Below are 144,179 nucleotides of genomic sequence, written 5' to 3'. Positions count from 1 at the left end.
TAAATGGGGGGGTATCTACAAGTTTCATGAATTCTACTAGACTAACACTTTTCTGCTCAAGAGCCCCATGGCAGTTTATAAATCTCTAGCTTTCCATACATACAGCTTTGTATCATAAAGTCCACTGCAGTCTTTGATAAATGTCATCTATATTTTAGCCAGCAGGTGTCGTTGTTCCACAAATCATGGATGGATACTTGGATACACTACATATAGTAGATTTACAGGCTTATATTATAGAATCTTGGAGGTTCTCAACACATAAACGCATACCCCAAGGGGTACTTAATTTAGTACAATCAGTATATTATAACAATTTTTCAGATTAACAAAAATATAAATACAGTATATAAATAAATCTGAATCCATATTAATAGTTGATTAAAAGTATTAACGAATGATTAAAACGCATTTATTCACAATTTGGTTTTGTAACGATTGCGGAATTATTTCCGAGGTCAGCGCACAAGATGTGCGCTGACACTGCGGAAATCCTCCACAAGCGTACGAAACAGAACCCAGCTTTGGTGCAATGCACTTGTAGAGGGAAATTCCCACCGGCAGATGGAGCTGTGGAGTGCAGAGGAACAACCCCTCTGCACTGCCACAGATGCCAGATGAGAATTGCACGAATTGCAACAATGCAGGGCAAGATAGCCCTGAGAAAGCGAGAGTGAGCACAGCGACAGAATGTATGTGTGTCCACCAATCTAGTCGCCACTCAGCGACGGCGAACACACAACAAGACAGAGTAAAGGAACAGACAGGACTAACTACACGCGGTGCCCACACGTTAAGTGCTATAGCGACAAAGCGTGTGCCCGGCACGGTCGCCACACGAGAAGCGCAATAGCGACAAAGCGTACCAACCCTGACTAACCAAAGAAACACGAAAACAAAAGAGAACGCAAACGCTTGCTAAACGGTTCCCTCACCGAGACTACAGCAAGTGTTCGATCCAGACAAGACAGACAGAAGGAGCGACCAGTAGCAACCGCAGCTATGGCCTAAACTCCCAGACAGAGTACAGAAGGAACCACCGCCGCTACCACCAGGCCGAATGCGATACAGACAGACAGATAGATGGAGCAACCAGTAGCAACCGCTGCTCTGGCTTGCACCCCTAAGACAGAATACAGAAGGAACCACCGCCACTACCGCTAGGGCGAATGCGATCCCAACAGACAGAACGATTTCTTGTTGACCGCCGCTGGCGACAAGACAATCGCAACAGACAAGACAGAACTAGGCAATACAGATAATCAACAACCTAACTATGCTAGAAGGAATGCTAGTGCACTCCCAAGGATTACGCTAAGATAATCTTAACAAACAATATGCAGAGGTCTGAGACTCAAGGTAAGTCTAGCAGGAACAAACCATCATAACCAGCAAGGGATTCTGGGAGGAAATAGTATTTATACTGCAAGCCATCAAAGGAAGCAGCTAAGCAATTTGCAGTCCAAGTGGATGCAAATTCCTCACTAGAGCAGCAGTTCAGCAAGTTGCAGAGTGAAGACAGGTCTCCTTTCCAGGGACCTGCAGCACTCAGACTTACAAAATGGTCAAAAAGCTGTCTGCCTGTGCAGACAGCAGAGCAGATCATTACAGGTTTACTCTTAAATAGATATGCATTGAAGAGTACTTAAGATATTGCTTAAAAATAGGTGGTACTTGGCCAATGCAGTGATTAATAAAAGGGTACATGCAATAAAAAAAGTTTATAAACACTGTTGTAGGTAATTACTGTATTGGATAACTGCAATATCTTTTATTGCCAGCAGGTGTCATCATAGTACCACATAATACAGAAAATGCATGTAACACACTGGGCATATCTTCAGACAGCAGCATAAATAAGTGCAGTATGTGCTTTTGCCACTGTGTATTCTCATAGCACCACATTTACCAAAGTCGTGAGTGTCATACAATGGGGTTTCTCTGCATACACTTTTCATCACGTATAACTTTCATTGAGGTTTATTGTACAGGTTTCTATACATACAGGCTTAGGTCCTAAAACAAATTGCAGGAACCCACACCAACCAGATCTCTGACCTGACAGTCACAGAAGCAGCGACTCTTGATTGCTATTTGACACCATAATGTGCTATTCCGATTGTTGAGGCTGGAAGGGCACATACAATTTTTATTATTTCTGAAGGTTGAATATACTAGACTGCAAGCTCTTGTACTTACCGGTAGTGTCAGTTACTATTCTGGCACAGGGAAAGTGTAATTAATCAAAGTTAGCTGGAAATCTAGTTTGGTTATTCTGGAGAGAATGGCAACATTTTAGAACCTCTGGCATGTTTTAAATATTGTCCGTGTCCCTCTTGTGGAGTTTATCTGTCAATTCCTGTTTGGCAGCTGGGAGTAGATTAGAAGTGAGAAGACTTCTTAATGTTTTACAGTTGTCAACAGAGCAGGATTTTCAAAGACATTTGTCTAAGGTGGACTTTCCCAGCCAACTGGGCAGATTTCAGCTAGTTCCTGTTGTCTCTGTGATGATCTGCCTGTGGTCTGCTCATACGCATGCACGGGAGGCAGGCTGATGCAGGTGCATATTGGTTTATGCGCATGTGTGAAAACAAGCATTTGGGCACACGCATTGATACGAAGATTTGCGCTAAAATGAACGATCAGCACAAATAAAAAGCATAAAAACAAGGAACACCAAGAGCCCCAATAGTGTAAGTGTAACATGTACTGGTAAATGGTTACTAGATAGAGTAAATATTAATACTCACAAACCAGGGTTACCATTAGGCAACCACTGTAAAAGCAGGTGGGGAGATTTTCTTGACCCCACTCAGGAATAAGTCGCTCTCTGTAGATGAGAAAAAAGGGGGTTCAACCCTCCACCCAGGGTAGACTCAATACCATGCAGGAGAACAGAGGCGCTAAAAGGATAAAAGGAAGCTAAATGAGCTTAAAAAACCAAATTCTTGGTAAATAGAGGAGGTAGTGGTGGACTTACCTCCTCCAAGTAGACACACAACGACTGTAGTAGAGACCGTCAATATATTTTATTTATGAACTCCAAATATGCAACGCGTTTCGCAGGTTTGATCCCGCTTCATCAGGCAATAACAACGGAGCAATAGCATATGTGGCCAGTAGGAGAGCCAGGCACCTCTGACCACATATGCTATTGCTCCGTTGTTATTGCCAGATGAAGCGGGATCAAACCTGCGAAACGCGTTGCATATTTGGTTTTTTAAGCTCATTTAGCTTCCTTTTATCCTTTTGACGCCTCTGTTTTCCTGCATAACATATAAAAAGCAGTGTAAGGTTGCACACTGTGCCGATTTGTTCTCTCAGCTTTGGCCAACATTTAGGGGTGTAACTAGATGGGAGCAGCACCTGCAGGGGGCCCACAGCTGCCAACCTTTCCTTCCTCCGACACAGGGGACTATACTTCATATCAGGGGGTTTTGTGGCTACACTTGTTATATGAAGACCATGGTGGCCACACTTGTTTTATGACCCTTGTGAGATGGGCCCACAGGCCATGAAGGGCACCAAGGGGAGGCAAAGGAAGGGGTGTGACCATCAGAGGTCCCCATGAATTATAGTTATGCCACTGCCAACGCTCCTGTTATCTGCTACTGGTTCCTGTGTTGATTTCCTGTTGCTGACTTGGCTTGTTACATCACTTCTGATTGAACTCTGCTTGTCCTGATCCTTGGCTTGTGACTCCTTTATCCTTGAACTGCTCCTGCCCTGACTTTTGGCTCGTCTACCAGGGCTGTGGAGTTGGAGTCCGAGCAATTTTGGGTACCCGGAGTCGGAGTCAATGTTTTCATAAACTTCGGAGTTGGAGTCGGCTGATTTTTTTGTACAAAATCCACAGCCCTGGTAAGTATTAGACCAAGGAGTCGAGGAGTCGGAGCCATTTTGAGTACCTGGAGTTGGTGGTTTCGTAAACTGAGGCGTCGGAGTCGGAAGACTTTTGTACCGACTCCACAGCAGTGTTGTCTACTATATATGCTTGTTTGCCACCGGCCTACAGTCCTCAGCTATTCCAAACTACAACTCAGGGTTACCTGTTCTCTAAGTCACCGCTGAGGCAATCTCAGGGGTCATGCATGACCTGGTGGCTATTAGCCAGCAAAGAGTCCGTTGCCCACTAGGGAAGTGGCCCATCATCCCTTGCAGTGTGCTATGGTGAAGGCCCGTAGCCGGTTAGACTCCAAGCCTTGGAGGAGGTCTACGCCTACCACTGGTAGTGAGGTCAATGGTACCTGTTGAATGATAACACTCTGGGACCTCAAGAGAGCAGAAATCTCCACAGAGGCAGTTATAAAAGTCTGAGATTACTGCACAAAACTGAAGGTAAAGGGTTTATTTTGGGAGGGGCGCTTGAGTTCTACATTATATGAAAACATGACCTATTTGGCTATTGTGTATATATCAAGTTTATAAACAAATCTGGGACTTCCTTTTTCAGAATAAATACAAAAAACTGTTTCCATTAGAAGAGACAAAAAAACACCCTGTTGATAGCACAGAATGTTTATTTCTCGTAGAAAAGCAATTCTGAGCCTGGTGAGGGGCATCTGCAGCAATATCCAGAGAAGGAAACCACAAATCTTTGAAGCTGCTTCCAGCAATTTAACTAGCAATTAATGAAAAATTCAGCTGTTGAAAGCTACTTGAACGTTTTTTTGCTGAATTCCCAGCATTGGTAAAAAAAAGTAATTACTGCTCAGATTCTGCAGCACAAGGGGTCATCCTGGAGGGATCTGTGGAGAACACTGAGAAGACTCCAGGTTCTGCAGGAGAGAGAGAGAGAGACAATACAATGAGAAGACTCCAGGTTCTGCAGGAGAGAGAGAGAGAGACAATAGAATGAGAAGACTCAGAGTTCTGCAGGATAGAGAAAGAGACAGTAGAGTGAGGAGACTCCGGGTTCTGCAGGCGAGAGAAAGAGACAGTAGAGTGAGGAGACTCCGGGTTCTGCAGGAGAGAGAAAGAGACGGGGTGAGGAGACTCCGGGTTCTGCAGCGGAGAGAGACAGTAGAGTGCGGAGACTCCGGGTTCTGCAGGACAGAGAAAGAGACAGTAGAGTGAGGAGACTCCGGGTTCTGCAGGATAGAGAAAGAGACAGTAGAGTGAAGAGACTCTGGGTTCTGCAGGATAGAGAAAGAGACAGTAGAGTGAAGAGACTCCGGGTTCTGCAGGATAGAGAAAGAGACAGTAGAGTGAAGAGACTCCGGGTTCTGCAGGATAGAGAAAGAGACAGTAGAGTGAAGAGACTCCGGGTTCTGCAGGAGAGAGAAAGAGACTATAGAGTGAGGAGACTCTGGGTTCTACAGGCGAGAGAAAGAGACAGTAGAGTGAGGAGACTCTGGGTTCTGCAGGATAGAGAAAGAGACGGGGTGAGGAGACTCCGGGTTCTGCAGGATAGAGAAAGAGACGGGGTGAGGAGACTCCGGGTTCTGCAGGAGAGAGAAAGAGACGGGGTGAGGAGACTCCGGGTTCTGCAGGAGAGAGAGAGAGAGACAATACAACAATGAGAAGACTCTGCAGGAGAGAGAGAGACAATAGAATGAAAAGACTCCGAGTTCTGCGGGATAGAGAAAGAGACAGTAGAGTGAGGAGACTCCGGGTTCTGCAGGATAGAGAAAGAGACAGTAGAGTGAGGAGACTCTGGGTTCTGCAGGATAGAGAAAGAGACAGTAGAGTGAGGAGACTCAGGGTTCTGCAGGAGAGGAAGACAATGGAGTAAGAAGACTCCGGGTTCTGCAAGGGAGAGGGGCAATAGAGAAGGAGACTTTTGGTTTGGCAGGTGAGAGGCAATAGAAAATAGTCTGCTTTCTGCAGGGAGGAGAGAAAGAAAGAGACAGTAGAGTAAGGAGTAGGGTTGCAACGGTATGAAATATGACGGTATGATAACTGTCTAAAAATAAATCCTGGTATATGGTATTACAAAATGATTGCTTTGTTGCTAATCTTTCAAGAGGGATGGGGATGGACAACGGAGTAGCGAGGGAAGCCTCAATAGGATCCTGAGGCTTCCCTCTCTAAAGGTAAGTATGTAAATTGTGACAGAGCTTTGGCTTGGGTACACTTTAAAGTTAAAGTATGTTACGGCCAGAACCTGAAAACTTTGGGATCTGGCCGGCCAATATCCAAACTGGCTAGCTATTGGTGCCCCTATATAGGTTAGTCACGTAGTTGCCTCCAGTAGTGGTGGACAGTATAGTTGCTCCCAGGATAGGTTAGCCAGGTAGGTGCCTCCAGTATATGTAGCCAGTATAGTTACCTTCAGTAAAGCTGCCCCCAGTATAGGCTAGGTGCCTCAAGTATACAGGTAACCAGTATAGTTGCCTCCAATACAGGTAGCCAGTGTTGTTGCCCCCAGGATAGGTATAGGTGTCTCCCAGTATAGATAGCTAGTATAGTTAACCCCAGTATAGGTATAGGTTCCTCCAAGTATAGATAGCTAGTATAGTTACCCCCATTTTAGGTGCCTCCCAGTATAGATAGATAGTATACTTGTTGCTAGTATAGTTGCCCCCAGTATAGGTAGCTAGTATAGTTACCCCCAGTATAGATAGATAGTATACTTGCTGCTAGTATAGTTGCCCCCAGTATAGGTGCCTCCAGTATAGGTAGCTAGTATAGTTACCCCCAGTATAGGTATAGGTTTCACCCAGCATAGATAGCTAGTATAGTTGCCCCCATTATAGGTGCCTCCCAGTATAGATAGCTAGTATAGTTTCCCTCAATATAGATAGCTAGCATAGTTGCCCTCAGTAGAGATAGTTAGCATAGTTGCCCCCAGTATTGGTATAGGTGCCTCCCAGTATAGATGGCTAGTATAGTTGCCCCTAGTATTAGTATAGGGGCCTCCCAGTATAGATAGCTAGTATAGTTACTCCCAGTATATGTATAGGTGCCTCCCAGTTAGATGACTAGTATAGTTGCCCCAGTATAGGTATAGGTGCCTCCCAGTTAGATAGCTAATATAGTTACCCCCGGTATAGGTGCCTCCCAGTATAGATGGCTAGTATAGTTGCCCCCAGTATAGGTATAGGTGCCTCCCAGTATAGATGGCTAGTATAGTTGCCCCTAGTATTGGTATAGGGGCCTCCCAATATAGATAGCTAGTATAGTTACCCCCAGTATAGGTGCCTCCTAGTATAGATGGCTAGTATAGTTGCCCCCAGTATTGGTATAGGTGCCTCCCAGTATAGATGGCTAGTATAGTTGCCCCCAGTATATGTAAAGGTGCCTCCCAGTATAGATGGCTAGTATAGTTGCCCCCAGTATAGGTATTGGTGCCTCCCAGTATAGATGGCTAGTATAGTTGCCCCCAGTATAGGTATAGGTGCCTCCCAGTATAGATGGCTAATATAGTTGCCCCCAGTATATGTAAAGGTGCCTCCCGGTATAGATGGCTAGTATAGTTGCCCCCAGTATAGGTATTGGTGCCTCCCAGTATAGATGGCTAGTATAGTTGCCCCCAGTATATGTATAGGTGCCTCCCAGTATAGATGGCTAGTATAGTTGCCCCCAGTATAGGTATAGGTGCCTCCCAGTTAGATAGCTAGTATAGTGGCCCCCAGAATAGGTATAGGTGTGCGGCGGGGGGGAGAGTGGGCAGAAACAACTCACCTTCCTTCAGCCAGCCACACGTACCGTCTATCTCATTCTTCCCAGGCATCTTCACGTTAATAACAGCCCCTTTCTAAGTGCTAGTAGCTTGAAAAGCTAATGCAGTGCCATGAGGGATTTTTATAAAATCACATCACTCAAGTGGGATCACACCCATAGCATTGCATTAGCAAGAGCTTTTCAAATCAGAAGCGCTTAATAATGTACTGCCAGTGGGTTCCAGGCCTAACTGCACTGTGGCGCGTTTTTTTGAGATACCTGCTTTCTCAGGTCAAATTGGTGCAGCATCTACTCATCCAAGCAATAATAGCCTGGCACCTCCAGAGTGTTTGTTGTTCAACTACCTGAGCGTAAGTCCACCACTACCTCCCTTTTAAACAGTTTTTAACACATTTTACTCTGATTTGGTGCCTCTGTTTCTTAAACTTTAAGAACATACATGTCAAACTCCGGCCCACGGGCCAAATCTGGCCCTCGAAGCCATTAAATTTGGCCCCTAAGTGGTTTCCCCACTTTGCATCATGTTTGGCCCACTCTAGACCACCAGGGAAGCTATATTGGAGGTGAAGCCCTAGAACACCAGGGATGCCATATGAACTAGGGAGGGGGAAAGCACTTAACACCAGGAAACTGTATAGGGGAGGGAGGGGGGGCCACCAGGGAACTTTATAGGGGAGGGGGAGGGCCACCTGGGAACTTTATAGGGGAGTGGGGGCCACCTGGGAACTTTATAGGGGAGGGGGGGGAGGCACCTGGGAACTTTATAGGGGAGGGGGGGGGGCCACCTGGGAACTTTATAAGGCAGTAAGGTGGCCAGTAGACATTGAGGTTGGCCTGCGATTAGGTCCCAGTGTACAATTTTGGCCACATTTGCATTTGAGTTCGACACCCCTGATTTAGAACTACTGTTGTCCACCCCAGGTGGAGGGGTGTATCCCTGAGTACAGGGTAGATATTGGGTTCTGGACTAGAGAGTGAATGGGAATGCAGTGAGAAGACTCCAGGCTGTGCACAGAGTAAGAAATCTTCGGGTTCTGGAGAAGACAGGGCCCATATGCAATTAACTTTTTCACCTGATTTATCTCCTAGGAGATAACTTTCATCTTCTCTATAAACTACATTTTGAGCTTTTTAGAATTAAAAAAAAAGTTCCCTTGGTTAAAAAGTGCTATCATATATATTTTGAGTGTTTTCTTGCTTGCTGGTGGCTTAAAAGGCATTTTATAGACACATTTGAAAATATCACCTGGAGAAAACTCAGGTGAAAAAATGAATTGCATATGGGCCAGGGTGAGAAAGCATGGTGAAAATTCACAGACAGTGGAGACGCCGGAGTTCATTTCCATTGTAGAGAGAAAGCGGCTTGTTGGTGCATTAGCTGTAATGGGCCATTAGTGCTGCTTGACAGAAACATATGTCATATCTGCAGCACGCTTAATTGTGTGCTGCATTTATTATTTACCAGACCACATTCCTCAGCTCCGGCCTTTCACAGACATCGTCACTAATGTAAATATGTCAGCGGCTATCAACAGATCACTTGTGGTCAGAATTAGCAGCCTAGCGAGTGCTGGAGAGGCTTCCGTAGTGCTGCTTACACTCCAGCTCCTGCTCTCAGGCCTGGTCACTGTCATAAATCCATGCTTCTAACCTGTCTTCATTCCTTCCTTTCTCTCATCCTTCATTTATTATTTAATCCTTCCTCCTGCCCTCTCTTCTTTCCCTCCTTTGAATACTTCCCCTATCTTCTACTTTACTTCCCTCTTCCTTTTGCTCTGCTTTCCTTCCAGTTTCTTTCTCATCCTCCCTACTCTACCTAGCCCTTCCCCATCTTCCCTACTCTACCTAGCCCTTCCCCATCTTCCCTACTCTACCTAGCCCTTCCCCATCTTCTCTACCTAGCCCTTCCCCATCTTCCCTTCTCTACCTAGCCCTTCCCCATCTTCCCTTCTCTACCTAGCCCTTCCCCATCTTCCCCTCTCTACCTAGCCCTTCCCCATCTTCCCCTCTCTACCTAGCCCTTCCCCATCTTCCCTTCTCTGCCTAGACCTTCCCCATCTTCCCTACTCTACCTAGCCCTACCCCATCTTCCCTTCTCTACCTAGCCCTTCCCCATCTTCCCTACTCTACCTAGCTCTACCCCATCTTCCCTTCTCTACCTAGCCTTTCCCCATCTTTCCGTCTCTACCTAGCCCTTCCCCATCTTCCCTACTCTACCTAGCCCTTCCCCATCTACCCTACTCTACCTAGCCCTACCCCATCTTCCCTTCTCTACCTAGCCCTTCCCCATCTTCCCTACTCTACCTAGCCCTTCCCCATCTTCCCTACTCTACCTAGCCCTTCCCCATCTTCCCTTCTCTACCTAGCCCTTCCCCATCTTCCCTACTCTACCTAGCCCTTCCCCATCTTCCCTACTCTACCTAGCCCTTCCCCATCTTCCCTTCTCTACCTAGCCCTTCCCCATCTACCCTACTCTACCTAGCCCTTCCCCATCTACCCTACTCTACCTAGCCCTACCCCATCTTCCCTTCTCTATCTCCCTCTTGTTTCTCTCTAAGAGCCAGTTCACACGGACGTTTTACTGGTGCTTGGCGGCGATTACCGCTAGCATCCAGGACTCGTCGGCTAAAGGTTCTCATTCAAGTGAATGGGAGCGCTTAGAATTGTGCGGTTACAGTTGATTGCGCAAATGTTCCGATTTACCGTGTTGTTTAAGGCGATGGCTTCTAGGGTCGATTCACCCACGCATCATGTCCCCTTGTAAGGACGAAAACCGCCGATCGCAACGGGAAGCTGACAGTCGCCGTAACGCTGACCCCTGGGGGGTACTCACCTCGGGTGGGGGAAGCCTCTGGATCATATCGAGGCTCCCCCCATCATCCTGTGTAGCACAGCGGTCTCGCTTTGCCCCTCCAAACAGCGGCTCCAGCGCAGGCGCAGTATCGGCTCTACGCTCGGAGGTAGGCGGAAATTATCCGATCGCTGTAGGTCCGCTCTACTGCGCCGGCGCAAGTCTCCTGCGCCTGCGTAGTAGAGCGGACCCAACAGAGATCGGCTATTTTTGCCTATCAGCGTGCTGAGCGCCGCAACAGTGCCCCTGCTAGAGCCAGCCAAGGCATCAGATTAGATGTTTTTGTTTTGCAGAGGGCTGATTGGCTGGCCATCCCTTCCAATAGGATGACCTCACTGTGGTAGAAGGGTCTAGCACGGAATATTTTTGCATGCAAATTGTTTTGGAAGCTAACATCCTCCATTAGAGTAATGTTGCAGCATCTGTTTTGATTGCAAGGGGTGCAGTCTGCCTATAAGAGGCTCTGCACACCTAATCTGGTAGTCATTCAGATGCACCCTGGTCTAGGATGCGCTGCCATTTCTCTGTGCTGTGATTGGTTGTATGGACTGTATGATCACATCGTAGTGTGTGTGGTAGCAGGTTTGGTGTAATAAGGCAGAAAATACTCACTCTTGTAGCAAGCCGGTATGGTGAAATTGCCATCGTTGCATCGGCTCTGCACAGTATAAGCACACTTTTCCTCTTTATTCTTGCAGAAATATGTCAGGATATCACCATGTTGAATCTGCTGACCTGAAATCTCGTCCACGCGTGTTCTCCTGCCGTTATGTAGAACAGTAGCCTTGGGTGTGGTCACCTGACATGGAGCTGTACATAATGAGATAGCAGAACTGCATTACTGGCTAAAAAAAATGGTCTCCAATCAACCACTGCTTACCTGTATTGATTCCTTATTAATCTGGTCACATGATTACTGCGCTTCATTCAAGTGATGCCATCTAGGAGGAGGCACTGTGTGTGCAGCGAACAGGCAGGCCCTGCATCTGTTGCAGCCTGGGAATAGGGTGGGGTTTTCAGACTGTGACATACAGTTGGTCTCAACAATGCCTCTGTATAGAGCTGCTGAGTTTTGGCTCATAAAAACCAACCTGCTGCCCTGCAGATTCTCAGGTTCCATCATGCTTTGTAGTGTAAGAGCAGCAAAGGTGACACCACTGTAGACATATAAGCTGACACACTGTAGACGTAATGGATACCATATTCTGTAAACCAGCCCTAATTAATTCTTCCCCTAGTGCAACTCATGAGCGGAAACCGCTCCCATTGCATCATAGTCTGGGTTGTATATTGTGGGTCAGCACTTCCAGATACAGGCTGCACCCGAATTGACTACCTGCATAGAAGTGCAGCAAAAGATTGGCAGCGCTCCCAGGCTGCAAATGAAATTTAAATCAACAGAGGTTAGCCTAGGAGTGCTGCCAATCTTTTACTGTTTTGTTTTTTTTAATGTGTAGACCATTTATGGCTAGCAGCCCCAGGTAACAATTATGTTTTAACTGTTAGACTAGTGGTTAGGTCTCTTCCATGAGGGTACGTCATCGTCGTGGAAGAGTCTAGTAATAAATAATCTGTGCACATGTTGAGTGTTGAAGCTATCATCCTCCTTTGCTGTATCTGTTTTGAATGCAAGTTGTGTAATTTGCCCATATTGCGAGCTCTGCTCATCTATGCAGGTAGTGAATTCAGGTGCAGCCTGTATCTGGAAGTGCTGCCAATATTACCTGCTGCACAACAAAATGTAAGTATATTTATGGCTAGCTGCATCCATGTGTATCAGTTTGCATGCAAATATTTAGATTTAGATTAGGGATTAGTGCATAATTTGCATCTGATTTTATTTTAAGGTGTGTATTTAAGCCCCTAGGGGGCTCTGCACACCTCTGTTTGTTTTATTTCATTTGCAGCCTAGGAGCTGTTGTGCTTATGAGCCATCCACATGACTATTACTTAGATATATCCCCACGTACATGTGACTAGTGACTTTTATCTAATACAGTATAATTTCATTATAATTCACTCCAAGGGACCTGGAAATCTGGTTTACTATATCAGAAATTGTCCTAGAAATGGCCTGGCATGCCCTGGTACAATCTCTGCTTCAAAAGACCAAATTTGTCCTCGCATTGGAGGTACAGTACAAGCACTTGCACATTTGGTGGATTACAAGGTTAAGTATACTTTAGGGCTGCATAGCCAGGCTGGACAGATCACTAGTACAGTAAACAGGGCTCCTGAAAATTGCAGCCATCACTGAGTAGAGGCAGCCTCATTTCAAGTGAGTGGCTCTGATACCTCCGTGGGTGGGACTTTCAGGACGTGTCCTGCAAAACTTTCTGCTCACACTTGAGCCAATTATGAAGCCTCTCTTTAAAATGCAGCCAATCATGATAAACCACTCGCATCTGTAAGGTGAGTGGCTCCGATACCTCAGCTGGCTGCACTTGGCACTCTACTCTCCTTAGTTTTGCAGCTAGTAGTCCTGCTCTGATCTGCACTACAAGTGAAAGTAGCCTGCACTGCGCTCCACACACTACCAGGAGCAGCATCGCTAACAAGGGAAGAGATACCCGGTAGTGAGTACAATCCCATGGGAAGACTGTGACAATACTTTTATCACTATTACAAAGTGGAATTTGGTAACACTGAATTTTATATTGTTTATTCCTCGTTTTCCCCAGGCTTCTTATTTGTACAGTGTTGTATATCCAGCACCGGTGCCATTCTTCTTGTCTTACAAATGCTATTAGGCATCAAGTTACCTTCAACCAGCCTGAAGAGAGCAGCTGACCATGCGTTTCACACTGACACATGATGCATGCACCGCCCACTTTTTATTATAGCGAGATTATACTGTATTACAAAAAGGAATCTAGAGTGTGCAATAAAGAATAACAGCTGATCAGATTTAAATACAAAACTTTCTGAACGCATTGGTGAATACTGATTAATGGCTAACTAGAGGGGACATCTTGTATGCACAAATGAGGACCCACAGGGATGGGACTCGATGACCTAGACGACAGGACCAACTTCTGTTTAGATGCGTTGCCAGCCTGCAGGCGTTCTGTTGCTATGGAGAAGGAATGACGGCAAAGCGATGGATGGAGCGGCTTCCAGTGGGTGGGGTGAGGTTGTTGCTAAAGGTGATGTCACATGTCAGGGGGACACCAGAGCACACAACATTCTTGGCCAAGATGAGCTTTAGACCTGCAGCTTTCATGGTAGGTAACCTGAGGTTCTGAAGTTTATATTAATTCTCTGTCTCTGTTTACTAGACTGGAAACAGTAAATTCGGGCGCCTGAGGCTAGTGGACAAATCGGGCGCCGCCATTCACTCCTATAATAAATATCGTTTAATGGGCGCCCGATAGGAAAAAAGGGCGCCGGAGAAAACTAACGTTTTAAAAGCGGCGCCCGGAGACTTAATGTTTTATTACTGTTTCTCATGATTACACATTATTTAATGATTTATACATTTTTAAATATTATTTTTAAACGAAAAACAGTACAATATTTTTTTTCCAAACATTATTTTTAAACGAAAAACAGTACTTTTTTTTTTTTTTTTACATTTTTAAACGAAAAAAACAACAGAGGGGTCTTAGGTTTAGGCACCAACAGGGGGGTCTTAGGTTTAGGCACCAACAGGGGGGTCTTAGGTTTAGGCACCAACAGGGGGGTCTTAGGTTTAGGCACCAACAGGGGGGTCTTAGGTTTAGGCACCAACAGGGGGGTCTAGGGGTTAGGGGTAGGTACAGGGAGGGTTACTTAGTAATTTTTTTTTTAAACGTTATTATACGTTTTACTATTTAAACGAAAGATTAACGTTTTTACAATTGCAGATTTAATGCACATTATTTAATGATTTATAACTTTAAAAAACATTAATTTTAAACGAAAAACAGTACAATACATTTTTAAACGTTATCCATGCTTATCGTTAAAAACCCGGCGCCCTTTTTTCCCAGCGCCCCTTTTTAACGTACGCTACTAGACTTGCTTGAAGGTTCTGTTGCTATAGAGGGATGACGGCATACAATGGAGCAGGTGGGGTGAGTAGGAGAAGAATGGCTTTGGCCTGCGCTTGGAGGAGAAGATTGGGCAGCCAGATTTCTTGCTCTGATGCATTGGGCCTGCTATACACATGCCATGTCCTCAGTAAAGGCAGCCCTGAACATTCACCTTTGCCGAGAACCGTCTAGCATGTGTATGCACCCTAACACATGCTAATGATGCATGAGGAGTGCTATCAAAACATGCTGCAATGGCTCCTCTTGTATTGTATACTGTGCTAGCATTGGTCAGAATACCATGTGTTATATTTACAGTGCTGCTAATGAATGTATAATATACTATAGGCTACCTGTATAAAAGCTCAGCTAGTGCTTCTGTGACACTATGCTAGGGTAAAACAGCATGCATCACCACAAATACTAAAATCAGCTAATGAAGCCACCAGACTCCTTTGTTTGCAGCTCCCAATGCTTTCATATGCCTGCAGTGTACAGTTTACTCTTATGATCAGGACTAGGGTCACACCTTTACAGAGGGGCTTCTGGCTCCAGTTTCCGTCTTTGTCACAGAATGAAGTCCGGGGACCATCCAGGGCGTAGGGAGGGTTACAGCCATATACCACAGATTCCTTATAGTTGTACTTGCGGTAGGGAGAGAAACTCATGTAGCCATTGGAAATCTCGGTGAGACGCGGACACTTCACATCTACAAACCAAGGAGGCAAAATGAAACCTCAACAAAGGCTCAAATGCTTCCTAGAAAGCCTGACCCACACATTAGTAATCTGACGTCTGATTGGTTGAATGAGGTTTGTGTACCATACAGATCATGACTGTACTCTGTCATGTCTAATAGACACGGTGATGATATCAGTACAATGTGCTTATGGGATTATCTCTTAAAGAGAACCCGAGGTGTGTTTAAAGGATCTGCCTATACAGCCCAGCCTCTGTTGCTATCCCAAACCCCACTAAGGTCCCCCTGCTCTTTGCAATCCCTCATAAATCACAGCCGTGCTGTGAGGCTGTGTTTACATCTGTAGTGTCAGTCTCAGCTGCTCCCCCGCCTCCTGCATAGCTCCGGTCCCTGCCCCCGTCCCTTCCCTACAATCAGCAGGGAGGGAAGGGATGCAGGTGGGGACTGGAGTTCTGCAGGAGGCGGGGAGAGCAGCAGACTGACACTATAGAGATAAACACAGCCAGCTCTGACAAGCTGCTTGTCAGCAGCGTGGCTGTGATTTATGAGGAATTGCAGAGTGCAGGGGGACCTTAGGGGGGTTTGGGATAGCAACAGAGGCTGGGCTGTATAGGCAGATCCAGCCTCTGTATGCAGATAACATTCTTCAAACCCACCTCGGGTTCTCTTTAAGGTTCATACACACCTACCAACTATCTGCCAAACTTTTCTGTTAGGCCCCATACAACTTTTGTTGAAACAACTAAAAACAAGTATTTTGCTATTGTTCAAACAGCTGGTAAGAAGTCAATGCAACAGTTGGATTGACTTCTTATCAGTCTTATCAGCTCTTTGAACAATAGCAAAATACTTTTTTTAAGTGGTTTCACCACAAAAGCTGTTGGACAATTGTGCTGCATAAAATACCGCTGTTGAGCGTGTGAATGGGGCTTAACAGACAAGTTTGGCTGATAGTTGGACAGATAGTTGGTAGGTGTGTATAAACCCTTAGGAAGGGAACGTGACTGCAATATGGAAAGTTATTAGCCTTGTATAAGGATCTCCCGTTAGTCTCACCCCGACACTCAGGGATGGCAGTCCAGGTACCATTCTCAGTACAGGTGGCATTCTCACTCCCGAACATGGCATAGTTAGGCTGACACTGATACGTCACCACATCCAGGTAATTAGACACGTTTCCTACTCTTGGACTGTAGAGGGCGAGCTGGGCGAATTTCGGCACCACAGGAGGAGGACAGGTCACCACTGGAGGACAGGAAATATGATCATCATTACTATAAAGGATGCATCGTGTATATTTAATTCTTACTAGCTTTACAACTGCATATTTTTAAAATGTTATTTGCATTCATCAGAAAACTGTGACATGTTTAATTTATTTTGGCTTTTATAATCAGGTTTCATACTAGATAAGTTCCTGGTTTACTGCAGTGTTGTAAAAAGTCCAGGGTGGAATGAAGAACTATGACATATGTGGAAAGCTACAGTACTGTGCAAATGGTTTAGGCTGGTGTGAAATAAATGCTGTAAACCAAGAATGTTTAAAAAAAAATAGATCGATAGTTTATTCTTATCAATGACCGTATATACTCGTGTATAAGCCGAATTTTTTTGACCAAAAAGTGGTCCAAAAGTGTGGGGGAGGGGGGGGGGGGGGTCAGCTCATACACGGGGCACCATGCCAATGTCCCCTCCGCAGTATTGCCCTCTACACAATGATTTATCAATAGGGCACATATGTAGCCATGAGGGATTCCCCTGCCCTCCTCCAGAGTGGAGTAGTATGTAAATTACACCGGTGTCCCCCGAGTGTCTCCCCAGCATACGCACTGTGGTTTAGCCGCACTGACAGTGTTGGCTGTGTCTCCCCCTTCCCCCGTCAGAGCGGAGTGGCATGTAAATATCAGCAGTGTGCTGATCCGAATGCCGCTCTTGCTATATGCAAAGTTAAAAGCAGCGGAGGGGGATACTTGTGTAGAGGGGGATACTCTGGCTAAAATACATGTTTTATTTACATACTGCTCTGCTTTGGAGAGGGGACAGGACAGTCATGGCTACATATGTGCCCTAATCACACAGCACTATGTAGTAGAGTGGGATACTTTGGCCGAGACGCACACAACTTTAATTTCCGTTTTGCTTTGGAAGGGGAGCAGGGGTACAGTCATGGCCGCATATCCTCCTAAACCACGCCACATATGCTGGATTGAGTGCTTGTTGTGTAGTGTATGGCAAATGGAACAATGACCTTAGACCTTTGCATTCCCTCCCCCAGCTTATACACGAGTCAATCATTTTTACCAAGTTTTTTAGGCAAAAGTTGGGGGGTCGACTTATACACGGGTTGGCTTATACACAAGTATATACGGTAACAATTCAGAGGGAATGAATAGAATTTATTAACTCAGGAGAAAAAGTTAATTGCATGGGCCATAGGGGTTAATTCATGTAACCGCGGTAATATTACCGCGCACACACAGTGCAAGCCAAATATTACCCTTACGCCAGCAAGTCTGCGATATACGCCATACACAAATAGCGTGACCATTGTTGTGGTAAGGTGTGTAACTAAGGAGCATTAGTTAGTTACGAGCTATACCGTAGTAACGGTCACTATAATCGAGAACCGGAGCTTGCGACAAAAGCATAACTTGCGGTACTTACTGGTGTTAGTAAGGGTAATGCTGCTGCACACTGTGTATGTAAGGTAATATTACCATGGTTACATGAATCAACCCCTAGACTCTCTTTTTATATCTATCTATCTATCTATCTATCTATCTATCTATCGTGTTATACAGAACATGGTGACAATGTTGAAGAACAGGTGCAGAAAACTCAGCGACTTCAGTATGGAAGGCGGCCCTATTGCCCCGCTCACCCCAGAATTATTCCATCATGCTGGAGTTCCTCTTTAGCTTACCTTCACACACAGGCGGACTGGTGCTCCACTTCCTGCCCTCCACGCATGCGCTCTCTTTGGCTCCCTGCAGCCTGTACCTGGAGGAGGGGAGACCCAGCATTAGAGGTCAGGCTTCTCATCGGGAGAAGGCTAGAAGATATGGTTTTAGAAGATGCATAAAGAGAATATGTCTATATACAAATGGTAGACCGATAATAACCGAAATCATCATTTGTCTAGGCATCCTCCTCGAGTTTTCCACCTAACAAAGCATGATCAACAACCAATCATCAGAAATGCACTGCTTTTCCGTCTTCTCACTAGTGCGCTACATACAAGAGGAGCCCATGTTGCTCCAACAGCTGATGGCAAAATTCTAGATGAAATAATTTTTTGGGCTGCCAGTAGTGTAATGACTGCACATTAATGGTAGCTTTCTGCTCCCCAGTATGATTCCACAATGGGCTCTATTCTCAAAGACTTCCCGCATGCGGTAAAGTGCATGCGGGAAGTTACCGACCAAAACACCGCCACATTGAAATTCTCAAAAGGTTCTGCATGTTTTTTCCGCCTGCGGAAAAAGTGTGGTAAAAGTGCGGGATTTATGCGGAAAAATTTCCGCAAAAGTCGGTATTTTCCGCAATAAAAGATCAATTCTCAAAAATGTTCAGGTGCATCATTTCGTCGTTAATTACCGATTTTTTATCACCTACAAGTAGTAGGTGATATATTCCGCATCCCATTAACTTTAATGAAGTGTGGAGGCTTAAGGGCTGTGCTTGGTGGACTTTAATTTTTTTTTTAAACACTTTTTCATGCGACCTTTTTACCACATCATTCCTGCATGAATAATGGCTGTTTCCGCATCTTTTTTCCTGCATGCGGAAAATATTAGTGAATGTGGATAAAATGCGGAGTTTACCGCTGGCGGGAATATAGCGGTAAACTTTTGCGGACAATTTGGCTCTTTGTGAATAGAGCCCAATGTCTCTTTCCCAGCATAGCTCCACCATGAGGAGGCCGGAGGGGTGCCCTCTGCAGCAGCTGGGACGATCTGGGGATCCCTTTGGGAAAACTTATTGCTGAAGCCCCCCACAAATATAAGACATCAGCTTGGTACCAGTTCTGCTGGCAGGCAAAGGAAGCTTGGATTTTGCTAGAACTGGTCTTTAAATTCAGGCTCTTTCTTCATCTGCACCCAGGGAGGTATTTCTGATATTTGGTTCCTAATAATAAAGCATTGGAATTGTTATCCTTTCAGTATTTAGCTGGCAGTGAATAAGCCTTGGGGGTGGCTACAAGTCTCTGACAGGGAACATCTGTCACTACTGAAACCAAGCCAAGATTTACAATATCCAGCACCAACGTCATCATTTCACTAACGCGTTTCACAGTGAGTCACCCCCAGCACGTCCCGTCTGAGCAGTCACTGAATACCCCAATCACAGGCGGAGGGGACTTCCAGACCTGCAGACTTCAGGGAATGTGGGGAGGACCAAACTTGGTGCTTCAACAGCCTGATGAGCAGAACTGTCTGGAAAGTTGTGTGTAATCTGTTCAGTGACCCCCCCCCCCCCCCCCAGAATAATTAACTGTATACTTCTTGGCTTGAGAATCCAGAGAACGTGTCTGTAGGTGACAGTGGGCTCGATTCAGTAAACCGTGCTAAGTGTAAGCACGCCTGTGAAAAGCCCTATATCACGCCTAAAGTTAGTTTGGGCGTGATAACTAGGGTGCTAACTGGATTAGCACCGCTTACTAAATTTACATCCCGCACAAAGTCCCGCGCGCAAAACTTTACGCACGCACCGCAAAAACAGCGCTCCCAATCCGCCTATAAGGTCGCATTGGGTGCGACCTTAAGGTCGCAACATGTGACATTAAAGTCACACCCAATGCGACCTTATAGGCGCATCGGGTGCACCGTTTTCGTCACACCGCGATGCGATGTTTCGTGCACACCGCGCTGTGCGCACCCAAAGTTTTCAGTGTGGGACTTTGCGCGCAATGTGAATTTAGTAAACGGTTCTAACCCAGTTAGCACCCTAGTTATCACGCCCAAAGTCTTTAGGCGTGCTAACTGGGTTAGCACCGTTTACTGAATCAAGCCCAGTGACTCAAAAGCACCTCCCAATTATAACTCACATATGGGTTCATTCACTATAACAAATAGCATGCCTTATCAGAGTTGGCGTGCCTTATCAGAGTTACCATGCCTTATCAGAGTAGCATAGCGAGCGCTACAAACTTATGCCTGCTAATTGGCAATGACGAGAGCTCCACTCCTCCTGCCCTGAGCCCCTGCGGGTCCAATCACTTTAAAGGACATTATCCCCGCACTTTGGCTCAATAGGCTGCCTGTCACTTCACAGGAAACTTGACAGGAAGCCTATTGGGCCAATCAAAGTGCGGGGATAATGTCCTTTAAAGTGATTGGTCCCACAGGGGCTCAGAGCAGGATGAGTGGAGCTCTCGTCATTGCCAATTAGCAGGCATAAGTTTGTAGCGCTCGCTATGCTATTCTAGTAAGGCATGCTAACTCTGATAAGGCACTCTATTTGTTATGGTTAATCTACCCCATAGTACTATAGTACTGGCATGGAGTGTTATCATGTTTGGGACACTGGTAGAAGAGAGATTATATCACCCAGAATTCCAGAAGTATGTTTTTTGGGGGACATGCCTTTCTAACTATGTTACCTGGGGGACATGCCACCTGCATGTGATATATAGGGAGATAGTACATATTTATGTTGCTTTAACCCTTTGGGCAATACAATTACATCGCCCAGGAGGGGGCGCAGCACTTTTAAAAAAAAAAAAATTTTTCAATCATGTAGCTAGCCTAGCGCTAGCTACATGATAGCCGCTGTGCAGCGGCATCCCCCCGCCCCCTCCGATCGCCTCCGGTGCTCAGCGCAAGCAGGAGATCCCGTTGAGAACGGGATCTCCTGCTTGGCTTCCCCCGTCGCCATGGCGACGCTCGCGATGACATCACCGACGTCGTGACGTCAGCGGGAGTCCCGATCCACCCCTCAGCGCCGCCTGGCACTGATTGGCCAGGCTGCGCAAGGGGTCTGAGGGGGGGGGGGTTGCGCGGCACGGCGGGTAGCAGCGGATCGGAAGTTACACACAGCTAGCAAAGTGCTAGCTGCGTGTAACGAAAAAAAATTATGCAAATCGGCCCACCAGGGCCTGAGAAATCCTCCTGCGCGACAAACCCGAGCTCAGCTCGGGTTTATCGCCCAGGAGGTTAAGCAGCTGGTGTTGCCAATAGTAGAATATCGGTAATGGTACACTGCCGATATTCAGACTATGGCCTGCCATAACCTATACCTCACATTTCTGCCTCTGCAATCTATGGCTAACACTAACATCCTATACCTGCACCTAACATTAACCGACCTTACTTCTGGCCAAAATTAAGCCCCCATTTACAAATAATATGTTTGGAAATTCGGAGGTCCGCTAACCATAGCCAAACTCCACAGCTTGGCTAAAAATAGCTGATCTCTGAGGACCGATCTCCAGACCTTGCCTAATCATTGCCTAACTCCAGAGCGGCTATGCAATCACACCTCCAAGAGGCATAACTACAGGGCGGTCCAGAGCTCACATATCCAGGAGGCCTCAACTACTAACCTTCCCTGCCTCCACAGGCCCAGATCGGACTACACAATCTTAATTTAACACCCTCAGGAGTAGAATCCCTTCTTTTACAAAAGGATAGAACTAAACAGATATCTAGGTACTACAACTTTGTATTGACATCCCGCTATGCCCCTAAAATTCTGTCTGTGCGGAGGCGATGGTTGGGCACAAAGATCAATTTTAGTAAGGAGGACTAGGTGGACTTTAAGGAGTATTATTATAAATCGGTTATTGCTTCACACGACAGATTAATTAATCTGAAATGGTTCCATCAGGCCTATTTATCTCCCGCACGCTTGAAGAGAATGAGCTCCGTACATAATGGCTGTTGCTTTAAGTGTGGTCAAGAGCAGGCGGATTTTCTTCACTGTGTATGGTTCTGCCCTCAGGTGAACAGTTATTGGAAGTCGGTAGCCCATTTTCTTAGAGACACCTTAGATTTGCCTGAAGTTTTTGACTTCAAATACTGCATGCTGGGTATACTCTTGGATATTCCATGTTGCCGGAGAGATACTACACTCCTTCAGATCCTACTTAATTATGTAAGGAAATCTCTGGTCCTGCAATGGAAACAAAACAGGGTACCAATCCTCCATGATTGGAAGAGATTGGTAAATCAAGCATTACCCCTTTATAAATTAACCTACCAGTCACGCCACCAACCCCATAAATTTGATAAAATGTAGTCTAAATGGGTCGACTCTTTAGATACAACCATACCCAATCTAGACATTATGGTTTCAGTTCAGGATACTGCCCAATAAGTGCCAATATCTCTTGAATCATAATATACTAGGATTTTCTAGTTTGATCTATATATATGATTAAAAACTGCACATTATGCTACCTATATATATTTCCATGGCTTATACACTGTCATTATGCTCTGTCTGTACGTATCTGATGATGTATGAAACTGTCAATTTCATTTAATTAGTGAAGCTTGGACTGTAACCCACTCAGGTAAAAAAATGTTATGTTTTGTTATGTTTTCTGTTTGTGTTTCTGCTCCTTTTTGGGAGCTGTTTGTATGTTAAAACCTTTTCAATAAGGCCTGGTTCACATTAGCGTTCGCTGTCCGGATTCGTCTGATCGGATCCGGACCGTATACTGTACAAACGGAACGTACGTTCCGCATAGCAATGCAAAGTCTATGCGGATGTTCACATGCATCCGTTCCGTACGGAACTGAGCCGGATCGGATCCGGACTCCGGACACTTTTCCAACATGCGCTATTTTTTGGGTCCGGATCATCCGGCCCACGCACTCGGACCGGAGCCTGACTGCACCATCCGGAAATAGAAACCAATGGGAAACGGAAAGCACAGAACACACTGGCTACAAACACCTGACGTTCTACCCCACTTCCTATGCGTATTCTAGCGGCCATTTTGGATGGGGACACATGGGCCAAGCATTCCTGGAGTGGAGCAGCAGTGACTAACGTGCTGGAGCTGTTTGGCAGTCTGTCGGAGGTGGAGGTGAGGCCTAAACAGCGGAGGACCTCCCAGACCCCAACAATTATATAGTTTTATTTATAACTTTTACCAAACGGATCCGGATCGCAGCCGTGTACATACCTGATGCAATCGGATCGGAACCGTACGGTTCCGATCCGGATCCGGTCCGGTCATCCGGTCTGTTTGGCACAGAAACGCAAGTGTGAACGGGGCCTAAAAATTCTCTTATAAAAAAAACCTTCCCTGCCTCCAATAAAGGGCTCCATCCTTCAGATCAGGTGGTTTTGTGGCTACACTTGTTATGAGTGTGAAGATTATGCTGGTCACACTTGTTTTATCACCCCTGCAGGTTGGGCCTCTATAGGCTGTGAGGGTCAACAGGGGTAGGCAAGGGAAAGGTGCTGAACATGGGGGGGGCAGTCAATGTTTTGTTAGTGTGCCTCATGATTTGAAGTTATTCACCTGATCATATCTACAAATATCAGTGGTGAGGAGAACAGTGTTTGCATCCTCTATTTAAACATTGTTTGCATATCACACTTCCACATGATTGAAAAGCAACTCCCATAATGCATCTGTTCCGAAAAAAGAATGGTATATCTAGAAAAGATTCCTTTATGTCAGCATTGGTGTTTGTGACAGGACCATTGTATTGTACAGTCTAGTGCTTACACTTTTGCTGGGTGTAATTTCTTCATGCTGTCTGTGGTAACACTGTGAGAAAATATAACCGGACTAGCGAGAATTCGATTACATCCTCTTTACCGCTGTGGGAATCTTGGCCCCTCACTATTGCCTGTATGGATAGATTATTAGGAACTTAGATGATTACAATTGTTTTTCTTAGCACTCACCCAGTGTTACACGAGAAGGAGATCATGCTGCCATAGGTCAGATCCATGCCGTGTACGGCGCCATTGTCCAGGGGGAGGGGCTTTGGGCACTGTTTCCCTGCAAATGACAAAATATAATGTCAAATGTATTATGTTTTACACGTGTTCTGGGTCACCAAATAGCGCTGTCTGTGCTTTTTGTAGTACTGGTCCAAGTCCTATCCCATAGAGCCACATAGATCCATGCCATGCATTCATAAGAACCAGAAAGTCTGAAACGGCTGTATGCATGTTGGATTGATGCGGCAAAAAGAGGTGCTTTGCAGTGGTGCATCATGGGAAACCATACTTGCTCACTTAAAGCTGAATTATTGCAAATACCTTCTGTTTTAAGAAAGCAAAATCATATTTAGCATTGTTTTTTTCAGTAAGAGGGCATTTTGGTCTCTCTTAGCCACTTATACTTTCCTAGTGGTTCTGCCTGTTCTGATTGAAATTCAACAGGAACGTGGAAGAGGCCACAGCAGGTTGTCTGGCCGTCTTTAAGATGCCCATACATAGTTCCTTTTTTTTTTAATTTCTTTTAGATCGATCTAATGAAATTCTTCACTGTGCCTAATCAGGCATTCAACAAAATCAATGGAGATTTGTCAATCACAGTAGAAGCCTAGTTCAGTTTTTTTCTATACAATCGATCATTTTATCAAAAAGAAATCTGATTGTGTCTTGGGTTGTAAAATCAGTGCTTATGACTTATTACCTATGCATCTACCACTTACAGTGGATATTATTATACTGACATCTTCGACCCTCTTACAGACCACTTTCTAGACTAGTTCATGTCCTCATGGGTGGTTTTCTAGGTTTTCTTTATTATTTTCCAAAGTACCTCCTTACTTAAGGGTTCCCTCCTCCTCCTCCAAAAAAAAAAAAGAAAATACTTAAAGAGGAACTTTAACCAAAGATTCAACTTCATCCCAATCCGTAGCTGATACCCCCTTTCCCATGAGAAGTACTTACCTTTTCTCACATAGATCATCAGGGGGTCTGGGTGGCTGATATTGTGGTGAAACCCCTCCTAGAGTGTGATGTCATAACCATGGTCCTGACAGTTTGCTTTCTGTGAACCTCATTGCATTGTGGGAGATAACGTCTTTTTCCAATTGCCAAGCAAGCAGTATCTCCCTCTGTGCATAGAACTCTCAGTAACGAACATATTGGCCTATAACAAGCTCCACTTTCTGACTTCCTGAGCTTTGAATGACTGGTTTCCCAGATACTGGGAGGTAGCACTGGAAGTGTGTACTGTACACAGATCCTCCACTCTCAAGCCTACAATGGAACTTCTCAGGCTTTACTTGAAAACTTGATGCAAAGACAGCTTCACAGTCAATCCTTGAGGCTCCCTCTCTGGACGGCGACAAAAACGATGAAGCGCCAGTTTATTTTCTGGAGCCTACCAGACTTAGTGCATTTTGCATACGGAGCTTTGAGTCTTTTGAGACAAAGCTAGAAAATCTATATTTTGATATTACTATTATTAAGGCAGACGGTTACTCACGTTTGCATGTCAGAGTTGCGTGCTCCCAGCTTCCGAGGGTTGAGCAGACACCTCGGTCAGTTCCCGGTGATTCCCTCTCATAACCCGGGTTACAGGTATAGGTCACCACGTCCCTCGGCTCATACAACACCTTTCCTGGTCTGAATGTGGCAAACTGGATCTCTCTGGGTCTGCCACAAACTGCAAAGAGAGATCATAAGGTCATTGAGGTGTTCATACATCCGGCCTGTAGATGGCACTGTGATATTACTGTGGTACTTTAATGAGAATTGATGTCCCACTGTGTGGTGGAGGCTGCAGAGGTAAACCACCCAATGGTTTTATCTTGGCATTACTGAGGACCCAATTCTGCTCACATGCTCCTCCTCCCTGTGCTAGATTCTTGTATCCCCAGAGGTAAAATCTCTACACTTGGTGTTCCCAGCTTTGCACATTTTTCACAACCATTTTTGGGAGCTCCCTCTCCCTGGATTCTTCTTTCTCTGGTGGTGAGATCACTGTAGCCCTAAGTTCCCAGCTTTGTACACCCACTGCCTTTATCAGGGCTGTTCCTTTCTCTGAGGATTCCTAGTTTATTTTATATTATGTAAAATGCAGCAGGAAGGGAAGGAGATCTCTTATGTAGGCAGGAACAAACGCAAAAACCATAATAGGGAGACTCCACCCTCCAGACTCTACCCACAACCCACATACAGATGTCATGTTGTATATCAGTGGGGGTGAGCTTCAACACAAAAACTGCAGGGATGCTTGGTTATATATCAGCTGCACGGGTGGCCCTGGATCATATCAAAATCTAGAGTGTGGTGCCAGGGACTAGCCCAATGTAAATGGTAGAGTGCATATCCCTGCGTTGCCGGGTCCTCCCCTTTTCTGCACTGCAGCCTATCATTGTGCAGCAGTGTCTCTCCATAGGCTCCCGATGTCACATGACATGCATCAGGAGCCTGAGGAGGGGTGCTTCTGCATGGTGATAGGCTGCAATGAATAAAAAGGGGAGGACCTGATGCTGGAGTAGGGATTTGTGCTCCAGTGCATGTTCTGCTTAGCCCCTGGGCACTTCTTATACTGTACCACTTGCTAAGGGAGGGAGATCAGACAGCAAACAAGTGTAAAACCTGCCCTTATTTGCATACGTTCTGGTACACATCATGCAATGCTCCCATATTTCCCATAGTTCGGAAGCAGATCAGACATGCTGGAAATTATCGATCCAAAAAGGGATCGATTTTGAGATCCGTACTGCACAGAATCGATCCCTTTCTCAATCGGAAGAAGATCGGACATTCTGTATTATCGAGCTGCAGGAAATCTCCTGTAGATCTGACAGGAAAATTGCATAGTGTGTATTAGGCATTAGTCTCCAGATCAAAAGGAGCAGCTTCTCTTCTTTATATAATAATCTGATTGCTCTGGGCAAGAGAAGAATTCCCTACCGGTCACACAGATAATATTTACTATATACTGTAGGTGTGATGGTCATTGCAGTCACAGGTCCACTATACAACATCAAAGCAGAATTCACATGAGGTAAGTAAAATGTTAAGTAAAGTATTTATCCTTTAGCACCACGTGTTTTACCCATAATGGAAAAAGCTATGTCAAAATGGTCTTTTCTTGGAGTGCAACTTGATGAGGAGGAATGGGATGATATCTTCCCCCAAACGTGTTTCCCCTTGCCTGAAAGACAGGCTTACTCAACTCTATACTCTTCATCAGAGCTATCTTACCCAAGCCCGTATTGTCAGATATTCCCCCTCCGCCTCTAAATTTTGTCCCAAATGTCTTGCTCTCAACCCATCCTTTTTACATCTTATTTGGCAACGCCCTCCAGTTGCGGACTTCTGGAAACAGGTTATTGACTTTCTACACGACTTGATGGGCTCCCCTGTTTCCCTAGATATAAAATCCTGCTTATTGAAGAGTTTACTTTAGATGAAGATACTCCTAAATTTGACAAAGTCCTTTTATCCGAAACTCTATTTGTAGCCAAACAGTGTGTTACCTACAGATGGCTCTCTCCCATACCTCCTTCATTAGAAACCTGGACAACTAAAATTAAGCAATCTCTTCCTTATAAAAAAATTAATATATGCTCACTGACACTGTCTGGGCAAATTCAATAAAGTCTGGGATCGCTGGATAGACAAATGTATGTCCTAATTCATTCAACTATGTCATCTTTTTTCTCTCTTTTCACCCTTTACCCGCTCCATTATGATATGACTGGCTATATCCAATATTCTGCTATTGTAAACCAATTCTAGAACACTTTGTATATTGCTGTAACCTTTTTAAGTATTCTGTACTGTGGTATAAATTCCAATAAACACTTTTGATTGACAAAAAAAAATGACCCTTTAATAATTGCAGTGTATGATATGACAGAAGACAGGGCTATATTGTGGTTTCCATCTCTCTGGCTATTCTGTGATGTTTAAACTACTACAGACCTGCGCTACAATATAGGAATACTTGCGTACTATGTTTTACTGTACTATAGCATACTGTACTATGAAAACAATGATACTGCATTATGCTGTATTACTCTATACTGTACTGTACTACAATATAGAATGATGCTGCACAAGCCTATAGTATACTCTATACTAGATTGTACTACAATATATCATTGGATACTGCATAGGCTGTATAACACTCTATACTATACTATTCTATGTGATGATATATCATGATGTACAATATGATACTGCTCTGTGTTATATTACATTAGAATATATTGTGATAGTGTACTACTGTTCTATGTGATATTGTATACTATATGCACTACAGCTGTTATAGTAAATGCCCCTGCTGTAAGGAAGAGTGGGATATAGCCTGACTGCAACTGGCATATTTATGCCTCCTAATCGACGTCAAGCTGACCATACACTTTACAGTCTTGACCAGATTTGTTCAAATTTACCACATTTTTATAGCTTTGGGAATTAGGTTGGGGAGGAGTGCACTAAGCAGGTTAGGATGGGGAAGAGTGTACAAGCAGGGCAGTTTCTAGGCTAAAATGCACTCAGGGTGAGGGTGTAAAAATTGTGCCCCCCATGGAGCCAGGTATAGGTGCCCGCAGTGTAGGTAGTCAGGCATTGATGCCCCAGTATAGGTAGCCAGCTATAGGTCCAACCAGTATGGGTAGCCAGGCGTAGGTGCCCCAGTAGGTAGCCAGCTATAGGTCCCCCGAGTATAGGTAGATAGGCATAGGTGCCCCAGTATAATTGCCCCCGTATAGGTTAGCCAGGTAGGTGCCTCCAGTATAGGTAGCCAGTATAGTTGCCCCCAGTATAGGTTAGATAGGCAGGCGCTCCTGGTATAGGTTAGATAGGTAGGTGCTCCCAGTACGGTTAGCTAGGTGGGTGCCTCCAATATAGGTAGCCAGTATAGTTGCCTCTAGCATAGGTTAGATAGGTAGGTGCCCCCAGTATAGGTTAGCTAGGTAGGTGCTCGCAGTATAGGTTAGATAGGTAGGTGCCCCCAGTATAGGCTAGATAGGTAGGAGCCCCCAGTATAGGTTAGATAGGTTGGTGCCCACAGTATAGGTTAGATAGGTAGGTGCCCGCAATATAGGTTGGTTATATAAGTAGATAGGTGCCCCCTCCCGGAGGGAGCCAGCCGTGGTAGGCGCCCCCAGTATAGGTTAGCTAGGTAGGTGCCCGCAGTATAGATTAGATAGGTTCAAAAGTATAGGTTAGATAGGTAGGTGCCCCCAGTATAGGCTAGATGGGTAGCAGTCCCCAGTATAGGTTAGGTAGGTTCCCCAAGTATACGTTAGATAGGTAGGTGCCCCCAGTATAGGTAAACAGGCAGTAGAGTGTGTATAAGTGGCTATGCAGAGGAGACCAGCAGCAAGTGATCAGCGATTGGAACGTAGGGAGGTGAGTTGCTCAATAGGAGGCTTCCCTGCGCTAACTCTGCAGGGGAGGGGAGAGCACGGAGGCCACTCTCCCCACAGCCGCAGCTTCCCCTCCATCACGGCGCCCCCCAGCACTCTGGGCAGCCGCACGGACCGCACGCCCCTAGAAACAGGGCTGTGTACTAGACAAGTTAGGTTGGTGAGAAGTGTACTAGTAAGCAGGTTAGGTTGGGGAGGAGTGCACTAGGCAGGTTAGGGTGGGGAGGAGTGCACTAGACAAGTTAGGTTGGTGAGAAGTGCACTAAGCAGGTTAGGTTGGGAAGGAGTGCACTAAGCAGGTTAGGTTGGGTAGGAGTGCACTAGACAAGTTAGGATGGTGAGAAGTGCACTAAGCAGATTAGGTTGGATAGGAGTGCACTAGACAAGTTAGGTTGAGAAGAAGTGCCCTAAACAGCCAGATTTATTTACCTGTCCATAATTATATTGCATGAATATAGTAGGATTGTGCAATTCGCATTGTATTGCATGTGGCCATCTTAATTGTCTAAAATTGCCTATTATGCAATTCCTCAATAGTAAAGGCGCAAAAATTCCACATAAAATGTAGTAATTTTGCTTAGCCTCTGCAGCCTGCTGTGGTGACATTTTTAGTTGCTGTTTCTGAGAAAAAAAAGTTATTGTGAAATACAGAAGTAATTCTCCCCGCTCCCTGGCCGACCCATAAGCAGAGCATCAATTATCTGATACTTATCACCGCAGTCTGCGAGCTGTTGTTATAGCGGCGGCCATTGTGCGTGGCTGGCGACCTCAATTACTCTCCGCCGCATGCCTCTGACAGATCCATTCAATGGGAGATGGGGTTATGCATTTGTATGAGTCACCGAGGGCCGGATTGTAAGCTTTTAATCTTAGTCATTAGATTTGGCGGCATTTCAGGATCACCAAACCTGTGCTTTTGTTCTGAAGAGTCCTCTCAGCGGGTACTGTTCTGTTTCCCCAGCAGTCAAATGCAGTAATGTCATAGCGACTCGAGTTGCACAACACGCAGTGCCTGTACCCGGGGTGCTTGTGCTGGATTCACTGACTGCTTGGACGATTCTCAGTCAATTTAATTATACAAGGTTTTGAGACAAATAATTCTGAATAAGCATTTGTAATTAATGAAAGCATAAGGAAATAATGTATCCATTACTGTGGAGTTACCAGAGGTGTAACTATAGCGGGCAGTCCCTTCAGCTGCAGTGGGGCCCCAGAACATGGAGAACCCCACTCCTACCTTCCCACCTTCCAATATAAGGGCCCTGTCCAAACAGAGGTTACGTTGGCCACATCTCTTAAAGGACATCTGAGGTGAAAATAAACTAATGAGGAAAACAATAGTATCTATCCTCCTTCTCCTAAAAATGACTTTTTTAGATATCCCACAGTTTTATTTTAATATTTAAATCTAATTTTAAAGTTTTTACTGGTTTAATGTGTCTGCTCAATGACACATGCATTGAAGTATACCAGTGCTCAAATCTATGAATTATTGAGCCTTTTTATCTCTTTCATGCTCTCAGACGCCATTTATTATTATTATTATTATTATTGCTTTATATAGCACCAGCATATTCTGTGGCGTTGTACAGTAGCATACAAGGTATAACAATACAAGTATACAATATAACAGTTGCTACATGACAAGAGAGTATAACAGTGAAAGCAGTGAACAAATTACATATTTTACACAGGAGTGGGGGTGTACACCCATTACACAGCATTGTGAGACAAAAGGGAAGAGAGCCCTGGCCAAAAGGCCTTACAGTCTAAGCGTTTAAGGCAGGGGTCTCAAACTCGCGGCCCGCGGGCCATTTGCGGCCCGCGATACAATATTTTGTGGCCCCAAGGCCCCAGAGCTTGTAGGGGCCCCCAGTGGCTACAAGAGGAAAAAAAAAATTTTCAAATCGGCCTTATAGTTTTTGAGAAAATCGATTTTAAAGTTGCAAAGGAAAAAAATACACATTTAAAAACCCGCCGACTTTAATGGTTAATAGCAAATCCACCTTAAATGCTAGAAACCCTAAATGTGCAGGATATGTTAAGGAGATCATTAGGAATAAGAGGAAAAAACAATTTTTCAAAAAGACCTTATAGTTTTTGAGAAAATCGATTTTAAAGTTTCGAAGGAAAATAGTATACTTTTAAATGCGGTAAATGTCACTTTTAGTAGCAAGCCTAACGGTAGTGTAATTTTACATGTATCAAAAGAAAGAGCAATACATTTCCTGACAGAGTTTCCAGGGGGTCCATACGCAGCCGCAGCGCTTTGGCCAGGTATCGCTATACAGCCGTAATATGGCTGTATGAAGATTCCTGGCATTTTTTCCTATTTTCCCAATTTTTTTTTTTATGTTTAGAGTGGGCGGGCAGAGGCGGCGATCCGCCGCGATTGACGTCAGGAGGGGCAGAGCTGAAGCTGAAAGCTCTGCCCCTTCCAGGAAATGCCGGCGGATTGCCCCCGGGGCAATTTGGGGGCTCTGCAGCCCTCGTTTTGCGGCGGGGACACGTGAACTCCCTTATGCGGCCCAGCCTCATCCTGACTTTGCCTCCTGCGGCCCCCGGGTAAATTGAGTTTGAGACCCCTGGTTTAAGGTATAGGTCAGTAGGTAAAGGGAAGCTTTGTATGTGGTGGTAGAAATGGTGGTTAGTGGGCAATGTCCTAGGTAAAAGAGTATGCTTGCCTGAAGAGGAGAGTTTTCAGATTGTGCCTAAAAATACTAAGTGTGGAGGAGTGGCGGATGTGTTGAGGGAGAGTGTTCCAGAGGAGGGGAGAGAATCGAGAGAAGTCTTGTAAGCGGGAGTGGGAAGAGGTGATCAGGGAAGAAGACAGAAAGATATCGTTAAGCTGGCCATACACTGGCCCGATTTGCCGCCGTTTCGACAGAAGATTCGATCACTTGGATCGAATCTGCTGCCAAACGTTTGCGCTACACGCCGAATTTCGATCCATTTCGTCCAATCCCGTCGATCACTCCGTGCAGAAAATTACCGTTGATCGCCCGTGGGTAGGGAGCACGTCGCTAGCGGCGTTCGAGTGCCGGACAACCGACGCAATAGAGCAGCAATAGAGCAGCAATACGAGACTACCCCCGGTAACCGCTGCTCCGTGTCCGCGCTGGTCTCCGGCATGCTTCAGTTCCTCCTGCCCGGCAGGAAGTTTAAACAGTAGAGGGCGCTCTACTGTTTAAACTTCCTGCCGGGCAGGAAGAAGTAAAGCATGCTGGACCTGGAGACCAGAGCGGAGACTGAGCAGCGGTGACCTGGGGACTGGAGTCGCGCCGGCGGAGCAGGTAATGTATGCGGGCGGGGGGAGCGGCAGCAGCACCACCACCACAACAGATTGTGAACGGTTTCATGCTGAAATCGGTTCACAATCTGTTTGCAGTAAAGGTAGCCATACAATCCCTCTCTGATCAGATTCGATCAGAGAGGGATCTATCTGTTGGTCGAATCTGATGGCAAATCGACCAGTGTATGGCTACCTTTAGCAGAGCAGAGATTGCGTGTAGGATGGTATCTGGAAATAAGTTGATTAAGATAGGAAAGAGCTATGTTGTGGAGAGCTTTGTAGGCGAGAGTAAGGATTTTATAGTATCCTTTGTGTAACTGGCAGCCAGTGAAGGGACTGACAGAGGGGGCTTGGGCTGGAGAAGCGTGAGGAGAGGTGGATGAGTCGTGCAGCAGAGTTCATGATAGACTGCAGTGGGGCTAAGTGGTTGGCAGGGAGGCCGCAGAGCAGAGAGTTGCAATAGTCTAGTCGGGAAATAATCAGGGCATGCACAGGAAGGTTGGTAGTGTCCTGTGTTAGAAAAGGGAGACTGACAGGAAAGTGTGTTATGGCTGTAATTACTTATCAGCGAGCAATATGCTATAGTCATCCATAGTTTGTAGTATAAGTAGAAGCTCATCTGTACTGTGTAGTAACTATAGTTTATGTAGAGGCTGATCTGTACTGTGTAGTAACCAGGGGCGTAACTAGACATCATTGGGCCCCCCTGCAAAACTTTGGATGGTGCCCCCCCACCCCCACCTCCTCCGCTTTCTGCACAGGAAAAATGAGGGTCAATGTGTTTTCCCCATGCAGATAAAAACACCTAGACTTAAAGGAAATGTCAGGCATTCTATGCTACCCCCAGATCTACTTACCTGGGGCTTCCTCCAGCCCCTTGCAGCCGACAAGTCCCTCGTTGCAGCTCTGCTCCCAGTATATATACACACACAGCCGTGTTATTTTACTACATGAGAGCACATGCTATATGGAGGAACAACAATCACATGCTGAATATAAGATACTAGTAGACCCAAGCCGTTTAAAAATGGGCTCTAGGTCTTTTTTTACCACTGCCGCCGCCAGTCACTGCGCATGCACCCGGTACCCGCCCGCCATACGCATGCAACTGCCTACCCACCCACCTCGCTCCCTGGTCCCTCCAGCTGTCCGTTACTGCGCACATGCGCAGTAACAAAATAACAGGGACACAGGGACGCTGCATAACTGATGGACGCAGCGACACAGGCTCATTATTATATAGGATAGTATTCACTGTAACTTTGGCAAAACATTCAGAATGTCACTGATAGATACTGTTATTATAGGATCTTGGACTCAGTATGAGACAACAACCTCTCAATGAGGCAGCGACAGTCAGACATCAATCTTACCCACTCCAATGTGTTGTAAAAGTAATCAGACACCATAAGGTCATTAGCCTGTGTGTGATAAGAATCTAGGAATCTCGGAGTGATTGCTGAATAAGGGACAGTCTACCACTTTTTTTTAAACTTGTGACTCCTTTGTTTGTAAGGTTGTACATTAAAGCGGATCCGAGATGAAAAACCAACTATAACATGTAACTTGTCTATATATCTTATCTACAGTTTAGATAGTTTACACAGCAAATCTAGCTGCAAACAGCTTTAATAGAATATGATTATTTCTTCCTCTGATACAATGACAGCAGCCATGTTGTTTGTAAACATTACACAGAGGCAGGCTTATCTGCATCTTGAGCACTCAGCCTGTGAAAAAAAAACCTAATCCCCCTCCTCCTCCCTCCTCCCCTCTGCCTCTGAAATCTCTGGCTAGTAATACCTCACCCTCCTCCTGCCCAGACTGAGCTCCCATGAGCCCTTACTACTGTCTGAAAATGCCTTGGCTCTCTGAAAACCTGTGGGCGTGGCTTGTTTAGTTTATAGGGAATTAGAGTATGAAAACAAAAACAAAAAAGTATTTGGCTTGAGGAATGCCCTATAAATAATAGGAAAGGAACACAATTATGCAATGAGTAAAAGTTCATCTCGGATCCACTTTAAGTCATCAGAACTTTGCTGCAGTGGGAGACAGATGTTTTTTACAGCCCCTAGGGAGCAGAGACAGTGTACAAATTCCAAATTCCTTATCTGTGTGGTGGACACATACTGTCAATATAACAATGGTGGAGAGAAGAATACGTTTTTTTTCTCTCCATGCCCTTAGTTTTCAGTCTCTCAAACTTTTCCCCCTACTAGTTTATGTAGAGGCTCATCTGTATGGTGTAGTAACCAGGGCCGGCCCTAGACTTTTTGCCGCCTGAGGCAAATTTTTAAAAAATTGTCACCGCCGCCCCTCCCCCCCCCTCGGGGGGGGGGGGGCCGCTCTGGGGGGCTGCCGAGCTGGAGGGGTAGCTGGCAGGACGGGGGTATTGGGCCAGCGGCGGGGAGGGGGGTCGGACCCCCCCCCCCTCCCTCGCCTGGGTCCCCCGTCCTCCGCTCCCCTCCAGCCTAAATAGAAGCAGCCGTATGTGTAAGAGGCATGGGCGGGGAGGACACTCACCTCTTCCCAGCGTGCGCTCCACTGATGTCACTTCCTGCAGCGTCCTGCAGGAAGTGATGTCAGTGGAGCGCACGCTGGAGCAAGGAGGAGGTGAGTGTCTCCCCGCCCGTGCCTCTTACACATATGGCTGCTTCTATTTAGGCTGGAGGGGAGCGGAGGACGGGGGACCCAGGCGAGGGAGGGGGGGGTCCGACCCCCCTCCCCGCCGCTGGCCCAATACCCCCGTCCTGCCAGCTACCCCTCCAGCTCAGCGGGCCGGCTCCCCGCACCCACGGACGGGCGGGTGCCGCCCCTGGAAATTTGCCGCCTGAGGCAAAAGTTTCACCCCGCCTCATGAGCGGGCCGGCCCTGGTAGTAACTATAGTTTATGTAGAGGCATATTTATTGTGTGTAGTAAGCATAGGCTATGTAGAGACATATCTATAGTGTGTAGTAAGGATAGACTATGTAGAGGCATATCTATAGTGTGTAGTAAGCATAGTCTATGTAGGGACACATCTATAGTGTGTAGTAAATATAGTCTATGTAGAGGCACAGCTGTAGTATATTGTAAGCATAGTCTATGCAGAGGCATATCTATAGTGGCTGGATCGTGTAATGGTTAAGGGCTCTGCCTCTGACACAGGAGACGAGGGTTTGAATCTCGGCTCTGCCTGTTCAGTAAACCTGCACCTATTCAGTAGGAGACCTTAGGCAAGTTTCCCTAACACTGCTACTGCCTATAGAGCGCACCCTAGTGGCTGCAGCTCTGGCGCTTTGAGTCTGCCAGGAGAAAAGTGTGATATAAATGTTATTTATCTTGTCTAGTGTGTAGTAAGCATAGTCTATGCAGAGGCATATCTATAGTGTGTAAGAAACATAGTCTATGTAGAGGCACAGCTGTAGTATATAGTAAGCATAGTCTATGTAGAGGCATATCTATAGTGTGTAGTAAGCATAGTCTATATAGAGGCACAGCTGTAGTATATAGTAAGCATAGTCTATGTAGAAGCTCATTCATAGAGTGTAGCATGTATAGTGTACGGAGAAGCACATTAATAATGTGCAGTAGTTAGATTCTATATTGAAGCATGTCTGTGTAGCACGTACAGTATACTGTGGCTAATGCAAAACTTTCTATACTCTGAAAGTGAGAGGCCTGTTTCGATGTACTCTACTGTCACGGGACTTACGTGATTTGTGCAAGTGACCGTTTCCTTGCAGGACATCAGGGCACACACAGTATATTCTCATTTTAGTTATATTTTTTTTTATAGGAAGATGAATGTTTAACCTCCGCACTTTGGTAGAAAATGGGAAACTTTGCACCAAGGCATTTCACAATGTGACCCCGAGTGCACTGCTGAGACTTTGTACCTGTGCAAATACTATCAATAGAGCAGCGTACTCCCTGTCCACTGGACAACAAGGGGGAAATTATGAGCTGTGATATCCTCTTCGCCATTTAGAGGAATATTAAATCATGTCCTGCCCACATGTGCCGTTATTATTACAGTAAATCTGAACCAAGTAAAATTATTTCAAATAAACACATGATGTACCTGCAAATGAATATTACCTGCTTACCTCACCGTCGGTTCCTCTCAGAAGCTCACCATTTTCTTCTAACAATTCCTTCCAGTTTTGACAAGATTTTGTCAGAACTGAAATATATTAGTTGCTGTCAGTTATAAATCAGTTGCTGTCAGTTATAACTGAAAGGACAACTGATGAGCAAGGTAAAGTCCATGTTTCCCTATGGCTCAAGTGGGCAATATTAAAATTTGTGTGCTGTTGGGGTAGTGGCCACTTTCAAAATGGAGGATGAAGAATTCCATTGATCAGAGTGGACAAATTGGACGCAGGAGAGGAGAAAGAGCTTAATAAGCAGACTACACCCGAGGTAAGCATGACATGTGTATGTTTATTTGGATTTTCTGTTCAGGCTTGCTTTAAAGGATACCCGAAGTGACATGTGACATGATGAGATAGACATGTGTATGTACAGTGCCTAGCACACAAATAACTATGCTGTATTCCTCTTTTTCTTACTCTGTCTGAAAGAGTTAAATATCATTGTATGTAAGTGGCTGACTCAGTCCTGACTCAGACAGGAAGTGACTACAGTGTGACCCTCACTGATAAGAAATTCCAAATATAAAACACTTTCCTAGCAGAAAATGAGATAAAAAGGGGAATTTCTTATCAGTGAGGGTCACACTGTAGTCACTTCCTGTCTAAGTCAGGACTGAGTCAGCTACTTACATACCTGATATTTAACTCTTTCAGGCAGAGAAAGAAAAAAAGGAACACAGCATAGTTATTTGTGTGCTAGACACTGTACATACACATGTCTATCTCATCATGTCACATGTCACTTCGGGTATCCTTTTATAAAGACTTCTGGACGACACCACCGTCCTCAAATACGTCTAAGAACACAAGCTGCAACAGTTCCCCGCCTATGTTTTGTCATCTAATCCTGGCAGCTGCCAGGATTATTTTTCTGCACCGGAAATGCAAAACTTGAATCCGTTCCAGTACACCAAATTGTACGCCACATTGGACCTTCTTGATAAAATGGGACCCTTACTTATCCATTAGGTGATCTAATACTTCAATTTCATGTGTGGAATACGTACAAGTCAGCAGGTTGTTGTTTTCTTGCTGTAAAGTGTTTGTTCATTTCTATGTTCCTGGTTACGCTTGCTTAGAGTGGGTGGGGTGGGGGGGAAGGGAGGTGGTGGGATGGGGGAGGGGGGCGGTCTGAATGCTATAAGATCTAATAGAAATTGTGAGACAGTGATATACTGTTATGTGTACTAGTATACTGAACATCTTTGTGTATACAGTACACCTATGATTCATAACGTTTTTTGACATTTAGCCATGCATTTAGGACGAATTGTCTTACTGTACCAAACGTCATAATTGTTCACTATGTTGGTTTTCCTACCGTTAAAACTTCAATAAAATATTATTTTTTTTAAAAATAGACTTCTGGGCATTTTTCCTTTTTATTTGATATCAAGCTGCAGTCCTGGAAGAACATAGAAGAAGCAGTAGTAAAAACCAGTAAAATATAGACAAAATGAAGCCATAATGACTGCTGTCCACCTGCAAAATAATGTCTTTGTTTGTCACTACATTTGTATTGATTTCCTCTTGATTGTCTCTGCAAAGGGAGCTGTCTCAGTACATGCAGAAGTCATAACTTTGAAGAAATGTAATATCCTCTGTAATATCCTGTTCTTAACCATAATTGGCACCATGGTATAGATTTTCCACAGTGCTGCATTTGTATTCCAGTACTTGGATGCTATAACTGTAACTCAAGATTATTTTGCATCTGGATTTTTGCTTATAAAATGGTATACAGTACGGTTCTGATCCAGTTCCGTATAATGCCTGAAGAAGAAAGTTAACTATCGAAATCTTGCAATAAACCATGTACGGTTGGTCACTAAAGGTATTGCTCGAATCAACGCTCATTGGTTTGATGTCTACATGTCTGATTCAAAGAGTGATGATTTCAGAACACAAGAAAAGCTAGGTAAAAATGGAAAATAAGGTACAGACGTGGAGCATCCACAAGGCATATTAGACTTAGAGAGAACCTGTAACAAAAAAAAGTTCCCCTGGGGTGTAATCACCTCGGGAGGAGGAAGCCTCAGGGTCCCAATGAGGCTTCCCCTGTAACTGCAGGCAATCCAGCCCTGGCTCCCCCGATGTGTCCCGGAATCCTCCCTCGACAAGCCTGGCAAGCGCTGATAAGCACTGATTCATTTACGTTTCCTGGCTCCAGCTGGGGCGCTGTTGCGGGTATCTCTCCGCGCCGATCTCCGTCGGGTCCGCTCTACTGCGCAGGCGCAGGAGACTTGTGCCTGCGCAGTAGAGCGGCCCGACAGCTATCGGCTATTTCCGCCTGTCTCAGAGCGGAGACCGGAGAGCCAATACTGCGCCTGCGCTGGAGCCGGGGAAGGTAAATATTTACATCCCCGCTGTTCGGGGAGCTTTATCGCCGCCACCGTGGGACCGAGGAGGACGGGGGAAGCCTCAATAGGATCCGGAGGCTTCCCCCACCCGAGGTGAGAACCCTCAGGGGAGGTTTTTTTTGTTACAGGTTTTCTTTAAGACCTGGTGCTTGTCCAGGATCCTGGCTGCAACCTTCCTATCGCGCCGTCTTACCTAAAAGGCCAGGTGAGAAGCAGGTTGAGCAACTTTGCTCCCTGCCTAGGATCATTAGTGTAAATAGTCTCTGAGAAGAATGGGGTCCGGAGCGATGTGAATCCCCGGAGCCCCGCCTGTATTGTGCACCTCTGTGTATTTTTGAAATTCCACAGCTAAGTTGGCTTCCAAGTCACATATTAGTGGTAAGGCCCCTTTTGACTAGAGTGGACCTCAACGTGGTGAAAGGGTCTAATATGGAATGTGTTTGCATGCAAACCATTTTGCAAGTGAGCATCTGCCATTAGTGCAATTGAATGCAAATTATGCAAATAGTGTAACTGAAGGTAAATTTCCTTCAAGTTGTTTCATCAGTACCAGAGCTAAACCTATTATATGTAGTTGAGGGTGTCTATTAATTTTGAGGCGCTATTGGGGTCAATTCAGCCCTTGCATAATTTGGTGCTGCATTTTGAATGCAGTGCCTTTAATTCGATGCTGGCCTTTTGCAGACCATTTATAAGGCAGGTGCTGCTTGTAAGTGCTCTTACCTACTATGGCCTCAATTCACTAAGCTTTATCAAACACTTATTGAACGTTTGATAATTTACCTCATGGGTAAAGTCTAATTTTGAATTCATTAAGGTGTTATAGATTTATTGAACGTTTTATTGATAAAACATTCGATAACTCTATAACACCTTAGTGAATTAAAAATTAGATTTTACTCATGAGGTAAATTATCGAACTTCGATAAAGTGTTCGATAAAGTTTAGTGAATTGAGGCCATATGAGTTTTTAACAAGTCTTCCAAGTAAGATATATCCATGTTTATTTTCATCAGGTACTATGGGGGGTATGGAGTCAACAATTCCATAGTGAGAAGTAATAAATACTTTTTGCACTCGGCATTTTTTACAGATGGGTACAAAGACAGATTTTGCTGTCGTTTTTTAGAGTGTAGTTATTTTGAATGATAGTTTGCAAAATGCAGCAAATAGTTAATGCTATCCGCAGATGTAAAGCTGAATGTATTCTGCGTCGTTAGAAATTTGAACAGTTTGTTTAGTTCTTGGATGCAGGAGGTTCTTGAAAAATAGTTATTTTTATAGGACCAAAAGGCTACTGTCCTACTTTTAGACTGGCACCAGCCTACATTTTTGTACTACTACTGGCATTTGAATAGGCATTGGCCTTATTAAACTGAGCTTCCTATATAATACTGACATCACGCTGTACATCATTTATTATATTAAACCAGGGCTGTGGAGTCGGTACAAAAATCATCCGACTCCAACTCCTCAGTTTATGAAACCTCCAACTCCAGGTACCCAAAATGACTCTGACTCCTCAACTCCAACTCTTAGTCTAATACTTGCCAGGGCTGTGGATTTAGTACAAAAAACATCCGACTCCGACTCCTCAGTTTATGAAACCACCAACTCCGACTCCAGGTACCCAAAATTACTCAGACTCCACAGCCCTGTATTAAACAAAATAAAGTCAGAGGGTATCTTGAAGCAAGACCACATTAAAGAGCTTAGACTTACTGGCCTGAATGAGCTATAAGGTGTCTATTTAGACACCTGCCTGGTACGCCAGGCTGTCCTCTGTTGTATCTGACACCATAAGTATAGGTAAATGGTTATGAATGTGGGGGGACAATTCAGCTTACTGGAGTTCTGTGTGTCATTAACCCTTTCCAATCCTTTTCCAGCACAGGTCCAATGTTGAGCATAGTCTGACATAGGAAAATTGGCTTCAGATAGGTGGCGCTGTTGGTGGATAAAATCCGACACAACATCAGTCTCTTTAGATCCAAGCGTCGGACTAAGTCTGACACTTTTGTTGCCGTTGGCCCCGGCCTCCCCCCACCAGGCCACGTAATTTAAGTATTACATGGGCGCATTTAGGCATGGATTCCATTATTTGGAGAATAAAGGTTCAAGTTGTAGTAGACCTTCTAAGCAGACTGAGGACATTTTGGGTTGAATCTTCAACTTATGTCTATTCTTTTTTTCTTTTGCATTCCTTTCCAGAACAAAGGCTACTTAGTACCAATATATACTAGTTGGGAAAATTATTCCATTCATTTAGTAGGAAAACGTTTAGGTCACAGTTCACTAATGATGTAGTCCTGTAAGGCTTGTAATCAAAGGAGTCCTTTTCCTATTTTGGCATAATTAATTTCTTAAATTGTAACATTTCCTGAGAAATATTCTTTAAGTTTAAAAAAAGCAGGATAAATACGAGAGTATGAGAAGCCTGGGGACTTTTGTCAAAGTAAGTTTTTAATTATCTGTGTTAGTCTTTTTTAGTGTTTAATAATGATATTTGCTCTTGGGATAGTTTTAAAAGCCCACTATGGGTCTTAGAATTAGTTGAGAGTAATTGTTGCTTGTATCTAGGTTGTAAAACTTTTGGTGGTTCTGTGAGAGAATTTTGCAGTTGCTCTAGGCCCTTGTGAGACTTTCCCCCGGATTCCTCGAAAGGATAGTTTGTCGCTTTCTGTTGTCTCTTAGTTGGTTTTGTTTTTGGCTAGTATTGTATATGTCTTTATTGTTCATAAAATAGGTATTTGGTATGTAATTAAGACTTTTCCAACTTTGACATCTGGATATTGCTAAGGACTTATCCAATTTTTCATCTATTTACTGCTAGTGGAAAAAATGGGTATTAAAGTGAGAAAAGCAGCTCTGAATAAGGCATCACATAAGCCCTTTGGCCATACTGACACCAAAATCATCCCCACTGAAAAATATGCATACCCTTGAAGTACTCCACCAATATTCTTTTTATTTCCCTATTAAAGCAGTAGGATTAGACATACTATGCCAGGGAAAACACATATATAAGTAGATAAATACTTGATCTACTTGCATAACACATGTATGGTACTGTCCACGTTTGGATTTCAGTGAATTTTATGTAGTAAATGAAGAGAATTCTGTTCCTGGTGGGAACCATGTCTTTTGCCCACAGTTGAGGCTAAATCCTGATGTCATTTCTGCACTTAGCTTTTTTTTTCTTTTCTCCTCCAATCACTGAGTCACCTCAGCCTTGCTTGTAAACACAAGTGAGCAGGGGATCGTGTTTCAGATAAGCAGCTAGGCAGGGAAATAAATGGAAGAGGAGGAATATATTATAGATAAAAAGAACCCCCAGCATGCAACTGTTTGGCACTGACTATTAAAGGGCCAGTGCTCCTAAAGTATGTGATAACTACAAACCATAACAGCAGAAAAAGTTTTGAATGCAGGATTAGCATCTTTATAACTTAATACACTCAGACCAGTTGCTGCTGAAATTTGATTTTTTTATAGTGACAATCCAGGTTTACATCCCTAAATCCTTTTTTGTCTTCAGTTGGAGAAAATATGAGATTAAGCTATAACATGATAGCAATTTAGTGATTCCTATTTAATGACCGTTCTATCAATAAATAGCCCTCCCCCCCGTGCTCCCACAGCCACGGTCTTGCACATGCGCACTACAGAGCGGTACAAAGATGCAGGTGAACGCAGACACCTGACTTTGGTTGGATGATTCGTTCCACAATCTAAAAACATTTACAGCAAAGTATTTAATACAAAGTACTGTATAAAGTAAAAATGTGTACAGTACAACAAATTATCCTGCAATTTGCTTTTGAAAAAAGAATTGTGGTCGGTGGAGATGATGAGGGTTATTGTGTAGGAAGATATATAACAGAATCATTGCTATATGTTGGCTCTTCCAAATCTTTTTTTTTTTTAGTGCGTCTTTAACAAGGAACTTATCCAGTGACCGTTGCCTTTGCCTCCTTTTGAGAATTTTATGGAGATGTAGCATTGAACAATCACTACACTCAGATAAAGTACAATCATTCAGAGCCATAGGGCCTGATTCACAAAGTGGTGCTAACAGTTAGCACGCTGGTGAAAAGATCTTTATCATGCCTAAACTCAGTTTAGGCATGATAAGTTTAGGCGTGATAAGTTTAGGTGTGATAAGTTTAGGTGTGATAAGTTTAGGCGTGATAAGTTTAGGCGTGATAAGTTTAAGGCCTCTTGCACACTGCAAGCAATTCAGATTCAGATTCCGCTTTTTAATCTGTTTTTACTTCCGATTCAGATTCAGATTTGCAGTTTGCTCCTTGCACACTGCAAATCTGAATCTGAATCGGAGGTAAAAACTGATTAAAAAGCGGAATCTGAATCGGAATCGCTTGCAGTGTGCAAGAAGCCTAAGCATGATAAGTTTAGGTGTGATAAGTTTAGGTGTGATAAGTTTAGGTGTGTTAAGTTTAGGTGTGATAAGTTTAAGCATGATAAGTTTAGGTGTGATAAGTTTAAGCATGATAAGTTTAGGTGTGATAAGTTTAAGCATGATAAGTTTAGGTGTGATAAGTTTAAGCATGATAAGTTTAGGTGTGATAAGTTTAAGCATGATAAGTTTAGGTGTGATAAGTTTAGGTGTGATAAGTTTAGGCGTGATAAGTTTAAGCACCAAATGGGTTAGCACCGCAGTGCACAGCTGATCAAAAGTTTTGCGCTAGCAAAGTCTGGTGCACTTCGCATAAAATTTAATGGCGCTGCTTTGCATGCAGGACTTTGCGCGCGATTTAAACTTATCTAAACTTATCATGTCTAAACTTATTGGGCCTGATTCACAAAGCGGTGCTAACAGTTAGCACGCTAGTGAAAAGCCCTTTATCACGCCTAAACTCTGTTTAGGCATGATAAGTTTAGGTGTGATAAGTTTAGGTGTGATAAGTTTAGGCATGATAAGTTTAGGTGTGATAAGTTTTTAGGCGTGATAAGTTTAAGCACCAACTGGGTTAGCACCGCAGTGCACAGCTGATCAAAAGTTTTGCGCTAGCAAAGTCTGGTGCACTTTGCATAGAGTTTAATGGCGCTGCTTTGCGTGCGGGACTTTGCGCGCAATCTAAACTTATCTAAACTTATCATGCCTAAACTTATCATGCCTAAACTTCTCATGCCTAAACTTCTCATGCCTAAACTGAGATTAGGCATGATAAAAATGGTTATCACGCCTAAAGGGCCTGATTCACAAAGCGGTGCTAACAGTTAGCACGCTGGTGAAAAGCCCTTTATCATGCCTAAACTCAGTTTAGGCATGATAAGTTTAGGTGTGATAAGTTTAGGTGTGATAAGTTTAGGCATGATAAGTTTAGGTGTGATAAGTTTAGGCATGATAAGTTTAAGCGCCAACTGCGTTAGCACCGCAGTGCACAGCTGATCAAAAGTTTTACGTTAGCAAAGTCTGGTGCACTTCGTATAAAGTTTAATGGCGCTGCTGTGCGTGCGGGACTTTGCAAGCGATCTAAACTTATCTAAACTTATCATGCCTAAACTTATCACACCTAAACTTATCATGCCTAAACTTATCACACCTAAACTGGCTTTTCACCAGCATGGTGCAATGGTTATCATGCCTAAAGTCTCTAACTGGGTTAGCACCGCTTTGTGAATCGAGCCCAAAGTCTTTAACTGGGTTATCACCGCTTTGTGAATCGAGCCCATTATGCCTAAACTTATCACGCCTAAACTGGCTTTTCACCAGTGTGGTGCAATGGTTATCACGCCTAAAGTCTCTAACTGGGTTAGCATCGCTTTGTGAATCGAGCCCTTAGAGAGATTAATGGTCTCAGTTGTGATGATCAAGTCAAAAGTTCATTAATTTCATTATTTTCTTCTTATCTTTGTCTATGTCAGAATAGACCTTTTTCTAAGGTTTGTTCATATGTGGCAGCCATATATGGGAGAGTCTGAGATCCCTCACTAGCTGATATTAAACTAGCTATGGTATACATCGGGCCTGATTCACAAAGCGGTGATAACTCAGTTATCACGCCTAAAAGACTTTAGGCGTGATAACCTTTGCACTAGCAAAAGTATCAGCGCTTTGTGCTCTAACTCGCGCGAAGCTCCCGCGCGCAAAGTCCCATAGGGCTTAATGGGCACTTCGCGCGAAGCACGGTGCGCGTAGGAGATCGCGCGAATTCCTTCAGATCACGCCTAAACTAAGTTTAGGTGTGATAAAGGGCTTTTCACAGGCGTGCAAAGTGTTTGCACCGCTTTGTGAATCAGGTCCATAGAAAGTCTCAGTTTTTCAGGTTTTTACACTCTCTGGCCTAGTGCACACCGGAACGTTTCCGCTGCGGTTTGCGATCTGCTTGCGGGTGCGGATCTGCTTGGGTAATGTATTTCAATGGGCTGGAGCACACCAGAGCGGGAGGCGTTTTGCAGAAACGCATACTCCCGGGCTGCTGCAGATTTTGGATTGCGGATGCGTTTCTGCCTCAATGTTAAGTATAGGAAAACCGCAAACCGCTCTGAAAAACGGCACTTCAGAGCGGTTTGCAAGGCGTTTTTTGTTACAGTAGCTGTTCAGTAACAGCTTTACTGTAACAATACATGAAATCTACTATACCAAAACCGCTACACAAAACCGCAAAACGCTAGCTGAAACGCTGCAGAAAAAGAAGAAAAAGCGTTTCAAAATCTGCTAGCATTTTGCGGATCTGCTAGCGGTTTTTGGTGTGCACCAGCCCTCTATGTGGATTACCTACTCAGGGTCAGCTACTGGTGGATGTTCCCTTTGGGCCCAGAGCTGGCCTTATAGAAAGTTTTTATATATAGTGGAGAGTCTTAACCTCATCAAAAGGACCTTTTAGACTTAAATAGTCATTTGCACTATAATTGATGTTCTATCTCCTTTATAGGAACCACGCTGGTTTGTGGTTCGCCTTATCACTGTTCAATGGATGTTATAGAATGTGTTTTGGTCTCAATACCATGTACTGTATCACTGTTCTCTATGGCTCGCACTATGTATGGTGGGCTTTATGTTGTTAGTCTTGATGTCTTTTTGTATTACTTATAAAAAAAATTTCAAAATAAAAGAATCTATAAAAAAAAAATGTTTGCTTGTCTTGCAAAGTGTTTGCAAACCAAGATATCTGCAATCAGGCCTGGATTTACCTCACAGGAGCCTATAGGCGCAGATGTCCTGTCACCCTCCACAAACCTACCACCCCCCACCAAACTACACCGCAAGCGTGCTGGCTGGTCCACCTGTCCCTTCTCCCTTACTCCTCTTGCCCATCATAGGTAGCCACAGGTGCCCCTTAGTATTAGGTAGCTAGAAGTACCCTCAATATGAAGCAGCTAGAGGTGCCCAGAGTATTAGGTAGCTAGAGGAACCTCTGTATTATGTCAGTGGATTGCCATTGGCAGGATGAGTAACCTCTCATTTACACTCTCATCAGGACTCTGCATACGGAAGAAGGGAGATGCTCTGGGAGGGAAGTGAGCCGTCTTTCAATCATCAGGCGCCTGTAGGCACGTGCCTACAGTGACTTATTGTAAATCCGGCCCTGCCTGCAATCCAAAGTTTTACTGTCTATGTCTCTGTTTTTCTCACTGTAGTACATTGTGTATACATATTTTTTGGGGAAGGGACCAAAATAGATTTTGCTATTTAGCACCCCCTGCCTCTATGGTGCATCAGCATTTATTATTGAAGATGCCCCTCTCAGTACACAGTGCTGCATTGTGGGTACCTCTAGCGGCGGCAGTGACGCTCAGCAGAGCCAGGCCAGCAACGATCAGCCCCAAGCGAAGCATCTTGTCCCCTCTGATGCCGTCTGAACCACATCACACTCTCCCCCGCTCTATTATGGAATTGTTTTAAATATTAACCAGAGATCCAGCCTGTGAGATGAAAGGCGGCCACTGTGACCCCCGGAGGTTACTGTTTAATGAAGCTTTTAATTATTAAATCCATCTGGCCGCGGCCAAAGAGCTCATCAGTGTCCCAAAACACACACGGAGGGGACATTAGCGCTGAGCAGTGAACAGAACGCTGCCTCTCCAGAGGGAACAGCTACTTCATCTGCTGCTGAATTTACTGCAGAGGTGGGAATTTAACACAACACTTGACTTTGCTTAAAAAAACATGCAACAGATGTAGAAAACACTTGTCAATCAAGGCTATGAGGAATGGCTGGTCCATTTCATTCTACAGCCAGCTGTGATTTTCAGAAACCATGGATGTGTCCAATTTCGCTTTTCTAGTTACCAAGCAAAATAGTGATATCCCTGTACCTGGCTGTGGCTCTCTGCTTTACCCAGACATCTGCACAGATTGTATATGTTAGATACCTCCTGTCCTATTCTTTTATTCACCAGATTACATCTCTCCTGCTGCGTTTGTGTCTATGATAATGGGACTAGGTCATGTGACGCTCAGTTCTAGCAATTCATGTCAAGTATTCAGGGCAAAGGCCTCTCTCAGACCCTACAAAATAAAAGGAGAAATGAGCGTGCAGGAATATTTTCCATGCAATGTAAAGAGTTGACCTGCAGAGGGAGTTCTTCTATTCTGGAATAAATTCGAAATTTCTTCTCTGCTCTAAAAGATTATCTGGAACATGACAACCTTTATGGACAAAACATTTTATGGAAATCTGAGAAGGGGTATGGATTACTAAATGTGGAGAGAGGCTCAGCAGTACTTCTGCAGTCTATTCAGAGCTGCTAATAAGAACTATTGATAAGAACTAATTACACACAGGGCCGGGCCGAGGCAGAGGCTGGAGAGGCTCCAGCCTCAGGGCGCAGTGTAGGAGGGGGCACACAGCTCACTCAGCTATCATTCCCCTATTGTGTCTGAAGCTAAGAGAAATAAGAAAAGGGAATACATGGCAGTGACTGCAAGCCAGATAACTAGAGATTAAGGTTTTGGGGAGGTTGGGGCCCTGGGGTGCCTCTTACTCTAATAGCAATCAGTGTGTGACGGCTGGGGTGGGAGGGATGGTGAAGCGCACTTTGCTGTCCCAGCCTTGGGTGCTGAAGGACCTTGTCCCGGCTCTGGTTACACACTTTGATCTGGCTAAACAACCACAGAATGCAGAGCAGTAGATTTCTTCAGGAACTACATGTGAATAGACTTTTCATACTGTGCCAATGGGCGTGACCACGGCGGCAGCCCCAGGACAGCCTAATGCCAATTGGCGTCAAGTCCTGGGGCCGGCTATTGCAGGAGATCACACATCTCCTGCTTGGTAAGCTCCGCTCCGCTTCAGTCTCACAGCGCCGCTCGGAGACTGATAGACGGCGAAACCACCGTCTTTTTACTTAGTACAGTGCTGCAATCCACGGCAGCGCTGTACAGGGGACAGCCGTGTGACACGGCTGTCCCCCTGGGGCACAAGAGAGCGATCGGCTCTCATAGGCTGAAGCCTATGACAGACGATCGCCGTGATTGGCTGGCGGGGGGTGGGAGGGGAAAAAACATGTTTATTTATTTAAAAAAAAATTACAATAAATATTTGTACAAAAAATAAACAGCTGGGAGCGATCAGACCCCACCAACAGAAAGCTCTGTTGGTGGGGAGAAAAGGAGGGTGGAAGAATCACTAGTGTGCTGTGTTGTGCGGCCCTTCAGCTAGGCCTTAAAGCTGCAGTGGCCTATTTTGAAAAAAAATAGCCTGGTCTTTAGTGGGGTTTAGCACTGTGGTCCTCAAGTGGTTAAAACTGAGTTGAAGTCATCTAACATTTGGTAAAATCACAGTAGTAGTAGTAATACTTAATGATTTGCGTCACCATTACTCCCTGCAATAGGTATGCTTTCTAACGCATTTACGGCTGATATCTAGAGACACGGGGTCTGGCTTACACAGGCCCGAAATGGGCTGCTGTCTTTGGTGCTCCATTGAGATGCAGGAATATGTAGTTTATTCTATTTACAGAAATGAATATTCACAAACGTTCCTGCATACACCTGCGATATGATCCAGGCCATGGCTGCAGTAATCATAAGCAGATATGGTAAATGAGACGCTAATGACTTCGAGGTGATGCAGATTTGTATAATAAGAAATGTTACAGCTGCGTAGCAATCCCAGAAATCTCAGATCCACAGGTTTTAATAATCTAGTCATACCCAGAGTCCACCTGGAAACTTTTGGTCCCAGAGCCTTCTGTCATGCTGCTCCTACATTATGGAACTCCTTACCTCAGCAGATCAGGGCAGCTCCATCCCTGGACGTGTTTAAATCCAGACTGAAACCCCACCTGTTCAGTTTGGCATTTGCAGAAATATAACTTTTGTTGTGTGAATACTTCATCCTACTACCAATTACTGAATCTGAGAGAGCCTAAGCGCTTTGAGTCCTATGGGAGAAAAGCGCTATAGAAATGTTATTGTATTGTGACTGTATGCAGCTTGGAATTGGACCAGTGAAGTGCAGCCATAGGTGATTGTGTTTGGTCCAGTGCTAAGCTGCATGGTGGATACAGTGTTCCAGATGTCTAGAGAGAATGGAGATGTGCGAGGATGAACTTTCATGCACGCTCATCTCTGCACCGGCTTGTGCCCCGGAAATGCCCGCATGAGTAATGTGCAGTTTCAAGCAGCATAAAATGAACATAAAATGTGTATCAGCTCAAGTAAAAACAATTTGAAGCTTATTAACAATTTCTAACCCTTTGCCTGCCAACACATACCTAGTACCTTCTGGCAGGCAAGGGTTCCTACTACCAACACATACCTAGTACCTTCTGACAGGCAAGGGTTCCTACTGCCAACACATACCTAGTACCTTCTGGCAGGCAAGGGTTCCTACTGCCAAGCACATACCTAGTACCTTCTGGCAGGCAAGGGTTCCTACTGCCAACACATACCTAGTACCTTCTGGCAGGCAGGGGTTCCTACTACCAAGCACATACCTAGTACCTTCTGACAGGCAAGGGTTCCTACTGCCAACACATACCTAGTACCTTCTGGCAGGCAAGGGTTCCTACTGCCAACACATACCTAGTACCTTCTGACAGGCAAGGGTTTCTACTACCAAGCACATACCTAGTACCTTCTGACAGGCAAGGGTTCCTACTGCCAACACATACCTAGTACCTTCTGGCAGGCAAGGGTTCCTACTACCAAGCACATACCTAGTACCTTCTGACAGGCAAGGGTTCCTACTGCCAACACATACCTAGTACCTTCTGGCAGGCAAGGGTTCCTACTGCCAACACATACCTAGTACCTTCTGACAGGCAAGGGTTTCTACTGCCAACACATACCTAGTACCTTCTGGCAGGCAAGGGTTCCTACTGCCAACACATACCTAGTACCTTCTGGCAGGCAAGAGTTCCTACTACCAAGCACATACCTAGTACCTTCTGACAGGCAAGGGTTCCTACTACCAAGCACATACCTAGTACCTTCTGACAGGCAAGGGTTCCTACTGCCAACACATACCTAGTACCTTCTGGCAGGCAAGGGTTCCTACTGCCAACACATACCTAGTACCTTCTGGCAGGCAAGGGTTCCTACTACCAAGCACATACCTAGTACCTTCTGACAGGCAAGGGTTCCTACTACCAAGCACATACCTAGTACCTTCTGGCAGGCAAGGGTTCCTACTGCCAAGAATGTACCTAGTACGTTTTTTTGTTATTTCCTGGATTGTTATCTTCTTGCTGCTTGCAGCAACCTTCTACTGCTGCAGACAGCATGCAAAGCTCCTAAGCAATGACCTTTGGGTCTCGGATTTCAAGCAGAGGCTCTTGATCACCCTGCCAGGCTGCAACATGACCCCAAGCTCAGTGAGAGACAAAGCTGTAATTAGTGTTGGGCGAACACCTAGATGTTCGGGTTCGAGAACGTTCGCCGAACATCGCCGCGATGTTCGGGTGTTCGCGCCGAACTCCGAACATAATGGAAGTCAATGGGGACCCGAACTTTCGTGCTTTGTAAAGCTTCCTTACATGCTACATACCCCAAATTAGCAGGGTATGTGCACCTTGGGAGTGGGTACAAGAGGGAAAAAAATATTTGAAAAAGAGCTTATAGTTTTTGAGAAAATTGATTGTAAAGTTTCAAAGGAAAAACTGTCTTTTAAATGCGGAAAATGTCATGTTTCTTTGCACAGGTAACATGCTTTTTACCGCCATGCAGTCATAAATGTAATAAAGAGAAGAGGTTCCATAACAGGGACCGGTAACGCTAACCCAGCAGCAGCAGCAGCAGCACACGTGATGGAACAGGAGGAGGCGCAGGAGGAGAAGGCCACGCTTTTTGAGACACAACAACCCAGGCCTTGCATGAGGACAAGAAGCGTGCGGATAGCATGCTTTTTACCGCCATGCAGTCATAAATGTAATAAAGAGAAGAGGTTCCATAAACAGGGACCGGTAACGCTAACCCAGCAGCAGCAGCAGCAGCACACGTGATGGAACAGGAGGAGGCGCAGGAGGAGAAGGCCACGCTTTGAGACACAACAACCCAGGCCTTGCATGAGGACAAGAAGCGTGCGGATAGCATGCTTTTTACCGCCATGCAGTCATAAATGTAATAAAGAGAAGAGGTTCCATAAACAGGGACCGGTAACGCTAACCCAGCAGCAGCAGCAGCAGCACACGTGATGGAACAGGAGGAGGCGCAGGAGGAGAAGGCCACGCTTTTTGAGACACAACAACCCAGGCCTTGCATGAGGACAAGAAGCGTGCGGATAGCATGCTTTGTACCGCCATGCAGTCATAAATGTAATACAGATGAGAGGTTCAATAAACAGGGACCGGTAACGCTAACCCAGCAGCAGCAGCAGCACACGTGATGGAACAAGAGGAGGCGCAGGAGGAGAAGGCCACGCTTTTTGAGACACAACAACCCAGGCCTTGCATGAGGACAAGCAGGGACGGATCTAGACCAAGTTGCGCCTGGGGCAAGGTCAGGTTTTGGCGCCTATGCTCTTATCCCTACTGTTCGAGGCTGGCGATTTACTGAACTCCCCCTTGTGGCGACCCCCGCCCCCCTGCAACCATCCCCTACTGGTGTAACTATACAATCCGAGCCTTTGATCCTGCGGATGTCACACAAGCTCTGCAGCTCCTTCTTCTCTGTCGGGACACAGACACCCGGCTTAGTGATGTCACCAAGCAGAGTGTCTGTGTCCTCGGCAGGGAAGACGAAGCTGCAGCGCAGAGCTTGTGTGACAGCCATCCGCAGGACCGATATGTATTATTACACCGAACAGGGGATGGCTGCAGGAGGGGGGGGGGTTGCCACAAGGGGGGGGTTTAGTAAATCGCCACCCTCGGAGGTGGATGAAAGGGGGGATTGCAACAAACGAGGGGGCCAGTAAATTGCCACCCTTGGAGGGGAAGAAGGGGGGAATTGCAACAGAGGGGGGGGGGGATCTAGACCAAGTTGCAACTTACATATGCGACCCCTTGACACTTTTCTGTCCCTCACACATTTCTGTGCCCTCTTGTCCACATATGTGCTCCTTCACTTGCTTCTGTGCACCCCTTCACCCACATATGCGGCCCCTTGCCACCTTTCTGTATTCCTCACACATTTCTGTGCCCCCTCACCAGACTGTGCCCCCTCGTCCACATATGTGCCCCTTCACTTGCTTCTGTGCACCCCTGCTTTACCCACATATGCGACCCCTTGCCACCTTTCTGTAAAAGTGGCAAGGGGTCGCATATGTGGGTAAAGCAGGGGTGCACAGAAGTTTGGAGTGCACAGAAGCTGGTGAAGAAGTGGACCATATCTGACTGGGTCACAGGTGAGGGGTGCACAAAAGTGGTAAAGGGGTACATATGTGGGCAAGGGGGTGCACGAATGTATGAGGGAGAAGAGGCAAGTAAGTCACATGGGCACATGATTGAATAAGGGGGTGCACAAGTGGGCGAGAGATTCTCACATGAGATCATGTCATGATGAGAGAGGCAGAGAAGTGTTTGAGAGAGATGGTGGACACATATCATGAGCCTGAGGGGTGCACTGACTGTGGCTGTGCAGTGTGCACAGAACGAATTGTGCGAGAGAATTTCTCTCTATGCTGACTGACCTGACCTGCAGGCTGCAGCAATTAGGCACCAGCACCACCCGCACTTCAGGCAGCGGCAGTAGTCATAACACTTCAGCCGCTCTCCGGACCAGAATGCAGACCTGGTCTCCTCTCCTCTCTGTGAGTCGCACTCGCGCACCTCTCTATTTGGCTTCACTGATGACGTGCATTACAGAAGCCAACACTAGAGGTGCGACAGAGAGGAGACCAGGTCTGCGTTCCGCGGAGAGCGGCTGAAGTTAGTATGTATGACTGCCGCTATGATCCGCCGTCCCTCCGCTATGCTGACACAGCGCCTGAGCTGAGCCTGGCTGACACACACTCGGGGGGCAGCGCAGCGCCGGCAGCGCAAACAACAGGGGGAAAGTGGAGCCCACACAAGCGGGGATAAAGAGCTTGCCGCCTGCCGTATGCCGCCGCCTGGGGAAAGAGACCCGCCTGCCCCCCCCTAGATCCGTCCCTGAGGACAAGAAGCGTGTGGATAGCATGCTTTGTACCGCCATGCAGTCATAAATGTAATACAGATGAGAGGTTCAATAAACAGGGACCGGTAACGCTAACCCAGCAGCAGCAGCAGCAGCACATGTGATGGAACAGGAGGAGGCGCAGGAGGAGAAGGCCACGCTTTTTGAGACACAACAACCCAGGCCTTGCATGAGGACAAGAAGCGTGCGGATAGCATGCTTTTTACCGCCATGCAGTCATAAATGTAATAAAGAGAAGAGGTTCCATAAACAGGGACCGGTAACGCTAACCCAGCAGCAGCAGCAGCAGCACACGTGATGGAACAGGAGGAGGCGTAGGAGGAGAAGGCCACGCTTTTTGAGACACAACAACCCAGGCCTTGCATGAGGACAAGAAGCGTGCGGATAGCATGCTTTGTACCGCCATGCAGTCATAAATGTAATACAGATGAGAGGTTCAATAAACAGGGACCGGTAACGCTAACCCAGCAGCAGCAGCAGCAGCACACGTGATGGAACAGGAGGAGGCGCAGGAGGAGAAGGCCACGCTTTGAGACACAACAACCCAGGCCTTGCATGAGGACAAAAAGCGTGCGGATATAGCAATGCTTTTTGCCGCCATGCAGTCATAAATGTAATACAGATGAGAGGTTCAATAAACAGGGACCGGAAACGCTAAACAATCCCAGATGTTCATTGGTCATGTTACTTGGTTGGGGTCCTGGAGTGTTGCGTAGTCGTTTCCAATCCAGGATTGATTCATTTTAATTTGAGTCAGACGGTCTGCATTTTCTGTGGAGAGGCGGATACGCTGATCTGTGACGATGCCTCCGGCAGCACTGAAACAGCGTTCCGACATAACGCTGGCTGCCGGGCAAGCCAGCACCTCTATTGCGTACATTGCCAGTTCGTGCCAGGTGTCTAGCTTCGATACCCAATAGTTGAAGGGTGCAGATGGATTGTTAGACACAGCTACGGCATCTGACATGTAGTCCTTGACCATCTTCTCCAGGCGATCGGTGTTGGAGGTGGATCTGCACTCTTGCTGTTCTGTGGGCTGCTGCTGCATGGGTGTCAGAAAATTTTCCCACTCCAAGGACACTGCCGATACCATTCCCTTTTGGGCACTAGCTGCGGCTTGTGTTGTTTGCTGCCCTCCTGGTCGTCCTGGGTTTGCGGAAGTCAGTCTGTCGGCGTACAACTGGCTAGAGGAGTGGGAGGATGTCAATATCCTCTCTAAAGTCTCCACAAGGGCCTGCTGGTATTCTTCCATTTTGACCTGTCTGACTCTTTCTTCAAGCAGTTTTGGAACATTGTGTTTGTACCGTGGATCCAGAAGGGTATAAACCCAGTAATTGGTGTTGTCCAGAATGCGCACAATGCGTGGGTCGCGTTCAATGCAGTCTAGCATGAATTGAGCCATGTGTGCCAGAGTCCTACCAGAATCCTCATCATCCTCTTGTGAGCGTTGTGATAGTTGTTGTGATGCATCATAGTCGTCACCTTCTTCCTGGTCTGCTTCTGCTGACCATTCGCGCTGAATTGTGGAAGTCCAACGTGCACCGCTCTGGCCCTCGTCAGTGGTGGCAGGAAATTCCTGCTCCAACTCCAGCTGTTCCTCCTCCTCTTCTTCATCATAGCTGCTGGGGCCAGCGTTTCCTGAGGCGGATGGCCTGATGTTGGTACCATCACGCTGATCGTTTTCTCCTTCAGATTCCCCCAGTTGCATCATGACAGCTGTTTCCTTGATTTTCAACATTGACCTCTTCAGTAAACACAGCAGTGGTATGGTAATGCTGACTGAAGAGTTGTCACTGCTCACAAGCAACGTGGATTGCTCAAAATTTTGGAGGACTTGGCAGAGGTCCAACATGTTGGCCCAATCGGATCCACAGAAGCTTGGCAGCTGGCCGGATGCGCCTTGGTACTGCGCCGTCATGTACTGGACCACTGCACTCTTCTGCTCGCAAAAGCGGGCTAGCATGTGCAGCGTAGAATTCCAGCGCGTAGGGACATCACACAGCAAGCGATGGTGGGGGAGATTGAAGCGCTCCTGCATCTTGGCGAGTGCCCCCGAAGCAGTACTGGAATTTCTGCAATGTTTGGCCACTCGTCGCACCTTCAACAGAAGATCGGCCACGCCTGGGTATGTCCTCAGGAACCGCTGAACTACTAGGTTCATCACGTGCGCCAGGCAAGGAATGTGTGTCAGCTTAGCCAACCTTAAAGCGCGAATGAGATTACTCCCATTATCACACACAACCATGCCCGGTTTCAGGTCCAGCGGTGCCAGCCACAAATCCGTCTGTTCCTTTATTCCCCTCCAAATTTCCTCCCCTGTGTGCTGCTTATCCCCAAGGCAGATCAGCTTCAGCAACGCTTGCTGACGCATGCCAACAGCTGTGCTGCACTGCTTCCACGATCCTACTGCTGCTGGGTTAGCGTTTCCGGATGAGGTACAGCTTTGAGATGCGTTGGAGGAGAAGGAGTCAGAGAGGTAGGTGCTGCTGTTGTTATCCAGTGGGAGGGATGGCGGTGCAGCTGTTTGCGGCGTGGGCAACACCCGCGCCGTAGCAGGTGAGGAATCGCTGCCAGGCTCCACAAGGTTCACCCAGTGCGCGGTAAGGGAGATGTATCGACCCTGGCCGAACGCACTCGTCCAGGTGTCAGTGGTGAGGTGAACCTTGCAGGCAACGGCATTCTTCAAGCTTCGGGTTATTTTGCTGACCACGTGCTCATGCAACTCAGGCACTGAAGAGCGCGCAAAGTGGTAGCGACTGGGAACCACGTAACGTGGGATGGCCACTGACATCATGCCCTTGAAGCTGTTTGTCTCCACCACTTGATATGGCAGCATTTCGCAGGCCAGAAGCTTGGCTATGCTGGCTGTTACTGCCACGGCCCGGGGGTCATTTGCTGGCAATTTCCTCTTGCGCTCAAACATCTCCGAGACAGACAACTGAACCGTAGCGCTGCACACGGAACGGCTGTTGGTTGTTGTGTTTGATGAAGACTGGGAGACCTCAAGAGCACTACTCCGGAAAGTGACAGTGTCAGCGTCGTCTGATGTTTGTGAATGTTGTGAACCACGCAATGGCTGGGCTACTGCTGCTGCTGAGGCGGGTCTGGTGGTGAGTCTGGTGAACCCAAGGGAGGCAGTGTTGCTGGTACCCTGTCCTGTCGAGTTTGCCCACAGAGTGGGATGTTTGGATAGCATGTGGCGGCTCATGCTGGTGGTGGAGAGGTTGTTAATACTTTTCCCCCTGCTCAGGCGGGTCTTGCACACCTTGCAAATCGCCATGGTAACATCCTCAGTGCAGTCTTCAAAGAAAGCCCAGACTTTGGAGCACCTGCCTTGCTGGCGATTTCTGTTTGCGCCTCTTTTGCCTCTCACTTGAACTTCCACGCTTGTGGTGCCTGAAATTGCGCGCCGCCTACCTTGTGGCACAAGGCGAACTCGTGCAGCAGTGGGTTCTTCAACAGACTCATCTGTGCTGCTGCTACGACGGCGATGTTCTCGTTCACAAACAAAATCTGGGTCTCTGTCCACATTGTCCATACCCTCCTCTTCCATCTCCTCAAACTCGTCATATGTCATTGTGGGGGGCCGCCGCCGTGGAGTAAAGCTCCCCAGAACAACCTCTGCGCAGCTCACTCCAACGTCGTCTTCCAGATCTTCTCGGCCGACCTCCTGCAATTGCAACCCCTCCTGCCCAACTTGCTCTGGGATTTGGGTTTCAAAGTCCTCGGACTCGCCTTGTTGTATTTCAGTGCCCGGTGCATTTCCCACAGTTAATGGTTGTGAATCCGGGCACAACATTTCTGGCTGTTCCTCCATTGACCTTTCAAAGGTGGAAGTTTGTTGGCCTGGGAATAGCTCCTGCGAATACCCCATTGTGTCCTGAGGTAATTCATCGGACTGGTTATCTGGCAGTTGTGTGCGTGGTGTCGCTGCCGGTTGTGTCAGCTTTGTGCCCACTGGCTCCTTGTAACTGGCTGAGGACTCGGACCTCGTGCGTGATGTGCTGGTGCTGCTTAACCACTTCCCGACCGCCGTATTGACAATTGGCGGCCGGGAAGTGCACCCCGCAAGGACCGCCGTATTGACAATTGGCGGCGGTCCTTGTAGGGGCATGGGCGGAGCGATCGCGTCATCAGTGACGCGATCCTCCGCCTCCGCCTGGCGCCGCTCACCCGCCGCAACATCCCGCCGGCCATACGGAAGCGCCGGCGGGATGTTAACCCCGCGATCGCCGCATACAAAGTGTATAATACACTTTGTAATGTTTACAAAGTGTATTATACAGGCTGCCTCCTGCCCTGGTGGTCCCAGTGTCCGAGGGACCACCAGGGCAGGCTGCAGCCACCCTAGTCTGCACCAAGCACACTGATTTTACCCCCCCCCCCTGCCCCAGATCGCCCACAGCACCCATCAGACCCCCCCTGCCCACCCCCCAGACCCCTGTTTGCACCCAATCACCCCCCTAATCACCCATCAATCACTCCCTGTCACTATCTGTCAACGCTATTTTTTTTTTTATCCCCCACCCTGCTCCCTGCCCCCTCCTGATCACCCCCCACCCCTCAGATTCTCCCCAGACCCCCCCCCCCCAGACCACCCCCCCTGTTTACTGTATGCATCTATCCCCCTGATCACCTGTCAATCACCTGTCAATCACCTGTCAATCACCTGTCAATCACCCGTCAATCACCCGTCAATCACCCCCTGTCACTGCCACCCATCAGCCAGCCCCTAACCTGCCCCTTGCGGGCAATCTGATCACCCCCCCACACCAATAGATCGCCCGCAGATCCGACATCAGATCACCTCCCAAATCCATTGTTTACATCTATTCTCTCCTCTAAACACCCACTAATTACCCATCAATCACCCATCAATCACCCCCTATCACCACCTGTCACTTTTACCTATCAGATCAGACCCTAGTCTGCCCCTTGCGGGCACCCAATCACCCGCCCACACGCTCAGATTGCCCTCTGACCCCCCCTTATCAATTCACCAGTGCATTAATTACATCTGTTCTTCCCTGTAATAACCCACTGATCACCTGTCAATCACCTGCCAATCACCTATCACCCATCAATCACCCCCTGTCACCCCCTGTCACTGCCACCCATCAATCAGCCCCTAACCTGCCCCTTGCGGGCAATCTGATCACCCACCCACACCATTAGATCGCCCGCAAACCCGCCGTCAGATTACCTCCCAAATGTATTGTTTACATCTGTTATCTTCTCTAAACACCCACTAATTACCCATCAATCACCCATCAATCACCCCCTATCACCACCTGTCACTGTTACCTATCAGATCAGACCCTAATCTGCCCCTTGCGGGCACCCAATCACCCGCCCACACGCTCAGATTGCCCTCAGACCCCCCCTTATCAATTCGCCAGTGCATTAATTACATCTGTCCTTCCCTGTAATAACCCACTGATCACCTGTCAATCACCTGCCAATCACCTATCACCCATCAATCACCCCCTGTCACTGCCACCCAACAATCAGCCCCTAACCTGCCCCTTGCGGGCAATCTGATCACCCACCCACACCAATAGATCGCCCGCAGATCCGACATCAGATCACCTCCCAAATCCATTGTTTACATCTATTCTCTCCTCTAAACACCCACTAATTACCCATCAATCACCCCCTATCACCACCTATCACCACCTGTCACTGTTGCCCATCAGATCAGACCCTAATCTGCCCCTTGCGGGCACCCAATCGCCCGCCTACACGCTCAGATTGCCCTCAGACCCCCCCCTTATCAATTCGCCAGTGCAATATTTACATCTGTTCTCCCCTGTAATAACCCACTGATTACCTGTCAATCACCTATCAATCACCCCCTGTCACTGCCACCCATCAATCACCCCCTGTCACTGCCACCCATCAATCACCCGCTGTCACTGCCACCCATCAATCAGCCCCTAACCTGCCCCTTGCGGGCAAACTGATCACCCACCCACACCAATAGATCGCCCGCAGATCCGACATCAGATCACCACCCAAGCGCAGTGTTTACATCTATTCTCTACCCTAAACACCCACTAATTACCCATCAATCACCCCCTGTCACTGCTACCTATCAGATTAGACCCCTATCTGCCCCTAGGGCACTCAATCACCCGCCCACACCCTCAGAATGCCCTCAGACCCCAGCCCTGATCACCTCGCCAGTGCATTGCTTGCATCTATTCCCCCCTCTAATCACACCTTGAGACACCCATCAATCACCTCCTGTCACCCCCTAGCACACCTACCCATCAGATCAGGCCCCAATTTGCCCCGTGTGGGCTCCTGATCACTCGGCCAATCCCTCAGATCCCCCTCAGACCCCCTTCCGATCACCTCCCCAGTGCATTGATTGCATCTATTTTCCCCTCTAACCACCCCCTGAGACACCCATCAATCACCTCCTGTCACCCCCCTAGCACTCCTATCCATCAGATCAGGCCCAATACAACCTGTCATCTAAAAGGCCACCCTGCTTATGACCGGTTCCACAAAATTCGCCCCCTCATAGACCACCTGTCATCAAAATTTGCAGATGCTTATACCCCTGAACAGTCATTTTGAGACATTTGGTTTCCAGACTACTCATGGTTTTGGGCCTGTAAAATGCCAGGGCGGTATAGGAACCCCACAAGTGACCCCATTTTAGAAAAAAAGACACCCCAAGGTATTCTGTTAGGTGTATGACGAGTTCATAGAAGATTTTATTTTTTGTCAAAAGTTAGCGGAAATTAATTTTTATTGTTTTTTTTTCACAAAGTGTCATTTTTCACTAACTTGTGACAAAAAATAAAATCTTCTATGAACTCGCCATACACCTAATGGAATACCTTGGGGTGTCTTCTTTCTAAAATGGGGTCACTTGTGGGGTTCCTATACTGCCCTGGCATTTTAGGGGCCCTAAACCGCGAGGAGTAGTCTAGAAAACAAATGCTTCAAAATGACCTGTGAATAGGACGTTGGGCCCCTTAGCGCACCTAGGCTGCAAAAAAGTGTCACACATGTGGTACCGCCGTACTCAGGAAAAGTAGTATAATGTGTTTTGGGGTGTATTTTTACACATACCCATGCTGGGTGGGGGAAATTTCTATGTAAATGGACAATTGTGTGTAAAAAAATCAAACAATTGTCATTTACAGAGATTCTTCTCCCACTTAGCATGGGTATGTGTAAAAATACACCCCAAAACGCATTATACTACTTCTCCTGAGTACGGCGGTACCACATGTGTGGCACTTTTTTACACCCTAAGTACGCTAAGGGGCCCAAAGTCCAATGAGTACCTTTAGGATTTCACAGGTCATTTTGCGACATTTGGTTTCAAGACTACTCCTCACGGTTTAGGGCCCCTAAAATGCCAGGGCAGTATAGGAACCCCACAAATGACCCCATTCTAGAAAGAAGACACCCAAAGGTATTCCGTACGGAGTATGGTGAGTTCATAGAAGATTTTATTTTTTGTCACAAGTTAGCGGAAAATGACACTTTGTGAAAAAAAACTATTAAAATCAATTTCCGCTAACTTGTGACAAAAAAATAAAAACTTCTATGAACTCACCATACTCCTAACGGAATACCTTGGGGTGTCTTCTTTCTAAAATGGGGTCATTAGTGGGGTTCCTATACTGCCCTGGCATTTTAGGGGCCCTAAACCGTGAGGAGTAGTCTTGAAACAAAAATGACCTGTGAAATCCTAAAGGTACTCATTGGACTTTGGGCCCCTTAGTGCAGTTAGGGTGCAAAAAAGTGCCACACACGTGGTATCGCCGTACTCGGGAGAAGTAGTATAATGTGTTTTGGGGTGTATTTTTACACATACCCATGCTGGGTGGGAGAAATACCTCTGTAAATGACAATCTTTTGATTTTTTTACACACAATTGTCCATTTACAGAGGTATTTCTCCCACCCAGCCTGGGTATGTGTAAAAATACACCCCAAAACACATTGTACTACTTCTCCCGAGTATGGCGATACCACATGTGTGGCACTTTTTTGCACCCTAACTGCGCTAAAGGGCCCAAAGTCCAATGAGTACCTTTAGAATTTCACAGGTCATTTTGAGAAATTTTGTTTCAAGACTACTCCTCACGGTTTAGGGCCCCTAAAATGCCAGGGCAGTATAGGAACCCCACAAATGACCCCATTTTAGAAAGAAGACACCCCAAGGTATTCCGTTAGGAGTATGGTGAGTTCATAGAAGATTTTATTTTTTTGTCAAAAGTTAGCGGAAATTGATTTTAATTGTGTTTTTTCACAAAGTGTCATTTTCCGCTAACTTTTGACAAAAAATAAAATCTTCTATGAACTCACCATACTCCTAACGGAATACCTTGGGGTGTCTTCTTTCTAAAATGGGGTCATTTGTGGGGTTCCTATACTGCCCTGGCATTTTAGGGGCCCTAAACCGTGAGGAGTAGTCTTGAAACGAAATTTCTCAAAATGACCTGTGAAATTCTAAAGGTACTCATTGGACTTTGGGCCCTTTAGCGCAGTTAGGGTGCAAAAAAGTGCCACACATGTGGTATCGCCGTACTCAGGAGAAGTAGTATAATGTGTTTTGTGGTGTATTTTTACACATACCCATGCTGAGTGGGAGAAAGATCTCTGTAAATGGACAATTGTGTGTAAAAAAAATTAACAAATTGTCATTTACAGAGATATTTCTCCCACCCAGCATGGGTATGTGTAAAAATACACCCCAAAACACATTATACTACTTCTCCTGAGTACGGCAATACCACATGTGTGGCACTTTTTTGCAGCCTAACTGCACTAAGGGGTCCAAAGTCCAATGAGCACCTTTAGGCTTTACAGGGGTGCTTACAATTTAGCACCCCCCAAAATGTCAGGACAGTAAACACACCCCACAAATGACCCCATTTTGGAAAGTAGACACTTCAAGGTATTCAGAGAGGGGCATGGTGAGTCCGTGGCAGATTTCATTTTTTTTTGTCGCAAGTTAGAAGAAATGGAAACTTTTTTTTTTTTTTTTTTTTTCACAAAGTGTCATTTTCCGCTTACTTGTGACAAAAAATAATATCTTCTATGAACTCACTATGCCTCTCAGTGAATACTTTGGGATGTCTTCTTTCCAAAATGGGGTCATTTGGGGGGTATTTATACTATCCTGGAATTCTAGCCCCTCATGAAACATGACAGGTGGTCAGAAAAGTCAGAGATGCTTGAAAATGGGAAAATTCACTTTTTGCACCATAGTTTGTAAACGCTATAACTTTTACCCAAACCAATAAATATACACTGAATGGGGTTTTTTTTTATCAAAAACATGTTTGTCCACATTTTTCGCGCTGCATGTATACAGAAATTTTACTTTATTTGAAAACTGTCAGCACAGAAAGTTAAAAAAATCATTTTTTTGCCAAAATTCATGTCTTTTTTGCTGAATATAATAAAAAGTAAAAATCGCAGGAGCAATCAAATAGCACTAAAAGAAAGCTTTATTAGTGACAAGAAAAGGAGCCAAAATTCATTTAGGTGGTAGGTTGTATGAGCGAGCAATAAACCGTGAAAGCTGCAGTGGTCTGAATGGAAAAAAAGTGGCCGGTCCTTAAGGGGTAGAAAGCCCTAGGTCCTCAAGTGGTTAACCCACTGCTGGACGCTTGAGAGGTCATCCAAGTAATTATCTGGTCCTGTTCTTTTGGATCTGTGAGGGTTGTTGTCCTGGACAACATGGGCGGTATTGAGTGGGTTTTCTTGGGTGCTCCCCTGTGGCCTGTACGTGAACCGTCAGGGGAAACACCTCTTCCCTTGCCCCTCCCTCTTTCACCGGATTTCTTCCTCATTTTACTTATCCTTAAAGTACACGCTGACTGGCAGCAGTACAGTGGCAGTACAGAAATGCTATACAGTGGTGGGTGAGCGGTGTACCACTATTGCCAGCAGCGACACAGAGCACAATGCTATACAGTGGCGGGTGAGCGGTGTACTACTGTTCCCAGCAGACACAGAGTGGCAGTAAACACAATGCTATATAGTGTGGCTGAGCCGTGTACACACAGTGGCAGTAAACAATGCTATATAGTCTGGCTGAGCCGTGTACACAGAGTGGCAGTACACACAATGCTATATAGTCTGGCTGAGCGGTGTACACACAGTGGCAGTACACACAATGCTATATAGTCTGGCTGAGCGGTGTACACACAGTGGCAGTACACACAATGCTATATAGTCTGGCTGAGCGGTGTACACAGAGTGGCAGTACACACAATGCTATATAGTCTGGCTGAGCGGTGTACACAGAGTGGCAGTAAACAATGCTATATAGTCTGGCTGAGCGGTGTACACAATGCTATATAGTCTGGCTGAGCAGTGTATACAGAGTGGCAGTAAACAATGCTATATAGTCTGGCTGAGCAGTGTACACAGAGTGGCAGTACACACAATGCTATATAGTCTGGCTGAGCGGTGTACACAGAGTGGCAGTACACACAATGCTATATAGTCTGGCTGAGCCGTGTACACACAGTGGCAGTAAACAATGCTATATAGTCTGGCTGAGCCGTGTACACACAGTGGCAGTAAACAATGCTATATAGTCTGGCTGAGCGGTGTACACAGAGTGGCAGTACACACAATGCTATATAGTCTGGCTGAGCCGTGTACACAGAGTGGCAGTACACACAATGCTATATAGTCTGGCTGAGCGGTGTACACAGAGTGGCAGTAAACAATGCTATATAGTCTGGCTGAGCGGTGTACACAGAGTGGCAGTACACACAATGCTATTTAGTCTGGCTGAGCGGTGTACACAGAGTGGCAGTACACACAATGTTATATAGTCTGGCTGAGCGGTGTACACAGAGTGGCAGTAAACAATGCTATATAGTCTGGCTGAGCGGTGTACACAATGCTCTATAGTCTGGCTGAGCGGTGTATACAGAGTGGCAGTAAACAATGCTATATAGTCTGGCTGAGCGGTGTACACAGAGTGGCAGTACACACAATGCTATATAGTCTGGCTGAGCGGTGTACACAGAGTGGCAGTACACACAATGCTATATAGTCTGGCTGAGCGGTGTACACAGAGTGGCAGTACACACAATGCTATATAGTCTGGCTGAGCGGTGTACACACAGTGGCAGTACACACAATGCTATATAGTCTGGCTGAGCGGTGTACACACAGTGGCAGTACACACAATGCTATATAATCTGGCTGAGCGGTGTACACAATGCTATATAGTCTGGCTGAGCGGTGTACACAGAGTGGCAGAACACACAATGCTATATAGTCTGGCTGAGCGGTGTACACAGAGTGGCAGTAAACAATGCTATATAGTCTGGCTGAGCGGTGTACACAATGCTATATAGTCTGGCTGAGCGGTGTACACAGAGTGGAAGTACACACAATGCTATATAGTCTGGCTGAGCGGTGTACACACAGTGGCAGTACACACAATGCTATATAGTCTGGCTGAGCGGTGTACACAGAGTGGCAGTACACACAATGCTATATAGTCTGGCTGAGCGGTGTACACAATGCTATATAGTCTGGCTGAGCGGTGTATACAGAGTGGCAGTAAACAATGCTATATAGTCTGGCTGAGCGGTGTACACAGAGTGGCAGTACACACAATGCTATATAGTCTGGCTGAGCGGTGTACACAGAGTGGCAGTACACACAATGCTATATAGTCTGGCTGAGCGGTGTACACACAGTGGCAGTACACACAATGCTATATAGTCTGGCTGAGCGGTGTACACACAGTGGCAGTACACACAATGCTATATAGTCTGGCTGAGCGGTGTATACAGAGTGGCAGTACACACAATGCTATATAGTCTGGCTGAGCCGTGTACACACAGTGGCAGTAAACAATGCTATATATAGCGTGGCTGAGCGAGGTACACAGTGGCAGTACACACAATGCTATATAGTGTGGCTGAGCGAGCGGTGTACTACTGTTCCCAGCAGCGACACACAATGACTGGGGGGACCCTGGCTAGCGTGGCTGGAGCGCGAACTACCCTGCCTGCCTACCCAAAGCTAAACCCACAGACAAATGGCGGAGATATGACGTGGTTCGGGTATTTATTTACCCGAACCACGTGACCGTTCGGCCAATCAGAGCGCGTTCGGGGTCCGAACCACGTGACCCGTTCGGCCAATCACAGCGCTAGCCGAACGTTCGGGGAACGTTCGGCCATGCGCTCTTAGTTCGGCCATGTGGCCGAACGGTTTGGCCGAGCACCATCAGGTGTTCGGCCGAACTCGAACATCACCCGAACAGGGTGATGTTCTGCAGAACCCGAACAGTGGCGAACACTGTTCGCCCAACACTAGCTGTAATCCTCACATTCAGCCTCTGTAACAGTGTATTAAAAAAAAAAACCAACATAGATGGCCTGCCTTCAACAGTCCTCTGATTCTGTGTGTATAGGAGTCCTTTCCCTGCACCTCTAAAGGGATACAGGGAAGCATATCTTCCTGTAGTCTTCTCCAGCAAATGTATCATTTCATACATGTGAAGTCCCACATGAAAGCTATGGGGACCTATTAAATGATTAGCAGGACAGAGAGGCTCTTCCTATTGGCTGTCTGTGTCTGCTACGGTCTGTCATTCAGCACACTGGTAGGACTAGTCCTGGGTTACTGAGAGCTTGCAGGGGAATCTGTTCCACTGCATGTGTCAAGTAAGTTTCCAGCAGCTCAAAGCTGGTCTTAAAAATGCTGTTTTATTATTGGGGTGTATTGTGGACAGGAAAAGTGGGAACCCAATACATATCTGGTATCGCTGGATTCAGCAGAATCAGGGCTTTTACAAGCAGTAACATTTTTGTCAGTAAATGTACTTCTTATGTCACAAAAAAAAAACACAAAAGAAAAATATTTTTTTATTTCACTTTTATTAACCACTTTCACTCACAAATTTTGTTATATCTCCAGAAAAAGTCTGAAATGTTGTGTAAGTGTTCAAGCGCATTTGATTACATAAAAAACAATATATAATATGTCCTATTTCATGTAGGCCAGGGTTTCTTGTCAAAAATCCTAAGAAATCCTAATAAGTGCAAAATGTCTAAACTGCTTGGCAGTAGATGTTCGTGTTTAGGACAAATCGGCTGGCAGGGAAAAGGGTTAATTACTGCACCATTATATTGTGGATTTGTGCCATACAATACTTGGGAAATTAGGGCCTGATGCACAACAGTGCGGTACAGTTGCTGTGCGTAGGAAGCACATGGTAAGTGTACCATTGCTAACACCAGGAGAGCACCACAAGTAATCGTTTAGTGTTCCGGGCGTTACCGGGTTAATGCGTGCATTGCTATAATAATGCGGGGTGAAAACGCCACAGTGCTGAAGGGTTAACATGCGGTGCTCCCCCTAGGTTAGCAATAATAAAATTGCCATGTGCTCCTCGCGCATGGAACAGTACCGCACTGTTGTGCATGAGGCCTAATGTATTTATTAACTTATTTACCTGAATAGTTTTCACCTTTTTTCTCTGCTCGGTTTCCTCCCTTCTCTAACCTTCTGAATGACTTCTCAATGGCTGTTTACCTTACGGACAGCTCCAGACTGGAGCTAAAATACTAAACATCTCATTTGTTTTATTTGTTTTACAGTGTGTGTTATTCTTTGTGAATTAACACTTATGAGGTATTTACCTCACATGTTCGTAATTTTAGTATTCCATGCTGTAGCAGGCTTTGTATATCAACCGTTCACAAAATATTTGATAAAAATCACACAACTACACAGAAATACACACAGTGGTCATGCAGGGAGAAAGAGAGACATCAGATTTTTCTTCTCCCTCTCCCCCCCCCCCCTTTTCCCCCTCTTCCTGATCATTTGTTTTCCCCTCTCTCTTCCTGATCATTTGTTTTCCCCTCTCTCTTCCTGATTATTTGTTTTCCCCCTCTCTCTTCCTGATCGTTTGTTTTCTCCCTCTCTCTTCCTGATCATTTGTTTCCCCCCTCTCTCTTCCTGATCATTTGTTTTCTCCCTCTCTCTTCCTGATCATTTGTTTTCTCCCTCTCTCTTCCTGATCATTTGTTCCCCCCTCTCTCTTCCTGATCGTTTGTTTTTCCCTCTCTCTTCCTGATCATTTGTTTTCCCCCTCTCTCTTCCTGATCATTTGTTTTCCCCCTCTCTCTTCCTTATCATTTGTTTCCCCCCTCTCTCTTCCTGATCATTTGTTTTCCCCTCTCTCTTCCTGATCATTTGTTTTCCCCTCTCTCTTCCTGATCATTTGTTTTCTCCCTCTCTCTTCCTGATCATTTGTTTTCCCCCTCTCTCTTCCTGATCATTTGTTTTCCCCTCTCTCTTCCTGATCATTTGTTTTCCCCCTCTCTCTTCCTGCTCATTTGTTTCCCCCTCTCTCTTCCTGATCATTTGTTTTCCCCCTCTCTCTTCCTGATCATTTGTTTTCCCCTCTCTCTTCCTGATCATTTGTTTTCTCCCTCTCTCTTCCTGATCATTTGTTTTCCCCCTCTCTCTTCCTGATCGTTTGTTTTTCCCTCTCTCTTCCTGATCGTTTGTTTTCCCCTCTCTCTTCCTGATCGTTTGTTTTCCCCCTATCTCTTCCTGATCATTTGTTTTCCCCCTCTCTCTTCCTGATCATTTGTTTTCCCCTCTCTCTTCCTGATCGTTTGTTTTCCCCTCTCTCTTCCTGATCATTTGTTTTCCCCCTATCTCTTCCTGATCATTTGTTTTCCCCCTCTCTCTTCCTGATCATTTGTTTTCCCCTCTCTCTTCCTGATCATTTGTTTTCCCCCTCTCTCTTCCTGATCATTTGTTTTCTCCCTCTCTCTTCCTGATCATTTGTTTTCCCCCTATCTCTTCCTGATCATTTGTTTTCCCCCTCTCTCTTCCTGATCGTTTGTTTTCCCCTCTCTCTTCCTGATCATTTGTTTTCCCCCTATCTCTTCCTGATCATTTGTTTTCCCCCTCTCTCTTCCTGATCATTTGTTTTCCCCTCTCTCTTCCTGATCATTTGTTTTCCCCCTCTCTCTTCCTGATCATTTGTTTTCCCCCTCTCTTCCTGATCGTTTGTTTTCCCCCTCTCTCTTCCTGATCATTTGTTTTCTCCCTCTCTCTTCCTGATCATTTGTTTTCTCCCTCTCTCTTCCTGATCATTTGTTTTCTCCCTCTCTCTTCCTGATCATTTGATTTCTCCCTCTCTCTTCCTGATCATTTGTTTTCCCCCTCTCTCTTCCTGATCATTTGTTTTCCCCCCTCTCTCTCTTCCTGATCATTTGTTTCCCCCTCTGTCTTCCTGATCGTTTGTTTTCCCCCTCTCTTTTCCTGATCATTTGTTTTCCCCCTCTCTCTTCCTGATCATTTGTTTTCCCCTCTCTCTTCCTGATCATTTGTTTTCCCCCTCTCTCTTCCTGATCATTTGTTTTCGCCCTCTCTCTTCCTGATCATTTGTTTTCCCCCTCTGTCTTCCTGATCATTTGTTTTCCCCCTCTCTCTTCCTGATCATTTGTTTTCCCCTCTCTCTTCCTGATCATTTGTTTTCCCCCTCTGTCTTCCTGATGATTTATTTTCTCCCTCTCTCTTCCTGATCATTTGTTTTCCCCCTCTCTCTTCCTGATCATTTATTTTCTCCCTCTCTCTTCCTGATCATTTGTTTTCCCCCTCTCTCTTCCTGATCATTTGTTCCCCCCCTCTCTTTTCCTGATTGTTTGTTTTCCCCCTCTCTCTTCCTGATCATTTGTTTTCCCTGTCTGTCTTCCTGATCGTTTGTTTTCCGCCTCTCTCTTCCTGATCATTTGTTTTCCCCCTCTCTCTTCCTGATCATTTGTTTTCCTCTCTCTCTTCCTGACCATTTGTTTCCCCCTCTCTCTTCCTGATCATTTGTTTTCCCCCTCTCTCTTCCTGATCATTTGTTTTCCCCCTCTCTCTTCCTGATCGTTTGTTTTTCCCTCTCTCTTCCTGATCGTTTGTTTTCCCCTTTCTCTTCCTGATCATTTGTTTTCTCCCTCTCTCTTCCTGATCATTTGTTTTCCCCCTCTCTCTTCCTGATCATTTGTTTTCCCCCTCTGTCTTCCTGATCGTTTGTTTTCCCCCTCTCTCTTCCTGATCATTTGTTTCCCCCTCTGTCTTCCTGATCGTTTGTTTTCCCCCACTCTATTTGTGATCGTTTGTTTTCCCCCTCTCTCTTCCTGATCATTTGTTTTCCCCCTCTCTCTTCCTGATCGTTTGTTTTCCCCTCTCTCTTCCTGATCGTTTGTTTTCCCCTCTCTCTTCCTGATCATTTGTTTCCCCCTCTCTTTTCCTGATCGTTTGTTTTCCCCCTCTCTCTTCCTGATCGTTTGTTTTCCCCCCTCTCTCTTCCTGATATAGAGTTTCCTCTCCTCATCCTGATCGTTTGTTTCACCCTCTCTCTTCCTGATCACTTGTGATGTTTTATTTTGCCTTATTATCACTAGCAAGAGGTTAGTGAATGGTGGCCAATGACTAAGAACATGTTACACTGTGTAGTCACACAGTGATAGGCTATACAATGTGAAAGCGAATGGAGTTTCCTGTGGGAGGTCACATTTGCATATGAAGTCCTTTCTAATTGGCTGCAGGGCGGCACACATGTAAATAAGAAAGGCTGGAGCATTATGGGTAAGGGTACGCTACGTCCTTCCAGGCAGAACGTTTTGAAAAAATATATTCTAGAAAATGTGTTGCTGCGTCCTAGAATATTTGTGTGCTGCTTTCAGTATCCTGTAAGAAACCTATTTGGTTTATGGCTCATGTGAGGTTTTGTCAGCACAATGTGGATAGGACCCCCGTAGGCTGTGGTCTCTAGTCATTGCAGAGTGAAGGTAAGACTATACTTTCAGGGATCATTTCTATAGATTTTGTCTGTGGAGATGTGCTCTAAAGTGTACAAACTTGCCAATCACGATGAGGAGCTTCAGTGATTCCCTCTGAGCAGGAAGGGGGCTGGTAGTGCTGCTTGTATTGGTAGCTGCTGCCAGCTATTGAGGACTGTTCCACTCTTACTTGTAAGAGCTGGAGGAGGGAAACACAAACTGAGTGATTGGTTGTTAACTACTGTAAAAATAAGATAATTGATGATGATACTTATAGTGTAACTGATTACATGATAACATGTATGCTTCAAATGAGTATAGATTGCCCATTCCCAGCAAGCTCTTGGTGAACCAGATCTCCTAGGAGCCTATAATAAAGACCAAATAGCCCTCTTACTATGCGAAACATTAAAGGGGTTCTGTTAGGGGTTTCTGAGGAAGAAAACAGACCCTTACCTTGGGCTCCTATCAGGACCGTGCAGCGGTAATGTCCCACGCCGTCCTCTTCCCATCTGCTGTTCTCCGCCGCTGGCCCCGGTCTAAGTGGCATGGGATCGAACTGCGGCTGCGCTGCAGTGGCCGTGCACCCGCTCGCTTCCGCCTGCGTCATCGGAAGCTTACTGCGCAAGCGCAGTACAAGGCTCCGTTGTACTGCGCCTGCGCAGTAAGCCTCAGATGACGCGAGCGGAGGCACGGCAACGCGCATTATTCGTCTGTGTGACAGACGAATAATAGCCCGGTGCCGGCTGCGGGGATCGGCAGATGGGAGCAGGACGGCGTGGGACATTACCACTGCAGGGGGCTGATAGAAGCCCCAGGTAAGTGGCAGTTTTTCTCCTCAGGAAGCCCCACAGAACCCCTTTAAAACAGAAGAATGTTTTTTGTTGTCTCTGAAAGGTAAACACACCTCCAGATCTGCTGTAATGTAATGTGTCAGCTTGTTAACTACTTCATCACTAAGGTGTTTTTGCCCTTATGGACCAGAGCAATGTTCAACTTCTCCCATTCATTCACCAATTACTATATTACTACTTATCACAACACAACAAAATGAGCTATACCTTGTTTTTTTCGCCACAAATTAGGCTTTTTGTCAGCAATACGTGCTTTCAGGAATTACGTTTTTATGCATTTTATAGGGAAAAACTAGGAAAAAAATGAAGTTCCGGGCCTTGGAGCGCAGAAGAGCCCGACCTGGCAGCCGGCCTGGCCAGGTCGGGCGCGCCACCGGAGACCACCGGGAGCCTGCGGAGCGGCGGCGAGGGCACCTCCTGCCTGCCACGGGCTGGAGGAAGCCCCAGGTAAGTGGAATTTGATTTTTATTTTTTACCCACCCTCCCTGAACCTTCCCTTTAAGAACATGTTACACTGTGTAGTCACACAGCAATAGGCTGTACAATGTGAAAGTGAATGAAGTTTCCTGTGGGAGGTCACATTTGCATATGCAGACTTCTGACTGTATCCTTTCTAATTGGCTGCAGGGCGGCACACATGTAAATAAGAAAGGCTGGAGCATTATGGGTAAGGGTACGCTATGTACTTCCAGGTAGAAAGTTTAAAAAAATATATTCTAGGAAGTGTGTTGCTGCGTCCTAGAATATTTGTGTGCTGCTTTCAGTATCCTGTAAGAAACCTATTCGGTTTTTGGCTCATGTGAGGTTTTGTCAGCACAATGTGGATAGGATCGCTGTAGGATGTGGTCTCTAGTCATTGCAGAGTGAAGTTAAGACTATACTTTCAGGGATCATTTCTATAGAGTTTGTCTGTGGAGATGTGCTCTAAAGTGTACAAACTTGCCAATCACAATGAGGAGCTTCAGTGTTTCCCTCTGAGCAGGAAGGGGGTTGGTAATGCTGCTTGTATTGGTAGCTGCTGCCAACTAGAGATGGGAAGTTCGGATCTTTTCAATGATCCGGATGATTCGAATCGGATCATTGAAGAGATCCGGATCTTTGATTCAAATCTCGGATCATTTTACTACTGGAAGCATTCGGGGGTGAAATGAACAGCAGGACAGGTCTGTGGACAGGAGAAGGGGAGGGGGGTGGACACACAGAGAAGGGGAGAAGATGGACAGAGGGCAGGGAGTGGACAGAGAAGGGAGGAGGGACGAGCAGAGAGCAGAAATGTTTGCACACAATACCCACATGCAGCAATCATATGCTTTACATATATTTCACCTATATGCTCATCTGTACACTTTGAAAGAAAAGGTCGCACAGTGAAAGAAAGCATTCCCAGAAGATAAGTGCAGCTGTTTAGTGCCGAGTGCAGGAGGATTATATTGCCTTTCAATCACACTGTCTGCAAAGTTACTGAGCTGTGCTGAGCCAAAAGCTTCCAATGTGTTCACTGTGCAGCACTACGGAACAGACAGCCTGTAATGGGCAGCACGTTATAGCCAGTATGTGTGCTCTACACATATCTGGCACCCATGTCTCCTCTCTCTCATCTACCTGTCCCTGCAAGGCTGCCTCCCATTCAACTGCGCGATCCATCTCTACTCTGCTTCCAGGACCCCGCTGCCCGCTGAGAGGGGGCGTGTCGCTCCTGGCCCCGCCCCTTTTGCGATCCGAATCACTCATTTTGATGATTCGGATGATCGACTCATAAAATAGATTCGGATCAAAGATCCGAATCGTTCATGATCCGGACAACACTACTGCCAACTATTGAGGACTGTTCCACTCTTACTTGTAAGAGCTGGAGAAGGGAAACACAAGCTGAGTGATTGCTTCTTATCTACTGTAAAAATAAGATATTTGACATTGATACTTGTGGTTTAACTCATAACATGTATGCTACAAAGGAGTATAGATTGCCTATCCCCAGTACAGTAGTGATTAATTATTAATATTATTATTTATATAGCCCCAACATTTTACGCAGCGCTGTACAATGTGTATATATATATATATCTTGTCACCAACTGTCCCTCAAAGGAGCTCACAATCTAATCCCTACCATTGCCATATGTCTATATTATGTAGTGTAAGTACTGTAGTCTAGGGCCGATTTTGTTAGAGGGAGCCAATTAACTTATCCGTATGTTTTTGGAATGTGGGAGGAAACCGGCGTGCCCGGAGGAAACCCACGCAGACACGGAGAGAACATACAAACTCTTTGCAGATAATAGTGTCCTGGCTGGGATCGAACCAGGGACCCAGCGCTGCAAGGCGAGAGAGCTAACCACTACGTCACCGTGCTGCCCATGGGATGGGATGGGATGGGATGGGATGGGATGGGATGGGATGGGATGGGATGGGATGGGATGGGATGGGAATTCCGGCTCTTCTCAGAGAATCGGCTCTTCTGAATCGGCTCCCATTAAAGATCCGGCACTTACGGCTCTTCATTAAATATCACTGGACACCACTCAGAATCGGAGTAAAAGCCCCGCCCCCATCTCCATGACAACTCCAGACTGCTTCACTGACTGGGGCATTCCCTCTTGCTACTGCTCTGCTCCGCCCCATACAATCCTACAAGCTGCAACTACAGGACTACATCTCCCAGCATGCCTCAGCGCCCTTTATTACACAGCAAAGCAGAGCTGCGTGGGGCGGCTGAGGCATTGGCTCTTTTAAAACTGAGAGCCGGCTCTTGTCGTTCACAGCAAAGAGCCGCCTCTTAGAGCCGGCTCGTTCGCGAACGACCCATCACTAATCCCCAGGCAGCAAGCTCTTAGTGAACCAGTGTGTAAGGGTATGATAATGACCCAAAAGCCCTCTTACTAAAATGCTATGCGAAACATTAAAACAGGAGAACGTTTTTCTTTGTTGTCTCTGAAAGGTAAACATACCTCCAGAACTGTGGTCATGTAATGTATCAGCTTGTTAACTCATCACTAAGGTGTTTTTGCCCTTATGGACCAGAGCAATTTTCACCTTCTCCCATTCATTCACCAATTACTGTATTACGGGGGCGTGGCTAGCTGCTGAGCTGAATGGCTGCCTGAGACCAGAGCTCTCTGTTGGAATACCCTGGTAAGCGGCTAAAAGCAGTCTGAGAAGCCTCTAACTTAACACAGAATGATGGCTGAACTCACTGAGGAGGAATACCAGTGGAGGAAGGTGAAATCTGGGAAGAAATACAGCTCTCCAGCCCTTAGAAGACTAACAGATTACTACCCTGCAGAAAAGCAAGATGGCCACCGCTTTCCCCAGCAGGCCAGGACCCCTTCTCCCCTGCACACTCCATCTCCTCTACAGCAGAGAAATCGCTTTGCCCCTCTATCTACATCATACCCCAGGGGCCACCAGGCGATTTATGAGGAGGACAGCGATGAGGAAGAACATCAGCGGCAACAGCCGTCCAAGAAGAGCCGCGAGCGGAGCCCACTGAAGCCGGGACACACAGTAGCGCAACTGGCCGACCCAGAGAACCAGGAAGCCGGTAAGCTGCTAACGGGAACGCATGCGTACAAAAATCCGCATCCCAATGCAAACCCTATGGGAACCCACGCGTACATAAATCCGCATCCCGGCCCCCATGCGAACGAAAATCCGCATGCTCCACTGCATTCCCATGCGTACAGAAATCCGCATACAGATGCCCAGGCGTATGGAGATCCGCATACAGAGGCACAGGTGTATGGAAATACGCATACAGATGCACAAGTACACAAACAAGCAGGAAGGAACAGTCAACTCCTACCCAGACCCTCCTTCTACCCAGCTTCTGCTACTGACACATTAGATCCCCTTGAATCATTCCCAATAACGGACCAGCCCATCTCCCAGCAATTTCTCAAGGACATTTTACTCTCCTTCAGAGCAGATTCAAAAAGAGACATGCAGGCACTCTTTAACCACGTCACCCAACTGGAAGAGATAACCGACAACAGAATCTCCAAATTAGAAAGACGCATAGAGGAAATGACCATAGCTCATAACGAGTTAGTTGACTCACAAAGAAACCTCATAACACAAAACAAATGGATGAAAGAAAAAGTATCAGATAACGAGGATAGAAATAGGAGAAACAACATAAAGATAAGAGGGGTTCCAGAATCTGTGAGTACTAATGACCTCAAAGACTATGTGAAGGACATCTTGAAAACAACTTTTCCAACTTTAACTGAAAGCGAGCTCACAGTGGACAGAGCCCACAGACTTCCCAAACCTTCTCATCTCCCTAAACATCTACCTCGTGATGTGATCACACGCATCCATTTCTTTCACGCTAAGGATATGCTACTCTCCGCGACTAGGGGAGGGAAGAAACTCCCCCGGCCATACCAAGACCTGGCTCTCTACCAGGACCTCTCCCAGGCAACCCTACATGCGAGAAGACAATACGCAGAGATCACCACCACTCTCAGACACAGGAAGATCGATTATTCTTGGGGATTCCCACCGAAACTTCTGATCTCGGACAACGGTGTGACTTATGCCGCTAAAAGCCCAAAGGAAGCCTATAGCCTCCTGGAAAAATGGAACATTCCTATCTTTATACCAAGAGATCCTAGGAGGGATAAACCAATCTATCAGGTTTCCTTATCCAAACAACTAGTCTCTCCAAAACAACCCACTAGGATTGAGAAACAACAAGAGATGGATACTACTTTGCCACCACCAAACCCAACAGAAGAAGACAACTCGGCTGAGGCTACCTCAGTTTCTTAGAAGAATGGGTATTTAGCCACAAACTTTTTTCCCCACAAGAAACCCTCTCCCTAGGGAACGAAGTACCATTCCCTAAGGCATACGGTTTTCGGATCAAGATCACATTGTGGTCATTGTTACCAACCTTCTTTGATCCAATCCTGAACTTTCGTTGTGTGACAGAGTCATTATGAATGACCCTGCTGTCACTAATGCTACTGTTATTGTTATTGTTATTCTATTCTTTTTCTCGTTGACCTCACTCTTTAAATCCACAGGTTTAAATATGGACTTTAGTTCTTTGTCAGATGACTTTAAGATGTCAGTCTGGAACCTTCTCTCCTTCCCAGGGATTTTTCTAAAAAGGAAATATCTACGCATAACTTTTGAAATAGTAAGTAATTATGTTACACACAGGTTTCTCATGTCTCTTATCATGTATTTTATAAAGCTAAAACTATTTAGTCATGGCACATGATCTAAATCTACTTTCCCTAAACGTAAGAGGCCTAAATTCTCATAGAAAGAGATATCCGCTACAAAAGTTGGTCAAGGAAGAACGTATAGACATATTGTGTTTACAAGAAACCCATCTAAATGAACAAGGAGCACAAAAACTGAAACTATACCAATTTAGCCAAATCTATCACTCTAATCTTGTTAAAAATAAAAAATGTGGAGTCCTCATTGCGGTGAAAGACTCAGTAGGCCTACAAGTCGAAAAGACTTTCTCCGCAAATGACGGCAGAATGGTGGTTATAGTCGGCAAAATCAACTCACAAGATGTAACTATAGCCAACATTTACGCACCTAATACACACCAGGTAAACTACTTAAACAAAAAACTGGCAAAAATCAACCAATTTAAGAAAGGCCACCTGTTCATATCAGGAGACCTCAACGCAGTGGTAGATATCCAATCAGACTGCACTTCCAGCCGAAAAAGACCCCCCACATCAATCCAACCCACTTTGACCAAAGCTGAGCTATATGATGTCTGGAGATGCCATCATTCTACAGAGAAAACGTACACCTACTACTCCCCAGTACACAAAACTTTCTCTAGAATTGACTACTGTCTGGTGGATAGGTTCTCTTTACCCCTAATAGTAAACATTAACATTGGCCCTAGAGTCTGGTCAGACCACTCCCCTATATTTACGAAAATTCAGCTTCAAAATACCACCCAACTGTATAAGAATTGGAGAATAAATAACTATATACTAAACTCTGAACACTCTTTCCCCCAAATAAAAACAGAACTTCTAGAATACTTTAAATTCAATGACACACAACAAATCTCCAGATCAATTCTTTGGAATGCTCTTAAAGCTTTCATAAGAGGAGTTTTCATTAAACATAGCGCCATACAAAAGAAAAAATACAGGGAAAAAACAGACAAATTACTTAATAAAATCAAATCTTTAGAAGCCGAAATTTTTACAAAAAATAAAACAGATCTAATTCCAATCTTAGAACATACCCGCCAGGAATTGGCAGAATGTTTATACACATACTACGACAAATGGCAAATAAGACTAAAAGAAACCTCCTACTATGAAAGGAATAAAGCGGGCAAAGCCATGGCAAGAAAGATTAAAGGCCGTAGAATATACCAACGCATTATAAAAATTAAACACCCCCAAACTAAGAATTTAGTATACCACCCACAAGATATAGTGGAAGCCCTCGCCTCATATTATGAGACCTTATATAATCTCCAATCAGATCCAAACACTCATGTCCCTTCCCCAAAGGAAATTGATAAGTACTTGAAAAAAGTAAAACTACCAGCCTTATCTGAATTTGAAAAACAACATACAGGAGTGCCCTTCCACCAGCAGGAAGTACAACTTGCCATTAAAACTTTAAAAAAGGATAAGGCACCAGGGGTTGATGGCTTCACTAATGCATACTACCAAAAATTTAGTGACATTTTAATTAAACCACTTACGGAAATGTTCAACGAGGTAGCAACCCTTGGTGCCTTCCCCAAAGAAAACCTTTCAGCCATAATAACTACAATACCCAAAGCCGGGAAAGACCCTACGGACCCAGGGAACTACAGACCTATATCGCTCCTTAACACCGACATCAAGATTTATGCTAGAGTCATTGCGAATAGGCTGGCCCCCCTGATTCCACAGTTAATCCACCCTGATCAAGTGGTATTTGTTAAGGGGAGATCGACTAATGACGGCACTAGGAAGGTACTTGCTTTGTTGCATGAACTTAGACTCTGTCGGACGCCTACTCTCTTCGTCTCCTTAGACGCTGAGAAGGCGTTCGACAGAGTCAATTGGGTATATATCTCGAAAGTTTTGTCAAAATTTGGAATGTCAGACTTTTTACACAAAGCTATATCTGCATTGTATGGTCAACCATCTGCAAGAGTATCTTCCTCAGGCTCCACTTCTTCTTCCTTCAATATCACTAATGGAACTCGCCAAGGTTGTCCCCTCTCACCTCTCATTTTCATCTTAACATTGGAACCTTTAGCTCAAAAAATAAGAGATAATCCCTTAATCCATGGTATACCCCTTAAATCATCAAACACTAAATTAGGCCTATACGCCGATGATATACTTCTTTATTTACAGAAACCCCTCACTTCCCTCCCCAATTTAAATAAGGAATTAGAACACTTCTCAAAGATCTCATATTACAAATTGAACCATACAAAAACAATTATCCTCCCCTGTCATGTACCAAAAGCCACGATAGACAAACTAAAACAGCGATGCCAATTCTCCTGGACAGATAAATCTGTAAAATATCTGGGCATCCAGATCACCTCCTCAGTAACCCAACTATTTAAGGAAAATTACCAACCTTGGCTATCCAAACTAAAATCACAGCTTGAAAATCTTGATAAATTAGAATTTTCCTGGATAGGCCGCATAAACGCCTTTAAGATGATGATACTCCCACAACTCCTCTATTTATTTAGAAACCTACCCATTAGAATCCCCCAACAATTTCTTACCAGCCTACAAAAATTACTTAACAAATTCATCCTGTTAAACAAACATTCAAGATTCTCAAACAAAATATTAACACTCCCTATCTCCAATCTTGGTTTTGGTGCCCCAGACCTAGAGAAATATTATCAAGCAATCATAATAGAACAATCCAGAACGGTTTGGTCAGGGGACTCCTCAAAACAGTGGTACAACATTGAAGAGGAACAATTAGCTACTGAATCCTACAAGCTGTTTCTTATGTCCAGACTAGTTTGGAAGGTCAAACAAAATACAAAGAACCCAGTTTCAGCCAACATGCTCAGAATCTGGAAAATATTACTGAAAATATATAAAAAAGATACTCTAGCGGTTGAGATACCTACTCCTTTGGCAACACTCAATGCTGTTATTAAGGATATAAACTCAACAATCGAAAACTGGACTTCCTGCGGCATTATGGATATAAAGGACCTGCTTGTAGATTCTAAAATTAGATCATTTGAAAATTTGACTGAATTATATAATATTCCCAAAACTGATGAACCAATCTATCGTAAAATACACAGATTCCTAGCCAGACACCCTCTAACTCCAATAACCATCCCACCAAAAATTAAAAAACTAATACTACCTGAAAAAACAAACCTGAAAGGCACATCCACTATATATAAAACAACATTAGAACTTAAAGATGAAGCACCTACTTGGCAACTTAAAGCTTGGCAAGAGCTTCTAAAAACAGAAATCAATCAGGAAGCCTGGGAACTAGCCTACCAATCATTAAGGAAATCCTCACACTGCACGAATCACCAGGAAAGCTTCCTTAAATGTGTGTGGAAATGGTATATGTCACCAGAAAAGATTAGTAAGTTCGATCATAAAGCCTCCCCCCTCTGTTGGAGAGGATGTAATGAAAATGGTTCTCTTCTACATATTTTTTGGAGTTGCCCCAAACTTAAAAGAATGTGGAAAGACATAGAATCTTGCTTTAAAAAACTCCCAGTATCTTTTGAAACTATACCCCCTTCTATGTCCCTCTTACACCTTGGAACTATGGACCTGCCCCCCAAAGAACGATTAATAATGAATCATATTTTTATCACCACTAGACACCTAATTGCTAGTAATTGGAAATCCACAAATGTACCTAAGATTGACGAAATATTAAAAACTGTTGAAGCCAACTTACTGGCCGAAAAGTCATGGGCCATCAGGAATGGCAATGTTCAGTCGTTTCTGGGAAGAGCAGGTCTATGGTCCATCATATACCCTGTGACAACCCTGAGCGAGTTCTAACATGTTCTAATACTCTAATATCCTTTAACCACATCTCACACTCTGGAGAATCTACGAAGTCCTCTTACTAAGGAATAAACATACAACAGAGAGATCAACATAAACAGATATTATAATTATACTGCAATGAATATCTTGAGACATATGTCTGTTAACCTGTGGATACTATTACCTATCCGAGAGTTCAACACACAATATATATATGATTCCTGGGAATGATACTGTTACTGTTTTATTGTTTATTGTTTAACTGTTACTGTTACTGTCTAACGCATACGGTCACTCGTCTAATTGTACTAGTTGTTATAGACTGGTAGATTTGGCTACTTTTAGCTAAATCACTCCAGTTTAGTTATTAATACTTAACGACCACTAATGCAACAAAATAATTACCACCCATAATGAAAATAAAAATACAAAGTAATTCATAATACTCCACAACTCTCCTGACCTATACATAGGTATACTCTGAAATCTATCTATGACCTCTCCGGATTCCAACTAAAGACCAGACTATTTCAGAGCTTGTGCCATACCTACCCTTTCCCACAAATCAGAACAATGGATTGTCTGAAATCTCTGTAGGGTGGTCTCATTCCCCCATTTTTCAGACAACCAAGTTCAACTCAAGTTCTAATTTAATAAGTATTAGGTTCAAGGTACAGGCTTGGAAGTTTCAACTACCCAATCCAGAACCTGGAAGACATAGAATACAACCCAACCTACCACACAGGATTGTTCTACATATGAACAAACTTTAACAGAATCAATCAAAGAATTACACACAAAAACCTTATCAATATCATTGTAAATACTATGTGGACTACATGGTATATCACTACTCACTCCAATATATCATACATGTAAGATACATAAAGCTTTAATCACTTATAATGAAAGTTGTAAGCCTTAATTGTAAACTCATTTGATATACTGTCAACTGCATTACCAATCATTTATTGTCATAATGTGACTGTTTATATACAATTGAAATTCTTTAATAAAAATTATTGAAATCAATTACTGTATTACTACTTATCACAACACAACAAAATGAGCTATACCTTGTTTTTTTCGCCACAAATTAGGCTTTTTGTCAGCAATACGTGCTTTCAGGAATTACGTTTATATGTACATAAACACTATTTCTAATAAACACTATTTCTCCGTTTCCTATAGTTTTAAATTAAGCACTGCTACTTTAAATAAAACCCACCCATTTTAGGGATGGTTCAGATGGACGTCTGTGTGGCGTCGCGTTTGAGGGCGTTGCGGCGGCTGCGCGTTCAGGCTTTCAGTAGCCTTTGCGTCGCGTTCCAATGCGGTCGCATTTTTTCTTCTTCTAGGGGAACATTAGCCATTGCGGTTGGCCACCCCCTGGAAGCTACATGTCGCTTCCAGGGGCAGCTCGAACGCTAGCGAAAATCGGGACCCAAACGCTGCAATTGTGTAAACGCGCACAAAAGCTCAGTGTAAATGCTCCCATTCACTTGAATGGGAGCGTTTACCGCGACATTCCGAACGCTTGCGTTAAACGCTCCGCAAGCGTCCGTCTGAACCAGCCCGTATTTTCCCGTTAGTCCTGGCTGTCACAACATTTAAATTGTTACTAGTACAATGTATGGCGACAATATATTATTTGAAAATGTGTATTTTTTCCTGTATTGGTTTTTTTTCTATGTGGTCAACAATCGCAAGACCTTATTTACTAAAGTAACAGTAATATACCCTCATAACAAACATATTAAAAAAAGCTGAGTCCCTAACGTAACTATTTTGTTCTTGTTTTGAAAAGTTTTAAAATGTCTTCCCACTTCGCTGCTACCATCTGAGAGCGATCGCACTCCTCCCCCCCCTCCCATACACTTACGTCAGAACCCGCAGAGCCATAATTGGTGAAAGGGAAGAAGACTTCCCTGAATCAATCAAAGTGCCTGTAAGAACACCCAAAAAATTACACTACATTTTACATACCTTAAGTAGCCGAATGTGATGATTGCGCCAGAGACTGTGTATGCAGTTGCTGCTAAATGATTTTATGGGGATGTATGTGTGTCTTTTGGAGGGAGGAAGTAAGTCTAGTCCAAGAAGTTTAACACCACTTTTTCCTACAACGAAGCATTCACTGTGTGGCAGCAGAGTGGTGCAGTGGAAGTGTTGATGGATTGAAACCATCCTCTGCTAGGTGTACTTTGTTTTTTACACCTTGCTTTACCACATGGGCCAATCGGCTGCCATAGCCCCTTAAGAGAAAGTGTCATTAGTGCCTTGCAGTAACATATATATTGTAGTGTAACTATTTCAACTAATGTACCCTTCTTAAACTTGAAGATTGTATACAAATGTAAGCAGACTGCAGAGTGGCGCAACAGAAGTGTGCTGAGCCCATAACCCAGAGGATGATGGATTAAAAACCATCCTCTGCTAGGCATGATTTCATTTTTGCACCTCGCTTTATCGCATGTGCAAAACGGTTTCCATAGCCCTGTAAGAGAAAGTGTAATATGGGCCCTGCCGTAACATAGATATTACGGTAGCTAAGACTACTCCTGGGCCTTTCTTGTAGTTGAAGAGATGAGTGAAATGACTGGCTTCAGCCTGTAATGTTAGTTGACCTGGGTTCGATTCCCGGCCAATGGTGGTATACTGGTGAGCATAGCTGCCTTCCAAGCAGTTGACCTGAGTTTGATTCCTGGCCAATGTATGTGAACTTGCTTTTGACAGCCTACAAATCCCTGGAAGACAAAATCAGAGAGAGAGAGAGAGAGGAAGAAGAAGAAGGAGGGTGGAAGAATTACACTCCCTGATTGATGTATACACATGCAGTAGTTTAGGCCTGCAATTTAGCATTGAATGTGATTTCTGCCCTTAAAGGGAACCAGAGAGGAACGAGGGGTGAAAAAAGGCAAGGATTTTATACATACCTGGGGCTTCTTCCAGCCCCATAAGCCTGAATCGCTCCCACGCCGCCGTCCTCAGCTTCCTGGATCCGCCGGTACCGGGCCCGTCACTTCCGGCGGACGCGGCCAATTGTCCGCATCACAGGGGCTCCCTCCATACATGTACGCATGCGGCTGCGCAGCAAGCAGCCACATGCGTATCTGTATGGGGAGAGCACCCTGTGATGGGGAGAATTGGCCGCGTCCGCCGGCCGACTTGCCGACTCGCGGCAATGACGGGACCCGGTGGCGGCGGATCCAGGCAGCGGAGGACGGCGGCGTGGGAGCGATCCGTGCGTATGGGGCTGGAGGAAGCCCCAGGTATGTATAGTTCATCCTCTCTGGTTCCCTTTAAAGGGTAGGTTCAAGTAAAATAAAAAAATGAGTTTTACTTACCTGGGGCTTCTACCAGTCCCATGCAGCCATCCTGTGCCCTCGTAGTCACTCACTGCTGCTCCAGTCCCCCGCTAGCAGCTTGCCGACCTCGGAGGTCGGCGGGCCGCATTGCGTACATTTTTACGCATTCCCGCTAGTGCAGGAACATTAACACATACATTTTTACGCGTTACTGGTCCAATGCGTAAATTTTTATGCATTGGACCAGTAATGCGTAAAAATGTATGTGTTAATGTTCCTGCACTAGCGGGAATGCGTAAAAATGTACGCAAATGCGGCCCGCCGACCTCCGAGGTCGGCAAGCTGCTAGCGGGGGACTGGAGCAGCAGTGAGTGACTACGAGGGCACAGGATGGCTGCATGGGACTGGTAGAAGCCCCAGGTAAGTGAAACTCATTTTTTTATTTTGCTTGGACATTCCCTTTAAAACACAGCTGAGTGAAAACTAAATATTTTTCTGGGACTTTTGACGTCTATCCCACTCAACCATGTCTCCCTCCAGGTGTTAGATGCCTTGAAACATCTTTTCCATCACTTTTGTGGCCAGTTTTCAAAGTTCACCTCCCCATTGAAGTCTATGGCGGTTCGTGAACGTTTGCGGAGGTTCGCAAACCTAAAATCGGAGGTTCGGGCCATCTCTATTAGTGACTAGACTATTTTTTTGCAATTAAGGCCACTGCAGCTTTAAGGCCTTGCTGCAGGGCTGTACAACTCAGAACACAAGTGATTCCCCCCCCCCTTTTCTGCCCACTAACAGAGCTTTCTGTTGGTGGGCTCTGATCGCTCCCAGGATCGTTTATTTTTTACAAATATTTATTGCTTTTTTTTTAACAGATCTATTTTTTAAATTATTTTCCTATCTCTCCCTCCCCGTGCCAGCCTATGACTGATCGGCTGTCATAGGCTTCAGCCTATGACAGCGGATTGCTACTGTCTCCCCCAGGGGGCTGTCCCCAGTACAGCGCTGCCGTGGATCACAGCGCTGTACACAGTAAATAGATGACGGTTTCGCTGTCTAACAGTCCCCTAATAGCGATCGCTGCTGGGAAACTGATGGCAGAGTGGAGCTCAGTCATCCAAGTGGACATGCGTGCGCATCGGCACCTGCAGTCTCCTGCAAAACCGCACCCCTTTAATTGGCGTTAGGCAGTCCTTGGGCTGTCACTGCGATCACGCCCGTCAGAGTGATGTGGTTGTAGTAGTTATAGGATACATCTGTATGTTGAACTATCATTTTTATTGTTCCATAAACAGTATGTTACTTATACAGCAGTTAAAACAATCACTCAGCTTGGGTTTCCCTCCTCCATCTCTTACAAGTGAGAGCGGAACAGTCCTCAATAGCTGGCAGCAGCTACCAATACAAGCAGCACTACCAGCCCCCTTCCTGCTCAGGGGAAACACTGACATGCATAAATATTCTTATTCATAATTCCTTTAGAACACTTTCAAAGTGGAAGTAGTATAAGCTGCAGTATATATTCATCATATCAACCTGCTCAAATTCAGTATTATCCTTTATAGCCTAGGTTCTCAATGTGTGGTACGCGTACCCCAGGGGTACTTCTGATGGTCCCAGGGGGTACTCAGGCTTGATATACTTTACCAAGAATAACAAATTTAGTTTTAAGAAAATGCTAAATCTTATTTAACAACACCAAATTAGTATTTTAGCGAATTAAAAGCAATAGTAAATGCTTGGAAGTTGTTTAGAACCAATGATCATGCACTACAATCAAATATATATTTGTCAAGGGGTACTTGTTGTCATAATGTTTACTATGCTAGGGGGTAGTGATGCTCAAATACCCCTTTTTAAAATTCGAGTTTGGTCGAATTCGAATAGTAAATTATTCGAGGTCAGTCGAATATTCGAGTCGAATAATTTTTACTATTCGATTCGACCTCGGACTTCGAGCTCACTATTCGAGTCGGTATTCGAGCTAACTATTCGAGCTGACTATTCGAATTGGCCTTAAATAGCTTCCAACACTTGTTTTGAGGGTGAATGATGCAAGAAACCTCTTTTTTTCCAAGTAACAACAGCAAGTGATTATGTGGGGATGTTCCTTTAAAAAAAAATGTGGAAAGAGAAGTTGTGTCCTTAATTTTGTTCAGTAGTGTTACTGTATATACTTGTTCTTCTTCTTCTTTATCTTTCTTCTTCTTCTTCTCGATCTTCTTCTTCTATATCTTCTTCTTCTTCTTCTATATTGTCTTCTTCTTCTTCATCTTCATCTTCATCTTCATCTTCATCTTCATCTTCATCTTCATCTTCATCTTCATCTTCATCTTCATCTTCATCTTCATCTTCATCTTCTTCATCTTCATCTTCATCTTCATCTTCATCTTCTTCTTCTTCTTCTTCTTCTTCTTCTTCTTCTTCTTCTTCTTCTTCTTCTTCTTCTTCTTCTTCTTCTTCTTCTTCTTCTTCTTCTTCATCTTCTTCATCTTCTTCATCTTCTTCATCATCTTCTTCATCTTCTTCTTCTTCTTCTTCATCTTCTTCTTCATCTTCTTCTTCTTCTTCATCTTCTTCTTCATCTTCTTCTTCTTCCTCTTCTTCATCTTCTTCTTCTTTTTCATCTTCTTCTTCATCATCTTCTTCATCTTCTTCTTCATCTTCTTCTTCTTCTTCATCTTCATCTTCTCCTTCCTTTTCAATATCGTCTTCTTCTTCTTCACGTATTTCTCTTTTCAATTTTTTTTTTAAGAAATGCAGCTATTTTTGAGCGTAACAAATAGCTGGTGGGCGCACGCATGTTGGAAGCGCCATTGTATGTGCTCCCTGGCAGTGGAAACACAAAGACAGCAGGAGGTAAATTCAGCAGCAGGAGGAGGAGGATGAGTGTGTGGCAGCAGGCAGTCAATGAGGCAGGCAGCTCGCCGTGACATAATAGCCCTGGTACCTAGCGGTGATACCAGGGCTGTAAATAAACACAACAGGAGGTCCCAGACAGCGGTCGTGCAGCCCACATTGTGTCCAATACACAACTGGGACAACACAGTTTTCAACCCGGGCACCTCAGAAAAATTAAACCTTTTTTTTTTTTTTAATGGTTTGTTTGGTTTTGGTTTTGCAACCAATATAGCTATTGTTTGACGTAATAGCTGGTGGCAGAGTGGCAGCAGAAGGTAATTCTGTGTACCCTGGCAGTGGGAAACACAGACAGACAGCAGCAGCAGGAGGAGGAATGGAGGAGTAGGCGAGCAGCTATTGTTTGACGTAATAGCTGGTGGCAGAGTGGCAGCAGAAGGTAAATCATCTGTGTACCCTGGCAGTGGGAAACACAGACAGACAGCAGCAGCAGGAGGAGGAATGGAGGAGTAGGCGAGCAGCTATTGTTTGACGTAATAGCTGGTGGCAGAGTGGCAGCAGAAGGTAAATCATCTGTGTACCCTGGCAGTGGGAAACACAGACAGACAGCAGCAGCAGGAGGAGGAATGGAGGAGTAGGCGAGCAGCTATTGTTTGACGTAATAGCTGGTGGCAGAGTGGCAGCAGAAGGTAAATCATCTGTGTACCCTGGCAGTGGGAAACACAGACAGACAGACAGCAGCAGCAGCAGCAGGAGGAGGTATGGAGGAGCAGTGTGAGTGTGGCAGCAGGTAGGCAGCGTGACATAATAGCCCTGGTACCTAGCGGTGATACCAGGGCTGTAAATAAACACAACAGGAGGTCCCAGACAGCGGTCGTGCAGCCCACATTGTGTCCAATACACAACTGGGACAACACGGTTTTCAACCCGGGCACCTCAGAAAAATTAAACCTTTTTTTTTTTTATGGTTTGTTTGGTTTTGGTTTTGCAACCAATATAGCTATTGTTTGACGTAATAGCTGGTGGCAGAGTGGCAGCAGAAGGTAAATCATCTGTGTACCCTGGCAGTGGGAAACACAGACAGACAGCAGCAGCAGGAGGAGGAATGGAGGAGTAGGCGAGCAGCTATTGTTTGACGTAATAGCTGGTGGCAGAGTGGCAGCAGAAGGTAAATCATCTGTGTACCCTGGCAGTGGGAAACACAGACAGACAGCAGCAGCAGGAGGAGGAATGGAGGAGTAGGCGAGCAGCTATTGTTTGACGTAATAGCTGGTGGCAGAGTGGCAGCAGAAGGTAAATCATCTGTGTACCCTGGCAGTGGGAAACACAGACAGACAGACAGCAGCAGCAGCAGCAGGAGGAGGTATGGAGGAGCAGTGTGAGTGTGGCAGCAGGTAGGCAGCGTGACATAATAGCCCTGGTACCTAGCGGTGATACCAGGGCTGTAAATAAACACAACAGGAGGTCCCAGACAGCGGTCGTGCAGCCCACATTGTGTCCAATACACAACTGGGACAACACAGTTTTCAACCCGGGCACCTCAGAAAAATTAAACCTTTTTTTTTTTTTTAATGGTTTGTTTGGTTTTGGTTTTGCAACCAATATAGCTATTGTTTGACGTAATAGCTAGTGGCAGAGTGGCAGCAGAAGGTAATTCTGTGTACCCTGGCAGTGGGAAACACAGACAGACAGCAGAAGGGCAGTACACAGCAGCCCACTGTAGGTGTAAAATGTGTGGCTGCAGGCGACGTAATAGTCAAAGTGAACCAGGCTGGCTTAGTGAGCAGGAGCCAGGAGGTGGTAAAGGGTGGTAAGGCACATTAACGATGGTTCCGGCAGCCAGTTCATGTCCCCCTCTCGCCGACAACAGGGGCCAGGAACTCGCCTTCCACCCACGCCTGGTTCATCTTGAGAAACGTCAGTCTGTCCACAGACTTGTGAGACAGACGTGAGCGTTTCTCGGTGACCACACCACCAGCTGCACTGAAGCAGCGCTCGGACAGCACGCTGGAAGGGGGGCAGGACAGCACTTCCAGGGCGTACTGCGCCAGCTCGCTCCAGATCTCCATGCGCTTGACCCAATACTCCATGGGATCAACAGGGGCATCGCTGTCAAGCCCGCTGTACGACCCCATGTAGTCAGCCACCATGCGGGTCAGGCGCTGGCTGTGACCGGAGGAGGATGCTGCTGCATGCATCTCCTCTCTAGTCACTGCTGCCGGAGCCTCTACAGTCCTGTAGAGCTCGTGGCTGAGAGACAGCAGGTCTGTGGGGCGCTTGCTGCTGCTGGATGCAGGCACCTGCTGCTGCCTCTGTGCTGGCTGCTGGACAGTGGGGGTGGAAGGCTGGGGGAAGGCTTCCTCCAAGCGCTCAACAAGGGCCTGCTGCAAGCTCCTTATTTGTTGCGCTGGGTCTCCTCCTGCAGGCGGCAGGAACTGGCTCAACTTCCCCTTGAGGCGTGGGTCCAACATCATGCTGATCCAGATGTCCTCCCTCTGCTTCATCTGGATCACCCTGGGGTCCCTGCGCAGGCACGTCAGCATGTGCGCTGCCATTGGGAAGAGGCGGGCCACGTCTGCTGGCACATCGACGTCAGTGCTGTCCTCATCCTCCTCCTCTGCCGCCTCATCCTCTCTCCACCCCCGCACCAACTCAGCTGCGCTGTGCTGATCCCCCTCATCAGCAGCCAGGTCAGGGACCTCCACCAAGTCCTCCTCCTCCTCCCCCTCAGAGGTGGACTGCGCAGCTGGTTGCCGCTCCTGCTGGTCCAAGGCTGCCGCTCCCTGTTCCAGCAAAGCATCGAGGGCCCTGTTCAGCAGAGAAACCAGGGGCACCCACTCGCAGACCATAGCATGGTCCCTGCTCACCATGTTTGTGGCCTGCAGGAAGGGAGCCAGCACTAAGCACACCTGCTGCATGTGCCTCCAGTCATCATCGGGGACGATGGACGGGAAGTTGCTGGTCTTGTCCCTTCTCTGAGCTGCGGAAACAGTGGCCAGGGCAAGGTACTGTTTGACAGCGCGCCTCTGTTCAACCAGACGCTCCAACATCGCCAGGGTGGAGTTCCAGCGAGTCGGAACGTCAAGGATCAGCCGATGGCGTGGCAGATCCAGCTCCTTTTGCACGTCTTCCAGGCTCGCACAGGCTGCAGCCGAGCGCCGGAAGTGACGCACAACATTCCTTGCCGTTTCCAGCAGTTCGCCCATCCCCTGGTAGGTGCGCAGGAACTTCTGCACCACCAGGTTCAGCACGTGGGCAAGACAGGGGATGTGGGTCAGGTTTCCCCTGTCTATTGCGGCAACCAGATTGGCCCCATTGTCGGCCACCACCTCTCCGACTCTGAGGCCTCTGGGGGTCAGCCAAATCCTCTCCTGCTCCTGGAGTTTGGCCAACACATGGGTTGCCGTCAGCTTGGTCTTCCCAAGGCTGACCAAGTGCAGCAGCGCTTGGCAGTGGCGGGCCTTCACGCTGCTGCTGAGGCGGGGGGTTTGGCCAGGTGTGCCGGAGGATGGCAGAGGATCGGAGGAACCTGCTGCAGTTCCCCTGAGCCTGCGGGGTGGCACCACCCACTGTGTTGCTGCTGCTGCTGTGCCCGCTGCTGCTCTCCCATCCTCACCCCCTTCCACCAAGCTGACCCAGTGGACAGTGAAGGACAGGTAGCGGCCTGTCCCGAAGCGGCTGCTCCAGGAGTCCATGGTGACGTGGACCCTTTCACCAACCGCGTGCTCCAGCCCTCGCTCCACATTGGCCATCACAAAGCGGTGCAGTGCAGGAATGGCCTTGCGGGCAAAGAAGTGTCTGCTGGGGAGCTGCCAGTCTGGGGCTGCGCAAGCAAGCAGCGCACGAATGTCGCTTCCCTCCTGCACGAGCGTGTACGGCAGGAGTTGGGAGCACATGGCCCGTGCCAGCAAGCCGTTCAGCTGCCGCACGCGACGGCTGCTGGGAGGCAGAGCCCTAACCACCCCCTGGAAGGACTCGCTCAAAAGGCTCTGGCGTGGCCTTTTGCTGACACGGGAATCAGCAGACACAGCAGAGGAGGCCACTGAGGACTGGCTGCCAGAACAGGCCTCAGTGTCGGCGGCAGGAGTTGCAGAGGGGGGAGGAGCAGTGCGTTTCCGCACTCCTGCTGGTGCTGCTGGAGGAGCAGGAGGGTGGGTGGCTGCTGTTGCTGCTGCTGCTGCTGAAGGCTGTGCAGTGATGGGTGTGGTGCCACTGCCAGCACCAGATGCCTTCAGCCTCTGGAACTCCTCATGCTGGTGGAAATGTTTAGCCGCAAGGTGGTTGATGAGCGAGCTGGTGCAGAACTTTAAGGGGTCTGCACCTCTGCTCAACTTCCGCTGACAGTGGTTGCAAGTGGCGTACTTGCTGTACACAGTGGGCATGGTGAAATATCGCCAGATTGGTGACTTAAACATCCCCCTACGGCATGGAAGCGCTGCTGCCTGTCTCCCTGTGGTGGTTGGGGGGGGGGCTTGGGGGGCTTGGGTGCGGCTGGTGGTGGTACTGGCAGATGCTGCTGCTGCTGCTGCTGAGCCTGAGACATCAGCAGGCTGTGGGACCTGCCTACTGCTGCTGCCAATGCTTGCAATGATGCGCCTCCTTGCAAGGCCCACAAGAGCATCCTCCTCCTCCTCCTCAGAGCTGCTGAGGACGACATCCCCTGGAGGTGGTGGCACCCAGTCTCTGTCTGTCACCGGGTCATCATCATCCTCCCCCTCCTGAAACATGTCCTGCTGGGATGAGGACCCCCCAAACTCCTCTCCTGATGCATGGATAGGCTGCTTGACTGTCGCCACAGTCTTGCTGTCCAATCCCTCATCCCCCAAAGTGCCCATCAGCATCTCCTCCTCAAGATCTCCAACAACAGCAGACAATTTACTCATGATGCCTGGGGTCAAAAGACTGCTGAATGACAGGTCGGCGAGTGACGGTGAACTGGCCTCCTCCCCAGACCCTGCTGGGCGGCTGCTGCGAACAGGGGTGGTGGTGGTGGTGAGGGTGGAGGCCTCGGATGCAGAGCTGATGGCGGGCTGCTCATCCTCCGTCATGAGTTGCACCACAGTGTCTGCATCCTTTTCCTCAATGGGATGTTTCCGACCCGGCTGGAGGAAAATGGGAGCAGGTGCTACACGCTGCTGCTGCTGTGTCTCTGCAGCGTGAGTTGCAGATGCTCCTGCTGGGCGGCGCCCAAGGCGTCCACGGCCAGTGGCTATGGGAGGAATGTTAGCCACTGACGCTGCTGCTGCTGCTGCGGAACTGTGCATGGTGGCGCGCCCGCGGCCGCGGCTTGCCACAATGCTGCTCCCTCTCCTCCTGATTCCCTTGCTGCCCTTCCCCTTGCCCAAACCGCGCTGGCTGCCACTTCCAGACATCTTAAATGTTTTGGGCGTATAGACAAAAGTTTTGTAAAAGGGCGGGTGAAAAGTGGGGTACTTTAATGGAGTGGGTTGGTTGGTGAGGTGACTGAGTGAGTGTCCCCTAGTACAGTAAGTAAGTAGTAACAGTCAGGAAGTACAACTAGCAGTTACAATAATCAGTAGTAATCACAAGTAAATTTAGTGTGTGTACACTCAGACAGTGAGTGCACGCACGCAGGAGCTAGTAGCCTATGAACACAGTGACTGAGTGTCCTAGACTCCTAGTACAGTAAGAGTAAGTAGTAACAGTAAGTAGAACTAACTAATTACAATAATCAATCAGCGATCAGAAGGAAATGGAGTGTGGGTGTGTGTACACTCAGACAGTGAGTGCACGCACGCAGGAGCTAGTAGCCTATGAACACAGTGACTGAGTGTCCTAGACTCCTAGTACAGTAAGAGTAAGTAGTAACAGTAAGTAGAACTAACTAATTACAATAATCAATCAGCGATCAGAAGGAAATGGAGTGTGGGTGTGTGTACACTCAGACAGTGAGTGCACGCACGCAGGAGCTAGTAGCCTATGAACACAGTGACTGAGTGTCCTAGACTCCTAGTACAGTAAGAGTAAGTAGTAACAGTAAGTAGAACTAACTAATTACGATAATCAATCAGCGATCAGAAGGAAATGGAGTGTGGGTGTGTGTACACTCAGACAGTGAGTGCACGCACGCAGGAGCTAGTAGCCTATGAACACAGTGACTGAGTGTCCTAGACTCCTAGTACAGTAAGAGTAAGTAGTAACAGTAAGTAGAACTAACTAATTACAATAATCAATCAGCGATCAGAAGGAAATGGAGTGTGGGTGTGTGTACACTCAGACAGTGAGTGCACGCACGCACGCAGGAGCTAGTAGCCTATGAACACAGTGACTGAGTGTCCTAGACTCCTAGTACAGTAAGAGTAAGTAGTAACAGTAAGTAGAACTAACTAATTACGATAATCAATCAGCGATCAGAAGGAAATGGAGTGTGGGTGTGTGTACACTCAGACAGTGAGTGCACGCACGCAGGAGCTAGTAGCCTATGAACACAGTGACTGAGTGTCCTAGACTCCTAGTACAGTAAGAGTAAGTAGTAACAGTAAGTAGAACTAACTAATTACAATAATCAATCAGCGATCAGAAGGAAATGGAGTGTGGGTGTGTGTACACTCAGACAGTGAGTGCACGCACGCAGGAGCTAGTAGCCTATGAACACAGTGACTGAGTGTCCTAGACTCCTAGTACAGTAAGAGTAAGTAGTAACAGTAAGTAGAACTAACTAATTACGATAATCAATCAGCGATCAGAAGGAAATGGAGTGTGGGTGTGTGTACACTCAGACAGTGAGTGCACGCACGCAGGAGCTAGTAGCCTATGAACACAGTGACTGAGTGTCCTAGACTCCTAGTACAGTAAGAGTAAGTAGTAACAGTAAGTAGAACTAACTAATTACAATAATCAATCAGCGATCAGAAGGAAATGGAGTGTGGGTGTGTGTACACTCAGACAGTGAGTGCACGCACGCAGGAGCTAGTAGCCTATGAACACAGTGACTGAGTGTCCTAGACTCCTAGTACAGTAAGAGTAAGTAGTAACAGTAAGTAGAACTAACTAATTACGATAATCAATCAGCGATCAGAAGGAAATGGAGTGTGGGTGTGTGTACACTCAGACAGTGAGTGCACGCACGCAGGAGCTAGTAGCCTATGGACAGTGACTGAGTGTCCTAGACTCCTAGTACAGTAAGAGTAAGTAGTAACAGTAAGTAGAACTAACTAATTACAATAATCAATCAGCGATCAGAAGGAAATGGAGTGTGGGTGTGTGTACACTCAGACAGTGAGTGCACGCACGCAGGAGCTAGTAGCCTATGAACACAGTGACTGAGTGTCCTAGACTCCTAGTACAGTAAGAGTAAGTAGTAACAGTAAGTAGAACTAACTAATTACAATAATCAATCAGCGATCAGAAGGAAATGGAGTGTGGGTGTGTGTACACTCAGACAGTGAGTGCACGCACGCAGGAGCTAGTAGCCTATGAACACAGTGACTGAGTGTCCTAGACTCCTAGTACAGTAAGAGTAAGTAGTAACAGTAAGTAGAACTAACTAATTACAATAATCAATCAGCGATCAGAAGGAAATGGAGTGTGGGTGTGTGTACACTCAGACAGTGAGTGCACGCACGCAGGAGCTAGTAGCCTATGAACACAGTGACTGAGTGTCCTAGACTCCTAGTACAGTAAGAGTAAGTAGTAACAGTAAGTACAACTAACTAATTACGATAATCAATCAGCGATCAGAAGGAAATGGAGTGTGGGTGTGTGTACACTCAGACAGTGAGTGCACGCACGCAGGAGCTAGTAGCCTATGGACAGTGACTGAGTGTCCTAGACTCCTAGTACAGTAAGAGTAAGTAGTAACAGTAAGTAGAACTAACTAATTACAATAATCAATCAGCGATCAGAAGGAAATGGAGTGTGGGTGTGTGTACACTCAGACAGTGAGTGCACGCACGCAGGAGCTAGTAGCCTATGAACACAGTGACTGAGTGTCCTAGACTCCTAGTACAGTAAGAGTAAGTAGTAACAGTAAGTAGAACTAACTAATTACAATAATCAATCAGCGATCAGAAGGAAATGGAGTGTGGGTGTGTGTACACTCAGACAGTGAGTGCACGCACGCAGGAGCTAGTAGCCTATGGACAGTGACTGAGTGTCCTAGACTCCTAGTACAGTAAGAGTAAGTAGTAACAGTAAGTAGAACTAACTAATTACGATAATCAATCAGCGATCAGAAGGAAATAGAGTGTGTGTTGTGTGTGTACACTCAGACAGTGAGTGCAGTGCGCACACGCAGGAGCTAGTAGCCTATATGAACAGTGACAGTGAGTGTCCCTACGGGTACAGTAAGAGTAAGTAGTAAGTAAGTACAACTAACTAACAATAATCTATCAGTAATCAGAAGGAAATAGAGTGTGTGTACACACAGACAGTGAGTGAGTGCACACACGCAGGAGCTAGCTAGTAGCCTATAAACAGTGACAGTCAGTGAGTGTCCTACTCCTAGTACAGTATAACTACAATACTATTAGTAAAGGACAGCAGAAATACTGGTATAGATGAGAGAAATAAACAGAGGACAGCTGCCCACAGAGGCAAGGCCCCCCTGAGGCCTAAACCTGTAAGCTTGCAGCAGCTGCCTGTCTCTAATGTAACACACAAGCTACTAACTAAAATACAATGTCTATCTAACTAACAACAATATAGGTGTATATGGCAGGTGTAGGTGAGCAAAAACGCTAGGTAAATGATCACAATAGAGCACTTGCTAAGCCAAAGCACAAAGGAGCAACTCTCTCTCTGTACAAGTCTCAGGCAAGCATGGAGAAACGGAACATGGCGGCCGCTATTTATAGGGTAGGGGCTGGCCAGGGTCCCCCTCTGTGATTGGCTGCCGTCAGAGGGCCTGGGAGCCCTCTGATTGGCTCTAAGGACATCAATCTGGGCTATGACGCTATTCGAGCTCGGTACCGAGCTCGAATAGCGCCGAGTTGCTCGAATAGCTCGAATAGTGAATGGGCTATTCAAGTGTACTCGGATAGCCCATTCGAATAGCTCCAGCTATTCGGAGCTCGAATACCGAGCTCGAATAGCTGAAAAAGAGCTCGAATATTCGAGCTACTCGAATATTCGAGCTCTGCTGAGCACCACTGCTAGGGGGTGCCTAGTGAGTACAGAGTTTTTAAAAAGATACATGTACCAAAATGTTGAGAAAAACTGCTTCATAGGATACAACTGATGAATTGAACTATAGCTTGCATAGATAATTGTTGTTGTAATGCTGACAGTTGTAATAAATCAGCATCATTGAATATCTTATTTTTACAGTAGTTAAAGTGAACCAGAGACGAAGCACCCTTGTGTATTTTACCATAGAAATCAGTGGGAACATTAGAGAAAACATTTACCCGTCTCTCTGTTCCATCCTCACTGCTAAAAGTGTCTGTTATCTAGCTGAGATAAGAATCCCGGACTGAGCATTGATTCTGGCTTTGCTATAATGACTCAGCTATAATGATTCCTGAGCAAAGCCAGCAGGGGGCAGGCTTGGACTTGAAGACAGCAAAGAACACAGTCTCAGCTATAATTATTCTGTAGCAAAGCCAGACCGACTGCTTAGTCGGTATTCTTATCTTAGAGGTGATAACAGGCAAATTAAACAGAGAACAATGTAACAAAGAGCAGATTAGGTGTTTACTGTCATGTTCCCACTGATTTATAAGGTAAAATACATGAGGTTGCTTCATCTCTGGTTCTCTTTAACAAGCAATCACTCAGCTTGTGTTTCCCTCCTCCAGCTCTTACAAGTAAGAGTGGAACAGTCCTCAATAGCTGACTGCAGCTACCAATACAAGCAGCACTGCCAGCCCCCTTCCTGCTCAGAGAGAAACACTGAAGCTTCTCATCGTGAATAGCAAGTTTGTACACTTTAGAGCACATCTCCACAGACCAAATCTATAGAAATGATCCCTGAAAGTATAGTCTTAACTTCTCTCTGCAATGACTAGAGACCACAGCCTACGGGGGTCCTATCCACATTGTGCTGACAAAACCTCACATGAGCCAAAAACAGACAGAATATGTTTCTTACAAGATACTGAAAGCAGCACACAAACATCAAAGGATGCAGCAACACACTTTCTAGATTATTTAAAAAAAACTTCCTGCCTGGAAGGACATAGCATACTCTTACCCATAATGCTCCAGCCTTTCTTATTTACATGTGTGCCGCCCTGCAGCCAATTAGAAAGGACACAGTCATGTAAATATGACCTCCCACAGGAAACTTGTGTTGTAACATTTCTCACAGCCAGCTGACCTATCCCAGTGTGACTGTAGTGTAACATTACCACAGAACAGCTATCAAAGATCAGAGTAGTTACTGTGTAGAACAGTTCTACAGTACTGCTCTTCTAGATTCATAAAAAAAAATACAAATAAAATACTACAATTGGCTATCATTCATAAAAGTGTGTTTGGTAAAAAAAAATCTGCGGGAAAATACCACATTCGGTATTTTAGACTTCTGTGTGCTCATCCATAAAAATGTTTACAGCTGCGGTAGCAGTGTGGTGATCTCCCGAACTAGTCTGGCGGTAGGCTGGCGTAACATGAGAAGCTGCCTGAGTTGATACATTTTCTCCGTGCAGAGACAGCCTTACAATAAAAGAGGCAGCCCCAGCTTCCCTATAGATGTGCATTGTTTTAACCCTCCTGGCGGTAACCCCGAGCTACGCTCAGGATAGCTGCCGCAGAGGAACACATGGCACAGGGAGGATTTTTTAAAATAAAATTTGCAGTGTATGCAGTATATGCTTAAGCTAGCACTTGGCTAGCTACAGTAACTATGTTCCCCCAAGTTTGCCGCTCTCTACCGATCCTCCTGATCGCCGCCGTAATCCGTACCCCCAGGGATCCCGCGATGGCGCAGCCTCCCAATCAGCTCCAGGCTTCGCTATGGGGAGGATCGGGACTGCGCATAACGTTATGACATTGATGACGTCTGACATCATGTTGAATGGTGAAGCTGTGGCTCTCGCGGGATCGGGAAGGGGTAAATATCGCCGGCAGCGATCGGGGGGTTTAATTAGGTGTGGCGGAGCTTGGGGGACATAGTTAGCTAGCAAAGTGCTAGCTAAAGCATTAAACACATTTTATTTAAAAAAAATTCTCCTGCAGACGCAGCCTCTGAAACTGCGTACCGCCAGGAGGGTTAAAATAGCCTCTGTTTGCTCTGAATCTGCTCTGATTATCTGCATGCTTATCGCCTCTTCAAAGTAAGCGTTATTCTCTATCCCAATACCGCCTGCTCTAATCTTTATGAATTGATATTTAGTGACATGTGTTGAGATAATCACCGCACAAGGCGGTAATTTATCGCTCTGCTCGGGAATGTCAGCTTTTCATGCGGTAACAGCTTTTATGAATGGACATTTTGCTAAGTGCTCGGGAAAGTCAGCTGTTTTCAGCGTTACCGCATGCAGGAATGCTTTATGAATGATGGCCTACAGTCTCCTGCAAAACCGCACCCCTTTACACCAATTGGCATTAGGCAGTCCTGGGGCTGCCGCTGCAATCACGCTTGTCGGTGTGTGATGAGGTTGTAGTGGTTATAGAATACATCTGTATGTTTATTAGTTTCATTGTTCCTTACACAGTATCTTACTTTCACAGCAGTTATAACAATCACTCAGCTTGTGTTTCCCTCCTCCAGCTCTTACAAGTAAGAGTGGAACAGTCCTCAATAGCTGACAGCAGCTACCAATACAAGCAGCACTGCCAGCCCCCTTCCTGCTCAGAGGGAAACACTGAAGCTCCTCATCGTGATTGGCAAGTTTGTACACTTTAGAGCACATCTCCACAGACGAAATCTATAGAAATGATCCCTGAAAGTATAGTCTTAACTTCACTCTGCAATGACTAGAGACCACAGCCTACGGGGGTCCTATCCACATTGTGCTGACAAAACCTCACATGAGCCAAAAACAGACAGAATATGTTTCTTACAAGATACTGAAAGCAGCACACAAACCTCATAGGATGCAGCAACACACTTTCTAGATTATTTAAAAAACTTCCTGCCTGGAAGGACATAGCATACTCTTACCCATAATGCTCCAGCCTTTCTTATTTACATGTGTGCCGCCCTGCAGCCAATTAGAAAGGACACAGTCATGCAAATATGACCTCCCACAGAAAACTTGTGTTGTAACATTTCTCACAGCCAGCTGACCTATCCCAGTGTGACTGTAGTGTAACATTACCACAGAACAGCTATCAAAGATCAGAGTAGTTACTGTGTAGAGCAGTTCTACAGTACTGCTCTTCTAGGAGATTCATAAAAAAAATACAAATAAAATACTACAATTGGCTATCAAAAATCTGTGCGGGAAAATACCACATTCGGTATTTTAGACTTCTGTGTGCTCATTCATAAAAATGTTTACAGCTGCAGTAGCAGTGCGGTGATCTCCCGAACTAGGCTGGCGGTAGGCTAGCGTAACATGAGAAGCTGCCTGAGTTGATACATTTTCTCCGTGCAGAGACAGCCTTACAATAAAAGAGGCAGCCCCAGCTTCCCTATAGATTTGCATTGTTTTAAAATAGCCTCTGTTTGCTCTGAATCTGCTCTGATTATCTGCATGCTTATCGCCTCTTCAAAGTAAGCGTTATTCTCTATCCCAATACCGCCTGCTCTAATCTTTATGAATTGATATTTAGTGACATGTGTTGAGATAATCACCGCACAAGGCGGTAATTTATCGCTCTGCTCGGGAATGTCAGCTTTTCACGCGGTAACAGCTTTTATGAATGGACATTTTGCTAAGTGCTCGGTAAAGTCAGCTGTTTTCAGCGTTACCGCATGCAGGAATGCTTTATGAATGATGGCCTACGAATAACATTGTCGCCATACATTGTACTAAGGACATAAAAATGTTACTTGCGCTGTCACGCTAAGCTGCGCTGCTTGAGCAGTGTAGCTTAGTGAATCAACCCCTAACTGTGAGCCAGATGTAGCCATCAAAAGAGCCATAGGTACCCTACCCCTGCTTTCACCACTTGAGGACTGTAGGCTTCACCCCCTTAGTGACCAGACTATTTTTTGCAATTAAGGCTACTGCAGCTTTAAGGCCTCACTGCAGGGTTGTATAACTCAGAACACAAGTGATTCCTCCCCCCCCCCCCCTTTTTCTGCCCAATAACAGAGCTTTCTGTTGGTGGGCTCTGATAGCTCCCAGGATCGTTTATTTTTTACAAATATTTATTGCTTTTTTTTTATAATAGATCTATTTTTTAAATGATTTTCCTATCCCTCGCTCCCCCTGCCAGCCTATGACAGCAGATCGCTACTGTCTCCCCCAGGGGGCTGTCCCCAGTACAGCGCTGCCATGGATCAAAGCGCTGTACACAGTAAAAAGATGACGGTTTCGCCGTCTAACAGTCTCCTAGCAGCGATCGCTGCTGGCGGAGTGGAGCTCAGTCATCCAAGTGGACATGCGTGCGCATCGGCACCTACAGTCTCCTGCAAAACCGCACCCCTTTACACCAATTGGCATTAGGCAGTCCTGGGGCTGCCGCTGCAATCACGCTTGTCGGTGTGTGATGAGGTTGTAGTGGTTATAGAATACATCTGTATGCTTATTAGTTTCATTGTTCCTTACACAGTATCTTACTTTCACAGCAGTTATAACAATCACTCAGCTTGTGTTTCCCTCCTCCAGCTCTTACAAGTAAGAGTGGAACAGTCCTCAATAGCTGACAGCAGCTACCAATACTACAAGCAGCACTGCCAGCCCCCTTCCTGCTCAGAGGGAAACACTGAAGCTCCTCATCGTGATTGGCAAGTTTGTACACTTTAGAGCACATCTCCACAGACAAACTCTATAGAAATGATCCCTGAAAGTATAGTCTTAACTTCACTCTGCAATGACTAGAGACCACAGCCTACGGGGTTCCTATCCACATTGTGCTGACAAAACCTCACATGAGCCAAAGACAGACAGAATATGTTTCTTACAAGATACTGAAAGCAGCACACAAACCTCATAGGATGCAGCAACACACTTTCTAGATTATTTAAAAAACTTCCTGCCTGGAAGGACATAGCATACTCTTACCCATAATGCTCCAGCCTTTCTTATTTACATGTGTGCCGCCCTGCAGCCAATTAGAAAGGACACAGTCGTGCAAATATGACCTCCCACAGGAAACTTGTGTTGTAACATTTCTCACAGCCAGCTGACCTATCCCAGTGTGACTGTAGTGCAACATTACCACAGAACAGCTATCAAAGATCAGAGTAGTTACTGTAGAACAGTTCTACAGTACTGCTCTTCTAGGAGATTCATAAAAAAAATACAAATAAAATACTACAATTGGCTATCAAAAATCTGTGCGGGAAAATACCACATTCGGTATTTTAGACTTCTGTGTGCTCATTCATAAAAATGTTTACAGCTGCAGTAGCAGTGCGGTGATCTCCCGAACTAGGCTGGCGGTAGGCTAGCGTAACATGAGAAGCTGCCTGAGTTGATACATTTTCTCCGTGCAGAGACAGCCTTACAATAAAAGAGGCAGCCCCAGCTTCCCTATAGATTTGCATTGTTTTAAAATAGCCTCTGTTTGCTCTGAATCTGCTCTGATTATCTGCATGCTTATCGCCTCTTCAAAGTAAGCGTTATTCTCTATCCCAATACCGCCTGCTCTAATCTTTATGAATTGATATTTAGTGACATGTGTTGAGATAATCACCGCACAAGGCGGTAATTTATCGCTCTGCTCGGGAATGTCAGCTTTTCACGCGGTAACAGCTTTTATGAATGGACATTTTGCTAAGTGCTCGGTAAAGTCAGCTGTTTTCAGCATTACCGCATGCAGGAATGCTTTATGAATGATGGCCTACGAATAACATTGTCGCCATACATTGTACTAAGGACATAAAAATGTTACTTGCGCTGTCACGCTAAGCTGCGCTGCTTGAGCAGTGTAGCTTAGTGAATCAACCCCTAACTGTGAGCCAGATGTAGCCATCAAAAGAGCCATAGGTACCCTACCCCTGCTTTCACCACTTGAGGACTGTAGGCTTCACCCCCTTAGTGACCAGACTATTTTTTGCAATTAAGGCTACTGCAGCTTTAAGGCCTCACTGCAGGGTTGTATAACTCAGAACACAAGTGATTCCTCCCCCCCCCCCCCTTTTTCTGCCCAATAACAGAGCTTTCTGTTGGTGGGCTCTGATAGCTCCCAGGATCGTTTATTTTTTACAAATATTTATTGCTTTTTTTTTATAATAGATCTATTTTTTAAATGATTTTCCTATCCCTCGCTCCCCCTGCCAGCCTATGACAGCAGATCGCTACTGTCTCCCCCAGGGGGCTGTCCCCAGTACAGCGCTGCCATGGATCAAAGCGCTGTACACAGTAAAAAGATGACGGTTTCGCCGTCTAACAGTCTCCTAGCAGCGATCGCTGCTGGCGGAGTGGAGCTCAGTCATCCAAGTGGACATGCGTGCGCATCGGCACCTACAGTCTCCTGCAAAACCGCACCCCTTTACACCAATTGGCATTAGGCAGTCCTGGGGCTGCCGCTGCAATCACGCTTGTCGGTGTGTGATGAGGTTGTAGTGGTTATAGAATACATCTGTATGCTTATTAGTTTCATTGTTCCTTACACAGTATCTTACTTTCACAGCACTTATAACAATCACTCAGCTTGTGTTTCCCTCCTCCAGCTCTTACAAGTAAGAGTGGAACAGTCCTCAATAGCTGACAGCAGCTACCAATACTACAAGCAGCACTGCCAGCCCCCTTCCTGCTCAGAGGGAAACACTGAAGCTCCTCATCGTGATTGGCAAGTTTGAACACTTTAGAGCACATCTCCACAGACAAAATCTATAGAAATGATCCCTGAAAGTATAGTCTTAACTTCACTCGGCAATGACTAGAGACCACAGCCTACGGGGTTCCTATCCACATTGTGCTGACAAAACCTCACATGAGCCAAAGACAGACAGAATATGTTTCTTACAAGATACTGAAAGCAGCACACAAACCTTATAGGATGCAGCAACACACTTTCTAGATTATTTAAAAAACTTCCTGCCTGGAAGGACATAGCATACTCTTACCCATAATGCTCCAGCCTTTCTTATTTACATGTGTGCCGCCCTGCAGCCAATTAGAAAGGACACAGTCGTGCAAATATGACCTCCCACAGGAAACTTGTGTTGTAACATTTCTCACAGCCAGCTGACCTATCCCAGTGTGACTGTAGTGCAACATTACCACAGAACAGCTATCAAAGATCAGAGTAGTTACTGTAGAACAGTTCTACAGTACTGCTCTTCTAGGAGATTCATAAAAAAAATACAAATAAAATACTACAATTGGCTATCAAAAATCTGTGCGGGAAAATACCACATTCGGTATTTTAGACTTCTGTGTGCTCATTCATAAAAATGTTTACAGCTGCAGTAGCAGTGCGGTGATCTCCCGAACTAGGCTGGCGGTAGGCTAGCGTAACATGAGAAGCTGCCTGAGTTGATACATTTTCTCCGTGCAGAGACAGCCTTACAATAAAAGAGGCAGCCCCAGCTTCCCTATAGATTTGCATTGTTTTAAAATAGCCTCTGTTTGCTCTGAATCTGCTCTGATTATCTGCATGCTTATCGCCTCTTCAAAGTAAGCGTTATTCTCTATCCCAATACCGCCTGCTCTAATCTTTATGAATTGATATTTAGTGACATGTGTTGAGATAATCACCGCACAAGGCGGTAATTTATCGCTCTGCTCGGGAATGTCAGCTTTTCACGCGGTAACAGCTTTTATGAATGGACATTTTGCTAAGTGCTCGGTAAAGTCAGCTGTTTTCAGCATTACCGCATGCAGGAATGCTTTATGAATGATGGCCTACGAATAACATTGTCGCCATACATTGTACTAAGGACATAAAAATGTTACTTGCGCTGTCACGCTAAGCTGCGCTGCTTGAGCAGTGTAGTTTAGTGAATCAACCCCTAACTGTGAGCCAGATGTAGCCATCAAAAGAGCCATAGGTACCCTACCCCTGCTTTCACCACTTGAGGACTGTAGGCTTCACCCCCTTAGTGACCAGACTATTTTTTGCAATTAAGGCTACTGCAGCTTTAAGGCCTCACTGCAGGGTTGTATAACTCAGAACACAAGTGATTCCTCCCCCCCCCCCCCTTTTTCTGCCCAATAACAGAGCTTTCTGTTGGTGGGCTCTGAAAGCTCCCAGGATCGTTTATTTTTTACAAATATTTATTGCTTTTTTTTTATAATAGATCTATTTTTTAAATGATTTTCCTATCCCTCGCTCCCCCTGCCAGCCTATGACAGCAGATCGCTACTGTCTCCCCCAGGGGGCTGTCCCCAGTACAGCGCTGCCATGGATCAAAGCGCTGTACACAGTAAAAAGATGACGGTTTCGCCGTCTAACAGTCTCCTAGCAGCGATCGCTGCTGGCGGAGTGGAGCTCAGTCATCCAAGTGGACATGCGTGCGCATCGGCACCTACAGTCTCCTGCAAAACCGCACCCCTTTACACCAATTGGCATTAGGCAGTCCTGGGGCTGCCGCTGCAATCACGCTTGTCGGTGTGTGATGAGGTTGTAGTGGTTATAGAATACATCTGTATGTTTATTAGTTTCATTGTTCCTTACACAGTATCTTACTTTCACAGCACTTATAACAATCACTCAGCTTGTGTTTCCCTCCTCCAGCTCTTACAAGTAAGAGTGGAACATTCCTCAATAGCTGACAGCAGCTACCAATACTACAAGAAGCACTGCCAGCCCCCTTCCTGCTCAGAGGGAAACACTGAAGCTCCTCATCATGATTGGCAAGTTTGTACACTTTAGAGCACATCTCCACAGACACCATCTATAGAAATGATCCCTGAAAGTATAGTCTTAACTTCACTCTGCAATGACTAGAGACCACAGCCTACGGGGGTCCTTACCACATTGTGCTGACAAAACCTCACATGAGCCAAAAACAGACAGAATATGTTTCTTACAAGATACTGAAAGCAGCACACAAACCTCATAGGATGCAGCAACACACTTTCTAGATTATTTAAAAAACTTCCTGCCTGGAAGGACATAGCATACTCTTACCCATAATGTGCCAGCCTTTCTTATTTACATGTGTGCCGCCCTGCAGCCAATTAGAAAGGACACAGTCGTGCAAATATGACCTCCCACAGAAAACTTGTGTTGTAACATTTCTCACAGCCAGCTGACCTATCCCCAGGGCCGGATTTACCATAAGGCACTGTAGGCACGTGCCTACAGGCGCCTGACATTCCAAGGGCGGCTCTCCTTCCTCCCCGAATGTGTGCCTCCCTATGTAGAGTCCATGCGGGAGAGCAGTGTCACGCACCGCCGCTCATCAGTGCAGCCGCACAGCCAGCGTCCCCAGCGACCGTAGTCAGGCAGTCCAGTTGGGTAGTCAGCAGGGGGCGGTGCGCGCTGAGATCTATTTGTTTTCTTCTTGCTTTGGCCACCGGAAACAGGGAACTGATTAACAAGGGGGCTGTGGAAGGGGGGACAGAAAATGCTCGCTCCCCGTTCTCACATGACCTGGTCTCACTGGCCAATCATGTGCCGCCCCAGGATCTGCCGGGAGAAAAGGAGGTGGAGGCGGAGATTGAAAGTTTGCAGTGGCTATGCTGCATGGTATGCCAGCCAGGAAGAAAAGACTGGACAGCTGGACAGTGAGGCTTTTGGGAGGTGAAGTAAATACTTTTATTGCACTTTCCCTCTCTCTCTTCCTGTGTTTCCTTGCCCGAGTAAATGTCTCTCTCACTCTGATCTCCAGAGAAGTGCAGCGGTGGTTCCCGAGCCTCTTGCTGCTGGAGCCCGCCCCCCACAGCTTCATGTTTCTTCTCTGCCTCTGGTTCAACCCGCTGATCTTCATGGATAAGGGAGGGAGGGGGAGAGAGTGTGAGTGAGTGAGTGAGTGAGTGAGTGAGTGAGTGAGTGAGTGAGTGAGTGAGTGAGTGTGTGTGTGTGTGTGTGTGCGCGCGCGCCCCCCCCCCCCCCCCTGTCCTGATGTCTGTGTGTATGTGTGAGCCCTCCTTGGTCCTGATGTCTGTGTGTGTGTGTGAGCCCCCCTGTGTCCTGATGTCTGTGTGTGTGTGTGTGTGTGAGCCCCCCTGTGTCCTGATGTCTGTGTGTGTGTGTGCGCCCCCCGTGTCCTGATGTCTGTGTGTATGTGTGAGCCCTCCTTGGTCCTGATGTGTGTGTGTGTGTGTGTGTGTGAGCCCCCCTGTGTCCTTGTGTGTGTGTGTGTGTGTGTGTGTGTGTGTGTGTGTGTGTGTGTGTGTGTGTGTGTGAGCCCCCCTGTGTCCTGATGTCTGTGTGTGTGTGAGCACCCCTGTGTCCTGATGTCTGTATGAGCCTCCCTGTGTCCTGATGTCTGTGTGTGTGAGCCCCCCTGTGTCCTGATGTCTGTGTGTGTGAGCCCCCCTGTGTCCTGATGTCTGTGTGTGTGAGCCCCCCTGTGTCCTGATGTCTGTGTGTGTGAGCCCCCCTGTGTCCTGATGTCTGTGTGTGTGAGCCCCCCTGTGTCCTGATGTCTGTGTGTGTGAGCCCCCCTGTGTCCTGATGTCTGTGTGTGTGAGCCCCCCTGTGTCCTGATGTCTGTGTGTGTGAGCCCCCCTGTGTCCTGATGTCTGTGTGCGAGACCCCGGTGTCCTGATGTCTGTGTGTGTGAGTCCTCCTTGGTCCTGATGTCTGTGTGTGTGAGTCCTCCTTGGTCCTGATGTCTGTGTGTGTGTGAGCCCCCCTATGTCCTGGTGTGTGTGTGTGTGTGTGTGTGTGTGTGTGTGTGTGTGTGTGTGTGTGTGTGTGTGTGTGTGTGTGTGTGAGACCCCTGTGTCCTGATGTCTGTCTGTGTGAGACCCCTGTGTCCTGGTGTGTGTGTGTGTGTGTGTGTGTGTGTGTGTGTGTGTGTGTGTGTGTGTGTGTGTGTGTGTGTGTGTGAGAGTCCTCCTTGGTCCTGATGTCTGTGTGTGTGAGCCCCCCTGTGTCCTGATGTCTGTGTGTGTGAGACCCCTGTGTCCTGATGTCTGTCTGTCTGTGTGTGTGAGACCCCTGTGTCCTGATGTCTGTCTGTGTGTGTGAGACCCCTGTGTCCTGATGTCTGTCTGTGTGTGTGAGACCCCTGTGTCCTGATGTCTGTCTGTGTGTGTGAGACCCCTGTGTCCTGATGTCTGTCTGTGTGTGTGATACCCCTGTGTCCTGATGTGTGAGACCCGTGTGTGTGTGAGACCCGTGTGTGTGTGAGACCCGTGTGTGTGAGACCCGTGTGTGTGTGAGACCCGTGTGTGTGTGAGACCCGTGTGTGTGTGAGACCCGTGTGTGTGTGAGACCCGTGTGTGTGTGAGACCCGTGTGTGTGTGAGACCCGTGTGTGTGAGACCCGTGTGTGTGTGTGTGTCTGTGTGTGTGTAGACCCCTGTGTCCTGATGCCTGTGTGAGTACACACATGTGCCCTGACCCCCACTTATTACTAACACTAATAACCCCTAATAACTAATAAAACCAGTGTCCCCACTATTTTTGGGGTGTAGCATTGTAGCGGCTATTTGTGCAATATGGGGCGGAGGCGGCTACCAAAATGGCGCTATGCACTTCAACAGTGGGGAGCGTAATGTTGCTATCACCCCCACATCCCGCCCCCGATGTATCTCCCTTCCTAGCCAGCTGCACTCAGTGACAGGCTAGTGTCCCACTCCCCAGCAGCCATCCACCACATTCAATCATGCACACAGTGCTGCAACTTCAGCTGCGTGCATAGGCATCGGGGTGCAGTGAGTGTTGGCTCAGTCTCTGCTGGCACTGGGAACCATGTGGGAGAGAGAGAAAGCAGAGGTAACTGTTGATGCAAAAAGCACAGCCTGTAGGCTACAGCTCCGCCACCATACACCCCCACCCATGTGTGTACTGGTGCAGCCAGATGCAAATGCCTGCGACACAGTGCCGTGGTGTGCCAGTTTTTGACAGAGCCAGCTCTGCAGTAAAAGTAAGTCACAAACACTCACTGTCACTATGTCAAACATCATGTCCCAGTCCAGATTCATAGGTTGGGTAGTGTCCCCAGATTTGATGGCTCACGACTATGCTGCTTGTAGTCATACAATTTGATGGCCTGCTGTGGACATCTCACTGACCATGTAGTAAAGTCCTCAGATTGGATGGCTCATCATGGCTGTACTGTCTGTAGCCTAGGCATGCAATGTGATGGTCTGCATACAGTCCATCAAATTACATTCCTACAGACAGTACAGCCAAGAGCCATCCAACCTAGGGACACTGCTAGATGATTAGTGACATGTCCACAGCAGGCCATCAAATTGTATGACTACAAGCAGCATAGTCATGAGCCTTCAAATCTGGGGACAATACCAGATGGTCAGCGAGATGCCAACAGATGCCACTACCTGTCAGCCACTACAATCCACTCATCACTACCTTCCCCCACTACAATCTGCCTATCACTACCTGTCAGCTACTACAGTCAACCTATCACTACCTGCTGGCTACTACAATCAACCCATCACTACCTGCCAGCTACTACAATCCACCCATCACTACCTGCCCCCACTACAATCTGCCTATCACTACCTGCCAGCTACTACAATCTACTTGTCACTACCTGCTGGTTACTACAACATGCCTGTCACTACCTGCTGGCCACTAACATTTTTATTAATATAATGTCCTTGTGACTTGTATTATTACCTGCTTATTGTTGGTAATATCAGCCTTTATATGGTAAATTATACATGTTGTTGGTAATATCTGCACATTGTTGGTATTCTCTACTTGTCTTTGGAAATATCTGCATTACCTTGTGTGGTTTTATTTAATAAGAAAAAGGGGCGTGATTTGATGGGGGTGTGGCCTGTGTTAAGGGGTGGGGCTTAGGGCTCCTGCGCTTAAGTGCCTATAGGCTCCTGAGCTGTAAATCCGGCCCTGCCTATCCCAGTGTGACTGTAGTGCAACATTACCACAGAACAGCTATCAAAGATCAGAGTAGTTACTGTAGAGCAGTTCTACAGTACTGCTCTTCTAGGAGATTCATAAAAAAAATACAAATAAAATACTACAATTGGCTATCAAAAATCTGTGCGGGAAAATACCACATTCGGTATTTTAGACTTCTGTGTGCTCATTCATAAAAATGTTTACAGCTGCAGTAGCAGTGCGGTGATCTCCCGAACTAGGCTGGCGGTAGGCTAGCGTAACATGAGAAGCTGCCTGAGTTGATACATTTTCTCCGTGCAGAGACAGCCTTACAATAAAAGAGGCAGCCCCAGCTTCCCTATAGATTTGCATTGTTTTAAAATAGCCTCTGTTTGCTCTGAATCTGCTCTGATTATCTGCATGCTTATCGCCTCTTCAAAGTAAGCGTTATTCTCTATCCCAATACCGCCTGCTCTAATCTTTATGAATTGATATTTAGTGACATGTGTTGAGATAATCACCGCACAAGGCGGTAATTTATCGCTCTGCTCGGGAATGTCAGCTTTTCACGCGGTAACAGCTTTTATGAATGGACATTTTGCTAAGTGCTCGGTAAAGTCAGCTGTTTTCAGCGTTACCGCATGCAGGAATGCTTTATGAATGATGGCCTACGAATAACATTGTCGCCATACATTGTACTAAGGACATAAAAATGTTACTTGCGCTGTCACGCTAAGCTGCGCTGCTTGAGCAGTGTAGCTTAGTGAATCAACCCCTAACTGTGAGCCAGATGTAGCCATCAAAAGAGCCATAGGTACCCTACCCCTGCTTTCACCACTTGAGGACTGTAGGCTTCACCCCCTTAGTGACCAGACTATTTTTTGCAATTAAGGCTACTGCAGCTTTAAGGCCTCACTGCAGGGTTGTATAACTCAGAACACAAGTGATTCCTCCCCCCCCCCCCTTTTTCTGCCCAATAACAGAGCTTTCTGTTGGTGGGCTCTGATAGCTCCCAGGATCGTTTATTTTTTACAAATATTTATTGCTTTTTTTTTATAATAGATCTATTTTTTAAATGATTTTCCTATCCCTCGCTCCCCCTGCCAGCCTATGACAGCAGATCGCTACTGTCTCCCCCAGGGGGCTGTCCCCAGTACAGCGCTGCCATGGATCAAAGCGCTGTACACAGTAAAAAGATGACGGTTTCGCCGTCTAACAGTCTCCTAGCAGCGATCGCTGCTGGCGGAGTGGAGCTCAGTCATCCAAGTGGACATGCGTGCGCATCGGCACCTACAGTCTCCTGCAAAACCGCACCCCTTTACACCAATTGGCATTAGGCAGTCCTGGGGCTGCCGCTGCAATCACGCTTGTCGGTGTGTGATGAGGTTGTAGTGGTTATAGAATACATCTGTATGCTTATTAGTTTCATTGTTCCTTACACAGTATCTTACTTTCACAGCAGTTATAACAATCACTCAGCTTGTGTTTCCCTCCTCCAGCTCTTACAAGTAAGAGTGGAACAGTCCTCAATAGCTGACAGCAGCTACCAATACTACAAGCAGCACTGCCAGCCCCCTTCCTGCTCAGAGGGAAACACTGAAGCTCCTCATCGTGATTGGCAAGTTTGTACACTTTAGAGCACATCTCCACAGACAAAATCTATAGAAATGATCCCTGAAAGTATAGTCTTAACTTCACTCTGCAATGACTAGAGACCACAGCCTACGGGGGTCCTTACCACATTGTGCTGACAAAACCTCACATGAGCCAAAAACAGACAGAATATGTTTCTTACAAGATACTGAAAGCAGCACACAAACCTCATAGGATGCAGCAACACACTTTCTAGATTATTTAAAAAACTTCCTGCCTGGAAGGACATAGCATACTCTTACCCATAATGTGCCAGCCTTTCTTATTTACATGTGTGCCGCCCTGCAGCCAATTAGAAAGGACACAGTCGTGCAAATATGACCTCCCACAGAAAACTTGTGTTGTAACATTTCTCACAGCCAGCTGACCTATCCCAGTGTGACTGTAGTGCAACATTACCACAGAACAGCTATCAAAGATCAGAGTAGTTACTGTAGAGCAGTTCTACAGTACTGCTCTTCTAGGAGATTCATAAAAAAAATACAAATAAAATACTACAATTGGCTATCAAAAATCTGTGCGGGAAAATACCACATTCGGTATTTTAGACTTCTGTGTGCTCATTCATAAAAATGTTTACAGCTGCAGTAGCAGTGCGGTGATCTCCCGAACTAGGCTGGCGGTAGGCTAGCGTAACATGAGAAGCTGCCTGAGTTGATACATTTTCTCCGTGCAGAGACAGCCTTACAATAAAAGAGGCAGCCCCAGCTTCCCTATAGATTTGCATTGTTTTAAAATAGCCTCTGTTTGCTCTGAATCTGCTCTGATTATCTGCATGCTTATCGCCTCTTCAAAGTAAGCGTTATTCTCTATCCCAATACCGCCTGCTCTAATCTTTATGAATTGATATTTAGTGACATGTGTTGAGATAATCACCGCACAAGGCGGTAATTTATCGCTCTGCTCGGGAATGTCAGCTTTTCACGCGGTAACAGCTTTTATGAATGGACATTTTGCTAAGTGCTCGGTAAAGTCAGCTGTTTTCAGCGTTACCGCATGCAGGAATGCTTTATGAATGATGGCCTACGAATAACATTGTCGCCATACATTGTACTAAGGACATAAAAATGTTACTTGCGCTGTCACGCTAAGCTGCGCTGCTTGAGCAGTGTAGCTTAGTGAATCAACCCCTAACTGTGAGCCAGATGTAGCCATCAAAAGAGCCATAGGTACCCTACCCCTGCTTTCACCACTTGAGGACTGTAGGCTTCACCCCCTTAGTGACCAGACTATTTTTTGCAATTAAGGCTACTGCAGCTTTAAGGCCTCACTGCAGGGTTGTATAACTCAGAACACAAGTGATTCCTCCCCCCCCCCCCCCCTTTTTCTGCCCAATAACAGAGCTTTCTGTTGGTGGGCTCTGATAGCTCCCAGGATCGTTTATTTTTTACAAATATTTATTGCTTTTTTTTTATAATAGATCTATTTTTTAAATGATTTTCCTATCCCTCGCTCCCCCTGCCAGCCTATGACAGCAGATCGCTACTGTCTCCCCCAGGGGGCTGTCCCCAGTACAGCGCTGCCATGGATCAAAGCGCTGTACACAGTAAAAAGATGACGGTTTCGCCGTCTAACAGTCTCCTAGCAGCGATCGCTGCTGGCGGAGTGGAGCTCAGTCATCCAAGTGGACATGCGTGCGCATCGGCACCTACAGTCTCCTGCAAAACCGCACCCCTTTACACCAATTGGCATTAGGCAGTCCTGGGGCTGCCGCTGCAATCACACTTGTCGGTGTGTGATGAGGTTGTAGTGGTTATAGAATACATCTGTATGCTTATTAGTTTCATTGTTCCTTACACAGTATCTTACTTTCACAGCAGTTATAACAATCACTCAGCTTGTGTTTCCCTCCTCCAGCTCTTACAAGTAAGAGTGGAACAGTCCTCAATAGCTGACAGCAGCTACCAATACTACAAGCAGCACTGCCAGCCCCCTTCCTGCTCAGAGGGAAACACTGAAGCTCCTCATCGTGATTGGCAAGTTTGTACACTTTAGAGCACATCTCCACAGACAAAATCTATAGAAATGATCCCTGAAAGTATAGTCTTAACTTCACTCTGCAATGACTAGAGACCACAGCCTACGGGGGTCCTTACCACATTGTGCTGACAAAACCTCACATGAGCCAAAAACAGACAGAATATGTTTCTTACAAGATACTGAAAGCAGCACACAAACCTCATAGGATGCAGCAACACACTTTCTAGATTATTTAAAAAACTTCCTGCCTGGAAGGACATAGCATACTCTTACCCATAATGTGCCAGCCTTTCTTATTTACATGTGTGCCGCCCTGCAGCCAATTAGAAAGGACACAGTCGTGCAAATATGACCTCCCACAGAAAACTTGTGTTGTAACATTTCTCACAGCCAGCTGACCTATCCCAGTGTGACTGTAGTGCAACATTACCACAGAACAGCTATCAAAGATCAGAGTAGTTACTGTAGAGCAGTTCTACAGTACTGCTCTTCTAGGAGATTCATAAAAAAAATACAAATAAAATACTACAATTGGCTATCAAAAATCTGTGCGGGAAAATACCACATTCGGTATTTTAGACTTCTGTGTGCTCATTCATAAAAATGTTTACAGCTGCAGTAGCAGTGCGGTGATCTCCCGAACTAGGCTGGCGGTAGGCTAGCGTAACATGAGAAGCTGCCTGAGTTGATACATTTTCTCCGTGCAGAGACAGCCTTACAATAAAAGAGGCAGCCCCAGCTTCCCTATAGATTTGCATTGTTTTAAAATAGCCTCTGTTTGCTCTGAATCTGCTCTGATTATCTGCATGCTTATCGCCTCTTCAAAGTAAGCGTTATTCTCTATCCCAATACCGCCTGCTCTAATCTTTATGAATTGATATTTAGTGACATGTGTTGAGATAATCACCGCACAAGGCGGTAATTTATCGCTCTGCTCGGGAATGTCAGCTTTTCACGCGGTAACAGCTTTTATGAATGGACATTTTGCTAAGTGCTCGGTAAAGTCAGCTGTTTTCAGCGTTACCGCATGCAGGAATGCTTTATGAATGATGGCCTACGAATAACATTGTCGCCATACATTGTACTAAGGACATAAAAATGTTACTTGCGCTGTCACGCTAAGCTGCGCTGCTTGAGCAGTGTAGCTTAGTGAATCAACCCCTAACTGTGAGCCAGATGTAGCCATCAAAAGAGCCATAGGTACCCTACCCCTGCTTTCACCACTTGAGGACTGTAGGCTTCACCCCCTTAGTGACCAGACTATTTTTTGCAATTAAGGCTACTGCAGCTTTAAGGCCTCACTGCAGGGTTGTATAACTCAGAACACAAGTGATTCCTCCCCCCCCCCCCCCTTTTTCTGCCCAATAACAGAGCTTTCTGTTGGTGGGCTCTGATAGCTCCCAGGATCGTTTATTTTTTACAAATATTTATTGCTTTTTTTTTATAATAGATCTATTTTTTAAATGATTTTCCTATCCCTCGCTCCCCCTGCCAGCCTATGACAGCAGATCGCTACTGTCTCCCCCAGGGGGCTGTCCCCAGTACAGCGCTGCCATGGATCAAAGCGCTGTACACAGTAAAAAGATGACGGTTTCGCCGTCTAACAGTCTCCTAGCAGCGATCGCTGCTGGCGGAGTGGAGCTCAGTCATCCAAGTGGACATGCGTGCGCATCGGCACCTACAGTCTCCTGCAAAACCGCACCCCTTTACACCAATTGGCATTAGGCAGTCCTGGGGCTGCCGCTGCAATCACACTTGTCGGTGTGTGATGAGGTTGTAGTGGTTATAGAATACATCTGTATGCTTATTAGTTTCATTGTTCCTTACACAGTATCTTACTTTCACAGCAGTTATAACAATCACTCAGCTTGTGTTTCCCTCCTCCAGCTCTTACAAGTAAGAGTGGAACAGTCCTCAATAGCTGACAGCAGCTACCAATACTACAAGCAGCACTGCCAGCCCCCTTCCTGCTCAGAGGGAAACACTGAAGCTCCTCATCGTGATTGGCAAGTTTGTACACTTTAGAGCACATCTCCACAGACAAAATCTATAGAAATGATCCCTGAAAGTATAGTCTTAACTTCACTCTGCAATGACTAGAGACCACAGCCTACGGGGGTCCTTACCACATTGTGCTGACAAAACCTCACATGAGCCAAAAACAGACAGAATATGTTTCTTACAAGATACTGAAAGCAGCACACAAACCTCATAGGATGCAGCAACACACTTTCTAGATTATTTAAAAAACTTCCTGCCTGGAAGGACATAGCATACTCTTACCCATAATGTGCCAGCCTTTCTTATTTACATGTGTGCCGCCCTGCAGCCAATTAGAAAGGACACAGTCGTGCAAATATGACCTCCCACAGAAAACTTGTGTTGTAACATTTCTCACAGCCAGCTGACCTATCCCAGTGTGACTGTAGTGCAACATTACCACAGAACAGCTATCAAAGATCAGAGTAGTTACTGTAGAGCAGTTCTACAGTACTGCTCTTCTAGGAGATTCATAAAAAAAATACAAATAAAATACTACAATTGGCTATCAAAAATCTGTGCGGGAAAATACCACATTCGGTATTTTAGACTTCTGTGTGCTCATTCATAAAAATGTTTACAGCTGCAGTAGCAGTGCGGTGATCTCCCGAACTAGGCTGGCGGTAGGCTAGCGTAACATGAGAAGCTGCCTGAGTTGATACATTTTCTCCGTGCAGAGACAGCCTTACAATAAAAGAGGCAGCCCCAGCTTCCCTATAGATTTGCATTGTTTTAAAATAGCCTCTGTTTGCTCTGAATCTGCTCTGATTATCTGCATGCTTATCGCCTCTTCAAAGTAAGCGTTATTCTCTATCCCAATACCGCCTGCTCTAATCTTTATGAATTGATATTTAGTGACATGTGTTGAGATAATCACCGCACAAGGCGGTAATTTATCGCTCTGCTCGGGAATGTCAGCTTTTCACGCGGTAACAGCTTTTATGAATGGACATTTTGCTAAGTGCTCGGTAAAGTCAGCTGTTTTCAGCGTTACCGCATGCAGGAATGCTTTATGAATGATGGCCTACGAATAACATTGTCGCCATACATTGTACTAAGGACATAAAAATGTTACTTGCGCTGTCACGCTAAGCTGCGCTGCTTGAGCAGTGTAGCTTAGTGAATCAACCCCTAACTGTGAGCCAGATGTAGCCATCAAAAGAGCCATAGGTACCCTACCCCTGCTTTCACCACTTGAGGACTGTAGGCTTCACCCCCTTAGTGACCAGACTATTTTTTGCAATTAAGGCTACTGCAGCTTTAAGGCCTCACTGCAGGGTTGTATAACTCAGAACACAAGTGATTCCTCCCCCCCCCCCCCCTTTTTCTGCCCAATAACAGAGCTTTCTGTTGGTGGGCTCTGATAGCTCCCAGGATCGTTTATTTTTTACAAATATTTATTGCTTTTTTTTTATAATAGATCTATTTTTTAAATGATTTTCCTATCCCTCGCTCCCCCTGCCAGCCTATGACAGCAGATCGCTACTGTCTCCCCCAGGGGGCTGTCCCCAGTACAGCGCTGCCATAAATCAAAGCGCTGTACACAGTAAAAAGATGACGGTTTCGCCGTCTAACAGTCTCCTAGCAGCGATCGCTGCTGGCGGAGTGGAGCTCAGTCATCCAAGTGGACATGCGTGCGCATCGGCACCTACAGTCTCCTGCAAAACCGCACCCCTTTACACCAATTGGCATTAGGCAGTCCTGGGGCTGCCGCTGCAATCACGCTTGTCGGTGTGTGATGAGGTTGTAGTGGTTATAGAATACATCTGTATGCTTATTAGTTTCATTGTTCCTTACACAGTATCTTACTTTCACAGCAGTTATAACAATCACTCAGCTTGTGTTTCCCTCCTCCAGCTCTTACAAGTAAGAGTGGAACAGTCCTCAATAGCTGACAGCAGCTACCAATACTACAAGCAGCACTGCCAGCCCCCTTCCTGCTCAGAGGGAAACACTGAAGCTCCTCATCGTGATTGGCAAGTTTGTACACTTTAGAGCACATCTCCACAGACAAAATCTATAGAAATGATCCCTGAAAGTATAGTCTTAACTTCACTCTGCAATGACTAGAGACCACAGCCTACGGGGGTCCTTACCACATTGTGCTGACAAAACCTCACATGAGCCAAAAACAGACAGAATATGTTTCTTACAAGATACTGAAAGCAGCACACAAACCTCATAGGATGCAGCAACACACTTTCTAGATTATTTAAAAAACTTCCTGCCTGGAAGGACATAGCATACTCTTACCCATAATGCTCCAGCCTTTCTTATTTACATGTGTGCCGCCCTGCAGCCAATTAGAAAGGACACAGTCGTGCAAATATGACCTCCCACAGGAAACTTGTGTTGTAACATTTCTCACAGCCAGCTGACCTATCCCAGTGTGACTGTAGTGCAACATTACCACAGAACAGCTATCAAAGATCAGAGTAGTTACTGTAGAACAGTTCTACAGTACTGCTCTTCTAGGAGATTCATAAAAAAAATACAAATAAAATACTACAATTGGCTATCAAAAATCTGTGCGGGAAAATACCACATTCGGTATTTTAGACTTCTGTGTGCTCATTCATAAAAATGTTTACAGCTGCAGTAGCAGTGCGGTGATCTCCCGAACTAGGCTGGCGGTAGGCTAGCGTAACATGAGAAGCTGCCTGAGTTGATACATTTTCTCCGTGCAGAGACAGCCTTACAATAAAAGAGGCAGCCCCAGCTTCCCTATAGATTTGCATTGTTTTAAAATAGCCTCTGTTTGCTCTGAATCTGCTCTGATTATCTGCATGCTTATCGCCTCTTCAAAGTAAGCGTTATTCTCTATCCCAATACCGCCTGCTCTAATCTTTATGAATTGATATTTAGTGACATGTGTTGAGATAATCACCGCACAAGGCGGTAATTTATCACTCTGCTCGGGAATGTCAGCTTTTCACGCGGTAACAGCTTTTATGAATGGACATTTTGCTAAGTGCTCGGTAAAGTCAGCTGTTTTCAGCGTTACCGCATGCAGGAATGCTTTATGAATGATGGCCTACGAATAACATTGTCGCCATACATTGTACTAAGGACATAAAAATGTTACTTGCGCTGTCACGCTAAGCTGCGCTGCTTGAGCAGTGTAGCTTAGTGAATCAACCCCTAACTGTGAGCCAGATGTAGCCATCAAAAGAGCCATAGGTACCCTACCCCTGCTTTCACCACTTGAGGACTGTAGGCTTCACCCCCTTAGTGACCAGACTATTTTTTGCAATTAAGGCTACTGCAGCTTTAAGGCCTCACTGCAGGGTTGTATAACTCAGAACACAAGTGATTCCTCCCCCCCCCCCCCCCCTTTTTCTGCCCAATAACAGAGCTTTCTGTTGGTGGGCTCTGATAGCTCCCAGGATCGTTTATTTTTTACAAATATTTATTGCTTTTTTTTTATAATAGATCTATTTTTTAAATGATTTTCCTATCCCTCGCTCCCCCTGCCAGCCTATGACAGCAGATCGCTACTGTCTCCCCCAGGGGGCTGTCCCCAGTACAGCGCTGCCATGGATCAAAGCGCTGTACACAGTAAAAAGATGACGGTTTCGCCGTCTAACAGTCTCCTAGCAGCGATCGCTGCTGGCGGAGTGGAGCTCAGTCATCCAAGTGGACATGCGTGCGCATCGGCACCTACAGTCTCCTGCAAAACCGCACCCCTTTACACCAATTGGCATTAGGCAGTCCTGGGGCTGCCGCTGCAATCACGCTTGTCGGTGTGTGATGAGGTTGTAGTGGTTATAGAATACATCTGTATGCTTATTAGTTTCATTGTTCCTTACACAGTATCTTACTTTCACAGCAGTTATAACAATCACTCAGCTTGTGTTTCCCTCCTCCAGCTCTTACAAGTAAGAGTGGAAAGGTCCTCAATAGCTGACAGCAGCTACCAATACTACAAGCAGCACTGCCAGCCCCCTTCCTGCTCAGAGGGAAACACTGAAGCTCCTCATCATGATTGGCAAGTTTGTACACTTTAGAGCACATCTCCACAGACAAAATCTATAGAAATGATCCCTGAAAGTATAGTCTTAACTTCACTCTGCAATGACTAGAGACCACAGCCTACGGGGTTCCTATGCACATTGTGCTGACAAAACCTCACATGAGCCAAAGACAGACAGAATATGTTTCTTACAAGATACTGAAAGCAGCACACAAACCTCATAGGATGCAGCAACACACTTTCTAGATTATTTAAAAAACTTCCTGCCTGGAAGGACATAGCATACTCTTACCCATAATGCTCCAGCCTTTCTTATTTACATGTGTGCCGCCCTGCAGCCAATTAGAAAGGACACAGTCGTGCAAATATGACCTCCCACAGGAAACTTGTGTTGTAACATTTCTCACAGCCAGCTGACCTATCCCAGTGTGACTGTAGTGCAACATTACCACAAAACAGCTATCAAAGATCAGAGTAGTTACTGTAGAACAGTTCTACAGTACTGCTCTTCTAGGAGATTCATAAAAAAAATACAAATAAAATACTACAATTGGCTATCAAAAATCTGTGCGGGAAAATACCACATTCGGTATTTTAGACTTCTGTGTGCTCATTCATAAAAATGTTTACAGCTGCAGTAGCAGTGCGGTGATCTCCCGAACTAGGCTGGCGGTAGGCTAGCGTAACATGAGAAGCTGCCTGAGTTGATACATTTTCTCCGTGCAGAGACAGCCTTACAATAAAAGAGGCAGCCCCAGCTTCCCTATAGATTTGCATTGTTTTAAAATAGCCTCTGTTTGCTCTGAATCTGCTCTGATTATCTGCATGCTTATCGCCTCTTCAAAGTAAGCGTTATTCTCTATCCCAATACCGCCTGCTCTAATCTTTATGAATTGATATTTAGTGACATGTGTTGAGATAATCACCGCACAAGGCGGTAATTTATCGCTCTGCTCGGGAATGTCAGCTTTTCATGCGGTAACAGCTTTTATGAATGGACATTTTGCTAAGTGCTCGGTAAAGTCAGCTGTTTTCAGCGTTACCGCATGCAGGAATGCTTTATGAATGATGGCCTACGAATAACATTGTCGCCATACATTGTACTAAGGACATAAAAATGTTACTTGCGCTGTCACGCTAAGCTGCGCTGCTTGAGCAGTGTAGCTTAGTGAATCAACCCCTAACTGTGAGCCAGATGTAGCCATCAAAAGAGCCATAGGTACCCTACCCCTGCTTTCACCACTTGAGGACTGTAGGCTTCACCCCCTTAGTGACCAGACTATTTTTTGCAATTAAGGCTACTGCAGCTTTAAGGCCTCACTGCAGGGTTGTATAACTCAGAACACAAGTGATTCCTCCCCCCCCCCCCCTTTTTCTGCCCAATAACAGAGCTTTCTGTTGGTGGGCTCTGATAGCTCCCAGGATCGTTTATTTTTTACAAATATTTATTGCTTTTTTTTTATAATAGATCTATTTTTTAAATGATTTTCCTATCCCTCGCTCCCCCTGCCAGCCTATGACAGCAGATCGCTACTGTCTCCCCCAGGGGGCTGTCCCCAGTACAGCGCTGCCATGGATCAAAGCGCTGTACACAGTAAAAAGATGACGGTTTCGCCGTCTAACAGTCTCCTAGCAGCGATCGCTGCTGGCGGAGTGGAGCTCAGTCATCCAAGTGGACATGCGTGCGCATCGGCACCTACAGTCTCCTGCAAAACCGCACCCCTTTACACCAATTGGCATTAGGCAGTCCTGGGGCTGCCGCTGCAATCACGCTTGTTGGTGTGTGATGAGGTTGTAGTGGTTATAGAATACATCTGTATGCTTATTAGTTTCATTGTTCCTTACACAGTATCTTACTTTCACAGCAGTTATAACAATCACTCAGCTTGTGTTTCCCTCCTCCAGCTCTTACAAGTAAGAGTGGAACAGTCCTCAATAGCTGACAGCAGCTACCAATACTACAAGCAGCACTGCCAGCCCCCTTCCTGCTCAGAGGGAAACACTGAAGCTCCTCATCGTGATTGGCAAGTTTGTACACTTTAGAGCACATCTCCACAGACAAAATCTATAGAAATGATCCCTGAAAGTATAGTCTTAACTTCACTCTGCAATGACTAGAGACCACAGCCTACGGGGTTCCTATCCACATTGTGCTGACAAAACCTCACATGAGCCAAAGACAGACAGAATATGTTTCTTACAAGATACTGAAAGCAGCACACAAACCTCATAGGATGCAGCAACACACTTTCTAGATTATTTAAAAAACTTCCTGCCTGGAAGGACATAGCATACTCTTACCCATAATGTGCCAGCCTTTCTTATTTACATGTGTGCCGCCCTGCAGCCAATTAGAAAGGACACAGTCGTGCAAATATGACCTCCCACAGGAAACTTGTGTTGTAACATTTCTCACAGCCAGCTGACCTATCCCAGTGTGACTGTAGTGCAACATTACCACAGAACAGCTATCAAAGATCAGAGTAGTTACTGTAGAACAGTTCTACAGTACTGCTCTTCTAGGAGATTCATAAAAAAAATACAAATAAAATACTACAATTGGCTATCAAAAATCTGTGCGGGAAAATACCACATTCGGTATTTTAGACTTCTGTGTGCTCATTCATAAAAATGTTTACAGCTGCAGTAGCAGTGCGGTGATCTCCCGAACTAGGCTGGCGGTAGGCTAGCGTAACATGAGAAGCTGCCTGAGTTGATACATTGGCTATCATTCATAAAGCATTTCCGCATGCGGAAATGCTAAAAACAGCTGACTTTACCGACCACTTCGGCAAAGTCAGCATTCATAAAGGCTCTTTCCGCATGAAAAAATGACACTAACGAGCAGAGTGATAAATCACCGCCTTGTGCGGTGATTATCGGAACAAATGTAGCAAAATGTTCATTCATGAAGAACACCGCAAGCGGTGTCAGGTCGGGAAGTCCCGCTCCCTCTGATGTGGCGATACCAATGCAAGTGAATGGAGACACACAGACCTCCCAGGCAGCTGCAGCAGAGCGGAACACGGAGAAATGTATCAACTCTGCAGCTTCCGTGTCTCCACCTGCCTACCGCCTGCCTATCGCCAGCCTAGTTCGGGGAATCTCCGCAGTGCTTCCGCACATGGATACTTTTTTATGAATGCCCACCCAGAAGTCTAAAACACCGCCAGCGGTGTTTTCCCGCACTGATTCCCCTTACCGACAGCCTCTTTATGAATGATAGCCATTTTCTCCATGCAGAGACAGCCTTACAATAAAAGAGGCAGCCCCAGCTTCCCTATAGATTTGCATTGTTTTAAAATAGCCTCTGTTTGCTCTGAATCTGCTCTGATTATCTGCATGCTTATCGCCTCTTCAAAGTAAGCGTTATTCTCTATCCCAATACCGCCTGCTCTAATCTTTATGAATTGATATTTAGTGACATGTGTTGAGATAATCACCGCACAAGGGGTATCATTCATAAAGCATTTCCGCATGCGGAAATGCTTAACACCGGTGACTTTCCCGACCACTCAGCATAAGCCCCATTCATAAAGGCTCTTTCCGCATGAAAAAGTGACAGAGCGATACATTTCCGCCTTGTGCGGAGTTTTTCTAGATTAATCTAGAAAAAGTAACAAACACATCCATTCATAAAGATTAGAGCAAGCGGTATCCGGAAGGAAAATACCGCTTGCTCGACAGTAGCGATAGGCGGGCGGAATACATATAAATGAATGGGAGGGACCTCCCAAGCAGCATCAGACAGAGCAGCGCAGGGAGGGAATCGGGCAGCTTTTAAGTTTCCGCATGCCTACCGCCACGCTACCGCCAGCTTCCTCCAGAAAACCTCCGCACTTCTTCCGCAACAGGCAGACTTCTTTATGAATGCCCACCCAGAAGTCTAAAGTACCGGTTGCGGAGAAGAACGGTGTTTTCCCGCACTACCGACAGCCTGTTTATGAATGATACCCAAGGCGGTAATTTATCGCTCTGCTCGGGAATGTCAGCTTTTCATGCGGTAACAGCTTTTATGAATGGACATTTTGCTAAGTGCTCGGTAAAGTCAGCTGTTTTCAGCGTTACCGCATGCAGGAATGCTTTATGAATGATGGCCTACGAATAACATTGTCGCCATACATTGTACTAAGGACATAAAAATGTTACTTGCGCTGTCACGCTAAGCTGCGCTGCTTGAGCAGTGTAGCTTAGTGAATCAACCCCTAACTGTGAGCCAGATGTAGCCATCAAAAGAGCCATAGGTACCCTACCCCTGCTTTCACCACTTGAGGACTGTAGGCTTCACCCCCTTAGTGACCAGACTATTTTTTGCAATTAAGGCTACTGCAGCTTTAAGGCCTCACTGCAGGGTTGTATAACTCAGAACACAAGTGATTCCTCCCCCCCCCCCCTTTTTCTGCCCAATAACAGAGCTTTCTGTTGGTGGGCTCTGATAGCTCCCAGGATCGTTTATTTTTTACAAATATTTATTGCTTTTTTTTATAATAGATCTATTTTTTAAATGATTTTTCTATCCCTCGCTCCCCCTGCCAGCCTATGACAGCAGATCGCTACTGTCTCCCCCAGGGGGCTGTCCCCAGTACAGCGCTGCCATGGATCAAAGCGCTGTACACAGTAAAAAGATGACGGTTTCGCCGTCTAACAGTCTCCTAGCAGCGATCGCTGCTGGCGGAGTGGAGCTCAGTCATCCAAGTGGACATGCGTGCGCATCGGCACCTACAGTCTCCTGCAAAACCGCACCCCTTTACACCAATTGGCATTAGGCAGTCCTGGGGCTGCCGCTGCAATCACGCTTGTCGGTGTGTGATGAGGTTGTAGTGGTTATAGAATACATCTGTATGCTTATTAGTTTCATTGTTCCTTACACAGTATCTTACTTTCACAGCAGTTATAACAATCACTCAGCTTGTGTTTCCCTCCTCCAGCTCTTATGCTACGTACACACATGCGACAACGATCGTTCGTTAAGAACGACGAACGAACTTTTAATTGATGCAAGAACGACCTAAGTAAAGGTAGTTTTAAAATGTGTGTAACGATCTGATCGTTAGAACGAACGTTACATCACAGAAAGCAACTATTGCGCCTGCGCATAAAAATGAGAAGTTTCACGAAGAAATAGTGAAATGCGCATGTCAAGCCTAGTACGAACGATCGTTTCCAACGATGTACTACTTTTGCAAACGATCGTCGTTGGTTAAAATCCGCCGAGACAGAACTTTCTTTTGTAGCGATTTGGCTCGTTCGTCGTTTGCCTTAATAGTCGGTGGTTCGTTTTTTGTAACGATCGTCGTTGGTAAAGATCGGGGAACGATCGTTACAAACGACTATAGTCGCATGTGTGTACGCACCTTTACAAGTAAGAGTGGAACATTCCTCAATAGCTGACAGCAGCTACCAATACTACAAGCAGCACTGCCAGCCCCCTTCCTGCTCAGAGGGAAACACTGAAGCTCCTCATCATGATTGGCAAGTTTGTACACTTTAGAGCACATCTCCACAGACAAAATCTATAGAAATGATCCCTGAAAGTATAGTCTTAACTTCACTCTGCAATGACTAGAGACCACAGCCTTCGGGGGTCCTATCCACATTGTGCTGACAAAACCTCACATGAGCCAAAAACAGACAGAATATGTTTCTTACAAGATACTGAAAGCAGCACACAAACCTCATAGGATGCAGCAACACACTTTCTAGATTATTTAACCTTTTCGGGACCGGCCACCTACCCCCCCTTAAGGACCAGGCATTTTTGGCGGGAAGGGGGTGCGCGCGTTTGGGGGGGTCAGGCGGCCGGATCCCGTGTGTGGCTGCCGGGCATTGTGTCCCCCCTTGGTGGCCTGGGCCCCCCCTTCTGCCAGCAGCCTTCACTTACCTTCCAGGCTCCAGCGATGAGCCGCACGGGACCCTCTTCTCCGGCCGGCATCTCCGCTTCATCTGACGAGCAGTTCCGGGTCGCGGCTTGATGACGTCATCAAGCCGGGACCCGGCGCTGACGTCAGATGAAGCGGAGATGCCGGCCAGAGCGGAGGGGGCGCCGATCGTCGCTGGAACGGCAGGGAGGTGAGTGGATCCTCTTCTTTCCCCCCCTGCCGCCGCAGCTGTCAAACAGATCACTACGATCCGACGGCGATCGTAGTGATCGTGTGATCAGCAGCCATACGCGATGGCTGCTGATCACTCGGGGGAGATGTCGGCTGTCATATGACAGCTTGATCTCCCCCTCCGGGTGCGCACGATCGCGTCGGGAGCGGAAATTTCGGGCCGGCGTAGATCCTACGCCGCATCAGGCTAGAACAGCCACAAGTGCGGCGTAGGATCTCATGCACATGGTCCCGAAAAGGTTAAAAAACTTCCTGCCTGGAAGGACATAGCATACTCTTACCCATAATGTGCCAGCCTTTCTTATTTACATGTGTGCCGTCCTGCAGCCAATTAGAAAGGACACAGTCGTGCAAATATGACCTCCCACAGAAAACTTGTGTTGTAACATTTCTCACAGCCAGCTGACCTATCCCAGTGTGACTGTAGTGCAACATTACCACAGAACAGCTATCAAAGATCAGAGTAGTTACTGTAGAGCAGTTCTACAGTACTGCTCTTCTAGGAGATTCATAAAAAAAATACAAATAAAATACTACAATTGGCTATCAAAAATCTGTGCGGGAAAATACCACATTCGGTATTTTAGACTTCTGTGTGCTCATTCATAAAAATGTTTACAGCTGCAGTAGCAGTGCGGTGATCTCCCGAACTAGGCTGGCGGTAGGCTAGCGTAACATGAGAAGCTGCCTGAGTTGATACATTTTCTCCGTGCAGAGACAGCCTTACAATAAAAGAGGCAGCCCCAGCTTCCCTATAGATTTGCATTGTTTTAAAATAGCCTCTGTTTGCTCTGAATCTGCTCTGATTATCTGCATGCTTATCGCCTCTTCAAAGTAAGCGTTATTCTCTATCCCAATACCGCCTGCTCTAATCTTTATGAATTGACATTTAGTGACATGTGTTGAGATAATCACCGCACAAGGCAGAAATTTATCGCTCTTCTCGGGAATGTCAGCTTTTCATGCGGTAACAGCTTTTATGAATGGACATTTTGCTAAGTGCTCGGTAAAGTCAGCTGTTTCCAGCGTTACCGCATGCGGGAATGCTTTATGAATGATGGCCTACGAATAACATTGTCGCCATACATTGTACTAAGGACATAAAAATGTTACTTGCGCTGTCACGCTAAGCTGCGCTGCTTGAGCAGTGTAGCTTAGTGAATCAACCCCTAACTGTGAGCCAGATGTAGCCATCAAAAGAGCAATAGGTTCCCTACCCCTGCTTTCACCACTTGAGGACTGTAGGCTTCACCCCCTTAGTGACTAGACTATTTTTTGCAATTAAGGCCACTGTAGCCTCGCTGCAGGGCTGTACAACTCAGAACACAAGTGATTCCCCCCCCCCTTTTTTTTTGCCCACCAACAGAGCTTTCTGTTGGTGGGCTCTGATCGCTCCCAGGGTTTTTTATTTATTTTTTACAAATATTTATTGCTTTTTTTTCATAAATGTATTCTTTTAAATGATTTTCCTATCCCTCCCTCCCCCTGCCAGCCTATAACTGATCGGCTGTCATAGACATCAGCCTATGACAGCGGATTGCTACTGTCTCCCCCAGGGGGCTGTCCCCAGTACAGCGCTGCCGTGGATCACAGAGCTGTACACAGTAAATAGATGACGGTTTCGCTGTCTAACAGTCCCCTAATAGCGATCGCTGCTGGGAAACTGATTGCGGAGTGGAGCTCAGTCATCCAAGTGGACATGTGTGCGCATCGGCACCTGCAGTCTCCTGCAAAACCGCTCCCCTTGACGCCAATTGGCGTTAGGCAGTCCTGGTGCTACCACTGTGATCAGACCCGTCGGCGTGATGCGGTTGTAGTAGTTATAGGATACATCTGTATGTTGTACTATCCGTTTCATTGTTCCATAAACAGTATCTTACTTATACAGCAGTTAAAACAATCACTCAGCTTGTGTTTCCCTCCTCCATCTCTTACAAGTGAGAGCGGAACCGTCCTCAATGACTGGTAGCAGCTACCAATACAAGCAGCACAACCAGCCCTTTCCTGCTCAGTAGAGATGGGCCGAACCTCCGATTTTAGGTTCGCGAACCTACCGCAAAAGTTCAGTTCGTGCAAACTTTCGCAAACCGCAATAGACTTCAATGGAGAGACGAAAGTTGGAAATATAGAACAAATTATACTGGCTAGAAAAATGATGGAAAAGATGTTTCAAGCGGTCTAATACCTCGACGGCGACATGGTTGAGTGGGATATACGTCAAAAGTCTCAATGAAAAACCTACATTTGAGGCAAACCACTGTTTTAAGGTCAGAAATCACAATGGCTATCATTCATAAAGCATTTCCGCATACGGAAATGCATAAAACAGCTGACTTTACCGAACACTTAGCAAATTCTGCATTCATAAAGGCTCTTTCCGCATGAAAAAATGACACGTTTGTATACAATCTTCAGGTTTAAGAAGGGTACATTAGTTGAAATAGTTACACTACAATCTATGTTACAGCAAGGCCCTAATGACACTTTCTCTTAACGGGCTATGGCCGCCATAGCCCCTTAAGAGAAAGTGTCATTAGGGCCTTGCTGTAACATAGATTGTAGTGTAACTATTTCAACTAATGTACCCTTCTTAAACTTGAAGATTGTATACAAACGTAAGCAGAGTGGCGCAGTGGAATTGTGCTGGGCCCATAACCCAGAGGTTGATGGATCGAAACCATCCTCTACTAGGCATGATTTCATTTTTGCACCTCGCTTTATCGCATGGGCAAACGGTTTCCATAGCCCTGTAAGAGAAAGTGTAATATGGGCCCTGCCGTAACATAGATATTACGGTAGCTAAGACTACTCCTGGGCCTTTCTTGTAGTTGAGGAGATGAGTGAACTGTGACACCACACTTAAAAAAACCCAAAAATAAACAAAACAGCAAACAGAGAAGCTTCCCCATATTGGAGCATTGGATTTGGTAAAGTCTTAAGCCAATGTGTTGTAAGACACAAGTAAGCTTTAGGTTAGCAGGAATGGTTGCATGGTCACCTAGCTTTTCATCCTTCCCAGACCAGCTTCAGCCTGTAGTGTTGGTGGTATAGTGGTGAGCATAGCTGCCCTCCAAGCAGTTGACCTGGGTGCGATTCCTGGCCAATGTATGTGAGTATGCTTTTGACAACCTACAAATCCCTGGAAGACAAGATCCTCCTCCTCTGGAGGGGAGGAGGGAGGAAAGGAGCTGTTGTGGGGTGCTATATAAGGAATAACAATATAGCCAGGAGCAAGCTAACAAGCCTACAAGAGCTTAACTAAGCTTCCCCTAGCAGAGTCTGTCAGCAGCTGTCCCTTCACTAATTACTGTAGAGGAGTGAGTAAAACAGCCAGAGAACCTTCCCTTTCATAAGGGAGGGTGGGGCTCCAGGAGTGAGTGTAGTCTGATTGGTGACAATGTGCCTGCTGACTGTGATGTAGAGGGTCAAAGTTGACCATAATGGAGCATTATGGGGGCAAATCGAACTTCCACAAAAGTTTGCCTTCGCCGGCGAACGCGAACCACCCAAAGTTCGCCTGGAACCGTTCACGGGCCCATCTCTACTGCTCAGAGGGAAACACTGACATGTATAAATATTCTAATTCATAATTCCTTTAGAGCACTTCCAAAGTGAAAGTAGTATAAGCTGCAGTATATATTCATCATATCAACCTGCTCAAATTCAGTATTATCCTTTATAGCCTAGGTTCTCAATGTGCGGTACGTGTACCCCAGGGGGTACTTCTGATGGTTCCAGGGGGTACTCAGGCTTGATATACTTTACCAAGAATAAAATCAAAATATGGATGAAGGTGTGCTGGATATAAAAGATTTTTTACAATTAATAATTCCAATCAATAGTACGCTTTACTAAAGGATTAAACAATCAAAGATTAACAAGAGCTTTAGATGTTAATAAACCCCAGGATCTACTATAATTTCCGGCAGGGAGAGTTCCTAAATATACCGGAAATTATAGTAGATCCTGGGGAAAGGACAACTGCGGACTTTATGCAATTGCGGTGAACTTTTAGAAGTGTTTTATCAATTTTTAAGATTTTTTGCAGTCTTATCCATCATCAATTTTTTCTTTTCTTTTTTAAGGGAACCAGCATGCTCTGGAATGAGTGTATATGAGTGTATGTGAATGGTGTGTGAATTTATTAACATCTAAGGGCTCGTTTCCACTATTGCGGTGCGGAATCGCCTGGATTCCACCGCTGACGAAATCGCATGCGGATACGATTCCGCATGCGTTTTTTACCGCGAATTCGCATGCGAATTCGCATAGTTGAGGGTATATGCGATTTTAACCATGTCACTGCCTGTGTGAATTTACATTGGTACCTATGTGAATTCGCATGCCAATTCGCGGCAAAAAACGCATGGGGAAAACGCATGCGATTTCCCTATTAAATACATTGTGTGCGATTTGCCTGCATTCCACACGCAGGCGAATTCTGAGGGCTCTGCCAAGCAGAAAAATCCTGCACAGAAAAACGCACAGCAAAACTGACAAGTGGAAACAGGCCCATCCACTTGTATTGGCTGTGCGAATCCGCATGCGGACAACGCATGCAGATTCGCTATAGTGGAAATGAGCCCTTAAGCTCTTGTTAATCTTTGATTGTTTAATCCTTTAATAAAGCGTCCTATTGATTGGAATTATTGATTGTAAAAAATCTTTTATATCTATATTCATCCATATTTTGATCTTTCTGCTGTGAGGTGAGGGCAAGGGGTTAACCCCATCTAAGAAGGTTGCAGCAGGAGGCGGGACTTCAATAATAGAACACATATAGGGTTGTGATATATCTGAACATTAAGGCAGCGCCCTTCTGTACTTATTTTTTGAACTTTACCAAGAATAACAAATTTAGAGTTTTAGAAAATGCTTAATCTTATTTAACACCACCAGATTAGTATTTTAGCTAATTAAAAGCAATAGTAAATGCTTGGAAATTGTTTAGAACCAATTATCATGTACTACAATCAAATATATTACTTTTGATAAGGTTTAATATACTACAGGGTGCCTGGTGAGTACAGAATTTTAAAAAGAGTACATATACCAATAAAATGATGAGAAACACTAGTGTTGTCCGGATCATGAACGATTCGGATCTTTGATCCGAATCTCTTTTGTGAGTCGAATCATCCGGATCATCAAAATGAACAGATTCGGATCAAAAGGGGTGGAGCCAGGAGCGGCACGCCCCCCTCTCTCAGCAGGCACCGGGGTCCTGGAAGCAGAGCGGAGATGGATCGCTCTGTTGGAGGGGAGCCAGCCTTGCAGGGACAGGTAGATGAGAGAGAGGGAACATGGGTGCCACTGCCAGATATGTGTGGAGCACACATACTGGCTGCAATGTGCTGCTCATTATAGGCTGTCTGTTGTAGTCGTGAACAAATGGGAAACTTTTGGCTGAGAAGCACAGCTCAGTAACTCTGCAGACAGAGTGCTGGGCTGAATGAATGACAGGGCAGGCACTGTGATTGCTGCGCAATATGATCCTCCTGCACTCTGCTCTAAACAGCTGCACTTATCTTCTCTCTACATTTATGTGTTCGAGCGAGGTGAGAAAAGGGGAATGCTTTCTTTCACTGTGAGACGTTTGCATTCAGAGTATACAGATGAACATATAGGTGAAATATATGTAAAGCATATGATTGCAATTGGGTATTGTGTGCAAAAAAACATTTCTGCTCTCTGCTCACCCCTCTTCGTTCACCTCCTCCCTTCTGTTCACTCCCTGCCCGTCTCTGTCCACCATTCCCCCTTCTCTATCTGTCCAACCCCCTCGCCTTCTCTGTCTGTCCACATCAGGAAAAGTCCTGTCCTGTAGTGTTGTCCGGATCATGAACGATTCGGATCTTTGATCCGAATCTATTTTGTGAGTTGAATCATCCGAATCATCAAAATGAGTGATTCGGATCGCAAAAGGGGCGGGGCCAGGAGCGACACGCCCCCTCTCAGCGGGCAGCGGGGGTCCTGGAAGCAGAGCAGAGATGGATCGCTCTGTTGGAGGGGACTCAGGGGAGCCAGCCTTGCACAGGGACAGGTAGAGGGGACATTGGTGCCACTGCCAGATATGTGTAGAGCACACATACTGGCTGAAACGTGCTGCTCATAGGCTGTCTGTTCCGTAGTTGTGCACAGTGAACACATTGGAAGCTTTTGGCTCAGCTCAGCTCAGTAACTTTGCAGGCACTGTGATTGCTGTGCAATATGATCCTCCTGCACTCGGTCTAAACAGCTGCACTTATCTTCTGGGAATGCTTTCTTTCACTGTGCGACGTTTCCATTCAAGGTATACAGATGAAAATGTAGGTGAAATATATGTAAAGCATATGATTGCAGCAGGTGGGTATTGTGTGCAAACAAACATTTCTGCTCTCTGCTCGTCCCTCCTCCCTTCTCTGTCCACTCCCTGCCCTCTGTCCATCTTTTCCCTTTCTCTGTGTGCCCACCCCCCCCTCCCCTTTCTCTGTGTGTCTACCCCCCCCTCCCCTCCCCTCCCCTCCTCTCCCCTCCCCTCCTGTCCACAGCAGGGAAAGACCTGTCCTGCTAGTCATTTCACCCCCCGAATGCTTCCCTTGTAAAATGATCTGAGATTCGGATCAACCCTTGTAAAATGATCTGAGATTCGGATCAAAGATCCGGATCTTTTCAGAGATCTGATTCAAATCATTAAAAAGATCTGGACTTCTTATCTCTAGGAATCAGTCACTGCTTTATAGTTTACATTAAAAACTGTAGTTCTAATGTTTACAGCTGCAAAAACAATCACTCAGCTTGTGTTTCCCTCCTCCAGCTCTTATAAGTAAGAGTGGAACAGTCCTCAATAGCTGGCAACAGCTACCAATACAAGCAGCACTACCAGCCCCCTTCCTGCTCAGAGAGTAACACTGAAGCTCCTCATCGTGATTGGCAAGTTTGTACACTTAAGAGCACATCTCCACAGACAATAATCTATAGAAATGATCCCTGAAAGTATAGTCTTATCTTTTCTCTGCAATGACTAGAGACCACAGCCTACGGGGGTCCTTACCACATTGTGCTGACAAAACCTCACATGAGCCAAAAACAGACAGAATATGTTTCTTACAAGATACTGAAAGCAGCACACAAACATCAAAAGATGCAGCAACACACTTTCTAGATTATTTAAAAAAAACTTCCTGCCTGGAAGGACATAGCATACTCTTACCCATAACGCTCCAGCCTTTCTTATTTACATGTGTGTCGCCCTGCAGCCAATTAGAAAGGACACAGTCATGCAAATATGACCTCCCACTGGAAACTTGTGTTGTAACATTTCTCACAGCCAGATGACCTATCCCAGTGTGACTGTAGTGTAACATTACCACAGAACAGCTATCAAAGATCAGAGTAGTTACTGTAGAACAGTTCTACAGTACTGCTCTTCTAGGAGATTCATACAAAAATACTCGGCCTTTTGGCTAAGATCAAGTGTAGTATCTGTTCTTGAAATTTTTGGGGGGACCTGGAGGGATGGCACTGTGGCAGGGTGTCCTTCCTGGTCGTAATTCCCAGGAGTTGATGGAATGGATCTATACCATGGTCGAGGCTGAATGGCTGAGGGCTTTGCTTAGGCGTACTGCCCCTGGAAGTGGCGCTCCAGGTGCACCTGAAAAAACCTGAGATGTGGCAGATCTCAGGCGGAAGTAGGGTGCTTTGGTCTGTACTGCCCGTATGCATCGCCAACTAACGCAGCTCCCCGGCCTTTTGGCTAGGGAGAGTGCGGAATTTTTATCACTCCGGCCGCAAGGTCGGGGCCAGCTTGCTGGCACCGGGGACTTCGGTTCCCAGGGGACTTCGGTTCCCACCCGGCTCCCTCTCGGGGGAGCCACCCGGACCATGTGGGATGCCACATGGCCAGGCCCTTTGGGTAACCACTGGGCACAGTAGGAGTCCTCCTCGGAGGACTCCAGGATCCTTCAACCCCTCGGGTGTTGGAGGATGCCACCCCCTGAGCCGATGGCAAAGGGGGAAGGTTCCCTTCGGGGAACAACCGGAAGGGCCCTGCTGTATTGTGGGGCCCGTGGCTACTCGTGCACGTTTTGTGGGGGTGCTTTAGGGCACTCACACTTTTTCCGTGCACGGGGCTAATAGCCTTGCTGACCGGGACTCCTGTTGCATGCAACAGGAGCCAAGACAAGCTAAAAAAAAAAAAAAAAAAAAATTCATACAAAAATACACATAAAATACAATGGCTATCATTCATGAACAGGCTGTCAGTAAACAGAATCAGTGCGGGAAAACACCGCTGGCGGATTTTTAGACTTCTGGGTGGGCATTCATGAAGATGTATCCATGTGCGGAAGCAGTGCGGAGATTCCCCGAACTAAGCTGGCGGTAGGCTTGCGGAGACACGGAAGCTGCCTAGTTGATACATTTCTCCGTGTTCCGCTCTGCTGCACCTGCCTGGGAGGTCTGTGTGTCTGCATTCACTTACATTGGTATCGCCACATCAGAGGCAACGGTACTTCCCGACCTCACACCGCTTGCGGTGTTCTTTCTGAATGAACATTTTGCTACATTTGTACCGATTTATCACTCTGCTCGGTAGTGTCATTTTTCCATGCGGAAAGAGGCTTTATGAATGCTGACTTTGCCGAGTGGTCGGTAAAGTCAGCTGTTTTAATCATTTCCGCATGCGGAAATGCTTTATGAATGATAGCCTATATATAGATATAGATATATAGATATACTGAATCTATCTATATATGTATATATATATATATATATATATATATATATATATATATATATATATATATATATATTATCCCCAAAAAATGATTATTGAAGTAAGGATTTTTTTGATTGAGAAGAAAAAGCAAATTTTTCTGAATTTTTCAATACAAACCTAATTTTTTTTTTTAATGTTTCACAATTCTCATACAAAAATACACATAAAATACTATATATAGATATAGATATATAGATATACTGAATCTATCTATATATGTATATATATATATATATATATATATATATATATATATATATATATATATATATATATATATATATATATATATATATATATATATTATCCCCAAAAAATGATTATTGAAGTAAGGATTTTTTTGATTGAGAAGAAAAAGCAAATTTTTCTGAATTTTTCAATACAAACCTAATTTTTTTTTTTAATGTTTCACAATTCTCATACAAATTGATCATACTGGCTATTGATTTTTTTTTAAACTGGAAGTATATAGTTGGAACTGTTATATTTAAATGTTGTTTTTTTAAATCCCCTTTTTGATTTTTTTTCCTTTTTTTTATTATTGAAGTAGGTTTTTCTTTTGATTGAGAAGAAAAAAAAAAGAATACATTTTTCTGAATTTTTCAATAAATATCCAAAAAATGTAAAATAAAAATAAAATACAAAAACAGGGTTTTTTTTAAATTGTTTGGAAATTCTCAGAAAAAATCTATCTGTAATGATCAGTGACGTATATGATGATCAGAAAAAGCTCTATCAGCTCAGTAGTCAGTATTTTATTCAGAGTGTGATCACACGTGGTTTTTGTGCACAGTATATAAATACAGGAGTACTCCTATGTGATAGCCCTTGGCTGTAGGGACTATCACTGGATAGAGTTGTCGTACAGGCAATGTCGGTAACAGGTCGGTCAGGCAGCGGTAGAATATCGTCAGGCAAATTCGTAGTCAGTAAACAGGCCGAGGTCGGTAACAGATCAGATGAGTAAAGGTACAGAATCAGAAAGCTTAAATCAGAGTGGAGGTCGGGCCGAGGTCGGCAGCAGATCAGATTGGCAAGGTACAGAATCGAGAGGCAGAAAGAGTATTCAAAGGTTCAAGCAAAGAGTCATACACATAAATAAATATACAATGATATGTTTTTCCTAGGCTAAGTGTAAATCCCCGGGGTCCTGCTGGATCAAGCACACACGGATCTGACTAAGGTCTGAGAGTTTTCGCTGCAAAGTTTCAGCAACAGCAGTCAACGAGCCACTGACAGCCCAGGGCTTAAATACAGATGATAATACCAATGGTTCCGCCCAGCTTATCTCCGCCAATCAGTGGCGAGAGTCAGACCACTGCTGTCAGCTGACCGGCCGGTCAGCTGACCCGCCTCCTTAATGCATAAAGGTCCTGTCTCCGGGTACGCGCGTGCGCTATTCTGTCCTGATGCACCCTGGAGAGACCTGTTCTGCCGGAAAGAAATGAGCGAGAGGACGCGGCGGGATCCGCCGTGACGTCAGACGCGGCGGCAGCGCCGCTCACAGCTGCAGAGGTAACAAATGTAATGAATGGGGAATTATCTCTGTGGTCAGCGCACAAGATGTGCGCTGACACTGCGGAAACCCTCCACAAACGCTTAAATAACAGAAACCCAGCTTTGGTGCAATGCACCTGTAGAGAGGAATTCCCACCGGCAGATGGAGCTGTGGAGTGCAGAGGAATAAACCCTCTGCACTGCCACAGATGCCAGAAGAAATGGTACGAAGTGAAGCTATACAGGGCAAGAAAGTCTCTCTCGAGAGAGAGAGTGAGCACAGAGACAGAATGTATGTATGTCCACCAATCCAGTCGCCACCGGGGGACGGTGGACACACAACAGCAAAGACCAAGCGAGAAAGCAATCGCAAGAATGGCGATTGCTAACAGTGACACAAGACTGAGCAAAGACAGAGCATAGGAAGGATAAAGACAGAACCAATAACAAACTGTAATCTAACACAAAGGAGCAGACAGGACTAGCTACACACGGTCACCACACGTTAAGCGCAATAGCGACAAAGCGCGTGCCAGGCACAGTCACCGCACGAAAAGCGCAACAGTGACAAAATGTACCAACCCTAACTAACACATGAACCTAACAATGACGACAGACAAATAACGTGAACGCTTGCTAATCGGTTGCCTCCCACCAGACAACAGCAAGCGTTTGTGCTGGACAAGACAGACTAAAGGAGTAACCAGTAGCAACCGCAGCTAAGGTTATACTCCAAGACAGACAAAGGAGATCCACCGCCTCTACCGCCAGGGCGAATGCGATCTAGGAACGAGACCAAACGATTTACTGCCAGCCGCCGCAGGCGACAGTACAATCGCAGGGACAAGACAAAACAGCACAGGAATAAACAGTACAAATAATACAAAGCCTGACTGCACTATAGAGAATGCAAGATGCACTCCCGAAATAATTAACTACACTTGAATATTCGCAAACAATCAGCAGAGGGGCTGAAACTCAAGACAAGTCCAGCAGAACCAAACTTTTATGACCAGCAGGGAATTCTGGGAGGAAATGGTATTTATAGTGCAAGCCTTCAAAGGAAGCAGCTAAGAATTTGCATGACAAGTGGATGCAAATCCCTCAACAGAACAGCAACTCTGAAAGTTGCAGAGTGAAGACAGGTCTCCTTTCCAGGGACCTGCAGCATTCAGACCTGAAAAATGGTCAAAAAGCTGCCTGCCTGTGCAGACAGCAGAGCAGATCATTACAACAATATTCCTAACACTATCATACTGTCTATTTAGCAAATTAATCAATCAAGTGGAAAAATATCTAGAATTTTTTAAATTGGAGTACATAGTTGGAACTGTTATATGTAAATAGGAGTTTGTGAGAAATGTATACATTTGTATTCTAGGCACTTTGTGTTTTTGATCTGACCTGAAGAAGCGGGCATGGACCCATGAAACGCGTTATCTTATACTGTGCTGAATAAAAATTGTTTCCCGTTACACTGGTCTATTTTTACTTGTGACGAGGGAATACTCTCCTATTATTCTTCGTCTAGAATATTGCTAGCCCATCATACACTGGGCACCTCCACCCCAGGTTTATACAAGGTCTTTCCCTGGATTAGGAATGACTGTGATTATTGCTTTTGTAAATTCCATTGTGATGTCTCCAGACAGATAAAATTATTAAACAAGGTGGTCAATTTAAGGGCTAGGGAAGAAGCAGAAGTCTTTAGTATTCATTTGAGAAGCCATCCAGGACCTGAACTTTATTGGATTTAGCTTTAGAGATAGTATTCAGCACTTCAGAGACTGTAATGGGAGAATTTAGGATGGTTATTTGACGTTCTGTATGGGATGAGAGATTGATTTTGGAAAGGAAACTTTTAACTATGCCTCTGTCACAGAGCTGGATTAAGACCATACAGGGACCCAAGCAGAGCAATAAATGTAGCGTCCCCCCCCCCCCCCGCCACACTATAGAAAGGATGTCTTCCCAGCATACGACATCTCACAAAAGTGAGTGCGCCGCTCACTTTTTTGTAAATATTGTATTTCATCTTTTCATGGAACAGACAGCATGGAAGATATGACGCTGATAACGCTGTGATAGTTACTATGTAAAGCAGTCAGTGTACAGCTTTTCTAACAGTGTTAAGGTGCGTACAGACATGCGACTATAGTCGCTTGAAACGATCGTTACCGACGACATTGGCCGAAGATCGTTTGAAAAATAAGGTCAAACGACCATTCCAACGACCGACGAACGATAGATGTAGTCGGTAACGAACGATCCATTCTGCCCGATTGTTTTAAACGACGGTCGTTCTAACGTCGTATGTCTGTACAACGATCGGTCGTTGATCGTTCGTGCATGAACGACCGTTTTAAGTACTCAACCTTCAACGACCGTCGCCCGACGGTTACTCTAAGATCGTTCATCGTTTACGACGAATGATTGTTATCGCATGTCTGTACATAGACTAAGGTTATTTGCTGTGCAATAACATCAACACACAGCCATTAAAGGACAACTGAAGAGAGAGATATATGGAGGCTGCCATATTTATTTACTTTTAAGCAAAACCAGTTTCCTGGCTATCCTGTTGATCCTCTGCCTCTATTACATTTAGCCATAGGCCCTGAACAAGCATGCAGCAGATCAGGTGACATTATTGTCAGACCTGGCATTAGCTGCATGCTTGTTTCTGGTGCGATTCAAACACTACTGCTGCCAAATAGATCAGAAGGGCTGCCAGGAAACTGGTATTGTTTAAAAGAAAATAAATATGGCAGCCTCCACATACTTCTCACTACAGTTGTCCTTTAATGTCTAAACCACTGGCAACAAAAGTGAGTACAGCGAGGCAGATTTAAGATCAACTTCATGATTGTTTACACCGAAAATGTGATGACCCCTTGTACTTCTTTATTGTCGCCTAAGCCTGCCATGTGGCAAATGTGACTGTAATGTCTTGTACACACCATGCAATTTCCCATTAGATAGATTCAGGGCCGCCATCAGAAAGTTTGGGGCCCCTCACACAACATCAGGCCGGGCCCCCCCCCCCCCCCCCCCGTGAAGGGAGTGGCGCGCCAAGTGCGCCATGGTGAGAAATGGGTGTGGCCATTACGTATGGGCAAAACTACTTGCATGATGCTATCATGTCAGCATGGACCAAAAATGTCTTATCTCTTTTGTCTGCCTGTTCTGTGTCACCTCTTTTACTCTGTGTTACCTCTGTCTATTCTCTGCCTGTGCTAACTCTGTTCCCATGTCTCTTTTGTCCCCTTCTGTTTCACCTCATGTCCCTCTGTGTTTTTCTGTCTGTGTCACCACTAGAGTTGGGCCGAACGGTTCGCCGGCGAACCTGGTTCGCGCGAACCTAGGTGGTTCGCGTGCGGGTACCGCACGCGAACTTTATTGCGGAAAAGTTCGCCCCATTGCGGTTCGCCCCATAATGCACTGAGGGTCAACTTTGACCCTCTACATCACAGTCAGCAGGCCCAGTGTAGCCAATTAGGCTACACTAGCCCCTGGAGCCCCACCCCCCCTTATATAGGCAGGCAGCGGCGGCCGTGGCCACTCGTGTGCCTGCATTAGTTAGAGTAGGGCGAGCTACTGCAGTCTCTCATAGGGAAAGATTAGTTAGCCTTAGCTTGTCCCTGGCTGCATACCTGTTCATTGATCCTGCCACTGCATACCTGTTCATTGATCCTGCCACTGCATACCTGTTCATTGATCCTGCCACTGCATACCTGTTCAGTGATCCTGCCACTGCATACCTGTTCATTGATCCTGCCACTGCATACCTGTTCATTGATCCTGCCACTGCATACCTGTTCATTGATCCTGCCACTGCATACCTGTTCATTGATCCTGCCACTGCATACCTGTTCATTGATCCTGCCACTGCATACCTGTTCATTGATCCTGCCACTGCATACCTGTTCAGTGATCCTGCCACTGCATACCTGTTCATTGATCCTGCCACTGCATACCTGTTCATTGATCCTGCCACTGCATACCTGTTCATTGATCCTGCCACTGCATACCTGTTCAGTGATCCTGCCACTGCATACCTGTTCATTGATCCTGCCACTGCATACCTGTTCATTGATCCTGCCACTGCATACCTGTTCATTGATCCTGCCACTGCATACCTGTTCAGTGATCCTGCCACTGCATACCTGTTCATTGATCCTGCCACTGCATACCTGTTCTGTGAACCCACCACTGCATACCTGTTCATTGATCCTGCCACTGCATACCTGTTCTGTGAACCCACCACTGCATACCTGTTCTGTTCAGTGGACCCGCCACTGTATACCTGTTTAGTGAACCCGCCACTGCATACCTGTTCTGTTCAGTGGACCCGCCACTGTATACCTGTTCAGTGGACCCGCCACTGCATACCTGTTCTGTTCAGTGAACCCGCCACTGCATACCTGTTCTGTTCAGTGGACCCGCCACTGTATACCTGTTTAGTGAACCCGCCACTGCATACCTGTTCTGTTCAGTGGACCCGCCACTGTATACCTGTTCAGTGGACCCGCCACTGCATACCTGTTCTGTTCAGTGAACCCGCCACTGCATACCTGTTCTGTTCAGTGGAGTTTGGTGTGTCAGTGTGAAGCAGTACCTTAATTACACTCCCTGATTGATGTATACACATGCAAGATGTTTTAAAGCACTTTAGGCCTGTCATTTAGCATTCAATGTGATTTCTGCCCTTAAAACGCTGCTTTGCGTCAAATCCAGATTTTTCCCGGGGACTTTTGGCGTGTATCCCACTCCGCCATGCCCCCCTCCAGGTGTTAGACCCCTTGAAACATCTTTTCCATCACTTTTGTGGCCAGCATAATTTTTTTTTTTTTCAAAGTTCGCATCCCCATTGAAGTCTATTGCGGTTCGCGAACTTTAACGCGAACCGAACCTTCCGCGAAAGTTCGCGAACCCGGTTCGCGAACCTAAAATCGGAGGTTCGGCCCAACTCTAGTCACCACTCACCTCTGTTCCCCTGTGCCTATTTTGTCCCCCTCTGAATCACCTCTTGTGCCGCTGTGTCTCTTTTGTCACCATGTCAGCTCTTGTCCCCCATTGTGTCACCTCTTGTTCTCTCTGTGTCACCTCTTGTGCCCCTTGGCTTCCCCCTGTCACCTCCTGTGACCCCGGCTTCCCCCTGTGTAACCTCTTGTGCTCCCCAGGTTTCCCCAAATCACCTCTTGTCCTCTCAGCTTCCTCCTGTGTCATTAATGTCCCCCCAGCTTCCCGTGTCATCTTGTCCCCCTGTCTTCCCTTTGTCTCCTTGTGTCCCCCCCAGCGCCCCATATCACCTCTTGACCCCACTCGTCACATTATCCCCTCAGCTTCCCCCTCTTGTCATCTCATGTTCCCCCAGCTTCCCCGTGTCATCAATGCACCCCCCCCCCACACACACACACTCCCCATGTCCCCTGGGACCCAGCCATGTCACCTTTAATGTGCCAGCTTCCCCCACCCTTGTGCGCCTTTTCCCCGTCTCTCCCCTAGTGATGCTCAAATACCCCTTTTTAAAATTCGAGTTTGGTCGAATTCGAATAGTAAATTATTCGAGGTCAGTCGAATATTCGAGTCGAATAATTTTTACTATTCGATTCGACCTCGGACTTCGAGCTCACTATTCGAGTCGGTATTCGAGCTCACTATTCGAGCTGACTATTCGAATTGGCCTTAAATAGCTTCCAACACTTGTTTTGAGGGTGAATGATGCAAGAAACATCTTTTTTTCCAAGTAACAACAGCAAGTGATTATGTGGGGATGTTCCTTTAAAAAAAAATGTGGAAAGAGAAGTTGTGTCCTTAATTTTGTTCAGTAGTGTTACTGTATATACTTGTTCTTCTTCTTCTTTATCTTTCTTCTTCTTCTTCTAGATCTTCTTCTTCTATATCTTCTTCTTCTTCTTCTATATTGTCTTCTTCTTCTTCTTCTTCTTCTTCTTCTTCATCATCTTCTTCTTCTTCTTCTTCATCTTCTTCTTCTTCTTCTTCATCTTCTTCTTCTTCTTCTTCTTCTTCATCATCTTCTTCATCATCTTCTTCATCTTCTTCTTCTTCATCTTCTTCTTCTTCATCTTCTTCTTCTTCATCTTCTTCATCTTCTTCTTCTTTTTCATCTTCTTCTTCATCATCTTCTTCATCTTCTTCTTCATCTTCTTCTTCATCTTCATCTTCTCCTTCTCCTTCTTTTTCAATATCGTCTTCTTCTTCTTCACGTATTTCTCTTTTCAATTTTTTTTTTAAAGAAATGCAGCTATTTTTGAGCGTAACAAATAGCTGGTGGGCGCACGCATGTTGGAAGCGCCATTGTATGTGCTCCCTGGCAGTGGAAACACAAAGACAGCAGGAGGTAAATTCAGCAGCAGGAGGAGGAGGATGAGTGTGTGGCAGCAGGCAGTCAATGAGGCAGGCAGCTCGCCGTGACATAATAGCCCTGGTACCTAGCGGTGATACCAGGGCTGTAAATAAACACAACAGGAGGTCCCAGACAGCGGTCGTGCAGCCCACATTGTGTCCAATACACAACTGGGACAACACAGTTTTCAACCCGGGCACCTCAGAAAAATTAAACCTTTTTTTTTTTTTTTAATGGTTTGTTTGGTTTTGGTTTTGCAACCAATATAGCTATTGTTTGACGTAATAGCTGGTGGCAGAGTGGCAGCAGAAGGTAATTCTGTGTACCCTGGCAGTGGGAAACACAGACAGACAGCAACAGCAGCAGGAGGAATGGAGGAGTAATGTGAGCAGCTATTGTTTGACGTAATAGCTGGTGGCAGAGTGGCAGCAGAAGGTAAATCATCTGTGTACCCTGGCAGTGGGAAACACAGACAGACAGCAGCAGCAGCAGCAGGAGGAGGTATGGAGGAGCAGTGTGAGTGTGGCAGCAGGTAGGCAGCGTGACATAATAGCCCTGGTACCTAGCGGTGATACCAGGGCTGTAAATAAACACAACAGGAGGTCCCAGACAGCGGTCGTGCAGCCCACATTGTGTCCAATACACAACTGGGACAACACAGTTTTCAACCCGGGCACCTCAGAAAAATTAAACCTTTTTTTTTTTTTTAATGGTTTGTTTGGTTTTGGTTTTGCAACCAATATAGCTATTGTTTGACGTAATAGCTGGTGGCAGAGTGGCAGCAGAAGGTAATTCTGTGTACCCTGGCAGTGGGAAACACAGACAGACAGCAACAGCAGCAGGAGGAATGGAGGAGTAGGCGAGCAGCTATTGTTTGACGTAATAGCTGGTGGCAGAGTGGCAGCAGAAGGTAAATCATCTGTGTAGTGTACCCTGGCAGTGGGAAACACAGACAGACAGCAGCAGCAGCAGCAGGAGGAGGTATGGAGGAGCAGTGTGAGTGTGGCAGCAGGTAGGCAGCGTGACATAATAGCCCTGGTACCTAGCGGTGATACCAGGGCTGTAAATAAACACAACAGGAGGTCCCAGACAGCGGTCGTGCAGCCCACATTGTGTCCAATACACAACTGGGACAACACAGTTTTCAACCCGGGCACCTCAGAAAAATTAAACCTTTTTTTTTTTTTATGGTTTTTTGGTTTTTGGTTTTACAACCAATATAGCTATTGTTTGACGTAATAGCTGGTGGCAGAGTGGCAGCAGAAGAAGGTAATTCTGTGTACCCTGGCAGTGGGAAACACAGACAGACAGCAGCAGCAGGAGGAGGAATGGAGGAGTAGGCGAGCAGCTATTGTTTGACGTAATAGCTGGTGGCAGAGTGGCAGCAGAAGGTAAATCATCTGTGTACCCTGGCAGTGGGAAACACAGACAGACAGCAGCAGCAGGAGGAGGAATGGAGGAGTAGGCGAGCAGCTATTGTTTGACGTAATAGCTGGTGGCAGAGTGGCAGCAGAAGGTAAATCATCTGTGTACCCTGGCAGTGGGAAACACAGACAGACAGCAGCAGCAGGAGGAGGAATGGAGGAGTAGGCGAGCAGCTATTGTTTGACGTAATAGCTGGTGGCAGAGTGGCAGCAGAAGGTAAATCATCTGTGTACCCTGGCAGTGGGAAACACTAGCGGTGATACCAGGGCTGTAAATAAACACAACAGGAGGTCCCAGACAGCGGTCGTGCAGCCCACATTGTGTCCAATACACAACTGGAACAACACAGTTTTCAACCCGGGCACCTCAGAAAAATTAAACCTTTTTTTTTTTAATGGTTTGTTTGGTTTTGGTTTTGCAACCAATATAGCTATTGTTTGACGTAATAGCTGGTGGCAGAGTGGCAGCAGAAGAAGGTAATTCTGTGTACCCTGGCAGTGGGAAACACAGACAGACAGCAGAAGGGCAGTACACAGCAGCCCACTGTAGGTGTAAAATGTGTGGCTGCAGGCGACGTAATAGTCAAAGTGAACCAGGCTGGCTTAGTGAGCAGGAGCCAGGAGGTGGTAAAGGGTGGTAAGGCACATTAACGATGGTTCCGGCAGCCAGTTCATGTCGCCCTCTCGCCGACAACAGGGGCCAGGAACTCGCCTTCCACCCACTCCTGGTTCATCTTGAGAAACGTCAGTCTGTCCACAGACTTGTGAGACAGACGTGAGCGTTTCTCGGTGACCACGCCACCAGCTGCTCTGAAGCAGCGCTCGGACAGCACGCTGGAAGGGGGGCAGGACAGCACTTCCAGGGCGTACTGCGCCAGCTCGCTCCAGATCTCCATGCGCTTGACCCAATACTCCATGGGATCAACAGGGGCATCGCTGTCAAGCCCGCTGTACGACCCCATGTAGTCAGCCACCATGCGGGTCAGGCGCTGGCTGTGACCGGAGGAGAATGCTGCTGCATGCATCTCCTCTCTAGTCACTGCTGCCGGAGCCTCTACAGTCCTGTAGAGCTCGTGGCTGAGAGACAGCAGGTCTGTGGGGCGCTTGCTGCTGCTGGATGCAGGCACCTGCTGCTGCCTCTGTGCTGGCTGCTGGACAGTGGGGGTGGAAGGCTGGGGGAAGGCTTCCTCCAAGCGCTCAACAAGGGCCTGCTGCAAGCTCCTTATTTGTTGCGCTGGGTCTCCTCCTGCAGGCGGCAGGAACTGGCTCAACTTCCCCTTGAGGCGTGGGTCCAACATCATGCTGATCCAGATGTCCTCCCTCTGCTTCATCTGGATCACCCTGGGGTCCCTGCGCAGGCACGTCAGCATGTGCGCTGCCATTGGGAAGAGGCGGGCCACGTCTGCTGGCACATCGACGTCAGTGCTGTCCTCATCCTCCTCCTCTGCCGCCTCATCCTCTCTCCACCCCCGCACCAACTCAGCTGCGCTGTGCTGATCCCCCTCATCAGCAGCCAGGTCAGGGACCTCCACCAAGTCCTCCTCCTCCTCCCCCTCAGAGGTGGACTGCGCAGCTGGTTGCCGCTCCTGCTGGTCCAAGGCTGCCGCTCCCTGTTCCAGCAAAGCATCGAGGGCCCTGTTCAGCAGAGAAACCAGGGGCACCCACTCGCAGACCATAGCATGGTCCCTGCTCACCATGTTTGTGGCCTGCAGGAAGGGAGCCAGCACTAAGCACACCTGCTGCATGTGCCTCCAGTCATCATCGGGGACGATGGACGGGATGTTGCTG

At 46.0% G+C, this 144,179-nt stretch overlaps 1 protein-coding gene, 13 non-coding genes and 3 pseudogenes across 14 annotated transcripts; 2 read left to right on the top strand and 15 right to left on the bottom strand.

Moving 5' to 3' along the window:
• Window positions 1–4,502: 4,502 nt before the first annotated feature.
• On the bottom strand, window positions 4,503–47,132 carry APOH (apolipoprotein H). Its single transcript, XM_068262358.1, has 8 exons — window positions 47,031–47,132; window positions 25,599–25,778; window positions 24,059–24,155; window positions 18,114–18,190; window positions 16,247–16,435; window positions 15,020–15,199; window positions 11,090–11,287; window positions 4,503–4,778 (listed from the first exon to the last, which is right to left on the bottom strand). Exons 1-8 carry the CDS (start codon window positions 47,092–47,094, stop codon window positions 4,705–4,707), a joined length of 1,059 nt encoding a protein of 352 aa, XP_068118459.1. The 5' UTR covers window positions 47,095–47,132; the 3' UTR covers window positions 4,503–4,704.
• A 23,498-nt stretch (window positions 47,133–70,630) lies between these two features.
• On the top strand, window positions 70,631–70,847 carry LOC137542684 (small nucleolar RNA U3). The gene has a single exon (XR_011025541.1). It is a non-coding gene; the product is annotated as a small nucleolar RNA U3 (small nucleolar RNA).
• A 1,497-nt stretch (window positions 70,848–72,344) lies between these two features.
• LOC137542600 (small nucleolar RNA U3) lies at window positions 72,345–72,531 on the top strand (annotated as a pseudogene).
• Window positions 72,532–85,104: 12,573 nt separating this feature from the next.
• On the bottom strand, window positions 85,105–85,287 carry LOC137542601 (small nucleolar RNA U3; annotated as a pseudogene).
• Window positions 85,288–96,365: 11,078 nt separating this feature from the next.
• LOC137542594 (small nucleolar RNA U3) lies at window positions 96,366–96,582 on the bottom strand. Its single transcript, XR_011025479.1, has one exon. It is a non-coding gene; the product is annotated as a small nucleolar RNA U3 (small nucleolar RNA).
• A 1,699-nt stretch (window positions 96,583–98,281) lies between these two features.
• On the bottom strand, window positions 98,282–98,498 carry LOC137542651 (small nucleolar RNA U3). The gene has a single exon (XR_011025513.1). It is a non-coding gene; the product is annotated as a small nucleolar RNA U3 (small nucleolar RNA).
• Window positions 98,499–100,289: 1,791 nt separating this feature from the next.
• Window positions 100,290–100,509, bottom strand: LOC137542673 (small nucleolar RNA U3). Its single transcript, XR_011025531.1, has one exon. It is a non-coding gene; the product is annotated as a small nucleolar RNA U3 (small nucleolar RNA).
• A 1,789-nt stretch (window positions 100,510–102,298) lies between these two features.
• LOC137542681 (small nucleolar RNA U3) lies at window positions 102,299–102,518 on the bottom strand. The gene has a single exon (XR_011025538.1). It is a non-coding gene; the product is annotated as a small nucleolar RNA U3 (small nucleolar RNA).
• Window positions 102,519–104,307: 1,789 nt separating this feature from the next.
• On the bottom strand, window positions 104,308–104,527 carry LOC137542591 (small nucleolar RNA U3). The gene has a single exon (XR_011025476.1). It is a non-coding gene; the product is annotated as a small nucleolar RNA U3 (small nucleolar RNA).
• Window positions 104,528–110,056: 5,529 nt separating this feature from the next.
• On the bottom strand, window positions 110,057–110,276 carry LOC137542670 (small nucleolar RNA U3). Its single transcript, XR_011025528.1, has one exon. It is a non-coding gene; the product is annotated as a small nucleolar RNA U3 (small nucleolar RNA).
• A 1,791-nt stretch (window positions 110,277–112,067) lies between these two features.
• LOC137542668 (small nucleolar RNA U3) lies at window positions 112,068–112,287 on the bottom strand. The gene has a single exon (XR_011025527.1). It is a non-coding gene; the product is annotated as a small nucleolar RNA U3 (small nucleolar RNA).
• Window positions 112,288–114,077: 1,790 nt separating this feature from the next.
• Window positions 114,078–114,297, bottom strand: LOC137542666 (small nucleolar RNA U3). Its single transcript, XR_011025526.1, has one exon. It is a non-coding gene; the product is annotated as a small nucleolar RNA U3 (small nucleolar RNA).
• Window positions 114,298–116,087: 1,790 nt separating this feature from the next.
• On the bottom strand, window positions 116,088–116,307 carry LOC137542665 (small nucleolar RNA U3). The gene has a single exon (XR_011025525.1). It is a non-coding gene; the product is annotated as a small nucleolar RNA U3 (small nucleolar RNA).
• A 1,792-nt stretch (window positions 116,308–118,099) lies between these two features.
• Window positions 118,100–118,319, bottom strand: LOC137542595 (small nucleolar RNA U3). Its single transcript, XR_011025480.1, has one exon. It is a non-coding gene; the product is annotated as a small nucleolar RNA U3 (small nucleolar RNA).
• Window positions 118,320–120,108: 1,789 nt separating this feature from the next.
• Window positions 120,109–120,328, bottom strand: LOC137542664 (small nucleolar RNA U3). Its single transcript, XR_011025524.1, has one exon. It is a non-coding gene; the product is annotated as a small nucleolar RNA U3 (small nucleolar RNA).
• Window positions 120,329–123,571: 3,243 nt separating this feature from the next.
• LOC137542599 (small nucleolar RNA U3) lies at window positions 123,572–123,776 on the bottom strand (annotated as a pseudogene).
• Window positions 123,777–131,109: 7,333 nt separating this feature from the next.
• LOC137542592 (small nucleolar RNA U3) lies at window positions 131,110–131,327 on the bottom strand. The gene has a single exon (XR_011025477.1). It is a non-coding gene; the product is annotated as a small nucleolar RNA U3 (small nucleolar RNA).
• Window positions 131,328–144,179: the final 12,852 nt, after the last annotated feature.

This window comes from Hyperolius riggenbachi, chromosome 12, assembly GCF_040937935.1.
Source record: "Hyperolius riggenbachi isolate aHypRig1 chromosome 12, aHypRig1.pri, whole genome shotgun sequence".
NCBI lineage: Eukaryota > Metazoa > Chordata > Amphibia > Anura > Hyperoliidae > Hyperolius > Hyperolius riggenbachi.
Note: the sequence above shows the minus strand (reverse complement) of the source record. Positions and strands in the feature narration are given on the sequence as shown.

Coding starts and splice junctions, on each gene's coding strand:
- APOH (XM_068262358.1), bottom strand. CDS start 47,094: ATGCTTCGCTTGGGGCTGATCGTTGCTGGCCTGGCTCTGCTGAGCGTC. Junction 18,191..24,058: donor TCCTTCTCGTGTAACACTGG/GTGAGTGCTAAG, acceptor CCCCTCCTCCAG/GTACAGGCTGCAGGGAGCCA. Junction 15,200..16,246: donor TGCCATCCCTGAGTGTCGGG/GTGAGACTAACG, acceptor CTTGGTTTGTAG/ATGTGAAGTGTCCGCGTCTC.